The sequence below is a fragment of the Molothrus aeneus genome, chromosome 1 (assembly GCF_037042795.1).
Source record: "Molothrus aeneus isolate 106 chromosome 1, BPBGC_Maene_1.0, whole genome shotgun sequence".
NCBI classification, from domain to species: domain Eukaryota; kingdom Metazoa; phylum Chordata; class Aves; order Passeriformes; family Icteridae; genus Molothrus; species Molothrus aeneus.
The window spans coordinates 87172645-87294540 of NC_089646.1; the positions used below are offsets into that span (position 1 = coordinate 87172645).

At 38.6% G+C, this 121896-nt stretch overlaps 1 protein-coding gene across 1 annotated transcript; it reads right to left on the reverse strand.

Annotated features, from left to right (window-relative positions):
* Positions 1-42239: 42239 nt before the first annotated feature.
* TMEM245 (transmembrane protein 245) lies at positions 42240-121627 on the reverse strand. The gene is made up of 19 exons (XM_066545339.1): positions 121566-121627; positions 119280-120237; positions 109511-109628; positions 108273-108374; positions 107258-107365; positions 102067-102291; positions 97926-98095; positions 93016-93039; positions 87505-87609; positions 86100-86182; positions 83836-83926; positions 82935-83033; positions 80918-81049; positions 74070-74192; positions 70067-70212; positions 53941-54041; positions 52477-52651; positions 50151-50345; positions 42240-49108 (listed from the first exon to the last, which is right to left on the reverse strand). The coding sequence occupies exons 1-19, from the start codon at positions 121625-121627 to the stop codon at positions 49063-49065; spliced, it is 3063 nt and encodes a 1020-aa protein (XP_066401436.1). The 3' UTR covers positions 42240-49062.
* Positions 121628-121896: the final 269 nt, after the last annotated feature.

Below are 121896 nucleotides of genomic sequence, written 5' to 3' on the forward strand. Positions count from 1 at the left end.
CCAATCTCTTCTATGGTTCTGTGATTTACAATAACAGTTCCACTCCTCTAGTTTAATTTCTGTTTCAAGGAGATGTCCAGGTTTTATAAAATTATTTCTTTTCCAGAAAAGACTAAAGCTTGGATTGGTTTTATAATCTTTATAAATATTTATATTTTTTCTATTTTTTCCCTTTTCTTTTTTCATTTTGTATTTTTTTTCTTTTGGTTTTTTGTTTTTTTCTTTTTAAAAAATTATTGTATTTATTAAAGGATCTATTTTTATTTTTATGTATATATGCATCCAATTTTTGGAAAGAAAAATAGCATTCCAAAAGAAAACTGAAGACATAGAGGAATCTGGTGGCTGATCTGTATAAACATGCTCCCAAACAGGAACACACAAATTGTGGTCAACAAAACACCATCTCTCAAAAACACATCCTTTAACTCCTAAGAAAATTCTACCGAGTAAAAAATGGAAAAAAGTTTTCTTAATGGGCTTTAGTGAAGGAAGGTTGATTTAGAAATCACTTTCTGGTTTGTAGATTAAGATTGGAACTGTCACACTCCAGAGAGGTTTTATATTTTATCCTTACAACTTTTCAGCAGTATGACATTTTATATCAAGTTTCTCCAGGTCTCCTTCCCTCCTTTCCTTCAGTGCATTTTAGTGCTTTTCTCTATTGGTACTGTTCTCATACATTGCTGTTCCCCAGACCTTTCCCATACCAGCAGTGGTGAGGTTATTTGCTTTCACAACTATTTCATATACATGAAGAATATCCACAGAATCACTCTTTCTCTGAACCCCACAAGAAGACATTTTTTGCACAGATAATAAAAAAACTAGAGTTAGAGAGTTCACAAATCAAATTTAAATCCGCTGATATAACTTCCAACATATTTATTCTTTTAGTGAGGTCAGAAACTATAAAGAAGTCCCTCCTGAAAAATAAGTATGTCAGCAAAATACATGTACATTCATATTTTCTCTGTTTAATGTTCAAAAACTTGGCTGAAGGATGGACTGCACAGTATTATTTACTGATGTACTCCAATAAAATAAATTAATCAAGACTGCTTTTCAAGCAGACAAATGACATAAATAATGAACATGGGGGTTTAAACCTGGAGAGCAGCACCTAGGCCTGGTCAGCAGCATCACACACAAGCATTGGCCATTTTTCCTGAAGAATTGCAGCCCATGGAAAGACCAGTGTTGGAGCCAGGGACCAGTATGAGGAGGGAGCATCAGACATCAGTCAGGAAGCATAAAACTTGACACAAGCCCCTACCTCTCATGCCCCCTCCACCATTCATGGTTGAGGGGAGATGACTTAGAAATGCATGGTTGAAATTGATCCTACGGAAAAAAAAAAAGGGAGGTGTTGTTTTAATATTTTTTGTTGTTTTTCATCACTCAAATCTATTTTAATGGGAATTAATTGAAGTAATTCTCCCCAGCTTGAGTCTGTTTTGCCTCCAACTGTAATTGGTAAGCAGACTCCCTGTCTTTATCTTAACCCATTTACTTTCTCATCCTATTTTTTTCCCCCACCTTGCTGAGGTGAGTGAGAGAGCAGGTGGAAGGACATTTGGCTGCCAGCCAAACGTATACAGCCATAACACAAAAAATTCAACTGCCTCCCTATCTCCTAATGCTTTCCAAATTTACCAGACCTCTTCCCCACATACTTCAGTTTGTGCAAAGAGCTGAAAGGAGCTAGCTTACACAAAGTGATGAGTAAAATGATGACTCCCTTGGGAAATGGAAAACTAAGTAAAATAAATTTCAGTTAATTGAAATGAATACATAACAACATCTAAAGTATTAATTAGAATGAAATTAGGCTACAGGATTAAGAGTTGTGAGCAACTCTCCTCAATCTAAAGTCCCAAGTCCTCTCCTGCTAATGAGATATAGCTACATGTTGAGAAAAAAATAAAAGAGCATAGAGCAAGGATCTTCCTTGGAGAAAGGAGAGAAAGATGTCACAGTGGGCTACCTTTAATGATTTCCTTCTTAAAACAGTAAGCCAGCAAATAGGAGACCTGAGGTCAATGCTTAACTGAACCTGAAGGGATTCAAATTTATATTTTCTGCCTCCTCAAGACCCCCCTTACACGCTTGGCTAAATGGGGGGAACCTTTCTGGGTACTCTGGGCCAGAGTGCAGAGAAGAGGGTGATAATCAGCCCATTAAGTCTTGCTGGTGGTCATGAGTTCTGCTTCCTCCTTTTGTGAAGTCACTGAAGCAAACAAAAGCATAACCCAAACCACAGAGAAGGCCTTAATGACTGCAGTAATGCCCTTCCTTGTGCTCTCTCTCTTCTGATCAAAGAAATGTTCAATTTTATACTAGCCCTGTTTACTGGAAGGCAGCCTGATTCAGGCTAGGAAAACAGTTGCCACTTAGCACTTCCTCTGCTCTTGGAGGTGAGTAACAAAAGATGAAACTCCTTCAGGCTGAGAAAGGAATTTATCCTGGTCACACATTCTCTCAGCATGTGTTCTAGCCAATTAGGCTGTAATACAAAAGATGTGTAGCTGGACCATCACATCCCTTTCGCAGCTTTGGAAAGGATCAGTTTCTCATTAAAGATTCTCTGTAAGCAAGCATTAACTGAAATCTATTTGATCTGATTAAACTCCTGAAAGATGAAAGAATGACTGCCTCCTTTCTGTGCCTTTATCAGAGTCAGGGGGCTTTGGTGCTAAGAGAAATAGCTTGGAGAGAGCAAAGCTCAAAACCAAATCTTGGCCCCCAGAACTGCCACATCAAGAGGGAGCTACATGCAGGGTAAGATGCTTAAACTTCTAGCTCTGTATTTTTGAAAGGAATTTGCCCTTGTTATCTGTGCTTCTCCAGCACTGAACTGGATGATCCTGCTCAGTTTTCAAGCTGAAAAAAACACAGCTTCACCTCTTTGCCTAGTTTATCAACCAATTCACTTGCCATTTTATCCAAGCATAGTGATTGCTTATCAGTTTTCTTTTCTGTTATGGACTAACCTTTCTGCCAGGCAGTTTGACTTCCAAAGTTCTTTTAAAAAATGCATAGTTCTCATTCTGAAATTAAATTACACCACAGGAGCATTGATGATAAGCAGTATGCACACCTGCATGCAAAAAATGCCAGGGTTAAATGAGCAGCTTTTTTATGCAAAGGAAAGAGCGAGCAGTAGAAACTCAGAAGGGTGAAATAATCAATCAGATACTTCACTGGCAGGCCAGGCCCCAGCCTTTCCCTCAACATCTGGAAGTTGCTGCTAAAGCCAGACAGGCAGTTATTTAAAAGACTTCTCTCCTAATTCTATCCCATTGACCAGGCTTGAAAGAGTCAAATTGCAGGTGGGCCTGTCCCTTGACACTGAAGAAGCCCAAACTTAAGTATTCTACTACCTGTGCCACAGAAGCAATCACAGCTCTGACTCTGAACAAGAAGACCTTTGTCTGCAGGATTTTTTTAATGATGCAGCAGGATCAAGGACTTCACAGTAACACCAGTCTCCTCATGTCAGCCTCCACTTCAATTAAAACCCTCTCACTTCAGCTTATCAACCTCTAAAATATATGTTCTTAGGGACCCAGTCTTTTAGGCATGCAAAATTACTAAGGACTTTAAATGATTGTCTCAAAATTGTAGGAAAGGAGCGTTCCTTAGGCATTGCCAGCAGGTTTTGACTTTCAAAGTAGCATTCTCTGCCTATATCCACATAGCACATCAGGATGCTCATCCTTTCCTCCCACTCCCTGCTATCCCTTGAAAGACCTCGGTGGCATAAGCAAATGATGTTCCATGTATACTCCAAGATCTCTCCCCTGATCCCATGAAGGATGTCTGGGGATCTGTGTTCAACAATACTCATACAGTGGCAGACAGTCCAGGACAGTACATCTAACATGCCTACTGACTTTCAAAGCAACTTCATCTCAAAGCCACTTTGGCCTGTGGAAGAACAGAGAGCTCTCTACTTAGGTTAGTAATCAAATCCCAGACTTGTACAAATTTTATGTCCTAAATCAAATAAAGTTTTAACAAGAGTGCTCCAAATATTTTAATCTACCAGAATCCTAAGGGACACCTGCCTTGCTCCCACTGCTCCAGAAGCTGCTCCTTCACCTAATTTCATCTGGAAATCACATTTATTCTTGTCCATACTCACCATCAAATCTCAATGCTGAGTTCCCCATAATTTTTTCCACTTATATTTTGAAGAAACATCACAGCCAAGTCAATGTATGCTTGGCTGTTTTTGTCAATGTATTTGTCATGATATCACTTGGAACAGCTGTTGTTCTCCACATAAGAATTTAGTTTAAATTACCTAGATCTCACACATGTCCATGGTCTATCAAACTAAGGCCAAGTTGCTTGCAAACTAAGCTGCTAATTAATGATCAGAGCTGGGGGGAATGATGATGTTTCCAATTTTACCTCACTTCAAGAGAGCAAAAATACCTGGAGAGCCTGGGTAATGTGAAACACCAAGAAAAATGTGGCACAGACATTTACAGCACTGTACACAAAGCCACCTTGTGCTCAAGCCACTTTGAGCTAGGCATTGACCCTCCTAGACCCAGACTAACTCCACAAGCCACAGGGTTGTCTCTGCCCCAGGCTACTTAGCTTCTCTACATTCTAGCAATGGCAGTGGATGAGGCCCTTAGCTAACAGGCAAGCAAGACAGCCCGGCAGGAAGAAAGATGAGCTCTTTTTTATGCTACTAGGCAAGTAATTGTGGTAAATAAACAGTTAACCTGGACAGTAACTCACAAAAATTTTGGGTGGCTTCTGACAGCGGAAAAATTTGCCTTTTTTTTTTCCCACGGCTTCCTCTTTTCAGTAAATTCACTGTTTGGATAGTGTTCAGCAGAAATTAATCTTTAATTAGTATTTAACAAAATACATTCCTTAAGCTGGCTGGCTAGACTTCCCTCAACAGTCTCATTATCCTTCCTTAATGGAGTAAACAGCACATGTACAATCTTCAGGAGCAATTTAATATTTTTGCTTTTACTACTAAAGGCGCCTTTATGTTAATTTCCTAGCATGGAATCAATGCCTGCACCATGAAGACAATGCAACTCTCCTGTAATAAGGTTAGTTGTGCCTGTGATTAATTAGTTTTGGGTCTTAATGATTCTCAGCATGGGGTGTCTTTTCCTCCTGCTTCACTTCTTGGAACATTTGAATAATTTTTTTCCTTTTCAGCTCTTGTCAAATATCACTGGTTTGGATCCTAATTAAAGCCCTTAATTGGTAAGCTGACTTTGTTTTGTACTAAGGTGGGACAAGATACTGTTTGCCTATATTATTTCTCTATTTCTATCTTACATCTTTTAAGGAGGAACTTTCTCATTGCATTCATTTAACAAGGGCTTTTTCCTACTAGAGGTGAGTTTTCCTTTCTATCACATTCATTTTTCAGTCATTTGGAATATAATGCCTCTAATCTACTATCTGGCATGTCTCAATCCTCTGTTCAAATCACTTCAAAAAGGATTCCAAGCAGAATATTCAATTCTGAAAAACAAAATGAAAGTTTAATGATTTAGTTAAAGTCTATGGCTACTTCAGCTAGGCTATCTTCAGTTCAGCTCTCATGAGCCTCAACTGTATTCAATCAAAGCTGTTCTGGCTGTCATCTATTCATTAGCAAATACCCCCGCCTCTCCCCACAAAAAATCCCACAGAAAAACAAAACCCAACCAACCAAAACAAAGCCAAAAAAAACAGACGCAAAAATCCACACAAAAATGAAACAAGAGAATGGGAAATAAAAAGCAAGATGTCTGATCATAGATCTAGATTAATATCTCCTGTAGAAGCAGCAGATCCACACATAAGAAATGACAATGACATGGAGAAGTGGGCTTCACATTGATTAGTGCTTATGGGACAAATGAGAGGTAATTTCTCACTTTTCACCATAGTGGTTCTTCTAAATCAGCACAAATTAATTGCTCAATAGTCCCTGTCCTAGCAGATGAGTCACAGCATGGATCCAGCTATGCTTAAGGATACAGGGGACAGAAGCAGATAACCAAACTTCAAACAGATGGACCCCATCTCACAAATTGTTTCTATTTTGCAACCAGCACTCTCAGAAGATGTAGCACACAGACAACCTAACTGGCTTATCATCCAGACAGCTGACTTTCACCTTGCAAGGTGGTTATGATTATCTACTAGATTATACCCTGGCAAGAAATTGGAATGCAGAACTGTACACCTACAGGGCTTCTGGCAACAGTTCTCAATGGGATCATTAAGGAGAATAAAAGCACACCAAAGTGGAAAAAGAGAACTTTCTCCCATGACTAACTACATATTTCATAGATGCCCAGCTATCATTAGTAGCTATAAATATTACTATCCCAAAAAAAAGCAGAAAGGTTCAATACAAATAAGAAAAAAATATTTTCAATATGTTGGTAATTAGAGGACTGACCGAGTCACAAAAATTTAATATGGGGGTAAGGGAAAATTTATTAAATGCCTGAGACAGAAAAAAACATCAAGGCTGTGCTATGCTTCTGAGGTTTCATGAGCAAGGTGGAAAAAATCTTAGCTAAAATAAAGTACCACCAGGGCCTCTTGCCAAATATAACAAACAGTGGGAAAATCACTCCTCAACAACAGGATACATGCAAAATGTCCAGGGCATGATACCAAGAAGGCTGCAGGCGATCAGGAAAACCACAGGAAGTAAGACAATCTACCTTGCTAGAAGATGTTAAAATATCAGCCTTGACAGAAACTGAAGGAGAACAAGTATCATTAAGGCCACAAGAAATTGCCTGACAGGAGCTTTCCCACAGTACAAGGAAATTACCTAGCTTACCTTGCTTCTGCATTTTAGTCACACTGGTTGTTAAAATGTTATTTAAGGCATTGAAAGGATAAGGATTACAGGGTACAACATAGGTACCTATGACAAGTCCAAAATATCCAACGCATTGCCAGAAGGGTTGTGGGGGCACAGGGGGGAGCACTGAAGGGTAACAGATAGTGAGAAAGTACAAGTGTATGCCATAAGCATTACCAGTCCTCACTGAAGCTCTGGATAATGCAGGCTCACATGAGCTCACAAAGAGTTTACATCGAGGAGGTGAACTCAGCACTGAAGGAGGAATTAGACCATTAGGCTACAGCAAGCACGGATTTCCTGGAAATCTGTGATTTTAGCACTACACTGGCAGATCATAATATATGTGTTATGGGAGAAGCAGTTCATAAGCTTAGGAACTCATGAATATGATGAAAGCAAAAAGAACCTGTGACAAACTAAACTCCAAGCCTCTCTTTTGCTGAGGTGATAATGGTATGGTGGACTTCATTAAAAAAAAACCAAAAAAACCCACAAAAAAAAAAAAAAAAAAACCAACAAAAAAAACCCAAAAAAACCCACAACCCCCCCCCAAAAAAAACCAACCAAACCAAACCAAACAAAGCAAAAAAAAAACAACAAAAAACCTTCCCAAAAAACTGCACAAAAGAAATAATCCAAAGCCACAAAACCAAAAAAAAACCAAACACCTAAACAGACAATAACAAGAAGATAAAACCCAAAATTAACCAAACCAAACCTATTTAAATGCTGTATGACTTTTCCGAGTGTTTGTGTGCATGGATGTAAGACAGCTGCATCACTAAATTATAAGAGAAAAAATAAGAAAGAATTTGAAGGCTCTGGCACTCATCAAAGAAGTCATTTGGGATTAGAATGTTTCTACCAGAATATTACCCATGTTGCAGATAATTAGTAATTTCTACCTTAAAGTACAACAGCCACTCACTGAGTGGGACTATTCCCCAGCAGCTTCAGGCTGCAGCATGCAACTGTGTTTACTATGCATTTGTAATCTTTTGCTACACAGATTTTGCCCATTTGGGCTTTTTAACCCAAAAGTGTTGTTTAGAAGAGGAGAGCAAAATGGTTTTAAAGCACTCCTTCTGAATGTGGGATATAGGTTTGGCTGGGAGAGGGGAAGAAGTACAGTCTGAGCTCAGTTTCCATAGTGACTTTAAGAAATCACACCACAGACAAAAACTTGTTCAGAATGATTCTAGTTTTGCCTCCCAGCAAGGTTTTGTTCTTTCCACATTAGTGACACTCTGAAATCAGTCATGCCTGCAGAGATAAGCCTTTATCATATTAAGATCTAGGGTACTTCTACTTCTATTAAAATACATAATTTAAAATATTTATTTGACTTTTCTGGTTGAAAATTCTGCTTTTGGCTTCTTTTTCCATTTTGCTACAGACCAAGGTAAGAAAAGTCTGAGCCTGGGTGGCAAAATTCTTTTGAATTCTCTACTTCTTGTAATCAGAGGGGAGAGGTCACACTGTAATGATAAAAATGTGGGAAGCCAGCTATGCTAGAATTAAATTAGAATTCATGCTCATCCTCTCTGCAACAACCTGACAGCTTCTCTTCTCCTTCATTAGGAGAAGGAGGCTGAGAGGGCAATGCAATGCAATAGTATGATTTAAACTGCAAATCTGAAGAGGAGGGAATGCAACAAGCAATCATTACCAAATGTGACTATATGGGAAATACCAGCATACAGTCATTTTGCTTTCATGCATTTCCCTTAAGGAAAACAGTATAAAAATTAGATGTTCAGAGATTTTGCAGTCACAGGAAACAAAATGCCTCTTGGAGTAGTCACTCTGAACAAGTATCACATGACAGAAAAAGTACTCCAGCATTAGCTTTCAACCTTTACTCTGTCTACACTTAAGGAAAACCTGGAAAAATAACAGCAGACTTCCTTCTGTCTAACTCACCTACTTAAGAAACCAAGACCTAGCACATGCATATCCAGCACTGGATATCTAAGGAGCAGAACCACACATCTATCTAATGAGACCCTATCCGTAAGGAAAACGCCACATTTCTATATTACATTTTATTGTGAATGTTGGGCATCTCTGATCCATTTCAGTGTATGATAAGTTGTTTTCTGGGAATACACAAGGTTGCTTTCAAATGGAGAAAAATGAGTTTGCATACAGCTCTTGGCATAAAATGGTGAAGACCAACAAAGAACATATCCTGAAGAAATACTTGGGAATCTATTAAGAAGGCAACCCACTTAGGCTCTTCATAACCTTCTCCTTGTTCTCTGTAGGGAACTCAGATGACTGTTGGCAAATACCTTTGAAGGCCATACAGCCAAGTCTCACAGTTGGAAGCTTCCTAGAAGGCCATTGCTGGGTGCTGAACAAAAGGCCATCAGCTCTCTGTCCAGCATATGTGCCATGGGCACTTCTCATTTTGGGAAGAGAAGAATAAAATTGAATTTTAAAATGTGATCTGCCACAAGGCTTTTGAGAAAATAGGTTATCTGATGTGAAAATCAGATCTAAAAGGGCAGCCCTTGTATGGACTCCTGTTGCATATGTTCACTGAGAGGGCAGATCTGTAACTTGTGAAAGAAAGAGGCAGAGCTTTCTAAGGTATTATCAGCATAGTCTCATCTGTCACTAGTTTTCAACACCAGTGATCTAAGGCTAACCAAAGGGATGAGCTGCTTCACCAGGGATATTTTCATACACTTTTCAGGTATGAGAATGGATCATTTCCAATTGGAAGGATGGCTACTTCTTTCAGAAATGTTATGAATGCAGTGAATTGAAACCTCTACTGCAAAAATTGAATAGCTCTGTTGTGCTCTCTCTCCATCTTCACACACATACATATATATATGTATGCTATATATACATACATACATATATATATACACACACATATACACTACATGTATTTTTATATCATATGTATATATGTTGCTTTGTGTTGAATAGCTGTAGCTGCTTTAGCCTCACAGTTCTTCTGGACAACTGACAGGATCATTCTCTGTATTTTACAGGCAAGCTAAGCATCTGCCCAGTCTGTGACAGGGCTGGGAACTGAACTCTGCAAATAAAAATATTTTTTTCCTGTTGAGGAAAAACCCAGAACATTCATTTTTTTAACTCTTAGCAAAGAACCAGTGTTTCACTGTTGTAATTTTGGTAGATCGATCTATGCCATGAATCACATTAAGATTCAGTTCCAGGCAGGACAAATCATGTCCTCTCCACAACTGCCAGGGTGACAGGAGTCTTAAGCACTTTAGGAGCAGAGTTACCTCTGGTAACTCCAAACTCTTCCTTTCACACTGTGATACACTCACTGATCCAGCTCTGAAGAGAGTAAGCACGTTCAAATAACGGCAGCACTGCTGGAAAACAATTCACAGACCAAAGCACAGCTCAAAGATCCTGCAAACATCTTGGCTGAAGCTAAGAGTTATATGTATGTTTGGGCAGAAACACATGGGAGGGCCCTTCTTGCTAGGAAAGCCTCTGGTCCTTTCCTATGTATGAAATGCCAAGGAAGAATAAGGAAGTTGACAGAAAAGTTACAAGGCTAGTACCTGCAGTCATATAAGAGAGTTTTGAATGTCATTTGGAAGTGAAGGCAGACACTGCTAACAGGAAAAATTGAAAAAAGGGTCACAACACCAGGATGTCAAGAGTAGCCATCCCTCAGTAACAATATAGATCTAGTACCATTACCAAATCTCTCAGCTCTTTGGATGAAAAAACTACAGCCTTGATGGCTTTCAAAGCTTACTCGCCTAAAAGACGTGGGATAATTTACTAGGAAAACAGACCCTCAGGTAAATGTAAGGACAAAAGATGGTAGTGGGGACACCTTACTAAGTGGTAACTAAGGGATGAACTGTATCCTCAAAGGATCTCCTTGACCCTGGATCTTGGAGTGCAGATACCTAGTCCAGGAACGGCCCTGTGGTTCTCATCCCATGAGCAGGCACAGCTGCTCAGCAGAACACAGACCTAAGAGCAACAAGAATAGGGCTGCTACAGCACTGCTGTTGGCCTTGCATCAAGGATAAAACAAGACCAGGGCTGACTGTGGGATGCTGATGCTTCTGCACTGCACCTGGCTTATCCAAACCACAGGGTGTGGGAGAGGTCTACACCACTGATAGGACAGTTCAGGAAACAGATTTTTATTAAAAAACTGCTGTATCTGATATTCTCTGACACCCAAACAGAGAGGCAGGACTATGAAACTACTGCAGAGTAACAGTGATGCTCAAGGCCTGGAATTCACCAAAAGGAAGTACTCTTTTTTTTTTTTTTAACTAACTGCATTTCTTTCAGCACAGACATAAAATTCATTTCACTTCTATTTGACACTTACTGTCAACATAGGGTCAGTCCTTTGTGTGTTGGGTTTTCACACAGTTCAGGGAAATGCCTGCATTTGTTTATTTTAAAAAGAGATTTTTTTCCCCTATCAGGCATAGTATTTTTTACAGCTTATTTATACAAGATGTTAACAATGGGTGAGATTTAAGCTGACAATGTCTCCTTAAGTTAAGGCTAGTTAATTCTACAGTCTAATAAATTTCAACGTTCCTATAAATATATGAACTTCTCCTTCACGCCAGGCCTAGCCTGACTTTGACAGTCTGAGAGAAGGTTATCAGGTCCCTTTATAAAGCTTCTACAAGAATGGAAAGCAACCCAAAAGCTGGACCACGCTTTGAAGGGCATCTCACTAGTATGATGAAAAAGAGCTGCTTTCCACTTAGCATCAGTACAATTGCCTCCTTCTCTCTTGCCAATACACTTACAATAATACTAGTAAAATATCATTCTTTAAATGGAGATAGTTCAGCTGGTACACAGGAAAATAATACTAAGAGTAAATTAAAAAGTGGTTTAAGGGCAAGAGAAAATACAACTGATTGGGCACACCAAATTACTAAGATACAGCTATTGTTTAAATGTGCCTGAAGAATACCTTTTTGTTGCTTTAATGTTAACAGACTCTCTTAGGTTTTTTTCCTGGTCCCATCATCACTAGGAATTATTGCATTCATCCTTCATCCATGGATCCCCCATAGAGGGAGAATCTTGGACAGATAGGTCATGCAAGGCCAGCATCAGCAGCATAAACAGCTCAAGTACTTTGTCTCCCCACTCTGTTCTCCATCTGCCTGGTACACTCCATGCCTCAGGTAAGAGCAAAGAGGGCCTGAATTGGGTAGATTGCCTTTCTTAGCATCCAGTCACGCACACCAAAAAACTACTACTGCCTGTTACTTCTTGCCAGGTGGATATTGAGATGCTATCCTTGGTTATTTGGGCATAAATTGTTTAGGTGACAGTGCCCTTTGGCTGTGTCCTAATGTTTTTGCATTCAAACCTGTCATTTCAGTCTAAATCTTATGTGCAGCTGCCTACATCATAATGAATGAATTATTTTAACTTTCCAAAAATAAGTATTCACATCCTTTAAAAACATCTAAGCTATTTGCACTGCCAAGGTCTTTCCCTGTCTCCTTGACATCTCTTCCTGCATTGGGATGTAAAATGAAATTCTCTGCTCCTTAGAAAAAACTGGAAAGAGCTAAAATGCAAGGAGAGGAAGGAGAGTTGCTTGTTGCCACTTTAAAGGAGTGTCCATCAAGTGTCTGTAATTTGTCCTCATGTCTGTCCTTGCTCTTTGCTTCCAGTCCCCTCTGGCTTTAGCCAAGCTCAGCTGGACAGCTTCCAGTCATTTACAGGAATGAAAAGTTTAAAAATAAAATAGGAGCTTTGATCCAGAAAGAAGTTCAGAAAGGAAGGAAAAAGGGAAACACAAACACTGACAACTCAGGCAAAAACCAAGGCGAAAGCAGGTTCATTATGAGCTGACAGAAGTTTCTATGTCTGCTTGCAAAGCCAAAACCTTCCCTGCTGCTATTTCTTCTTCAAAACAGTCTGCATTAACAATGAAAATAATGTTCCGTTTTCACCTCTGGTTTTCCCCCCATGTGGCAGCATTCTTTGCTTTTTCAATTGCAAAACCTTATTTTGCAGGAGACATCAATTGTACTGACCTCTGTGCTTGTGCATGTGCACGTATGTGTATCCACACATGCACCCACAATCATCTGCTCTTGGATTCCTGTTTATTCATAGCAAATTCTCCCTCCCCCTCCTTTATTTATTTATGCCTTAACTTGAAATGTCCATGTCAGCTGCTGTTAATGGAGACATCTCTTCACTACTTTTCTGTTAAAAGAAGGCATAAAGCTGCCATGCAAAGTACCAGCCTCCTCCCATATTTTTCATTGTGGACATAACTTAGCACATTTTGTATTATATCACAAAGTCCTCCACCTAAATTCTAAATATCCAAAGCAACCTCCACACAAACACCTTGCTTGCTTTAGTGAAAAAGATTGAAAAAACCTGCTCCATATGAGCAATCTGCATTGTTGGGGACATCCAAAAACACCACTCCTTGGGGTGTGCCCTAAACTCCTTGGGCAAGAGGTAACAGCACTCTGGTCAGTATATATTGTTAACAACAAAAGCAGAACCAGGTTATTGCAATCCTAATATTCCTAGTTTCTTAGCTTAAACCAAACATCTGCAAATGAACTCTGGGTGCTCCAATTTGATCCTTTACTTTGTTGGTTTTTTTAAGACAACAAAATAAAGTAACTGTCACACTAATTAAAAGCACAAGTGAACCAGAGGAAGATTATCCTCAAAGTCATAAAACTACAGGGCTTATTTGACTAATTCTTTTGTATACTACACTTTCAGATCGTGTTTTGATATTGAAAGGAAAAAGCACACATAATCTAAAATGAATACACTCTCTGCCCTTCAGAGTTCGTGTTGAGACACTAGAAAAATGCCCTTTCTTCAAACTCAAATACATGTTTTGACTTGTGACTAATTTTTTGTTTGGCTTTGTTTTTCACTTTATCATGAGAAGCCTAACTTATGATAAAGAAAAATTACAGCAAAAACATCAATTAAAGTAACTTCAGGTACTGGAAGCCCAGGTATTTTTGAGCAATATCACATTTCTATTTTGACAATTACCTTTTTACCCCATTTTGACAACTACCTTTATATCGAAAAGTGATTTTTTAAATTATTATATATGTAAATTAAATAAATAAAAATTGCATGTGTCTGCTCGGTACTATGTATTTTGGAAAAGATGTTAAATATTGTAGAGGCATAATCTATGCATATAGTTCAATATTTATTATTTTAAAATTACTGCATGCATACATATGGATGAAGAGATGTTATGTGCACAGAATTCTGTGTTTTAAAATCAGAAATGACTACTAGATAATTTACTTCAATCTGCCATACAATAAAAGCCTGTAAAGCCTGCTGCAACCCAGACATTTATATTCTGCTACAGCATATCTTGGAATAAGGCATCACATTCTTTGTTGAAAATTTCAAGGGCTTGTTGGTTTATCCCAACAGTTAGCCACTCTCCCTGTTAAAATCACATCGTCTCCCAAACTCAACTGTTTCTCTTTCAAATAGATTTTTTCTGGTTTTGACTCTCAGCTGTTGCTTCTTGTTATGCTTCTTCCCACAAGATAAAAGGGCTTTTTAAGAACTCAGCATTTTCTTCTCATAAAAGTACTTGCAAAATTCACTCAAGTCACCTTTCTGTGCAATGAGGCTAAACAAATGGAGTTCTCTAAGTCCTTCACTAGAAGATGTATCTTACAGTTTCCCAGTCATGCTTTGCAATCCTATCTCCACTTTTTCAATGTCATTCTCAAAGTGTATGCAGGAGATCCAAGCATGACATAACAATCTTCCAAGTATGAAGCCATTACAATCCTCCACAAGTCAATAAACTCCCACCTATTTTAAAATTAACAAAACCAAGGCAGTGAAAAGGATTGGCTCAGCTCTTTGAAGAGCAAGTATTAGAATCAGGATAAAAATACAAGAATAATTTGGTCACAGACCTGATTCTCATGCCTTATACATGACTAAACTTCTTGCCTCTACTACAGTAGCTCCCAGGCAATGTGCTCATTGACTCTTTGTAGTATGTTTAAAAAGGGCCTGTGTCAGATTCTGGGGGACAAAATGTTTGAAAGAAGTCCCACAGAAAGGGACCTGGGGGTCCTGATCAATGGCAAGGTGACCATGAGTCAGCAGTGCCCTGGCAGCTAGGAGGGCCAACCCTGTCCTGGGGGGCATCAGGCACAGCATGGCCAGCCAGGCAAGGGAGGGGATTGTCCTGCTCTGCTCTGCACTGGGGCAGCCTCACCTCCAGTGCTGGGAGCAGTTTTGGGTGCCAAAATATAAAAAAGATATTAAATTATTAGAGAGCATCCAAAAGAGTGCACAAGTATGACAAAGGGTCTGGATAGGAAGACTTATGAGGAGTGACTGAGGTAATTTGGCCTGTTTAGCCTGGAGGAGATTGAGGGGTGACCTCATTGTGGTCTTCAACATCCTCACGGGGGGGAGTGGACGGGCAGGAACCAGTCTCTTCACTCTTGTGACCAGGGAGAGGACTCCAGGAAATGGCATGAAGCTGAGGGAAAGGAGGTTTGGATTGGGTATCAGGAAAGATTTTTCACCCAGAGGGTGATTCCTGGGGGATGGCCATGTGCTTGTCTAAGAGTAGCACTTAATCTTTGTGGGTCCTTCCAACTCAGGATATTCTATGATTTCATGGGCTGAATTATGGACCCTAGCAGAGAAATCACAAAACTGAAAAGTGAGCTACTGTCTCTCCTCCTTGCTAAGGTGCCCAACAGAAAACTGAGAGACGGAGGCACAATAGGCTGGAGATCAGGAACAGGTAAGGCAGGTGATTAATAACAGGATCTCATTCCAGCCTCCAGAGAGTGCCAACCTCCAGCCTTCTGCTTTGTGTGCACTGCTGAGATCCTCAGCACCTCTACCCTCATGTTCCTCAAAGCAGCCCAAGACACACCAACTTGTCCCATTCATCTTCATGCCTAGACCCCACCAGTTTCAGTTATCTTTATCTCATCAAGATACAACCTCAAAATACAATAAGAACAGGTCACTTTCAAGGAGATTTAAATGGCAGTTATTCAAATTTCACCCTTGTCTAGACTTACACAGAGTACAGAGGAAGTTTTCTTAATTAAAACAAACAAACGAACAAACAAAAAAAAAAACAGAACTTTTTAAAATTCAAAGATGAGAAAAATACCAATTGGAAGGGTTAAATTATGAATGGGAAAACTCCAGGCTAACTAATTATCCATTGTTGATAAAAGTGAAGGAGTCATAAAACACCTCACAGGCTGTCATTAGATTCAACTTGGTTGTGTCTAATTAAGGCTAAGGTTTCATGGAAACTGCACACATATAGACAACTCCTTGTAACCATGTTTACTGCCTGCATGTGACCATCCAAGGCCTAGGGACATGCACATTCTTTTTCTATTCAGACTGGATGGATTCCCTAGGAGACTGAAGAGCTTCTTCTTCCCTCTCCCATGGCTGAGGGACAGCATCCAGCAGCTGCACAGAGTTATGGAGAATGGCAGGAGTGCCCTGGTGCAGGAATAGTCAGTATCCACCCACAGCACTGCCTCTCTCCAGGTGTCAAAGAGAAATGCTCGCACTGAACAGAAATTAGCAGGCAGCTATGTATGTGTGTGCCAGTTATAAATCTATTAATTCCTCAAGATGAACAGTCCTAATACTGAGGGCTTGTTCAGCGTTTGGTTAGTTTTTAAAAGAAAACCAAGGCTTGGCCAAGTTTTCATCCCATAAAAACCAAAACAAGAATATATGTAATATTCTCACTACCTTACAGGCACTCACAGCCCGCATTGGTAGCTGTGGTTGTAGTCCCAAAATTGCTCCTACAGTTTAACAACCATCCAGCTCCATGGAGAACTGATATTCAATTTTGTTTTAGCCCACCCTGTTGGGTTCTGTACTCATATCTAGAGTAATTGCTGTTCCAAATTGAGAATGAATCTTATCTTCCCAAGATATCTACTCTACCCTTTTCTCCCCAGTCCCCACATCTCTTTGGCACACAGACAACCCGGTTGAACTCTGCAATTCAAAAAATTTTACGAAATGGGCTCCAGGGTTTGTTTTGTGGAAGTGGATCTAAAGGGTGGAGTAAAAGACATTTAGAAAATCGTCAGCTTCCACTTCCTTTTAGAAGTCACAGGGCCATAACAAATAATCTTGAGATCTCACTACTTAAAACCCAGTGACAGGACCATGCTCCAGGACAATGATACACATCTTTGTAAGACAGGACAAGCCCCAGGAAATCAACTTTCTGCCAAAGGATATGAAATAAATATATTTTTACAGGTTTTCAGAGAAGGAAGTAAAGCACAAAGAAAGTGTCAATGCAACATGCTGTTCAGCTCTGGGAAGCAAAAGGCAGCCCGTTAAAAAGATAATGTCTCTACAATAATGATGTGCTGGAGTGCCTCACTTTCAGTTGAAAGAATACCCATTTAACAGCTCACCCTGGGTGTTGGGCCCTCATCAGTACTTATTTACAGGGTTCAATAGCCATAATGCTTAATGGAAGAACACAACATTTTTCAGAAATATTTGAAATTATTTCCCGAAATAACTGACTCCACTCTGGGGAGCATGCCATATAGTGGACACTGCCCAGTGTCCACTACAGACCTGTATAAAGGCCTCTGGCACCTCTGCTCATGGCACCTGCACAAATGGGGTGGCGGGGCTTGCATCTCCCTCTGCAATGGTACCTCACATTTTCCCACTCTGAGAAATATGTTGCCCAAAGACACTTCAGGCATACTGGAGACTGAAATGAGATTCCAATCTAAAGACTTTTGCTACGTTACTGTCAGAACAAAAACACCTACAGGCCTGTATGCGCTGCAAGTCTGTGTGTAAGCACTGCTCTAGCCACCACTCTACACCTTGCCAGAAAGTGATGCTACTGTTCAAGGCACAGTGTTGGAAAAACATACTGGCTACCAGAATGCCTAACCTTGGAAACAAAGTTTAGTGGTACATCCCCTACAGGCACCTCACATATGGGAGTGTGAAACCCCAACCTATTACCAGCTATGTCAGCTCAAGTGATGGAAGCCTGGTATTGTATTTGCAGGGACCCCCATGGCAGGGAGCAATGATGAATCTGACTCCATGTTCTCAGAAGGCTAATTTATTACTTTATGATACTACATTATATTAAATAATACTATACTAAAGAATACAGAAAGGATACTTATTCAATGCTAAAAAGCTAATAATGAAAACTCGTGACTCTTTCCCAAGTCTCGACACAGCTTGGCACTGATTGGCCAATGAGTGAAAACAACTCACACCAGAATCCAAGCAAACAATCACCTGGGGCTAAACAATCTCCAAACACTTTCCACATGAGCAAAACAGAGGAGAAGCAAATGAGATAAGAATTGTTTTCTTTTTCTCTGAGGCTTCTCAGCTTTCCAGGAGAAAAATCCTGGGTGAAGGGATTTTTTTCAGGGAATGTGAATACTACAACCTGGGACAGGTAGACATGGAATACATCCTGCTTTCTCCTAAAACTGGAGCCTGTAACAATGAAAGTTGATCCATGGACTACGGAAGTAACCTTTCCTCTTGCATTCCACATTCAACCACACAACTTCAACATTCTTTGGAAAGTTACTGGCATTGTCCCAAGAGCAAAGCTAATCACCTCAGAGCCAACAGTGTGTGTTTTACCTGCCACTGAGGGTTTAATTCTGTTTCCATTTAGGCCAAGTGGTGGCATGCAGATGCAATATGTTTCTCTGTCTCAAAACTAACTCACCATTGCACTTTGCAGTAGCTAGCACACTGGGTGGAGACCCAACATACATTGACCATGGAGATTAAACTCATTTCTAAGAAAATTCCTTAAACTTCCACCTCTCACATTCTTAGGCATGCTTGCAACATTTATGTATGACAGTCACTTTTTCTAGTTAATATTCTTTCACAGCACTATTCAAACCAGCACTACATCCACAGTGTTAAATAAAAAGGGACAAGTGGTGTGTGAGAGAATTATCATTAGTGCAAGAAGGGTATCATCTTCTGATTTTTAGACCATGTCTCACACTGAGCTGTATAATAGCTGGCCGCCAAATCAGTCCAGGAGTGCTACTTGAGGGCTTTCACTTAAATAAAAAGGCCCTCAAGAGTTTTGAAGGTCTCCCCCAGCAGCGTCAGAGAAGTACAGATGAGACATGAGCAGCCAGAACCAAAAAAGAAAGGCCATAAGAGGATACAGCATTAAGAAAATACATCACCCAGTAAAGAAATATGCTGGTGTTGCAGGTTCACCTCACCTGCAAAATCACTGCAGGCAGCTTTTTAAAAAAATCACACAGCCACCCAACCCATGTCAAGTGCCATTTCTTCCATAAGATCAATAAAAGACAGGTCACAGCATTGCACATACATTCACTTTTCTTTCCAGAAGGTTAGATTTAATAGGGAAAAAAAAAAAAAGAAACCCCAAACTGTAGATGGCAAAGAAAATTTCTAAGAGCTGCCACATTTTAACTGAATTTATTTCTGTGGTCCTTAAATGTAAGTTAGACTATCAGCCATCCTGGCAATGATCTTTGTTTAGATGAATAGCCTGAAATATTCCTGGAAGACTGGAATATATGATGGTGGCATTGCTTTTAGTTTTTAATCTATCAATTAAGCTGCAAGGTGGCTGTGAAAATTAAGTTACATTTCAACTTACAGGTACAAATTGCGTAAACGTGTCACAACACTGCCTGTACATTCATAAGTGCTCTCAGGTAGGCATCATTTAGAGATGAAGTTATTCTCTAAATTCCCTTCAACCTAAAGCAAGAATGTGGGGAAAAGTAGCGTGTCTCCATGGGCGATTGGTGGGTGGTTATCTAAGGGCTGTTGCAGTTGAATTGCAAAAGCTTAGACTTGAATTTACTCATGATACTTGAGGAAGTAAACAATATTGATTGCAGCTCAGTATCTTCTTCCCATCGAAGGCCAGAGAGAAGCAAGACTTGAAATGTTCCAACCAAATCAATTTCATGTAATTACCCTTGAAACATGACTTTACCATCATGATTCTGTCATGATAGGGGGAAAATAAGACTGTCAACCCAAGGCATATGATAGAAAAAGGTAGTCATGCAATATAGATATTTCCATCACCTCTAGTTACAGCACTCATGCATGCAATTTTTAACAGCCACATTATCTCATCAATCCCCCAATCCTCCCCAGAAGTGTCACAAATAATTTTAGAAACAGTAGAAAAATATCGGCAGAGAACATTTCCAAAAATTGATGCCTCACCTGTCAAATTTGCCAAGCCTCAGAAATATTTACTCTTTCACACACCTTAAAATATGTATAATAAGTCAGTAATCTGTGTCCCTCATTCTGACTTTGGGAGGAAGCCAGTAGCTTCACAAAGCGTTACTTTTAGGGCAATTATGCCTTACATAAATGTGTGTAAGCAACCTACTTGGTGGAGCAAGTATTTTTGTCTTTTCCTTTTTTCTAAGGAAAAAAACCCAGAAAACTTAAGCCAAACTTCTCAGACATAGTTGTAACAAAACCTTCCCTAATCACACCAAATTTCTTGTCTAAATAAAATAGTACCCTAATCTAAATCAAGTGTGAAGAAATAAATAAACAGCTTTTAAGTTATCCACCATATAAGAAGATATAAAGAGTGATGTTTGTGAAGGTGAAATTGAGACAAATTTATTTAGTGTTCCTGTTATCTTTTGATAATGGTCTCACAGAAGGTTTATTTGGAAAACTCAGTCCATCAAACTCCCTCTCATTAGCTCACAGCATGGCAAAAAAAGCAGGAGACTAACAGAAACCAAACAAATAAAACTGAACTTGAGCCAAGTCATAGCAAAGCACAACAGGGTAGTCACAGGCACAAGTAGTTCATCTATTTATTAGTGACTCACAAAGAAGACCAAAATACATTTTTTGGTGACATTAATGTTTTCTAGTTGCTAAATGCTGTAAGAAGTTTTGGGAAAAAATCCCCCATGTTAAATTAAAGAACTTTTAAAGAGTCCAAAAACAGGAGAAAAACTTGCTTTTTTATACATTTATAGTAAATAGAAAACTAACAAAGAGCATCCATTCTTCCCACACGTGTTAGTACACACAGTTGGAATATATGGCAATAGTCAGGAGTCGAGTGAGGTAGCAGTGGTAGGTCAAGAAGGACATTTCAGTAAGAACTGTGGAAAAATTTGCAGCAGCTGAGCACAAGCTCAGCCTGAAAGCCACTGGGATGCTTGGGTTGGATAAATGCAGTATCAGAAACAGTGATGTGAGCAAGGAAAGGGTTGTCACAAAATGTGCTTGGAGGGTTTGTCATAGTGAGCTAACCCTCTCTAGGAGAATGAGGTAAAGCATGGGGGTAAATGGCAAAGGTGAACAAGTGCTGTTTCCAACATTTACAGACTCACTGAATTAGAACAGGTCCACACCTACATGGTACACACAGGGCAGGGGCAATGAACAGTCTGAGCAAGTATGCCAGGGAAAAATGAAGCCTCTGAGCACTGTAAGGTCTGAGCTTTAGGAATGATGGGAGCTGCTGGTGTTGTGCTCAACAGGAAATAACAATGTGTTGTAAGAAACACATTACAGCTCTACGGACATTCAAGACAAAACAAGCAAGAGAAAAGCAAGTCGCTCACTATAACCTGCAGTCCCAAGAGCTGCCACAAATTCAGGTAAATTATGAATTATACTAAGTACAACTTGCAGAGGAAACAGCAGTTATTAAAAAAAAAACAAAAAAAAAAGAACAAAAAACCCAACCAAACCAAAAAACACACGGACAACTAGAGTACCCTCTAAAGTTGCCATCAAAAGGGACAGGTTTAGAGAATCAGGTGATAACCCAAGATGGAAAATAGAGCACCCTAAGACTCCAATAGGTCTCAAAAAAACCAGCAGTAGATTGATCTTTTGATTTTGTTATCAAAGAGAAGAAAGGAAAGCCTAAACGTGTCATGAAAAAGCATACAACCCATGTACAGACTGGCTGTAATATGACAATTAATTTAAGAACTGCTCCCTATAATACCTGACTTTATTAATTTCAATGTTGTTCATAAATTCTCATTTTTATCACTTCCAAGCATACTTTCAAGACTTTATTTTCTTTTTTTTCAGTTGATGTTAAAAAGAAAAACAACCACTGTGACATAACAATCACAAGAATGGGTAACAATGCCTGCCATAGGAATGGAAGTGTAATTGCTTGAGCTGTATTTTCCCTTATTGACTTTTTACTTTTACCTTCTATCTGTTACATTCTACTTCCATAACTATCTCTATTTCTGTCAACTCCATTACAGGGCTTTTGTACATACCAGATATTTTTTATTATAAGGTCACAAAATCAATCTGCTTGTGTGACCTCAAAGAGCAGATTCACAAACCCTCAAAGGTTTCACTCATCCCAGCCGACTGCTGCCTTTGAAAAGGAGTATAAAATGTCATCTCAAAGCATTCCTCAAGGCATCCAAGTCCTGTGTAAAAATGAAAAATTGAGGCACTGACCACTCGCGATTGTGGATACAATCCTGCAGGCAAGGACTAACCCAAACTCACAGGACCTTTTCTTCTCCCTCTCCTGTCAGCATATTCGTATATTCCAAGCTGGATTGAGTGCTTGCAAACGAATTCACAATTCCTTCTTGCCCCTCTTTTTCCAAGCATCAACATACCTGCATCCAGTTCTCTGTGCCTCCTGAAGTGCACTTAAGTAGAAGAATTGCAAAAGGCAATTCTTTTTCTCAAATTACTTTCTAGTAATGGTCAGCTATGTTGTGAGCAAAGATATGAGGCAGCTGCCTCCCTAATAAGATTGGCATATACCTCTACCCAGACTATTCATGCTTAACTCCTGTTTGAAGGTTGACATTTATTCTTTCCCTCCTTCTTCAAAGCATATCAAAGGTAACTGATTTGAAACACATGATCAGTTTTCCACTTTTCTCTACCTTCCTCCTGAAATATTCAGGAACCTGAAAGTTGAGAGATTCACCATACTGAAACTTGCTGTATACAAAATCTGGTTTTCACTTTACTCAAAAAATATCTGCATGTCACTTATATATCTTTAAGAAATTATACATTCTATTCTGAAGGATATAAACTATCCCACAAACCTTGCCTCTGTTTTTCAATTCTTAAGGTAACTCAAAAATTGTCTGGAATTACAAAATCCACCTCTTTTCCATTTTTCCACCTCTAAATTCTTTATTTGTGTCTTGCCCTGTATCTGTTTCCTCCTTTCCAGTCTCCACACCTGTTTCATTTCTTCTCATCTGGCCGGCACACTGAAAATAATCACCAAGTGTCTCCTGTCATTGCTGCCACGTCACTTAATCCCTTAACTCCATTAGCAGAGTGTCTTCAGAATATGCTGGGCCTCAGCTAGTCATTCAAAGCTCTCCAGTTACACCAGCAGTGTACCAAAACCCATCTTTCAGAAATCTTTTTACACTCCACTGCATGCACATTTTACTTACCCCTTTCAGTCACAATTCCCTGGGGTCTTCCCAGCTGCACTGCTGGGCATTGCTGCCACCAAGCTCCAGTCTCCTCAGATCCTACTCACTCAGGCTCTTTTAAGTCATCTTGATCTAAATAGGGTCTCTCACAGCCCCTGGTACATCAGGTTTTCCATAGGTTTGGAATGTAAAGCAAAGGGGAGAGGTGTGGAATTAAACAAAAGAGCCCATGTTCAGGGAACTGGGTATGAGCAAATGAGTACTGAAAGGGGGTGAACTAAAGGATTGCTTCCAGTGCAGCTCCACCTCTGCTTTCAGTGATACTGTCCTCACCCTCCCCAAATGGATCATCACCTTGTTCCAGCAGCACAGGGAAGATTGCACAGGCTCAGGGGCAGCACTCCTCTTGCATCTGAAAAATGTCAGGCAGGTCTGGACTGCACTGGAAGGTGACAAGGGACAGAAAAAAAGATGCATTTTTATTTACCTCTAATTTAAGTATCATAAATTCAAACTAAGTGTTTGATAACTTGAGAAGTCATTCTTTTTCATAAGAAAAGTCTGTCCCCAATCACTTGTGTTCCTCTCCCTTAGCTGGTATTTCTCAGCACACATTTCAAACACACTTGCTATCCCAGAATCCTGGCAAAAATGCAGCATGCAATAACCCTGATCCCAATGCTTGATGTGGCAGAATCTGGGCTGTTGAACAAGTCTAAACTTGAGGCAGGGTCTGTCCATAATGATTCCTAATTTTTGCCCACATCATCAGAGCAGTGGCAGAATGACCCTTCAGACTTGAAGGTCTGGGGGTGCTGGAAGAAGCTGGCACAGAGCTGCTGCCTCTGGGCACGTTACTGCCCTGCAGAGCAGCACCCTCACAGCCCCACCCACAGAGGCAGAGCCCTTCTGGAGAGCAGCCTTCGTAGCCCTGAGGTTATTCAAGGGCTAACACCCCCTGCTTGTTCTCCCAGGTGAGCTCACACAGGAGCAGCAGCAGCCTTCCTCCTGTCAAGGGCAGAGTCACCCTGAGAGCAGCAGGGCTTCCAGGCTCCAGGGGAGGTGCCCAAACTCTTCAGATGTGTCAGCACAAAAAGTCAGAACCACAGCTGATCATAGAGGTTGCTGTTTGGCTAAATGTTCCCTTTCCTCACATTCACTGCCGTGCAAAATCACTTCCCCTTGCTTTAAGCTCTTTTATCAAGTGTTTCCCTAAGGAAATATTGCTTATTATCCAAATCAATATCCACTGAAGTGGATTTAAGAACCTTTAAGGCCTGGATGCCTGCTATTAACATCAACTTAGATAGCTATTCTGTTAAACACAGGCTTTCAGTGGTGATTCATTTGCTAGAGTCTATGTGCCACAGGCAGTGAATTGTTTTTCCACCAGAATACTCTGTACCAGCTTCTAGAAGGCATCACTGGATTGTCACTGCTCGAGGTAGTGATTGTGTTTTTAAAACTAAAATATTTTCCTGAAAACACTAGGTTTCTTCCTCCTACCCTATATCATCACTCCTATCTACTTGGGAGATGCTGCCGTAAGTAAATCATGCCCACTGCCTATTGGATGATCATGAAGCATTCAGAATAGAAAAGGAAGTCACAAATGCTTTACATAAGGTAAATATCACATTTCTTCACATTTCAAATGAAGAAACACATGGTAGTTTTATGAAAATGTGCATTTATTTTCTTGGGAAGCTCCTGTTCTCCTAATAAACTGTATTTGCACCTGCATTTTCTCAAAAAGTAAACAACCATACTTATTTAATGATACCCAACATGATTCATACCTCCCCCTTAAATGGTTTTACATCATGTGCATATACTCCTTCAACCCATTCATTCTTCACTGCTGAGAAGGCCTCCTCACAGAGGGCTTGACCTCCTGAAAGGAAGACATTCCTGGCTGCTACTGCTTGCTCACAGTTACAGGTACCCAGCATTTCCCAGAACTGAGATCTTAAAGCTGTCAGCTTGAATTGATTCCAAGGAAAGTATTATCAAAATCAAATCTCATTCCTACCTTCATATATACCTCCTCCTTCACAATGTATAGGAAACCAAGGCTGGAAGACAGACTTCACCTATTTATTCTGGAAAACTAAGTGGTCTACCAAGCTGAACGTATTTAAATTGATGGACCCTCTATCTGGTTTTAATCTTCTAAAACTTGCCAAGTTATTCTTAAATTGTAGATGAATTATTTACTCCAATATTTATACAAATTCCTGTCTGACTAGTACACGTAGAGAAGAAATTGAAGTTTCAAAAGCGAGGAATCTGATAATCCATCCTACATGAAACATTCCAGATGTGGAATGCGTTCACTCTGTGCCACGGGTGCTGATGCAACAGTCTCTAACTTGGTTAAAAGTTACAGAATTTAACCATCCTCATGGTTTTATAGAAGAGTGATTGATGACTTTTTTTTTGTGGGAGGGGAGAGATGTTTAAATATTTTTTACATTATTACTTACATTACCTAAATCTCTCAAACTTGTATTTAATGTTTCCTTATTTAAGTTCTACTGAATGTTTAAAAATCAAATATGAAATAGTAATTACACTGTATCTAAATAGGGAAAATGTATCAACTTCTTTTACACTAAGAAAAAAAATCTTTAAAAGAAGAAAATCCAGTGTATTTACGTAGCCTTAACTGTACTTTGCACCTGCATAAAAAACAACCTCTAAGCTTAAATCTTCATGAATATCATATTTAACAGCAATTTTTCTTCCACACCAACTTGTAAAAAATGCAGCCAATCTATTCACAAAAGTGTGACATGGAATGTTGGAATGTTTTTAGATACTTTTTTTTTGTTTTTTGCTTGGTTTGGGGTTTTTCTTTTTTTTTTTTTTTTACTTTAGTACTGCTTTTGCACAATTTTTCAGACTGAAGAACCTCATGGTTGACGTTTCATCAGGCAGCATGTGACTCTGTTATTTCCACAATAGCAAACTGCATTCTTATGCTCTAAAAATCTCAGCTCTTCATGACACTGATTCAGAGGGATGGTTACAAATAACCAGTGTGAGGCACTAGCTGTGTTCACTGAAATGGAAACATTTGCAGATGTTTGATAAACACACAGATGTAATTATCACTTCAGATATTTCAGCTAAAGCTAAATAAATTCTTTGCTGTCTCTGCAATGCAGACACAAACACACAACAACTATGATTTTTTTTGGGCGCAGCCCTCCAGCTGCTTGCTCATCCAATACAAAAAATTGCTTTCATCATTATTTTGAATAAACATCATTCATATTTATAAAATGTTTTTGTATTTATTCCACTGCAAAGGATGCAAAAACAATCATCTGATAACTGTTGTACTTAGATGTCTTGCAGTAGGAAAGGCAAAAGGAAGCCAAGACAAATTAACATGCAATTCAATTGTGCCCCCCTCTCTCCTGCACCTCAGAACACCCCCTTGCAGAAGGACAGGCTGAATTCCATCTTTTCTGAAGCACTGTTGAGGCCTCAAGATGCTCATACACAAAGGATGTCTGCAATCAGCTCCAAGGCAGATCTCACAGGGTGTACCACACAGTTTCTAGATAACAGTATCTAGCCCTCATGGGCTACACTGAAAACAGTATTTAAAGAAGTCAGACTTTTGAAACTTTTACACTTTTAAAATATAACTTTTACAAAGTAAATCCAATGTTTTCTTAACTTTTCCTGTTAAAACAGAAATTAAAATGTCAAGTTTTCAGCATAAAACATTTGTATTTCTGTGCTTTACTATGCATGAAAAAAATTATTTTTTCCCCCATCTTTTCTAGAGGTGACACCTTAGGGCTTGAACATGCAACCTGGGTCCTATGCGCACTAAAATAGCTGATGGACACGCTCCAATACCAGGGAAAAGACAAAGTGTGTTCTGCTGAAACACACTTTATTTAATCAACTTGTCTTGCATTTTCCCTGGGTTAAGAGCACAAACAGAGACAGGCAGAGCTGTTGCAACTCAGTTCTGAGCCTGAATTTGGGCCTTGACAGTACAACTATAAGAGAGCTCCACATTAACTGGAGTGAGAGACTGAGGAGAATGGCAAATATCTCCGTCCCTGCACCCTCCACCTAAAACCCCATCATCAACTGCAGCTGGAGCATTTATCTGCAGCTTAAAGTGATTGTTAGAGACAAAAGCAGAAACCTGTAGCCTGTGTCTGCAGCAAAGAGCCTCACTACCCACCTGCAGAACTTCCCCCCTACTGCAAAGCTGAAGCCCAGGCCAGAGCTCTGCTCAGGGTTGGGAAAAGCACTGGCTGAAGAGCACTGTCGTCTCAAGGGGATCTTTCTTAAAGGATACCTATTAACATGCAGTCAGTGCTGTCTTTTATATTTCCATTTCATAAATCCAACTGAATCTCATTTAGATGTGTACAATCATGCTCTGACTTATTTGCAGTCTCTGGGTTCCTCACTTGTCTTGCTCAGGATGCAGCTAAGCTCTCCAAAGATAACCAGGTCCTCAAAATGAGACTTTCCTGTACCATTTCAAAAATATCCACAAGCAGTGTGTGGCTGATCTCCTTTCCTTTGGCCAAAGACAAGACAGATGGTATAAAACAAAGGAGAAAAACGTTACAGAAACACCTGAAAATCCAATGAGAACGTCAACAGCAAAAGTACTCTTTCCTTGACAGACTTCAGAATGAAACTGGCAGCAGTGTCATTTCCTATGAAAAATATATACTTGAGGTAGAAATGTTCAGCTGTCAAGGGAATATTTATGAAAAGTTGTGTAAGAGTTGCCTAAAGAGCTGCCAGCTCTATTATGTACGTAAAAGCCATAGTTGAGATTTTAAAAATATTTCAAGACAAGGAATAAAAAAACTATTCAAATGCATGCCAGCATTATCTGTTAAACGCTAAAGCTTTTCAGTGACCTTTGCTTTCAGGTGTTAATTATGCATCAGACAACACAGCCTTCCAAGTTCCTGCTAAGACTAAGCCAATCAACAAATATTTTCCCCAAGATAAAACAGCCTTACTGTACAACAGTGTAAATCTCTTGACAACACTGCATACAAAATTCTGAAATAATCCACTGGAAGTAGCAGTTTCTCCAGAACTGTTGGCTTAAGAGTTAGCCAGTTATTGCACCTGATACTAAGCTGTTCCTAGGATGAAACTACTTGCAGACTCTAATGATCATGGGACTATTATTATTTATCAAGTGTCAATGAGATAAAATTGTAATATATGCAAATACCACACATCTCTCCCAAGGTAATTACAGTACATATTAGAAAGATAATACAGTTTATCACACCACAGCAAGTGATTAGATAAGTTCCCTGCAAATCAGGATCTCTTCCCTGGGAGTCACTGTTTTAACAATGTAGTTAGACCAGGTTTGCATACCACACTTCTCCTGAACCAAAGGAACTACCTTTATTTTCTAAGGTCACTGCTGAGTGCCTGTTTTACAAAAGCATTTGGATGATGGAAGTATATTGAGTATATAGCAGACTTGGAAAACTTCTAAACTACTACTACATTCTAATCCATTTTATCTTCCAAAAAATCTATTTGTAAGCTAAGGATAGAACCAGTAGCAATGTCTTTATGCAAAAACCACTCCTATTTACAAAGTTTAAAGCCTATTTGTTGCTTTGCTGATCTAGTGTCTTTTCCCTTCCAAGAATGCTGGTCTCCCCAGCAGCATTGTTTTTTTAAGAAGAAAAATATACCACAGCTGTAAACTCAGGAACAATTTGCCAAGTAAGTGATAATACTGAATGGAAATAATGACTGTGCACATTAAACAGACGCCTTAAGAGAATTCTTATGACATCACTTGTATTTGGTTTTATTTACTGAAGTCTGTGCCTATTTCTCAAATACATATTTCTATGACCAACACATTACACTCTTTCCTATCAACCACTGCACCCATCACCTGCTGTACCTACAGATTCACTTAAAAGTAACACACGTAACTATTCATATCTAACTTCTAATTATTGTTTTTAACTGTTTGCCTAAATGTCTATTTAAGCTACTGTTCCAGGCTGGTCTGGAAAAGAAGGTAGTCATGAATGAATTTGTGGGCTCAGAATAGGTAGGTGTTACTTCCTGCTGCTCACCATGTTCCAGACCAGCATTTTTTAACTCTTTCTTAACTTGGCCTTACAGTCCAAATCAAATATTTCAAGGTGGAGTAAAGGAAGCAGAGAGATTTGAAACTTCCTTCTTTCTCCAGAGTCTGCTTTAGACTGTCATTAAGTATGAAGCTGCCTGCAGAGCATCTGTCTCTCCCATGGCCACCAGCCACTGCAGCAAGGTGCAGTAAAGGTCCGGGCTGGCATTAGGTTTGCAGGGGCATTCCACAATGGATTCACTTTAAGAACACACAAAGAACCTGAAGGTCAACAGACCCAGCACAATCCCTAGAGTGCTCCTCACCAGAAAGGACTTTTCAGAGCAGAATCAACGAGAGTTTTGACTTGTTGCTTCATGAAATGTGAAACAAGAAATGTACTGAGAAACATTCTTCCACATCTTCTGGCTGTTGTTGAAGATAAGATGAAATTTGTATTTTAATCTGATGTGTCCCACAGCATGCCAGCAGTAAATTTTTCTCTGCTGGACTTCTTTGGCTATTCTTCCATATCCCCTGAACCTGGGACAACCAAAAATTTTCCATAAGTAATTTGCGTCTTAGAAGTTTGTGGATTTTTTTTCCCTTACATGGATATGACAATTCCTAGAAAATTTCAGATAACTGGTAAGGAATAGTCCAGTGAAATTTATGGACTCAATGCAAATATTGGCCTGCATTCACCTTGGGAAAAGTAATTTGAAACTTGGTCAATGACACATGAAAAACTCTAAATTCAATTTTCAGGAAAACCACATTTTAAATTTGCCATTTCAGGTGGGGAATGCTTGTATTTGCATTTTGTGCTATTTTCCTATGGTTTCACTTCCTGTTTTAATCACAATTTCATTCTGCAACATCAAAATTCTTTGCAAGATAATAATTGCTCTGAAGAACTGCAGCTCCTTGAAAGAACATGGTCATCAGCACAGCTGCAAAAAGCAATATCAAAACCTGCCAAACATAAAGATCTTGAGAATTTTCTGTAATGTAGGCTGCCAAGTAGTTCTTCATTTTTAACTGTGCAGTCTCACCCCAATCTAGGAGAGTTTACTCCTCCATGAAAATGGGGTACAGTACACAGCCATGATGCCTTCACTTTTTTGACAAAATGCTTTTCCTCTGAAGAGCAGTGTCTGCATTTCATGGAGTTCTAAGCTGACCAGGAACCTACTAAGCAGATATTCTGGAAAAGGCAAGTTGAAAGGACAAGTCCTACAGAATTTGGAATCATATCCTTGGGTTCTTTCCTTCCCTTCTCCTCCAACACAGACAACCTACTCTGAGCTCTGCTTACTGGACATTCAGGCAAAGATGTTTTATAATCTTCTTCACTGGTGCCTCTGTCGGCACTGCTGGGGCAACACTTTTTGGCTTAGGATTAAAAGCTTAGAACCTCCTCCTACGAGCATGTTTCTGGTGGACAAGAACAGGGTATAATTCTTTCCTTACCAAGCATCAAAACCAAAGGGGATTGCATCTGGCCTGTTTTTTACCCAGCTGCCATGTGTTTAAAGACCTGCTTGAGAGGGTTCAATACTCCTTGCTGCCTAAAACACTAAGACATCACTCTTCCCTCCTAACTGCTTTCCCCCAGCTAGAGCTGGGAAGGTGGTTTCTTTGCTCAGTTAAAGCTGTTCTGTTGCCCACTGAATATTTAAAAACCCATTAAAAGGGAGTGAGCAGCAGCCTCTAGCCTCTACATATAAAAATAAATTCATCTACTTCACATGAAGTTGTTACTGTAGCAGCAGCAAGGAATTAGCATCCCATTCCACAAAGGCTGCTTTCAGGAAGAAGAGTAAGCTGATCTTGCATCCCCAATTAGTGTTTAAACCACCAAGCGAATTTAAAAAAATCCCATCTATAACGCTTATGTCGGCCCTGCTTTACAAGACAGTACCAGTCACTTCTCTGTTGTGCCAGGAACCCAAATTCAAACATGCAAAATAGGTCAGATGAGAGTACATGAAACTGCCAGAAGCAGAGGAACCACACTTTGTTTCAGGTTTGGGAGAGCTCAGGTGTGTGTCTGCTTCTGAACTGCTTAGCTCTGCCAAGATTCATCTAAAAAAAGAGATTTTGGGGAATACAATAATAAAAACAGTAATCCCACAAACTTCAGTTTCCTCAAGGATTAAAATGGACTCAGGAGTTCATGATAGCAATTGTGATATTTGGCATAAAAATCCCAATTCCCTTTCGCCCACTTTGTGTCTCTCAGTGGATGTAGAGCAACACTCAAATAACATCTTCCCTTGCTCGTCTATATTTTATACTAGTTGGCACAGAAAAGAAATGGGTTGCCTGGAGAGAAAAAGAGGAATGAAACCCAAAAGATAATTAACACTCTCAGTGGTCAGAATGAGAGTCCAAGACTTCAGCTGTGACAGAGCCTGAGGAAACCTTGATACAGCAACACTGCCAGAACCATCAGCAGAGCCATGATTGCTTTTCAGCCTTCAGTGGGGAAAAGGCAGCTGTAAATCCTCAGCAGGGAAAAGGCAGCTGTAAACCCAATCTGCAGTGGGCAACAAGAAGATTCAATAGTTTACAGCTGGTGTGAACTTTAAACAATCCCTCAGAAGTTATAAGGGTGTCCATTGAGTCAAAAGACAGACCAGATCCAGGAGGGGGGTGCCCACTTCCCACAGGTTGCTCCTGCTTCCAAGAGCAGAATGCCACCAGGAAACAGGCAGCCTCACCCCTCCAGGATTTCCCTTCCTTTGGACCCCACCTGAGGCCCTGGCTCTTCTAGTTACACCTAAAGGGCTCTTTCCCCCGGCAACCCATCTACCTACATCACTCAGCTTCATCGTTACAAAAAGCCACATTGGCTCCTGGTGAGGTAACATCCCAAAACCTGTTTCAGGTAAAGCAGCTTTGGTGGTAGCAGACACGTGATGTAGTCTGTATACAGGTAGGACACACAGGAAAATAAAATCCTGATCTCTTCTACTGATGTGCCACTGACTTTCTCCATCTTCAAAGTGAGCTCTGCAGAGTGGGATTTTTCAAAATCATTTAGTACATGGGCTTAACTCTGGTGCCTCTGAAGTATCTGATTTAACTCCTGCTGTTTGTAATGAAAGCAGTGACATCAATGTTATTTATCCCACCAAGAATTTCCCACTACCTCATTTTATCTGTGAATAATAAAACACAGTCCCCTGCTTCTCCGTAGGCTGAGATCTGCTGTTAACAAGTTACCCAAATACCCTAATCTGGAAAGAGCTAAAGAAAAAAGAACTGTCTGGCACTAGGAATATCCATCTTTTTCCACAAGGGACTCCATGTATCAGCAAAAAATGTTCCACTAGGTTTTTGCTTTGGGGTTTTTTTTTGATTGTGAGGGGGGAAATGGTTTTAAAGATAAAATTTAGTCATGAGCAAACAGTGCATGAAAAGGGTCTGTCTCTTTACAAAAATTGTACCACTGCCTCAGTATCACTTAATTCTGATAAAGAGGCTGCCACCAGCAACAGTTTACCCAGTTCATCTTTTGAACTGGATTTCCTAAGGATTAAAAAAAAAGCCAATGGAATAAAAAGTCAGAGCAGTGGGACTTTCTTATACTTTTCCAACTCAGCAAATCTGCAAGGTCTTTCCTGTGTACTCTAGAGCGCAATGGATTAGATTGCTCCTTCACTAAGGAGCAACTAATACTTGCAGGATAAGTAGTAACTACAGGCCATTCCAGAAAACATACTGGCTCTGAGGAAAATGAAGCAGCACCTAAGCAAACCAGAAAACTTGACAGCATTTTCCAGCTCCTCTAGCAGCAAATGTTGCTGTTAAGAGAGATCAAGGCAAGGCATCATTTTTTGGAAAACGACAGAAAATACAGAATGTTTTTTCATTCGACATCACAGGTATTTATTTGGAAAACATGAAAGTCAACAAGCTAACATCAAAGTGAAACCATACAGAGCTGAAAAATTTATCTGGCTTCAGCATGACTCATGAAACCATTTCCATTCCTAAATCCCCAGCAAAAATGCCCTTGTGCAGCCACCATTTTTTGTGTTATAATAAAAAGATACATTAAAGGACAGGGTTCAATAGCATGCAAGGAACTGTCTTGAAATTTCAGAGGCTGATCTCACAGCTATCAAGACAGCAGGCCTTGCTTATCTCTTCAGACAGCTATGAATGCTTTAAATACAAGAGGGAATTTAACTGAATGAAACATTCCCTATTCTAAGTATTCACAGAATTTTGAGATAAAGCAATTCTTCTAGGCCTTATTTTCCAGCCTAAAAAAACAGAGGCCATAGGACTTTCTTAATTCAGAAACTCAGCTGTCCTAGACAGCGCAATGAATGATTTTAAATCCTCAAGGATGATTAATACCTTCATCAGTGAAATTTTTCTGTTGGTTAATTAGTGTTAAAACATGTGCCTTGAGTCCAAATTTGTTTGTAATCAACTTCTAGCTACCTGATATTGACATTTTTTCTACTTGAAAAGAGGCCTCTTTGATTTTTCAATTTGCTTTTCCCTAGACTTTGATCAATCCAACATCAATGACCTCTTTCTTGGCTAAACACTAAAATGACGTTATTTTAATCTCACATTAGAAGAAAAAATTGTCAGGACTGAATTGCCTTTTTCTGATTTCAGAAGCTTTTTTTACAGTCCAACACCCTTCCCAGTGTGCGAGCCCCAGGACTAGCCTGAATATTTTCTCAGTTCCATTATTGCCATAGACATACATGGTGCTATCATTTTACACATCCAAAGATTGTACTTCACAGAAACAGTTAGGTTGGACAGGACCTCTGAGATCATTGAGTCCAACCTGTGGTCCAATGTCACCATATCCACTAGACCATGGCACCAAGTGCCATGTCCAGTCTTTCTTCAAACACCTGCAGGGATGGTGACACCACCACCTCCCTGGGAAGTCCATTTCAATATCTAATCAACTCTTCTGTGAAGCAATTTTTCCTAATATTCGACTTAAATCTCTCCTGGTGCAGCTTAAGACTCTTGTCCTGCTCTTCCTTACCAGGGAGAAGAGGTTGATGCCCACCTGGCTACACCCTCCTTTCAGGTGGTTGTAGAGAGTGGTAAGTTCTCCTCCAGGCTGAACAACCCCAGCTCCCTCAGCTGCTCTGGGCCCAGCCATGCTAACCCAGCAAAGGCCCCTCCTGTCCAAGCTGAGGGCTGCCTGCTTCTCCAGGAGGCTGCTGTGGGACATGGTGGCCAAGGCATTGCTGGAGTCCAGGTAAACCCATGCACAGCCTGTCCCTCATCCACCAGGTAGGTTGTCTGGTCATGAAAGGAGATCAGGTTGGTCAGGCAGGACCTGCCTTTCCTGAACCTGTGCTGGCTGGATCTCATCCCTTGGTTGTCCTGCACATGCTGTGTGATCACACTCAAGAGGATCTGTTCCATGACTTTGCTGGGCACCAAGGCCAGGTTGACAAGCCTGTAAATCCCTGGATCCTCTTTGGGCCCTTCTTATGGACGGGGGTCCTATTGGCCAACCTCTACTCATCTGGGACTCTCCAGTGAGCCAGCACTGATGGCAAATGACAGAAGGCCACTTGGAGAATCCTTCCACCCACTCCCTCATCACCCTGGGATAGATCCCATCTGTTCCCAGGGACTCATGAGCATCTAAGGGGCTCAGCAGGTCACTCACTGCTCCCTCTTGGATTACAGGGGGTCCTTTCCTCCTCCTGTCCCTGTCCACCAGCTCAGAAGACCAGTGGTCCTGAGGATAACAGGCCTTACTGTTGAGGCAAAGAAGGTGTTAAGTACCTCAGCCTCTTTCCCTCCTTTGGTGACTATATTCCCTCCCGACACCCAATAAAGAATGGAGGCTTCCTTTGGATCTCCTTTTGTTTCTAATGCATTTACAAAAACACTTTTTTACTATCCTTTACAGAAGCAGTCAGGTTAAATTCTAAATGACCTTTCGCCTCCCTCATTTTCTTTCTGCATGACATCCTTAAACACTTCCTGAGTTGCCTGCCCTTTTCCTAAGGTGATACACCCTCTTTTTTTCCCTGAGCTCCTGCAAAAGCTCTCTTCTCAGCCAGGCTGGTCTTCTTCCCTATCAGGTCATCTTCCAGCACTTAGGGACAACCTGCTCCTGCGCCTTCAAGATTTCTCTCTTGAAGTACATTCAGCCTTCCTGAGCCCCTTTCCTCTTAAGGACTGCTTCCCAAGGGACTTTCCTAACCAGTGTCCCAATAGGCCAAAGTCATCCTCTGGAAATCCAGAGGTCTTTGTTTAACCCCCCCCCGGCCCTTACTTCTCTAATTATTGAAAATTCTCTCATTTCATGGTCACTGTGCCCAAGGCAGCCTCTGACCATCACATCTCCTGCAGCAGTGCAACTCAATTGTCAGCGTCCGGCTAGCTCCAGCACTGCTCGCAGCACAAGGGGGCACTTCTCCCGAGAGCTGCTTCGGGATAGCGCCTAAGGCAGTGCCCAGCTTGCGGCTGTAGGCACACCTTGTGCAGGACGGAGTCTGGTAAAGGCTGCAACCAGCGGAAAGAAGACGGCGGACTCCAACTGTGGCTCAATCCAGGCTTTAATGAATCCCGGAGGGACCGACAGGAGAAGACGGGGGTGGGGGGGGGGGGCTGACAACAGGTTTTAAGGGGTAGGGAGGTGCCAGGCACTGGGCCAATGGGGGTGCAGTGGGGAGGGGGGTCCAAGGGATTGACACGTGGGTAACTCCAACGGGAAACATTCTGGGGAGGGGCCCCGGTTCCTCAGCCAACCATCGAACTCCCCTGCTGGAACATTCCAGCAGTAAGGGTGGGGAGTGAGAGTGATTGGCGGGGTACCGGGGAGGGATCAGAAGGAAAAATACAAGGGTTTCCAGGGAAACCAGGGCGGAGTTTAGGGGATACATTGTTGGCTGGGGTGGAGCCAGGAAGACAGACAGCTCCAAAGGCGGGAAGGGAGAACTGGGGCAGAACCATTTTCAGACAGAAGGGGATTGGAGCAAACCAACCTAATAACTTAACAAAACACACTGCAACAATCTCCCCCCAACATTCCTCTGTCTGCAAACTATAGTCTAGTGGGGCATTGCACCTGCAGGCTCATTTTTTACCAGCTATGTGAGAAAGTTCTCTTCCACACACTCCAGGAACCTCCTAGACTGCCTCCTTGAGCTTACAGGAGACATCCAGCAGGGTAAAGTCTCCCACAAGAACAAGGGCTGGAGATAATGAAACACCAGCCAGCCACCTATAGAATGATTTGTTTTAATCATCATCCAACACCACTAATTTTCACCCTGTAAGATATCTAAACTGAACCCCAAATGCTTTAAGGGGCATTAGCTACCAAAATATGATCCTCATAAAAGATGTATAATTCTGAAAGCATCACCTTGCATCTGGCTCTAATAATGAGATCAATTTGGCAAGCAATCAAGACTTCTCAGAAAGAATTTTTACCTGTCATTGCAAATTCTGAGTTGTTGTCACCTTATTGCAAAGCTCCCATACCTTCTTGGCAATTTCTCATGAGCAGCTCCTCACAGCACTGACTCCTTCTTCCTCACAGCACAGCCTACAAACTCCAGCTCTCCCCTCACCTAGCTAACCCACTCTTTTATAGCACTCATCCTCATTGGACACAGTTGTGGCCTGTTAAGGGCAGGACTGTTCCTAATCTTTGGTGATTAGTACAGCTACTCACCCTCAGGGGTGAGATTGCCTTCTGCACTATCTTTATTTTCTTACATTCTATCCCCCCACACTGAGTTATCACACTAAACCTTCAAGCAGTTACAATGTTTCCTCAAAGAAGTATTCTTTTTATCATTTCTGTTTAATATTTCGTTATTTCTATTTATTATTTCTACAGTCACTTACTATGTTTTAATTTAGTTTTCATGTGTGTTACCAATTTCTTAATCTTGATCCTATTTTGACATGGTGTTTGTCAGGTCTCACAGGAGTCCATGAGGTCAACAAAATTCTTCACAATTCATCCAAATGGAAGCATTCCCTTGGGCAAGACCTGCCACACGAATGACTGCCCAGAAGACAGGAAACCTCTTCATCACTGAAATTTAGCCAAATAATTGCTTTTCAAATTTTATTTAATTTGTATGAACATTCAGAGTGCATCTACTTTGAAAGATAGGACTTAGGTGTAGAAAACCAGCTGTTGTATCTAGGGAAGAGGCTGGTATCTTTGCTCTGTGGCCATGGTGAATTTCTTACAGCTGGGAGAACTAAAACTCATTTTCTTCAAAAATTTATTCCTGAGAGACAAAGAGAACAGAAACATTTGAAAATGCACAGGCAAATCAGATGTTCTCGTACAGATACTGAGAAAATTCTGTTTAGCTACTTAGTAACTACCACTGCGAGGTAGTTCATTCTGGCTAGTAAATTAAATATATTGGAAGCTTTTGTCACCACAGGGCATTCATTTACTCTCACAAAAGAGCAGAAGTACGTTGAAGGCAAGCTTTTAAATGCTTTGAAACCAGTGGTGATGGTAAGCAGAGAGTTCAAACTAGCTGACACTTTCCCAGATAAATACGGCTAGGAAAACATATTGGATTCTATCAATTCACGGTAACTGGCAGCACTTCAAAGGGAAAATCAAATTTATTTCCTCTTAAAGGCAAAAAAAAATCATTTTAAATCTTCATGAAGAAATTGGCTTTACAGTGTACAGGCAGATTATGTTTGTCACGACATACCAAAAAATGGGAGCAGAAAAAGCACCATTGCAATAGTGCAGCAATGACAGTCTGGCTACACCTACCTACTAACTGTGTTTCATAAAGCAAAGAAATAACTTATTATATGTCAGTTACAGACCACCAGGAAGCACAATAAAAGGTTTGGCATTCCCAGTGTGTAAGCTGCTGAATTGCCCTGTCACTGACTCACTTCTTGAAAGCCTCCAGCTAAACCAGCATTTGACAAAAGCCAGTAGCCTTTACTCTACACAAAACAGAATTTCTTTGAAAAACTCTGTAGAAGATTAACTTTAGAAAAAAAAAAAAGAAAACAAAACTAAAGAAAATCTGACATTGTTGCCTCCTGAAGGGGATATAATTTGGTTTTAGGCTTTCCATCAGACATCTGAACAGGATGCTGTGACTTACCAGGTTGAATTGAAATGAGTAGAATTGAACTGTCTTCACCAAGAAAAAGTTCCAGCACGTCTCAGGGAAGGATGACCTTTTAGGACCTTTCTTTGACACGCATCTAAGCAACCATTTGCTTTGATAAAAATAAGATCTAGATTTCTTTTCTGAAATGCACAGACTGGTTCTTTGGAGTTTTTTTTGGAAATGCATCACATTTAAGCAAAATCTTACAACAAAAGTCCGCACCACAAAGTCCTCTTGGACCTCACATTGTTCTCACTCCAAGACTGATATTCCCATTGTCACAAAAAAACCTGCAGCTCCTTTCAACCAATAAACATAAAATAATGAAGTTGTTCTTTAACTGTCAATCAATATTACTAAATTGTTTTGTTCTATTTTTGGGGGCTTTTAACCTGTATGTGGACACTTACTGAACATATGTTGTCTTGACATTTACTATGTAAACCTTCCAAATTACCAGTCCAGTGCCAAAACCCCTGGAATAATTCTGGCTGGTGGGAGGTGGTACTGCTATTTCCCAAGTTTGCAATCTTTAATTTAAGTTCTGAAGCTAATGAGAGTAGGTCTTGAAAATACCTCTAGTTTGATAAACCTACCTGGATATCCTCCCTTGAATAGTAATTATAAACATATTCCTCATTACTGACTGCACCATCTTACAAAAGATTAATTATTTTAACTGTGACAGAGCTGTTACTTCTGTTGGTAAAATTGAGGTAGAAGAGAATTATACAGAAATGCTTCTTTGCCATTGTGCTTATTGTTAATTTGGTGATCATTAACCTGTTTTTACCATTGGTCACGGATTGATTTCTAATTCTCCAAATCAAATGCTCCCAGCCTTTCAATCCATGGCCCCAGATGGGGGACAGCAAATTTAACTCCCCAACATAAGGGTGAATGTCCCAAGAAACTGCAGGACTGGTGAAGGCTCTGGAGAGGAAGCTGAATGAGGAGCAGCTGAGGTGACTTGGTCTGTCCAGCCTGGAGGAGAGTGAGGGGAGACCTCACAGCAGTTACAAACTCCTCATGAGGGGAAGAGGAGGGGCAGACACTCGTGGCTTCTCTGTGGTGACCAGTGACGGACCCAAGGGAATGGCCTGAAGCTCTGTCAGGGGAGGTTTAGGTTGGATATTAGGAAAAGGTTCTTCACCCAGAGGGTGGCTGGACACTGGAACAAGCTCCCCAGAGGAGTGGTTACAGCACCAAGGCTGACAGAGTGAAGAAATGATTGGACACTGCTCTCAGGCACATGGTGTGACTCTTGGGGTGTCCTGTGCAGGGCCAGGAGTTGGGACTCAATGATCCTTCAAACTCAGCATATTATATAATTCTATGGTAAATTCAAACAAGCCAAAATTTACCAAAATATACCTTTTCTAAACAAGCCCAATTACATTCAGGACTGTGTGAGAATGAAATTTCTCTCTTTGGAAAACTGAGAAACATGAGGTGCAAAGCTTTCAACCTGACTTCTCTCCAAGAAGCAATCTCTGAGCAATCCGAGTGTGCAGTCAACAGTACTTTAAAAAGGATGTGCTGTGTAAAGTCACGCAAAGCTTCTAAATTAAAAATTTCTCTCTCCCATAAAGCAAAGGGAGGGCTTAAGTCAGGCCAGCCAAGATTAGGTGTGATTTTCCCTAAAACTTGTCAGACAACTTCAGCTGAAACATACTTATCAACAAATTCTGAAAGCACCAAAAGTTCTCAAAGTTTTATCACAACGGTCTCTCTGCTGTTTGTCTTCTAAAGCAAAGAAAAGCAGGTGTTTGCCAAAGCTAATCTTGGTTTTACTTTTTATTAATAAAAAAGATGAGATTCTAGTAAGAAAGGCAAAATTAAAGCAAACAGCCTAGTTATCTAAGGCATAAGAATTTGATTCCATCTGTGAATCAAGAATGCAAGTGTGTGCACAGCTGTAAGTCTACAAAGGAAAAAAAAAAAAGAAAACCCAATAAACCACCCCACACCGCTGTTGGTGCAGACTTTTGAGCCCTGCTTTCACCTGCATGTATTGCAAAACCCTCAGTGTTTAAAATGAAGTTATGCTGAAGGAACAGGTGGAGATTTTTATAGTTATTATTACAACAGCAAGAACGATATAACAGCAGTGGAGGAGACTAATGTGCCTTACCTGCCTCTTCCTTAAACTATCCTGCATCTGCCAGCTTCACCAAAACACTTGCAAGGGTGAATGCTCAGGTAGCACTAATACTCTAATTTTAAACATTACCTCATGTAACAAAACAAAAAGAAAGAACTACTTGCTATGATGTGAAATATGAACTTCCTTGAGAAAAATAGTTTGCTCAGAGTAATTTCTGGTTTGGGAAAGTAGAAGAAAGCTATTAATTGTTTGATATAAAGCTATGCCAACTGATATAAATATCCTTCAGTCAAAAGTATGGAAGCTGAATTCTTCTTGCATTTGATATGATTATACTCTATAATTCAGTGGCAGCACAAAATTTTATACACAGCATGAGATACCATCTTGGTGCCTTTTTGAATGGCTTTCAGTTTTCTTTGTTATCATTCACCATGTGTGTGGATGTCAACTAGATCTATTTGAATGTCTAGGGTATATTTTTTCTCAAAATGCCAATTGCTTTTTTCTATGTGGTAAAGCCAAAAGACTGCAATCTTTTAAACTCTATCTCTGGTCAAACCCAAAAGCACATTTTTTGCTTGTTACTTGCCTGATAACTCCTCCATATTCTTTACCTTCCCACTCCCAAAATGTTCATGAACTATATTGAACATTTAACTCCTGAACTATTGTGAAGAAATGGTTGAGACTGAGCAGATAAATATATAGTGATGTAGCACCAACCTATCTGAGATGGGTGTTGAACAGAACTCCTTATTTTCTTTAATAAAAACACCATTATGTGCACAATAAAATGACTAAGAAAAACCATACAAGAGCTAGGGAGTTCTCACAGAAGTAATGTTCTTTGGCGTTCCTGATTACAGGTGCATTTGGTTTGGTTCTAACTTAAAAGGAATTCTGAGAATCTTGGACAACTTGCCTCAATTAAATATAAAAAATTAAATCATAATTATGTTACTAGAGTCAATTGTTAAACCCCTCTTTTTGTACATGCATTAAACAAGTTTTACCCCTTCAGAGAACTAAGGAGGTACCAGCTAATACTGACTCTCCTGTAGGAAATACTTTAAGGCAACTGCTCACAGAACTGCGAGAGGGGTGGAAACTGCAACCATCAGCCATATCTCATTTTTAAAGGTGAGCAGTCATGCAGGGAGGATCATGCAGGATTTTAGAATGATCTAAAACTCCACTTAGGCACTAAACAACCATTTCCAGTTCAGAGAGCAGGCCATAATGGAAGCCACTTGAATTACTGACAGGTGCTGAATGGGAGCTTTTGTGGGGTCTGGACATGTGGCTGTGGTACTGCAGGCAGTGCAGCAAGCTGCCAGGTGCCAGCTGAGCCACAGCTACCCTGGAGGCTGTGTCCTTCCCTTTCCCACAGAAAATGTAAGGAAAAGTGAAGTATGGCTTCTCTCAGTGACATCAGTTACACACAGGGGCTGCAGATCCTGCTTTGCCTCCAGCACACCTGTTATTTCACCAGATTAACTGCTGCCTTTGGGGCTGATTCCAAGGAGCCCATCATTCAAATCAAACTCAATTCTCTTTATGTTAATGGCATTTTATTTCAAAATATATTAACCATTCTGTGCTTACAAAGGACTGCAGTGTGAATACAATATCAAGTTAAAAGCTTCTTAGACCTGCTACAAAACCCATTTTTATTAGGATGAGAACTGGTGCATACAATCAAAATTATTTAGTTTAAATACCTCTGCAGTCTACACAAGTAGTTCTCAACCTTAACTTACACATTTCATTGGGCCACAGATGGACAAAGGGGTTATATTGTCAGTATTATACATGCACAACCAGGTACTCTATCAAACCAAATTACTGATAACATCTCTTTTGAACACAGCTCCATTCTGAAGATGTATCACACATACAGACAAAATTTGCATCAACAGACAATAGAAGTTATTGCTCCAAATCCCCATGGGGCCTGGTAGGAACACACACTTTAGAACAACCTGTGCTCTGTAATGCAAAACATCTGCTGCTAGGTTTCAGTAGGGTGTAGCCAGTCTTAGGATAGGATGTCAAAAGTTTCTTTGGATTTGGTTTGGTGACATTTCCCAAGGGGAAAAAAACTCCAACCCTCCCACATCTTTTAACCAAAACATCAAATGTTAGCTAGCATACATAAATATATAAATATATATATATATATAGGTAAGAACCTAACTGCTGATATTAAAAGTTGGTTTCCAACCATCCAACCATCACTAAAGCACAGAAAATTGGTTTTTAAAGGAAACAATCTGAACAAATTGAATGCTTACTGAGTATACTCATGATGACAGATGACAAGCTGAAAACACTGATCTACACAGACAGTAGGTTATGAAGAACACAAAAGTAGTTTTTATTGATACTTGAGAAAGATTCTGGTTTAGGCTGAGACTGGCAGTTAGAGTAGTAAACACTGGGATTTTGTTTTTCCAACCTTATGGCCCAGATGTCAGTTCTTAAGCCTAATGAACTTTTGTAGAGTGGCTACTTTTTGGCTTTGTGATGTCTCTTACATTTAATCTACACGAATACCATGAAACATTTCTTTAGGTTCTCATTGGATCGCTGTCTATGACACTCTAGTGGGCAAGAAGTGAGGCTAGGAGAAGAAATCAATTTTTTGCTTTAAAAACATCATTCTAAAAATTCTTCATATATATATTTATATATAGATAGATAGATAGATGCTAGAGCACTCAATCTGCTTTATCAGCTTGCAGATTTCACTCTGCTGCAAGCAAATCTGCCCTGCATCTCACCCAAACCTGGCTTTGGTGTCACCAAATAGTATTTATATTAAAAATTTAACCTTTAATTTAATGCAACATGAATTATATTTGTCCAAGTCCATCCATATGCAGAGCAGATCAAGGATGCATTTATTTCCAATTAGCACTTCTTTCCTGAATTGGACATACTATTTCAGTATGGACATTGAAAGCACGCCTTCAGGTTCTGGAATCAATTCCCAAAGGGGGATGGAAGCAATACTCTCATGTACTAAACCAGTCTCTAAACAAGATACCAGAGGGGGTGTGGATGAGTTTAAGAGTTTGGGGAACTGAAGATTTAGTTCATTACCTAATTATTTTGGCAGTTTTTTAGAGTATGTGTGCAAATACTTCCAGAAACAGCAATCTCTCAGCAATGCATTACTAGCAGCTTTTCCCTACTTTACATGAACTACAATAAAACAGTGGTAGTCTCCCTGCCAGGATTTGCTTGGCTCTTCCTCAATCTGTATCAAGTAAACATGAATTGTAGAAAATGTTGCTTGTTTTCATTATGTACAGGCACTATTTTGTTCTCAGGTATCTTAAAAAAATTAGGACAAAATTTCAGTTAAAGTCTGAATAGGACAGAGACTCTCAATATTTATATAACACTGCGTATCAATATATACATTTTCAAACCCAATGCAGAATGCCTGAATATGTTTATGACTTTTGGCATTGTTTCTTTCAAAACATCAATTTCGCACATTGGTTTTTTTCTTATTTCCAATTTTATCACTTAAAAGAAATTTTGGAAAATTTTACCATACAGCATTAAAGTACCTTAGTAAAACTGACAGATAGACAGTACCAGGTCAAAGATCAAGTCTCCCTAATTTTGTTAAGAGTTTTGAGAGATTCTAGTTTTGTACAAATAGAAATAATAATGAAATTGTTGAAGGTGGCTTCAGCAAAAAGTGTAGGAAATAAGTGTAGGAACTAAGAAGAAACCCTTTGAAATACAAATCAATACAGAGTTTATAAAGATGATGCATCCATGGATTTAAGACATGTCAGCTGACACTCAGTAAAGATTATCTGGCAAATCAATTTTCTCTTGCAAAATTGCAAACTTCAAGGTAAGCAACTGCATCTCTAGAAGAATGCTACTTCTGCTATTAAACCTAATGAATGCTACCTCCAACCCCAGCACCCTTCAGTACCCTTAAAGGAAATCACAGCCATTTCCAGAGGTAGCATCCATTAAGGTGGCACCATCCACAGTGACAAATTAAAGTCAATATAATATAAACACAATGTTTGAATAAAGGCAGCTGTGGAAACACCCACTACCAATGATGCAAAGCTATGGAATCTCAGTAGAAAAATGGTATTTTTCCATCCTCAGTATCAGGTCCATAGGAAAGGCTACACTGCAGTATTCCTAGTACTAAGGATTAGCAGCATAGCAACTCAGCCGCTGCTTTTACTGGAGAACAATTTCATCCAGTTTTGTTTATTCAGGCTTTCTGAAAAACAATGTTGAACATTGCAGCCATACACCTATTTCAAAAGTTATGCCTATATCCACAAATGGAAAATACTGGAGACAGCATCCAACTTTCCCTGAACAATCTTATTTTAACTAAACAGATTATGGATTTCCTATTCCAATAATCTCTGACAAAATACACATCCAGTATATCCTCCTCCCCTGTGTCTTTAAGAGAAGCCTCACAGAGCTTGAAATCAGACAAGCCCAAATGTACCTGCACACACACAGAGCACTCTGCATGGAAATATCATGTGGGTATCAACTTAACTTCTGAAAAATGTGCATCATATGTATTATTATAATGTTAAACAGTTTCTTTTTAAGCAGCCTTTCAAAATAAGTCATCTCTGCTCCCAATTGGTCATGGTGCACCTGTGCTGAAAGCCACCATATTGTAGCAAGGCTGGCAAAATGAATGTGTGCCAGGTTCTTGCCCATTGCAGTCTGTTCCTTGATGGATCCAATTAAGCCAGTATGTACAGTGACCTGAAGCTAACATGACACAGTCACCTGGGCCAGCTCTGCTACAGCAGTGCTCAGCCAAGGTACAGGAAGGAAAGGCTAACTCAGACTTGAGTGCCAGAAACAGCACCAGCCCTTTGGCACTACACTTCATTGCAATTCCCCAAGGAGAATGATAAAAACCACCACAGTTGAATTTCACAATACCTTAAGACCACATTGTCTTGCATTACTATGAGCATTCCCTTCTGAACTCTAAATTATTGAACACTAAATGTACTAAATACACTTCAGTAAGTACCTGCTCCTGGAATGACTGTTTACAGTAAAGCTAAAGACCATCAACGTCTTGCCTACAAGCAAGAAGAAAAGATGGCCTCTCCTAAGAAAACCACACTGCAGAGAGTGCGGGGCTTTTTTTGTTGGGTGGGTGGTTGTTGTTGTTGTGGGATCTTGGAGCAGGGATCTTGGAGCTGGTTTTTTTGAAAGCTACAATCCATGTACTAAAATCTTATCCCACTGAACTGCTGGTTGTTTTTGCAGATGAGGCAATATAATCATGAACTGGCACTTTTCAAAGACCAGATGTCAAAATGACCAGTTTGATTATTTTCAAGACTGATCTATACTAAACCATTCTTACAAAGGCTGAGTCTGCTCAGAAAATAATACAGATTGCTAAATACCCAGTGACAAGGTCTTCTCTTTCTGCTGGTAATTAGACACTTGCTAAACATGAAACCCAAATAATCAAAGTATGCTCTTTCATAAGGTGGTATTTTGTGGTTTTGGGGGTTTTTGTGTTTTTGTTTTTTTCTTTTTTTTTCTAAACATGGTGAAAATCAGTGATTATTTCCTATTCCAAGAAGGTGTTATTGGAAGTTTTGTTCCTTATTTTTCTTTTCTTTTTGGTAGTATATGTTACTGCACCATTACTGAACCATACAGTTGGTTCCTCAATCAAGTACAGCAGACAGCATGAGCTCCTGAAGCTACATTTACTGACTACATTTACTACCTGTACTATGGATGGTTCTTCATGGCAAGTCTGAGCTGAATTTGGGACAGAAAGCATAAAAATGAAGCCTCATTTCAAAGGAGGACAAACTAAAAAACATTCCATCAGATGTGAGTTCTCTATATAAAAGGATTCCATGATGGAAAAGGAACATTTCAAAACAGCACTGTGTCTTCCCAGGTGATTTTACTCGTTTGCATTACTGAAGTTAATGGCGTCTCAGTCATGGTTTAATCTTCACAGCAGAGACCCTTCTTTGATCTAAGGCAATTGGTTGAAGGGGAAGAAGAAAACTTAAAACCAAAGAAAATAATGCATTTTAATGACTCTTTAAAATGACCAAGTCGAGTACCACAGGCGTATGAAAGTTTGTCTCAGAAAATGGGATAGCAAATGTGGACAATAAACATGTTTTGACCAGTGAGAAAAGAGGTGCTTTAAATACTGTCTACAAGAAGCTACAACAAAAACACAACAATTCAGTGCAAAACTGTGAACTAAAAAAAAAGTAATACAATAAAGAAGTTGCCTAAATATCACGGTGGTCTCATTCCACCTGGTTAGAAAGTTGCAGGAGTATTTTAGTAAAGCCTAAGGTTTCCCCACATCCTCCACCCTAGCCACCAACGATTATAAAAATGTCTTTCACTTAAGCTTTTTCACGAGCCACAAAACCAAGGAGATGAAACAGATACTTGATTCAAGCAACACATTCTTCTTATTCAGTTAATGATGTGTAGATCTTTCAGAATTTAAAATATTAAATGGTATGTTTCCATGTTTTGATAAACCTGAGTCACCCTACTGAATTAAGCCCAAGTCTGTCCCTCAAGCACATACCTGCAAGTGTGCACAAACAGCATACTTAACCCCTCTCATTTAAAACATACAATTTTATCAGTAAAATTGCAGCAGCTTATTTTGAAAATCTGAGGAGCAGAGTATTTGTGTCTTATTAGGCAGCCTATTTATTACAAACCTACAGCAGGACTTTCTTCTTTTCTCAGTACCAGAGTACTTTCCAATCACCTTCCATGGCAATGTATTTTTCAAAACAATGTAAAAATACATACAATATCATAGAAAGAACCTTCCAAATCTGTCAGCACTCCCAGAACTCAAGTAAAACATCTGCAAGCTGTTTGTGCACATATCTTAGATATCCTTATCCCTGGATAAGATCCCTTTGTTTCAAGCATTGAATTACTGTCAACAATAAATAAATACAAGGCATGCCTATATTTTGTGCAACTCATTATCAATCAAATTCTGAAATCAATTTGAGTTACTGGAAACTGAATGGTGGTTCTTTGGTTAAGCAAGTGCATCTGCTACTTTGTACTAGGGCCTCACTGGATTCGTGGAAAAGCTGTGCAAGTATGAAATATTTACCAAAACCATACTTCTCATTTACAAAAAGGATCCACTTATAAAGATCCATTGTGTCAAAATGCTTTGACAATCAATACAAAAGGCCTTAAATGTCACCAAAGCTGCATTTTAAGCAAAATTACATATTCAGGATCTTTGCTTATTAATAAGATGCACCTTAATATATTAAGATATATCCTGTATCTCAGCAAGATATGTGGCCAGAAGCTTACAGGGTTAAAAAGCCCCAAATGAGCTAAACCAAAATCCATGCTCTCTCCCCGTTTTTTCTGGTAGTAAAATTTGTTTAAAAAGTGAATGGAACTCAGCCACAGCATTTGAAAACCAACATTAAACAATCCCCATGAAACTTCTTCCAGTTACTGGAAGGAGATGTGACCATTCTACATTACTACTGTCTGAAAACACCTAAGACCTTTGATTAAATTTAGTTGACAAGATGACTCCACTGGGAGGGTGGATAAACAGCAAAATATTATCAGATTTTGCTGAAAATGGGGGCAAGATTTAAACTATTTAAACAAGTCTTCCTATGTCAGTAAGAGGAAAACTCACATTTAACAGTTTGCATTTCTATAAATATCAGGAAGATTTTTAAAATACCAGTCTCCAACAACATTAAATTTCAGTGCGTGTAAGTGAATAATATTTAAGTGTTATTATGAGTTACAGATGATGGTTGAAGCTTATAAAGAAACACCTTGAGGAGAAGCAAACTATTATATTATACTTTCATTTCACAATGAGTGGTTTGCCCTTCTTTTGCCACCAGATTGCCTAAAAATAAATATTTTGGAATTACAGCTTTCTTTAAAGCTACTACAGTTTAATAAGACAAATAATCCAATAAATAAAAGCCAAGTTAGTAATTTCAGCAGATAAGATAACGACTCCAGTGGTTGTACCTGTCCTCTTAACTATTCTTTTGATAAGACAGAGGTCTTCAAAGTCTTCAACAAGGCAGCTGACTGAGTGTTGGTATGCAAAGCCATGGGAAGTAGACATTCTCTCTGGAAGAGGCAAAGTGCACAATAATGTAAGGCCAGCAGATGTTCTAGTGCTTTCTCCTAAAACCCAGTCTATGCTTCCCTGTGAGCTGCCCCCAGGCACAGCTGGGAAGGGACAGAAGGCCATCCGTGGCGGTTGTGAACCCAAGACAGAAGACAGCGATTCCCTCATGTTGCAGAGGTACAGCCCAGCACCTCCCTCACTCTGCAGACATTTTCACCTCCTCGGGGCTCTCTCTAGGCGACCTGGGAGATGGAGGGAGGAAAACAAAAGTGAAAAGTAAGACACAAATCTGCCCAGTGATTCCAAACAATTGTTTCTGATAAAATAAAGGAGAACCAAACACACATGAGGATTTTTTTTTTTGTGTACTTGGAAGCTCTATCTGTTTCATACATGGCAACTGGAATGTAACTTTTACAAGCCAGAGACTACAGACAGGTCCAATTAGCAGTTTTTCTCCTTAATTACACAGATGAAAGGAGACAGCCCTATTCATGTGAATAAGGCAAAGAATTATGTCTGACAAGCAGAGAATCCTCTTCAAGATACATGTATAATGAGCTAACCTACATAGTTTAACAAGACAGTAGAAACATTAAAATAGCTACTGTTGTTAATATTGCCACAATGTGATTTACAATTCGAAGTAGTTATTCAATTATGAGTTTATTCCTAACTGTATTATTATTATTATTATTATCCCATTCCTAACTGTACAGTTTAAAGATACAGAATTATAGAATACAGAAATGTAACTTCAATAATGACATTACTAAGGACAATACTTTTAATGGAAAAATGGCATATAATGGTATCACATTTTTTAAAATCTAGGAAGGTTTATATTTTGCGGCATTGTACATTAGGACATAAAAAGGAAGTAATTTGGGGCAGGCCCCTTTTTAAGGGCAATGAACTCTTAGATATTCATAATAAGAGTTTAAAAATTATGTTCAATCATTTCCTAGCACAACAGCAACATATAAATTAGAGGACATAAAGGTATTATCAGCAAATTTTCTAAATGAGCCTTCTGTAAGAGGCTGAGAGACATTAAACAAACACTTCCCATATACATGTTCCAGTGAGTTCTTTACTTAGAAATAAAAATACTTTTTATTTCTAGAATATGGGACAGCTGAATCCTCTTCAAATACTACAATACTCACACAGATGTGAGTGCACACTACTATATAAATCCAAGACACACATTCCCTACACCTGTGAACAGGTACACTGATGTGTGTGAAAATAATTCATACAAGTAAGGCATTTCCAGCTCACCGGTAAATCTGTAATGGCCACGCTGCCTGTGATGGAGTGGGCACAGAATTCGTTGGACTCACCAACATGGCACTATATATATTGGAAGCAACCACAAGTATACAAAGGAGAATTGGTCCTATGATGGCCCCTTCCAGTCCCAGGTAATATGCTCCACCAGCTACTGCAAGGCCTGTCAGGTAAGGGTGACCCCCTCTGCCACAAGAACAATAAAATTCAATTAAGAACAACAAACACAGCATTATTAATTAAGAAATGTGAATTAATACTGAAGTTTTATTAAGCTTAGGAAACGACCCATCTAGCTATAGCTACTCAGATTTACACTATAAACTGGTGTCTGAATGACTGCACAAAGGTTCTGGGCTGTATTCGCATGACAGATCAAACACTGCTGTAGCCTGGAATGCTGGTAAGATCCACAGTGGAATAGTTACTTTACAGACATCTGCTGAACAATGTCTGAAGGACTAAATGGCAAACACACTTCCATTTTGAGAGTGGAAAGATGGTTGGTTACACAGATTGTTCATGCTTTATGGTCAAGAACTGTTGAAGTTTATTTTAACACAATTAGCAACAGGTCAATATGAGGACCCCTGAGCAAAGCCATTCAAGTTAGCTGATGATAGCAACTTGCAGTGCATCTTTTAAAGAACAGTTAGCATACAGTCTTTAAAGAAATAGCCATGTCTTCTCATTTTGTTATAAAAAAACCTCTCAGAATTAGTGTTTGCTATCATTAGCTTTTAACATTTTCAGATGAAAAACAAAACTGGATTTTAATGAGCACATTAATATTTACTGGAAAGTTGGGACCAGAAGAGCTTTTTGATAAGAGCTCTTATGGCAGCCAGTAAACCATGCCATTTTTATCCTCTGTATCTCAGATTCACATTTTGCACCTGTGTTCAGCTGCAAAATGTGAATCCTACCAACAGCATTTACACAAAACCTGCTCATCATTCTTCATTCTTTATACCTAAATAATGATGGCAATATGAAATTGTAGAAGAAAAACTACAGCTGAAACTTGGCACACAGTTCCCAGGAAGTTCCTCTAAATTCTGAGTGTAATACATAGAAAATGCCAGCTAATCAATTCAGAGCTCCAGCAGCTCCTGAGGTTTCTACCATGGTCCTGATTTCTACTCAAGTCCCAAATTTTAAGTCTTTACCTTCAACACAACCGTGTGCAAAACAAGGCCATGAAACATGACCTATTAAATCTGACACACCTCAATCATGTCTCATCCAGATCAAACTTAACCTACTGGCAGGACCAGCCTGCTCTCCTGAGGAGACAAACGTGGCCTGAAGTTTTATGTTTCTCCAACAATAGACATTATTAATTTCTAATCCTTTAAAAACTTTAATTTTTTCCCAGCATTTGCATCAGTTTAGACATTCTTTTGCCTAGTTTTCTAAATTAAACAATATATGACATAATCAAATAGGACTACAGTACAAAGGTAATCCATTTGGAAAACCCTGCATAACCTAATTATAGCTATTTCAAATAGGTTTAATCTAATCTGCAAGACATCATGATGCTCACTGTTCAATTTATTGGGAAGAACAATTTTCCTCCACTGTCAGAAAATCTATTCCTCTCCCATATATTTTCTGGACAGTAAACAGAGTTTGTATCCTCTACAGTCCAAAAAAAATGTATTCTAGGAAGCAGAAGAATTATTGGCTATTTAAATAGCTACTAACCTTAAACTTATCCATGATTTATTGTTGGGAAAAAAATGTAATTTGATTATACTTCACCTGTTAGGTTTAATTAATGCAAAATAACTACAGCCACAGTCTATGAAAATTAGTATTAATATTTGGCATATTATCATTAGGTATCCTCTGTTCAGTGTAATTATATTTAGCAAACAAAAATTCTAATTTCTAACAACACAGAAGTGAACCACTTTATTCTACATTAACTCTATTTTTTTTTTTGGTCCCAAAATAGCTCATGGTTTTATCTGCTCTGCAGCATTATCTGGCATTAGGAGATAAAAAGAAAATGCTACACACCTTTACTCAGTAATTAGATAAACAGAAAACATAAACTAATTCTAACAACCCAACTGAAACAGTTCATTTTGCTGATGTTGAGTTCAAGACCTCTGAAGTGTCAAAGGTCATAGAAAAGTGGCCTGGGAAAATGAAAGCACTTAGGCCAGTAAAACTGCTTACTATGAGGTTATTCCTGAGCTTGAAGATACTGTTTTGCATGCTTCAGAAAAATGAGTTTAATTAAAGGCATCAGTGACTGTCAATCATTTTTACAATGCTAATTTTAAAAACTGTTCAATGTACTTACCCTGATATATCTGAATAAATTGCTGTATCTACAAAATAGGTTGGCAAGAGGTGAAAAACCAAGAGCAGAAGGGCTTTGCATCCCTGTCCTTGCACAAGCCACAAATCTAGGACTGCAGGGACTGCTGCCCAGTATGTCCCCAGAAATGGCACTGCTCCAAGGATTGCTGCTAATGCTAGAGCACACAGAAGGAGAAGTGAAAAAAAGATCAGAGAAACATATTTCACAAATATATTTACAGTTACATTCTGACACTTTTGCCACACCAGTAAGTCCCCCTTCCATCAAGTGCTATAAATAAAGCATTGAAGAAGTGCCACATGAGGCTCTTGGTGTTTTACGGCTGTGGTTTAGGAACATTCCCCATACAGAAGAGCTTCAGCAACTGACAGTCATAAGGAGTTAAGAGGCATCAGTTTAGAAAAACTTGAAGTTGTACCAATCATGTACATTTCTTACTGTGTAAAAAAGCAAATGAACCTAAGTCTCACTCTAACTTACTGCATCTCCTGCAGGCATCCATAATAGTGAGAAAGCAGGAAAACATGAGATTTATGACATATATTTCTGTATGCAAATGTGTGCACACAGCTGCACACCCTTCTGCTTATAACAAAGACATGTTGTAATCTAAAGCAATACAGATCTGCTGCCACTACAATTTAATGCACCTCCTGTATTATAATACAAAGCACAACTAAGTGGAGTCTCATTAACCAGAAAGCAAAAACCTTTAAGATTTCACATGTAGTTGAAAAAAGTAAGACTGATTACTTTCTAAGTAGTTATAGTGACAATCAATGTCTTTAAGACAGTTGCACTTTACAATACAGCCATTTCCCATTATACTGGGGTTTGTTGCTTCATAGCTTTCCCTTATGCCTCCTTGTACACAAACATTTTGCATTTACTATTATTATCATTCTTTTTAGAGAAAGAAAGGCAAAGAGGAACAGGGGAGAAGGATTTTCTTTGAGAAACTGTCCAGCCATTTCCAAAACTAGGATTAAATAATAAAAGAAAACCAGAGGCTGGTAATACAGTCAGACAACGCTACTGAGAATAAGAAGCATTCCTTTATCATGCATTTCCATGATACCACATCTTCCTGCATTTAGGCATCTTGAAAAATCAGCACCTGTCAACTGTGAAAGAAACAGAAGCCAAGACAGGTCGAATAAAGTTTAAACCTGAAAATACTTGGAGTGAATACAAGGGAGAAGGAATTGGCTCTAGCAAATGAAACAGAAAGAAGAGGTAATATCGCTGGCAGGGAATGTGTTGTGAAAACAGAAGAAGGCAAGGCTCAGGGTAAGACAGCAATCAGGGCCTTCTCTCCACCCTTTGCACAGCCAAATTCTCCAAGATCAGACCTAAGGTTGTCAGCAATACTTAATATTTCCGATTTTGTGCAATAAATACTTACATAATATTAGTTATGAATATAATTGCTCAAATCCTTACCAGATGGTATGAAGACTATGTTAATCCCAAATATAGTGTGAGTCAGCCAAGTGTAGAGTCCATAGAACCCAGCCATTTTGAGGGAAGCATCAAACACACCTCTAAAACGACCAAAGAAACTCTGTTAATTTTTATTAGTAAGAGGATTCCAAGAACTACGAAGACACACACACAGGTTGCTTTGAATAACTGAAAAGCCATCAGTGTCACAAATAACACATCTCAAAATGTAACACTGAACCCTTTGTACATCTGCTCCCTCTGAGAAGAATAAATATTCACCACGTATGCAATTAAAAGCATTTAGACACAAAAAAATGGGTTCCAGGGATAGATGCCTTGAAAGAAACTGCTCAATTATCAGACCACACTCTCTATCAAAAATAACCTGTTTTCTATGAGAAGCGGTACCCTTCTACATACAAAGTACTTTTGCTTTCCTCTTTTCCACTTCTAGGTGTTCATTCATTTTCTTTATCTGCTTACATTTCTGTACCTGCCCTTTTTCACTGGATCCCCCCAGCTTTTAGGTTGCTTATTAGGCTACATTATTAAAAACCAAATGGTAAATCTGGGAACCTAATTCAATCCTGCTGAAACAGGACTGAATCCAAAGTTCCCCTCTCTCAAGCATGACCATAGCTTTATGAGACAGTGAACAGGAGCTAAGTGCTGTGGCATTTTTACAGCACTAGGGCAGGTACACATGTGGGATATCCCATAACTGAACTGGAAATCCATGCCTTAGATCTACAGTCACAAAAAACCATAATCTCAAACTGCTAAATCTCATTATTGTATTATGTCAGTTTTTCACCCATATTTGAGAAGCCAAGTTTCCTGAAATCACTATTTCAGCTTGAATCCAAGAAACCAAGTCCCACAGCTCAGAAGAGTCCTAACAGTTCCATCATTGCACAAGTGGTGGCCCATGCACCCTCTTAGGAAAGATAAATGTGAAGTCTCCTGATGTTAATTTCCCATTCATGTTAATTCCCATAACTCACAGTGATTGTGTCTTGGCAGTTTTGGAGCTCTGGCAGCAGGGCAAAGAGGACAGGAAGCCATACAACAGCAATCTTTGAAGAGCATAGAAAAACTGCCCTTTCTGGATCTAAAGTCTGTAACAGCACAGTTTCCTTCTTCCATTGAGTCCATAAAGCCTTGTAGCAAAGAAACCTGTGATTTTGTGATATTAAATTACTAGGTAGAATCTTTTCTGAGCTACCAAGAAGAAGTCCAAAACAGGAGTTTCGACTTGGAGTTTTTGCTTCTTTGGCCACTATCCTCATTTTTATTTCTGTAGGCAGTGTGCATATTTTTGCCATTGTTTCCTACCTAAGGGCTCACTTTTAGATTTCTACATGACTTCAGAATCAAAATAATCTTATTTAAAATTCATTCACTGGAAGCTATGAGTGCATAATAAACCTCACACATCAACACTACTGTTCAAAATGTGAGATTCTCTTAACAGACTAACCAGAAACAACTGTTGTCAGCCATCTTCCCCTCCAAAAGAGGGAAAGAAAAAATAAAGAAATAAAGCAACCTTTAAAGAATGACCTGAAATAACAAGTCTAATCTTTGATAGGCAATAATTACATGGTACAAAAAGAAAGGCAGAGAACATTTACAAATATGTGGTGGCATCAGTAAAAAAACGATGAACATTTAGATGAACTTTTAGAATTTTAAAATGGAAGGTCAGACCAAAATATATAAAATCTACACATTTTGAAGTGTTACAAACTCACTTGTACTTGAGTTATAAGAAATGAAGGTTCAGACATAAAAAAAAAAAATTTAGAAAGGAGGCAAGAAAATCCCAAGATCCAAGGCCACAGTAACAATGTTAAATGTGAATTTGCATTAAAAATTCAAGATACTTTCATACTTTAGCTACGCAAAAGTCTTAATTTTCTACATTTTTGTGACATCTAACTCATGTCTACTCTTTCTGAGGATATCAAAGGAGCATAAATATCTTTCTAAGAAGAACCTGTGCAGTAATCTTCAAGCAAATCTTTTTCATATCCAACAGAACTGTGGCACAAACACATCACAGTTGTCAAAAATTTTTATAACAGTCCTTGAGTATTTCCTTATTTTTCCAAAAAGAAATTTTCTGTACTGTAGTAAAATTAACAAGGACTTAACATTTTCTATATGTATGCACCAAAACTACATTTCAGTATACAAGAGATGAGACAAGTGTCTAGCTTGAGAAAAGTATGTGAAGTATCAACTTCAGCTGAAATTAAAATAACCACCTACAAGCAGTCATTTTAGATTTTCCCAGAGAGACTACAGAAGAAGGTAAGACAGTGCTATTATGGTAACCAAAAGAGAGACAGCCACCCAGGAGGAAAAAAACATGTCTAGAAACGAGTTGCTTTCTTAGTCTCAGCTCAAGGACTTGGCACTGGTAGAAAAACAGAAAAACTAATCTGGGACTAACAGGTAGTCCTGGTCTGATGTCATTCTGCAAGCTAACACATAACATGTTTCTAAGGCCAAACAGTGCATACCTCTGATAGAATGCAGAACAGTGCAGCATCTCGCTGGCTCTGTGCTTTTAACACACACCTAACACACTGAGAGGAGAAGCCACCTCACAGTGCTGGAAGTTGAGAAGTGTCAGTGATCAAGCACGAGGAGAGAGGAGGCTGCACCTACTCTCATTCTCTTCCTCTCCCTTCCCCTGGTTTGTGTCTGCCTCAACTGAAGTCATAAAACGTAACAAAGGCACAGGGGATACTACTTTGCGGCAGGTGTGGACCATGAGAACCTTCATCTCTCTGATAACTCACATTTGTTACTTTCTGGTAACTGTCACAAAAACTAAAAATTGTATCTTAAAGTCTGGAAATTCATATCGATTTTGCTTCATGGTTAAGGCAGCAAAAAAACAATTCTGAAAACACTAACTAGAATCTTATCAGCAGTTTGCTTCAGCTACTCTGCACCTGAGATACCAGACCTTAAAGATAATGTGGGTGTGCCAGTGCCACATGAATTTATTAACATCTGTAAAATGCAGACCCTTCCTGATATAATTATGACAGTAAGTAAGCTTCATCTCTTAATACATTACTGGCACACATACGGCTTCTTTTTATATACAAGAGTAATTGAATGATTCAGAAATCAAAAAATCCAATTGCTGCTCACGTCTCACTTTGGCAATGTATCTGGATGAACCACTTTACCTGCAAGAGCTGTCATCTGCAAATGTGTAATTTATGAGCACTTCATGCCAATTTGGCACAAGGCATACTCAGACATACATATTCGATTTTAGTGAGCTTTGAAAAGCATGCAAAATTAAAATAAATAAAAATCAGAGGACATGGGTCATGCTACATATTATTCAGATTAAAAATGAAGAAACTTCTGTGAAATGCTTCTGCACAGCTGACCTACTTTTTTAATTTTTGGGTAAAAGTTCCTTCTACTAAGTTCTGTCCCTAAGGTAGTGAATTTGCTTGTAGACTCCACAAGGGAAAGGGCCACCTTTTCAGGGTTTCGTGGATTTTTTTCTTCTCTTTTACAGACTGGCCATAAAAAGTCTAGAGCATCCTTTTTATAACTACTGTAGTTTATATCAAATGTATGTCCACCTGAATTCAGGTGCACTTCACAGAGACTGCAGGTAAAGTCTGCTCACTGTTACTGACACAATGAGATTTCAAAAATTTCAACCTAATGCTGCAGCAACCACAGCTGAAAAGAGCCCTTCAGCTCAGATCATGGATTTTTTGACCTTGGAGTTAATTTGATTTTCTAGATCTCTCTGCTCCCAGAACACTGGAGGAAAGAAGAGCATATGGGCTGAAATAATGAGAATTTGAGTTACCAGAAAGATTAGAGAAAGCATATCATAAACTCAGAAGAGGGATTTTCTGGTTATTATACTAAATTTCTATGAGCAGGCATATGAACCCTGGTTTGTGAATGGGCATGAGAGTAAAAACTACAAAAAAGTGGTATTCATCTTTGGAAAAGTTTGCAAGAAATAGTGTTGCTCTAAATTCCTTACAAAACCCTTTACAATCCATACAACAGTTTATAATCCAATAAAAATTCAAGCTTGGTAACGGGAACACCCTCAGCCAAAGACACTGTTAGAATAAGAAAATTTCACTCTTTTGTCATCAACTCTTCCTCATACCACTGATGTTTGGTGTTTTTCTATATTCTCTCAGTAGACACTAAAAGGATTGTATTACATCTTTGTTGCAAACCTCTCTGTACAGAGAACTGTCTAATTCAAAATGATGCTTTAAGAGACCTCAGCTATTCAGTTTCTCTTGGGAATATGGCCATCACATTTTAAAAGAGAGTTCAAAGTATAAGAGAAATGTATTCAAAACTTCACAGCATGGTTTCACAATTTATCTTCAGAACAGGTTAGCTCAGAGGTGTCCCAGGAAAAGAGCCCTTCCATTCCCCTGTTCCAAAGATTCACTTCTGTCCTAGATGAACCTTCCTCTACCTGCCAGCAGTCTTCATTACGAGCCATGACACTTTCTACAATGAAATCAGCTTTTTCATTTTTACAGTGAATTCATGACAATGGTTACATGATGGGTTAGTTTTAACAAAATAGCTCAGGTCTCCACTCCCCAGCCAACTCATAAGCAGTGACCTAAATAGCTGCATGCCCACCAGGAAAGAACAGTGCACTTATGGCTGGAGAGCAAGAACATATCAGTGCTGCCTTACCCCAGCTGAAGTTAACACTCACTGTCACCACAACTTCAAAACCAAAGAACTCTCTGTGGTGTGTGAAGAACTTTCTTTCTTCACACACCACCAAGAGCTGTTGCAAAAGACAAATTGCCAGTGACAGCTATTGTCTTTGAAAAGACCAAAGTATTCTTCTCCAATGATCCCCCAAATTTCAAGTGATCACCAGGTGAACACTGAAGAATGAAATGACTTCAAGAAGTCCTTTTGAAAAAAACCTCTTAAGCTGCTCTTTGACTCTGTTTAAGGGTTCTCTTCTTTAAGGGATAAAAAGTGACCCTCTTCATATTTCAGTTTCAAATTTAACATGAAAGTAAACTAAGTGCTCTAAGACAGATTCCAGCTACGAATAAAGCTGAAGCGGCAGGAAGCATTTCTTGACAGAGTAAGATCATCTCAGGAGCAATAAAAATACGCAAATTACTTTCAGAGATGACTCCATGACAAGATTTCAACAGTTTTGCTGCTGAAATTAATTCCTCCTCATGAATGATACAACTAAACAAAACAGCTCCAACACATGCAGGCTAGTAATGACACTAATCAGATAAAGTGATACAGTCTTCTATCAAAGCATGGTTCCTCCAGATGGTATAACTGATGCAAATATTGCATACACCTCCCAAGGCAGGACAAGGCTCCAATGACTTTATCAAAACACCATTAAAATGTGGCAACCAGTCTGAAGTACACAGTGGTACACAGACTTTCTTCCCTAACAGAGAAATGTCTACATGCTGTGAAAAATAACAATTAACCTGTCAGAAATTCAGTATCTGACTATTTCTTTAAAATGCCTTTGTATTTGTATTAATTTTTTAATTACTACTTTGACCTGTAATTGTAAGCTTACAATTACTCTTCTGAGAAGCACATTTGAAAGGACCAGTTATTTCTGAATCACCTATTTCTAACAGTCCCAGATTTTTATCATGAGCAGACAATTTTTACTAAGTGCAACACTGCACTGGTCTTAAAATTCATCTCAGAACATAACATATAAAAAGGCAAACTTGTTCAGACCAAAGATCTGTCTAGCCAGCTTCTCATCTCCAGCAGAGTTTAGAAGCAGATGTTAAGGGAACAAAAGAAATAGACAAACCTCTTGAACAATCCCCCCCTGAGCATTCTTCCAACCTCTACTTCCACCTCAGGGTATATTATGAACCTCACGCAGGTTAATAATTAATCAATTATTAATAATTAATCTTCAATTAATGTACCTTCTTAGTCCTCCTATTCAACCCTACAAGTTGCTGCAACCCCAGTGTTCTTTTGCAAGATCTTTCCCATGCTCTTCTGCCTGCTTCATAAACCAATGCATTTTTTGGAAGTCCCTGGTCACTTTTTGGTGATGCAAATATTTTATCCTAGAAGGGACCATAGACAGTCCAGCTCAGTCATCCTTTTTACACTGGTTCTGATTGTACAAACTTCAATTGTGTAACATCCATTTATCTAGGCTTAAGAGTCCTTCGGCCATTCCTCACAGAGAAACTGATGCATGCCTTCATTTCTCTAACCAGTCTTGTTGCACTCCAGGCTTTTGGAGATGCAGGAACCAGAATGGCACACAGTAACCCAGGGTACAGGAAAATCATAGTTTCATACAATGGGAGTACTATTCTGTGTTTCTGTTTTCTAGGTCTGTGGTAACAAATCTTAACATTTGATATGCCTGGCACATGTTTTTTAAGTATTACCAAGCACTGAGCTAGCCTGTGTACCAGAAAATATAGCTCCCAAGTGATGAGAGTCAGCACAGCAGTAATCAGTTTATGTGTAAAGTTAGGACTGGTTCTCCCCCACATGCATCACTTTCATTTACACTACATTTCATCAGTCATTTTACTTCCCAGACACCACTGTCTTCTGAGTTTGTCCACAATCCTGCTGTACCCACAACTTCTCTGGGAAACCTGTCCCAGTGTCCCACCAATGTCATAGTAAAGAATTTCTTCCTTATATCTAATTTAAACCTACCCTCTTCCTGTATAAAGACAATACTCCTTATCCTTGAAAGTCTCAGGAAAGCAATACTGTAAAAGCCTTTATTAAATTTTGATAGAATATAGCACACAGATGAACTTATTAAGGGTCTTGCTTGCCCACACTTCAAAAAACATGAGGAATAAGGCAGAACTTTTCTTCTGTGAAAACTCCACTGATTCTTTTCAACTAAATCATATTCACCAGGTGCTGGTTCCTACTAAGCCCAGGAATACAGTACCAATACCCATCCAGCTTACAAGTTTGTACTTCCTGGGTTTCCTGGAAGAATTTTTTTAAATTTTTCCCCTGAGATTTCTGTAGTGACTTATCAGTCATTCCCAACAATTTGCTATTGCTCATTTAATCTGTTTTGTTCTAGAAGCTATTCTACAGTCACTGTAATTTCTGAGAGCTTCTACTTTCCATAAGAAAGCTCACCCATAAGAAAGGTTTCACAAAGTGATTCCCTCTACTTACCTTCACAGCAATAAGGAAAACAGCATCAATTTACCTCCCCCCTGCAACAACCTGAGCCTTGTGGTTGTTGCTCCTGTCGCATGTGAAAAATTATATTTAGTTTAATAGCATTTTATGGAGCTTTGAGTAAATGAATCCAAGTCAGCACCTATTTCTAGGTGCTTTATGCCTATTTCTATCTACTGAAGTTTATGATCCTTTCATTTCATAGCAAAAACTTCAGTTTTTAAGAGGATAGTTTCTCATTTCCATGGCCTTTAATATTTTGCTGTTCAGATATGCACTCTCTTCCCTTCAGTCTTAGTTATTAGCATGCACTGGCATTAATATTTATTGCTCCCCACACCACTTGTAAGGATGTAAATTCTTTAGGATTGCCATTTTAGCTTGAAAAGTTCATGAATGAGAGCAACAGCTGTCTTGAGTCATTACTGCTTAAGATCCATTGCAGTCTTATATTTAGGAGCTCCTAGGCTGTTCAGATTATTCATTATAAAATTATGAAACACAAGCATAAAGAAGGGAGTATTCTCATTTCTTATGTTGGTGGAGACAATAAACAATGGATTGACCTTATAACTTGAAAGAGTGAAAAGCTGCAATGTTAAATCTTTGAAATATCAGGAAATCCTGAAGTTTTATATCAGACTTCATCCTGTCTTCTTACACTACAACAGATCTGTATTTTAGACAGCAGAAATCTAACCAAGATTATAATAACACATACTACAACATCAAAACACACATAAAGAATTACCAGATGTGCAAACACAGAACCTGCAACATTATACTAAAAACAATTCTAACACTATACTTCTATTCTTAGAAATACCTGATGTAATATCTTTTTCCTATATATTTAATTAAGTCTTTCAGCAACCTTTTTCTTTCCATCCGTTCCAGTTAGCCTGCCTTAGAAGCAAAGAGAAAAACTTATGGCTGATCCAAATTCCAGATGTAACTTAAGCATCACTCTCTTTACTGGTACAGTTTATGTCATTACCAATTAATCATTCATTCAAATACTGGGTTTTGAGCTATAGGTAACTTTTTAAAAGTTGCTATAGTAAAGAAAAGTAGTGTGTAAATACAAGCCTAAGTGCAACACATAATTAAGGGACTTGTACCTAAGATGCAGTGTAGTTACATTAAAAATTGCAGGGAAATCTGCTTATGTGTTTAAATGTGCTCCCACTCATACATGCACTAACCCACATCCTCTGCATGTTTACAGATATTTTCAGTCTTAAAAAAAACACTGGACAGCCAGAGAATTACACACTAGAAATATGCACTAGGACAAACTACTGTTAGAACATACAAAACATGCCATCTGCAATATGAAAGAAGCCAATGGCAAAATATCAGCACTGTCCCTCATAAAGCCAGGAGTCCTCAGTAGCCTCTCAATGTGTTTGATCCCAGCCTGCAGGGCAGAGAAAACAGAACTGTGTGCTTCAGCATCAGGTTATGCACTAAGATAATCTTGTGAGTTAAGGGCAGTAAACTGTAAAATTCAGATTAAATTTACAGACTGTGACATGCTTCACCAAAATTACGTATGTGTAATAATAAACATTTTTTCATAGTTTCATATAAATTTTGGATTAAAGATTAAGTATGAGCAAATAAATTATTTTCTGAAATTTTCTTTCAAGATCCATTTTTCTTTGAAATATTCTTTGAATAACTGATTCAAATGTGTACATAAAGCGATACACAGACAGCTTTTGTGTTTAAGAAGTATTATCTATATAAAATGAAATATGGATAAAGGCAAATCCTAGGGTGGTTCTTTTTGCAAATATGAGAATATTTAAGACTAAAAAAATGGTGTGAGCAAGTCACATGTTTATTGCTACTAAAATAGACAGCTTAAAAATAGTACTATCTACCCCACTAAAATAATCAGGTTATGGTTATTTTCAGTTTGGTTCAGCATAGGTACTGAAACAACGTAGCAACTCTTATAGATTTACAGACCCCATTCTACTCTTTATCCAATAACTCAACTGAAGCTTTCCTTTCTTCAGTGTAAGGAAAAACAAAAAATAAGTGTCTGTTATTCCCAATTTTAGACTAGGCAATTACTTCATTAGACAATCATACAATCATTTAGGTTGGAAAAGATCTTCAACATCATCAAGTCCAACTTTTGACCCAACACGACCCTGTAAACTAAACCACAGCACTAAATGGCACGTCTGATTGTTTCTTCAATACTTCTAGGAATGGAGATTTCACCACCTCCCTGGACAGTCCACTCCAATGCTTGACAACACTTTCTGTGACGCAATTCTTCCTGATGTCCAACTTGAGTCTGCCCTGGTGCCACTTGAGGCTGTTTCCTCTCATGCCTGGGAGAAGAGGCCAACCCCCACCTGGCTGCAGCCTCCTTTCAGGAGCTGTAGAGAGTGACAAGGTTCCCCCAAGACCCCTTTTCTCCAGGCTAAACACCCTCAGCTGCCCCTCACAGGACTCGTGCTCAGACCCCTCACCAGCTTCATTGCCCTTCTCTGGACTTGCTCCAGCACCTCAATGTCCTTCTTATATTGAGGGGCCCAGAACTGGACACAGCACCCAAGGTGTGACCTCACCAGTGCTGAGTACAGGTGCCCTGCTCACACTGGCCACACTGCTGCTGATACAAGCCAGGATGCCATTGGCTTCAGGATTAAGAAAGACAGAGTCACTAAGACAATTGTTCAATTCTATTCCCATCTCATAACATACACCTTAAGTAAAGCTTGAAAACTTTCACTAAGGTCTTATTAAATGCATTCCTGTGACATAACATTTCAGCAAAAAGTAACTCCTGCTACTAAAGAACATTCACTGCATGCAAAAATTCTGTCAAAACACAATCAGTTAACAGTTTTCTTTGAAAAATTATTCTGAAAGAAATTAATGTTGCAGTAAAACAAACAAGATCACACATTTTGCTTTTTCTAAGCATTAGCTTAACATGCTGGAAGATTATTGTTTTCTGTGGGAATTGTATCATTGTCTCATTTTCTCCATAATCATTGCCAGGAATCCACAGCAAACCAATTAGATGTTTAAACAGCTGAGATTTTTGTTTGTTTGTTTGTTTACATGCTAGCTCTTTACAGATCTCTTTAGATGTTGATAAATAAAAGTTGAAATTTCATTAAGAACCTATTTCATTCATCAAGACACTATAGGTTTTTTTCACATCAAATCTTCCTTTTGACTTTCCAGCCAATTTCGGCTAAGGATAACAATTTCCTCTTTAGAAATACGTAATATTTTAAGTAACTTTTTTATAAACAGCGAAACATCTGATCAAATTTGAGGTGTCCACGGCAAATGAAGAAAATGAAGCAAATAATGATAACCCTTCTCAAATTGAAAACAAACAGTCCTCATCTTCCCGGCGTTACTGAACAAACTTCCACTGACACATGTTTCAAGGCATCACTCAAAACACCGATCCGAGCTTAAGACCATGTCACAACGTAATCAGGCCCCACCAAAACTGAAAGCTGCAGTAACTTTAAGCCACAGCCATACCCGTGTGCATGCACTCATGTGAAAGTATCGCACACACTAAATTGCACTGAGGCCGTGAGAACATGCAACTTAGTAATGTGCAATATCTCCACCAGAGCAAGCAGAATGGGAGCTTCAGGGAACAAGGGTATGGTGCATTCAGGAAGAGAACAACATGCTGCTCAGGGAAAGGAAAACGGTTCAGGCAAAGGTGTGCATGCTACTACTCGGAAATCTGTGATTTGGAGAATAACTGCTTCATCCATTCAGGACAAAAACAAAACAAAAATAAAAATCTGGGCAAGAGCACCCCTCCCTAGTTCAGGGGTAAAAAATTTAATTTTCTTATTTAAGCAGTAAAGTAGGTGACTCATGAATCAACTTTATCTTACAGAATTCTTCTGAACCAAGCAAATCTCACACTGTTATGGGCAGATAATGATTCCCCTGAACCTTCGAAATACTACATTATTAACTACAGTTACAATGAAAAAATTCACTAACTCCTCTTGAGAATTAAAATTATCTAAACACAGTAAACTCGTCCAAGTGGACCTCACGTTTCTAAAGCAAGTCATCTTCCTAAACCTGACAGAGTGGTGCCAAAAGAATTCCTGCAGCTCAACCTACTCTGGCATAAACCTTCTGCCACAGCTGTCAGGCCCCTCCCTGTTTCCCTTTCGTTGTTCCTATGGCTGACTTTAAGTGGTTTCAGTGTAAGTAAATCATGTATTTACTGTATTCACAGGCAACTAATCACCTCTGTCAGTAAAGGGAGACTCTCACACATGATGAAATATTACCTTTGTAATCCATCACATTTTTGTCCTGATATCCACTTATGCAATATGGAAAACAGGGGAAAAAAAAAAAGAAAAAATAAGAAAAAGGAAGAAAAAAGGAAAAAAAAAAAAAGACAGGACTGTGGAGGGATTAAATGCAAAGGACAAATGAAGAATATATCAAGAATTAAAAAAGAGTAATAAAATGTGGCCCCACCAAGAAAGTTAGAATCAGACTGAGAACAACCTGAGATTGCAAACCAAAGAAAAAAGATAACAGATACACCAACTGGCTTGAAGGACCAAAACTACTAGAGAACAGAAGCTCTTTTACTGCTAAGGCACTAGCAATATTTGAGATGATTATAACTTTCCTAAAGTTTTATTTCCCATTTATAGGCAATGACACATGAAGTTCCAGCATGGGACTTTGAATTAGTTGGTTGATTTGAAAGAGAACTAGTACTTCATACATCAGTCAGAAATCCCTATGGTCACATATGCCACCAGTAGTAATCTTACTCCCAAATTTTTTACTGTGTTTTAGGGAGTCATCACACAAGTACTGACCTTTCCTCTTCCCTGTAGATTAAATGCTGCCTTTCACAGATGCAAACAATGAAGAGACACAAATGCAATCTATGACAACAAAGCACACACAAGTGTTTAGTCTAACATCATAGGAGCATTTTCATGATGAAAGTTACTCAAAATTGGGAAAACTGGTTTATGACCAATTTGCTAATCTGTTTGTTCCATAGTCCAAACACTACCAGTTCCCATCTGGAGGGCTGGTTGGAGGCAGGCCTGCCTGGTACAAAGGCATGTATCTGGGGTAAAGGCAAATGCCCAGCTTACACTCACATTCACAACACAGGAAAGGACCAAACTAGCAGCAGATCATTCCTTAGATTGCCATTTGCCTTCCAGTCCCAAGGGAGACCTAGAAAAGAGCTATTTTGTTGACTGCCAAGGGTTGCATGGCCCCTTCTTTCCCACTGCCCCTCATAAAGAGGTGCCATCTCTTGAGCACTGAGGCCTGAAGGACTGGGGAGAGAAGGACCTTCCTTCCATCAAGCTGCTGCCTTCCCCACCTGGCAAGAGACACTCCCATCAGCTGTCCTGCCTTCCACAGATGGGAAGGGACACCCACAGCCATGCAGAAGGTGATCTTCCACCACCACTCAAGCCCTCACTCCAGACCATCACCAGCATCAGCCCCATCAGTGCCCTGAGTCACACTAGAGATGCTACCACCAGCAGCATCCCCAGAGCTGGAATCTGTCCTGCTGAGCACACAGCAGAGCTCCTACAGCCATCCCCTTCTCCTGCCCATGCTCACCCAGATGGTTACTGAGGGAGGCTGTCACAAGCCTTGCTGAAGTCAGAGCAAGTGGCAGTCACTGCTGTCCCCTGGTCCTCCTTTGAGGACAGTCACCACCTCAAAGCCAGGCTCATGCTTTTCCCAGCACAACTTATCCTTGTGGAGCTGTGCTGGCTGGTGCCTCCAAGTGATCTTCTGTCTTTCCCAGCTCTGCCTTTGTACCACTAGGTTTGCCAAACAAGCTCTTGGCTCAGGCATAGCATGATGTTCTTGTCAAATCCCTGCTCGATCCCACCACCTGATACATGCTACTGGCATTTTGCTTCCCTGGCATCCTGGATGAATAAATTTCCTATCAAAGGCCAGCAGGGCAATTCATCCCATGGTTTGCAGCAGGCAGTTCTTGGATTACACTCAGCTTCTTCAAAACTCCTATAGTGTCACCACAGCTGCATCTATTTTTCCCCACTACTCAAGTTCAAATTTATAATCTGTGGTATTTTGACAGAAACCGTGAGATTCAACACTTGGCTCAAAGCAGCCTGGAAAGCTGCTCTTACCCCTATACAGCACATAAATCTATTTGTGTGCACAGAGAACTGCCACTGTATTTGCAAACTCACCATCAAAGGAGTTAGAAAAGTATTTATAAAATTTATAGCTATTTATAGTCTAGAAAATAAAAAACACAGCACAGTTCCAATGAGAGAAACTGATATGGGAAAAGGTCTTTGTTATAGAGCTTGCTGGGTAACATCTTTAAATTAAGGGATTTCAACAGAAACAAGTTGCCAATTGCCCTCCTCTTCTTTCCCCCTTGCTCTTTTCCTCTGAAATAAATGGCAAAGCACACAAGGGAACAGACTTCCTTTATTACATCTAAGTTTCCTAGCGCATTTCACAAACAGATTTTAAGTAAAAGAGCACAGAAGTGACTGGCAACATGGAGGATGATTATTCCTATGTCATTTGGTTTATGAGCAATAGAGAGATTAGATCTGTCTCTTGCCAGGAGGACCCCTGCCCTCTAGACAGGACTAGTTAGATGCTGTCTTAGCTTTGTGCACATGCCATGTCCTGGTGAAGAGTGGTGGGAGCTGGAACACAGTTCGTGATCTTTGAGATTCATTAATTAAATCTTTTTGGTCAACCTGAAAGCATGGACATTTTGAGGGTGAATGTATATTGTGTAATGCTATCATAATCTAATAATGAAAGCAAACTACAGATGTTTCACTATTTGATAATTCGTAACACAAATGGAGCCTCTTCCATCCTATCATCAATCACTAATATCCACTTTGCATGCCATTTGCAGATGACATGAAGAAGCCATTTTTATGTTCCTAACTCTGCAGCAACAACTCATCTCCGAAAAGAAAGAATAGTTGCTACTTAGAGACAAAAGAAAGGGCTTGAAGTAGCAATTGTTCTTCATATGACAACAGATTGGGCTTGCATAAATTAATGAGAAATTGTTACTACACTTACCATATTTATATACTGAAGATCACAATAAGTTTTGAGTGGAACGCAAGCTAACTGAGAATCATTAGGATACATTCTTGGGTACAACTGAGAAGTGAGGAACTTCCGAAAATCTCAGAAGATAAAGAATTCAAATAAGGCACCAAGTACAGGCTACTCCAATCAAATATGAGTGACTGATTCAGGCTACCTTAGTGAATACACAGACCGAGGTCCCTTGTGTATGACAAGCTGCTTCCCATTCCACATTGCCCAGATTCTCCAGACACCAGCTTTCTCTCCTCATATTTGCAGTTACTGATGCATGCTGGCTCTTTCCTACTCATTTTCCTGTGGCTTCTCTAAAATTATTTTCTTTCTTTCCTCCACTCCAATTCTGAGAAATACCTTGGGTCACCTGTGTCACATACCTGTAAACTTGTAACTGCATTTAATACAATCATCCTCACACTGCATCCATGCCCAGACAAACCATATTCTACTTTTCCACACTGTTCGCCTCTACCCTGGGCTAAAGAGAACAATTTGTGAGACTAATATCAGTTTCTAAATCCACTCACACTATTCAGAAAAGATAGAACTGAGATACTAACCATGTGATCAATGAAAACTCAATAGCAGTCACTCAAGAGAAAGGCTATTAACTTTTTGGCAGAATTCCAAATCTGTTGCTTTTTACCTGAATTGCCCCTTCATTTCAAATGACTACAGCAGTTAGCATTCTTGTTCAAGATCCTACACAATATAATACAAACTTGCCATTGTTAAAATGGCAAACATTTAGCAATGAGTTTGGAAAGCAGCTCTAATACCTCTCCAGTTTAAAGCCTACTCACGTACTGTATGTATGCACAAGATTATGCAGAAAGCAGTGGTGTTGCTTTGATACAGAATTCAGCAGAAAGTCTGTTCACTTTGCCCAGACCATCAACTTTTTTGAAAAAGTAAACTATGACTTAAACACCTTATTTAAAATCCAGTTTATTACATTACCAGTATATTAGTGTTTCAAGCTGCTAACAGGTGAAAGCTGATTATTTTATTAATCTGTGATGAATGAACTCTACTGCACCACCCCAAAAATAGCTTTACTGTGATATCTTTGTGAACCACATTTAAAAACATTAAAAAATTCTCCTTTAATTTCTAAAGTAGTTTATAGCCAACACACAAAAATGGTGACTCAGCAGGAAACACTGTGGATGCACTCTGTAGGTGCAGCACAGTAGTGTTCCAACTGTGATAAGGACAGCGCTCCCCTGGTGTTCCCTTTGATGTAATTTGCTTTATGGAGATCATGAACTAGATTTCTTTCAGGTGAAACTGAACTGGAAAATATTCTCCAGAAGCATATCTAATGCATTCCAGGTACAAATGGGTACTTATTCTCCAATATTAGACAAAATACCTCAAACTAAATAATTCTGAAATGTGTACAGCACTGACGTCAGGTCCTCCATTTCTACTGTTTTACTGCATGCATCTGCTCCTACTGAGCTGTACCAGCTGTTACTGCCAACACAACTCCAAACACTGCTTCCTGATGACTTAGGGATGTCATGGATGTAGCAGTTTTACAAAACACTACTATTCATAACAAGGCAGACCTTTGAAAATTGTTAGCAAAGTCCAATCAAATTAACAATCAAAGGGGAAAAAAATCATCAATTCTAGGTTTTTAAAAGCATTTTTGCGACTCATCTTTGAAACACAAGCTGTTGCAACTGTTAATTATTTGCAGCTGAACATCAAATTTAAAGCAGAAATTTAAACAAAGGGCAAGAAATCAGCAATTTACCTTATTGCTTCCTCCACAGATTGGCCAACTATATTTGAGGAGGGACCTGGCTGAGACAAAGGTGTCAGGCTTATCACCCATTTTACTGGCTTATAATACTCATCACTGGAGCTTAACAGGTAGAACAGCGTGGTCAGAAAAATCACCTGCAAAACAAATTGAAGTTTTAAATTACAAGGAAAAAATACAGCATTAGAGTATGCAGCTATGCTTCAGATATTGAATTTTACTGAAAAGGAAGAAGATACTCTTCCACAAGCTTGGATTTAGAAAAACAGAGTTGAAAGAATTATTTACTCCCTTGCTCCAAAAAGGACTTAACATTTACAGCTAGACATTATAAAACTTCCGTCTCTGTTCAGCTTCTTTCCAAAGTCACATCTAGACCAAACAACTAGAGCGCTGATAAACATTACAGTTGTGGGGCTCTTTGGTTCTTTTTCAGCATGTTTAATCAAAAAATTTCAGCATGTTGCAGATCAAAAAATTGCTGAATAGTTACATCTATTCTCCAAACAAGCAAACAAAACTGCCAAATAAATTTGGGCTGTCTCAAGAGTCATTATGCAGCTGGGTATCAGATATGAATTACACAAAAATTCAGAACCATAAATTTTATGTTAAGCTGGCAATCCTAAGTGAATATTCCTCCTGTGAGTTTGATGATGAGTCTCAGCAGAAGTGATGGCAGTTCCACTGCTTCAGTTAAAAGAAAAGAAATTATTATCAGATTGGATTAGCTTCCTCTATGTTGCAGTCAACTATGTTTCTCTTATCTTCCTGTTAGTGGGCTCAGCAATTTCTTGGGTAAGAATGAATCACAGAACTGTGTCTATCTTGAAACAGAATACCTCAAACAAGAAAAACCCATTCTGTATTCTCCAAACGTAAACTATAGCTTATATTTGCTTTATGTACACGACTCAGATATTTTTTCTTTCCTCCCAAGATTAGAAAGAATTCTTTTACTTTCCTTGTTTCCAACCTACTTGTATTCTAGAATAAACCACATCTTAATCTTTTCTTTATGAGCCAAACAGCCTGATCTCCATAAGTCTCTTACTTTCAAGCATTTTATCCAGTTTGCAGACACCTCATGCTCTTTTCCTTCACTGCCTCTGAAGATGCTCAGAAAACAAAATGCAAACAGCATTGCAATATTTCATTACCGATCTCAAAATGACATCTGTCTCTGCTCCTAATTTCTTTATACTCAGTAAAATGCTACTACCATTTTCCTCCTACTCTGCCCTCCCAAACTTAAACTTGAAAGTCACATTCAACTATTAACCTCTAATGACCCCCCCGTCCAAATTGCCATGTATTGGTTTAGGCTATATTCCATCTCCCCAGGTGTTTAATTTCTGCCTTGGGAGATAAACCAATCTAGCTAATAAAACAAGTTCTTATATTAGCAGATTTTAATAGCATGCTGTTAACACTAATTTTGAGCTTAAAAAAATAATAACAATAATTAAGCCTTGCTTTAATGAGAGATAATCTAGCGCCAGTAGCAGTATCATCTATGTTTTGCTACAGCTTCAAGTAAGAGAATCTTAAATCACACTTTAACATCTCTTGTAATTCTGAAATTATGGCTATTTTTCTTCCTTGATGGGCTCTGCCATTTCTAAGCTACTATATTTCCTGATTTCAGTAGAAAATTCTATACTGAAGCAGCAGGCACCCAGATGATGTTGTGTCTTCCTTCCACTGAGAAGATCCTTCTGCACTTGCAGTTTTCAACACAGAGAGCAGCATATTGCCCTAAGCACAGTAACTATAATGTCTGCTTATCCTGACTGTTCTTCCCCAGCGTTTACAGAAGAAACTTGCTTTCTTAAGGAGACACAAGATAGATATAGCCACCTGAAGAGTGAAAGCCAAAGCGAGGGCTGGGAATGAACAGCAGTGGAATAAAATAGCAATGAGCTAAACTACAAGACAGAAAAACTTACAAATCCTACTCAATTTCTGCTAAAAGAAGATGGATCTAACTACAGCACCACACAAAATTAATTCTGGAATTTTGGAGTATCTGCCTTTTAGGAAATTAATGCATTTCCTTTAGCACAGTAGACAGTAGAAATGCAAAAAAGAACCCAGAGTCACAGAATGTAATAATGTATAATCAAATGGCTTGCTGACTCTTCCAACAAGTAGAATAACCTCAACACTACATTCAGCAGCAAAAGATATATACTGTTTTAGAGCAACTGGAGGCTAAAAGCTTTCAGACCTATTGTACAGGATATCTGAGGTACCTAAATTGTTTCCTAAGCAACAATTCAAGATCCTGCTGATGACTATGAGAAAGAATTTACCAAAGACAAAACAGTATGACCTTTCCATAGTTAAACAATTGATGGATTACTACTTCACACTGTAGAATTTGTCCTGTAGCGGAAAACATTAAATACTATAAGTTGACGAGGGATAGACTGAATTCAAGGAGAAAACTCTGGGTAAACACCCTCTACCAAAATGATAATTCAGCATTTCCACAGGTATCAAGAAACACACAACCTAATTGTTTGTGCATCAGGTCCATTGATTCAGTAAATATTTTTGTATCTACTTTTTATACTCAATTTTCTGCTGAAAAGGTTCAGGGTTTTTGTTTGTTGGGAGGTTTTTGCTTGTTTTGGGTTTTCTGGTTGTTTGTTTAGTTGTATGTTTAACAGCATCCAAAATCTGTGCATTCCCTGCAAGACTGTAGATGCCCATCAGCCAAATGGAGCTTTTTCTCTTCCAATCTTAGTAACAGAATATGAGCAGAGTGAGTGAGTGTGTGCACATGTGAGTACACGCATGTGCATAATTCTACATCCACGTGCACATGTGTGCAGACAGGAACTTGTATTCAGAAGTGAAATACAAGTGACACTTCTGTAACTCATGATCAGTTTTCAAAAGTCTGCTGAAAATCTGAACACAATCTTACTGGATTGTGGATGGATGTGCTACACAGATTGACATTCCTACTTAATTTTTTGATGGAAGATTATTTTCCAAAATTGAGCTTTTGAACGAAGTGTCCATTATTTCCATGTTTTAAGGAACAAATTTTTAAACCTAAAATAAAATTCAGTATTTTAATTTCTATTCAAGATAGCTAAAACTGGATTGAAATGTAATCAGTAGAAAAGCTAACCACTTTGAGCATTATCTTGTTGGAAAACCTAAGTTAGTGTGTGCCACCCCAAACTAGTAAAAACTTTTCTGTGGCAACTAGAAAACCTGAAAAATGAAAAAATAAAAGTACAGTTCAAGCATCTAACCATTAAAAGAATTCCAACACAGCAAGATCCCAACTACCTCTGCTAAACCAGCTGACTGCAGAAGTGCCCCAGCAAGAGGCAGAATGCTGCTGGCAGACAAAAAGTCAGGATCATGCATCAAAGCAACAGCACGCAATGAACTTGATGTAAGTGATTAGGCATCTAAAGATAAATTTTGTATCCGAGCCTGAATGCCTTGAAATCACTGGCAATTATTTCCCAAGCTTGCAATTTTTGTATACTAACATTTTGGACACAGTTTTAAACATGCCATCTTGGGTGAAGTTGTGGACTAAGGAAGAAATAAAATGGTCTCATGCAATCTATTTTTATGGAAGACAACTAGAGACAAAATTAGTGATTTCCCTGGAAAAAATTTTTCCATCTCCTGAATGCAATGGCTTGTACAGGGATATGCCATAAGATTTCAGCAGTTATGTAGGACATCACAAGCTACAGCTTAGTACCTTCAAAGCCTAAACCAAGAATTTCCCACTAACAAAACAGTGAAGAGACAGGAAGACTTACTACCTCCTAATCTTGCCCTCTGTCGAGAATGCCCCCAAACAGATAGAAAATTGGCAAAAGCTTACAGAATTTTGGTATTAGATAAGTTTAGAAGAGGTTTTCAATGCTTTAGGTCTGAATTTTCATTGTTACAGTATGTGCAATTAGGTTACTCCAGTAAAATGGACCATGTAAATCAATGACACACTACTTACCACTGAAAGCACAAAATTGAGAAGAGCTGTCCCACTGTGGAAGAGGATTGTCACTAATGCTGTAACCGTAGTAAACAAGAGGCTCACATTGCGACTCATCACTATCCACAGAGACTCCAGGATCTGAAAAAGGAGAGAGAAGACAGATTTAGACACTGGATGCTATTAGCAAGGACAGAGAATTACTTGCTAAGTGATTAATCTCCATCAAGCTAAACAAAGATATCTTAAAAAAAAATCATCTTCCCTCACTCCTGTACTACAGCAGGTTCTATCAAGCAAAAATGTCCACTTTACCAAAGGTAAGTTTCTACGTAGCTGATTATAATATTTTGGAATTTTTCTCTCAGTAATCAAAATTATTTCATTATGTGAAATTGAAAAAAAAATAGATGTGGTGACACTTCTTTACTCTGATTAACATTCCTGCCAAGCAGATCTTGTCTTGGGAGAAAATATTCACCTTTTCAAAAGCAGAAATGTTAAGACATGAAGAACAAGGAGTAACATCACAAGGCAGAAATAAATATGATGCTCCCAATCAAATAATAAAATTACTACTTCAATATATTTGTTCTTAAAAGCTTTCATGGTAATGAAATGCATGTTTTTAGTAATACCCGCAGAGAAATGCAACAGTTGTGACTTTCAGTAAGGCTACATGAGTTAATCAAGTAATTATTAAAAACTAACAACTACTAGTCTTGGTTTAACAGATAGCAATTAGACCAAATTAAAACAAAACCATTCAACCAACACCCCCTAAAACCAAGAAACCTTTCCTCAGCAGTCAGCAATTGTAGAGCAGACAAAGGAGCATAAGCCATGTGATCACCTCTCCTTTAGAAGTGAGTGAATCATATTAAACATAATTTATTAAGCATGAACTTGAGAGGGAATAAGTGCTGGAGGAAATGACAGGGAATTACAACACAGAAAGACCTACTTAGTTCATGCTTCCTACTCTTTAATGGGAATTATGAATGTTAAAGCTCATCTTTTGTACAGATTTTATTAGTGTCTCTTGAGAATTCAAGTGAGGTTAGAAGTGAAGAGGACACTGCTGAAAAATGTTCTCCCACTGGCACCTATCCCCTTTGCTTCTTCTATTGACTACAAATTCATTCTGAGGGTGTAGCAGTGCTACAAATTCATGCAGCCCCATGGTAACATTATCATGTGCACATTATGTTAGGAGGACTGTAGACACACAGGACAGTGAATTCTGAGGGAGGGAATGGTTTGTAGCTAAAGCAGAGGCCTTCCAGTTGGCATTCAGGAAGGATAGTGCAATCATTGTTAATAGCAGGCCTCAAGTTGTATGCAAGGTTCCCCTCCCAGATATTTAAGCTTGTTACTAGAACTTGGTGTGTGAACAGGAGCTTCTGTGCCACAGGTCTTCTGTTACAATGTGGAGCTTAATCACAGAACAGCAGCAAAGGCCTTGAAAATAGGGACATAGGTTGAAAACAAAGGTCCCTGAAACAGGAGTCAAAGCAGTGCTTTGAGTAAGAAGGTATTGAAGATGCACAACTCTGAGCTAGGAAGATTGCTCTTCCTTCAAGAAAATGAGGTAGGAACTAAGAAAGAGGGGAAAAACTACAATAGGCTAACAACAGGACAAGGCAGCTGTCATGACCTGGAAAAGTAATACTTTTCCCATGTATCAGAGCACACAGTCCAGGGCAGAGGCCAAGGGGCAGGAGCTGTCTGGAATAAGAACACCTTATGAAAGGACAAGCTCCTTAATCTGAGGGAAGACGACATCCATTAAGTTCCAGCTCTGCATACCAAAAAGCTCTTCAGCCAGCTCATTTACACTCCTGTGACTCAGCCCATTAAGCACAGTCTATTGGTGACAACTACACCACCATATTGATGGTTTTTTAGCCTCACAGCTAATGTAGGACTTGATTGTTAAGGACTGACCACTTTCAATACACAATGATAATGATTAGAAAACCATAGGCATGAAGTATGTGGTTAATGAAAAGTGGTCTAGTAAAGTTTTGCTCTAAAGAGTAAAACTACTTGATTTAACAGCCTTCTAACTAGTAATCACAGCAACTGTTAAAACCCTCACTTGCAACACATAAGCTGAGCTGTTACCAGTGAGAGATTACAAGGAGAGGAGCTTGTTCCATCTGCCAGAGGAGAGCACAGAATTGGTGGGACTGTGAGAGTTTTCAAAATAGGATGTTTCTCCAGTATAGGCAGGATTTATTGAACACTTTCCCTAGAAGCTTAAGCCTGAGGGCTGATAACCAGGAGTATACAACTGCAGGTAGTTTGAATGTAGGTATCAGTTTGTTCCATTAACATCAGGGATGGCTGGAATGGCTCTCCTACATGAACATCTTTGTATTGTGGAGTCATTGATTGGAACTGTTGAACCAATTATCACCAGCATCTGCTTTAGAGTAAGGGTAGATAGTGCTTTTCTACAGCTTTGGTATGTCTTAGGAAAGCAACTGCATCTTTTAGGACTCTAACTTTTAGTCTCCAACTACTGAGTATTCCTTGTTACTCATATGTATCATTAAAATTTCAAGATACAAGCTTTTCATTGCTAAGGTGAGAAGACAGACATAGCAGACACTAATGATTACTAAATACAGTGTCAGAAAGTGCTCAAATACTTCCCTACAACTCACAAAATCAAATTACACGCAGCTGCATCTAAGAGTTCAGAACACTGATTCCCAGAGCCTACTGCAGCTGAGTTGATGAGGTCACCTACTACACATGAAGAATTGCTACCACCTTGCCAGCTGAGTTCTCCAAAACACAACAAAGTGTGACTATGTATGCAACAATGTTACATTACTTTTAGTTACTTTTTTCCTATTAAATAACAGAAAACCACAGCTCTTTCCCCAAACCACTGCTCAGTAAGCAGCTGTAAGGGATCAGTGTTTAAAAGAGCTACAAAGCTGTACAGAATTCAGGACTCTCTTACACATCACACTGTGCCACCATCAGCATCAGTTACTCTGCCTTTCCAATCTATAACAGGCAAGAAAGAAAAATTGCACACAATATTCTCCGGCATCCAGAGTGTCCTCTTGGCCACTTTTAAACTGGTCAACACCCGAAAATGAGGGTTAAAAGGCATTTGATCAAAACAGTAATTTACTGAGAACTTCAAGTCAGCAAACTTCTGGAAGCCAGATAAAAATGTACCTAACTCAATTCTGTATAAAGGGAATAAAACTGGATACAAAGATTGAAAAAACCCCAACATGCTAGTTGATACATTACTGAAAATGGACTGAATTAACTATAAACTTATGAGATTACTTGAAGAAACTACTGGAGCCAGAGAAAAATATTAGGATGTGTAGTAACTCAGTGAAATATTTGAGGAGCTGACTTGATTTAAAATGCACAGATCAGTCATGCTAAAAGCACGGGAAGGGAAACCTAACTAAGCTGAAGCTTGCTGTGAATATCTCTGTGCAAGGTCTTCAGTCTTCCTGTCTGGGAGATCTCTGAATGAGATACCACCTGCTGGTGAAAGGATGAGTATTCTTGTGCAAGGAGCCAAAAGATCAAATTAAGAAGACATTAGCAATGTCTCATGTAACATCAAGGGAGCTCTGAGTCATCATTCACAGATTTAGCCAGCAGCAATTTACTTTCTCAATGCTACAAGCATACAAGAAATGGAGAAAAAGGGTTATGAATGGAAAAACAGATGAGTGAAGAAAGAATGAGTCTTTTTTATTTTTCAGAAATTAAATCTTAATAGTCCAGCTCCATGCTGCCTATTTCATCCATCTGATTAACTACCTTGGAGTGGAGTATGGGGTGCAAAATACAAGACAAAGTGAGGCTCGACTCTTGCTCTCTCTGCCAAGAATGAGATGAAATAAACCTCACTTCAGAAACACAGCACTGATTATATTATGCTGGTTTTTAACACTACTGCTCCTAATACTGGAAAAAGGCAGCAGTGCTGCTAACACCAAGGCTTTTAGAGGAAAAAAAAAATAAACAAACTGATGACTTGGAAAAGCTTATCTTCATATTAAATCTTCAGGCAATTTACATGTTTATATAGTAAATTACTTCAAAATAATTAAGGTCTGTCTACATCAAACGACAGCTAAGCATAACTGCTATAATGAACAGCACATTTTGAGGGGGGTACAGAAATCTTCCAAGCTTTACCTGATACTCAAAGTTGCAAAGTTGCATCGATGCATGTTGTTACAAATTAAATGAACACCAGCAATTCCCCAGCACACCTACATCAGTAATTTAATTACATGCCTTCAACTCTAAAATGAAAATTTCTTCCATTACAGGCAAAGCCTGAAGTGAAGCACTAGCATCTGTCTTCTCTTAACATTTTTCTTACAGCAAACACTCCTCCTATTAAGGAGGAAATACACTTCCTTTGACTTCCATCAATGGAAAAGAGCTTATCTGCTTGTGGCTGTAATATGACATTGTCAAATAGCTGTATTTTCAGAAAAACTATCATCTGTTCTACTCTGAAATACTTCAGAAAGACAAGGGGATAGCAAAACAGTTATTTTTGGTAAACTCCATCTATGCATAAATATTTGTTACATGCAAGTAGTGTAATCACACACATTTATTCTTTTCCAAAAGTGGAGGAAATCTCATTAGAGCTTTGTATCTGCTTCTTTACACAGTTCTTTACAGCTATCTCATTGTCTTTAAATTATCTGTATGTTAAAAAAACCTGTCAACACAGCTTTGGGACTGTACTGTGTCTTGCTATATTCTTAAGAGCTGCAAGCCAACATTGATTTCAAGTGTTCAGCTTTACTCTTCCCACAAACAACAAACTCAACCGAAAAATAAAAAGATAGAACAGTTTGGGTTGGAAGGGACCTTAAAGATCATCTGGTCCCAATCCCCCTGCCATAGGCAGGGTCACCTTTCCTTAGACCAGGTTGCTCAAAGCCCCATCTAATCTCGTCTAAATCCCACTTAAAGTTCCATAAAATATGGAAAAAGCAAACAAACAAAAAACACAAACTAAAGAATCTAAGCAACAGAAAAATTAAATCCCCAGAACATACACTCCCAGAAGCACTCCTGTAATTTAAAGTATTAACTCTTCCCAATTCAGTATGTCATTCTAATAACCCATTGTTCCACTTCAGAATACCAGGAGAAAGGTTTTCATGCTCTGCTAAGAACATAAATCCTGAATACAATAAGGCTGCTATGTATCTTAGGCTAGGTAAGAAACTTGCTTAAACATACCAGACTTAAGCAAAAGCTATTCTTATTTTAATAATCCCCAAATTTAATGACCTAAACAAGAACAGAGACTGTATTTTCATCAATTTTAATTAAAAACATTAGCATGAGTAATATTTATGCAATGCACTGTAGATGAGCAAGCCAGGAAAGAAAATGCTGCCCAGTAAGGATGTGAAATCAGGATTTAGAGCTTTATACTAAGCTGACTGGTATACAGTCTGCCATTAAGGACATGAGTACATGGAGAAAAAAGACAGGTGTTTCCCCACTGCTGATGAGTAATGAGTTCCCGGAAATAAACAGGAAAGCAAGTCATATGCTGGCATTTTTTTCTTGAACTTTTAAACCAGGTTTAGAAGTAAAGCAAGCATGTTAGCTAGATGAAAATTTTAATGTTAATGTTTTTCATTCTTAAATATTTATTCTCTTTACACTTTTCTTTGCCTCTCTCTAGCCTGCTAAGACTACTGAAGCACATTTTACATCATGGTTTCTGAGCACTGTGCAGCAATGCTGCAAATGACACACTCTTATCAAGTAGTTTCTCCTCCTTCTGTGCCTCTTGCCTAGTAGGAAACTCCACATTGATTTTAAATCACGATGTGCTGTGCATTTTTAAAACCTTTGCCTCAAGCATGCATGACCAACTTTGAGAAAGTACCAAAGAATTTCATAATTAACTGAAAAAAGGTTTACTGCAATAATGTTTCTCTCAACTCTTCCTTGTCTCACATCTTCTTCTATGGTAGAAGCTGTAACAATTTAAGAAGCAATTGGGGGAGGACAGAAAAAGCACACATGCCTATCAGTCTAAACCAAGGACTGCTTGGAGGCAAATACTAGCTTTAACTACATCCACAGATCTGCTATAGTGCCAGATAGGTATAAATAATAGTCTTACAAAATTTAAGATAATGTAATGACAACAGCTCAAGGCAAGGATGACCCATATTGGGGATTGATTCTATGTATTAAGCATTTAGGATTCAACATGATTTTTTTAGTGAAACACCTTAATTTGGATTGCTTTCAATGGTTCCTCTTTTTCTCCTCATAAGGTGAAATGTTTTTATTCAGGAATTCACACTGTATAAAATATCAATTTCATTCTCCACAGAACTTTCATAAAAGAAAAAAATAAGCTGCTTTAAACTCCACAAATAATAGTAATTTGAGGTAAAAAACCGAAAATATCATCCCTCCACTTTTTTTGCTTGGTTTTGTTTTCACAACCTCTAAGTCAATAGCTTCTCCGGTTATAACTGAATTGTTTTCTTCTTTAAAGAGAAAAGACTACATAAAATAATGCACTGAAAATCAGCTTGCAGGTGACACAGGTAACAATATGACTTAGGAATAGATGGAGGAAGCTGGTATCCATGAAGATGCTGAAAGCACAAGAGCTTATCATAAACATTTCTGTTTGTTTTACAGCTATATCTTAAATAGGTTTGCAACAATTGCTTAGGTAATTCTAAATAACACTAACAGTGTTTCCATAATTTTCCATTTACTTGAATCCATAACCTTAGTGGTACTCCAAGGAGAAATTTCTATCAGTTAAAAATTAGACCAATTTCATAGTAAGTGCAAAGCATACGTACCGAGAGAAACGTTTCGATGTTATCGTGAACAAACGATGCAACATCTTGCCAGTCCAGAATATCTCCAAGCCAGCTGTTCTGACGGTTTATGTGCCACTTGTGTCCTTTGTGTCTTCCAGAATGTGTTACATTCTTAAAAACAAAGAAAATAGACATTTGAATAAAATTTAGAGATATGAGAAAGACAAAAGCTAATGCTTTAGACTGGTGTTTTCTTAATGAGGAATAGATCCAACATGCATCTAAATGCTTAGAGCTGCTTTAACTGGCATCCCCTAAAATACCTGGAAGTCCTCTGTACACTGGAAAAATTAAAATCTGACAGAAAACTGTAGTTAATTATCCCATTTAATTACGTATGTGTATGTTGTATTGATTCACCTCAGTTAAAAGTTAACTTTACTGCTTGACTGATACAATGGTATCTGTTTTGCTCTTAATGAAAGCACGTAAGAAAGAGGTAATGATTTCAATTATTGCCTACATAATTTATTGTTTGCAACATACAAGTTTTCCCAGCACAGCCCACCAAGAAAAACGCAAGCAGAAGTCCAAGCAGCTAGTTTTCTCACTATTAGTTTCTACCTCTCCAGAGGAAATGTTCAATCACACAAAACCTAAAATCTAAACTGGATGCAGGAGGATTTCTTCTGACTACCGACCTTTGTAACTGCAACACAACAGGACGTGGCCATAAAAACAATAGCTAAATCCTTAAGTGCCTCCTCCCTAATTATGATGCCGCTATTGCCCAGTGAATAATACCCGATTTTCATCTTGAATGCCACAGGCTGGGACTGTGACAAGTGTTTCAGAGAAGGATGTCAAAATTCCCTGCAAGCAAGCTTAAGCAAACTTGCTGACTAAAACATCCTAGTCTTTAATAAAGAAGACTTCTCAAGTTCTTAACTCTGATTTTTACAATAAGCATCCCACTAGTTGTTAAATTTTTTTGCACACTTTTAGCCTTAGCAACCTGCATGCAAAATGGCAGTATCTTTTTTTGCCACACATGGCAAATAACATTCCAAGTGCAGTCCCTGCACTGATTTATCTAAGAGTATTACATTTTCTGCTCATTACCAATTCTCTCTAGATGCACTGTTACACTTTGTGATGTACTATTAGCAACCCTCTATAACAATCCACTGCCAACACAGAGATCTTTCTTCTGAGCTAGCAATTTATTTAGAGTAGAAACATATGAGCAGTCAAAAATCTCCCTCGAATAGGCCTTCTGTATTTGTAAATATTTGTATTTCTGTGTAGAGCCTTATCACTTGTTCATCTAGTTCTACCAAACTAGATGGTTCATTCTAGTTATACCAAAACTGTTATTTCTTTAGTGCAGAGATCTTCTTGGAACTTTAGAGGTACTTGAAGAATAACTGCATAAAGAAAAGTGTTAATGTAATTGCAATCATTTAAATGTACAGAAGTATTTCAGGAATATGACTTCTGGATTTGATATTTCCATTGCACAACGGCTAATGAATTGCTCTTTCCTTTAAACTGCAGACAGCATTGGCAGCATAACAATGATTTAACTCTTAGGGACTTTTCAGGATTCAGTGTACAGAACACATTATAAGATGGCTGCAAAAATGCATTGTAAGAAACTTAATGAGAGGGCAATTACTTTCTCACAATTTCAAATTAAAGTTACTCAAATCATGCAGAAGACCAGTTGCCTTTTCCCAAGACCTCAACAACCCGAATAATCAGCAGAAAGTACTAAACTATGAAATACTAATTATAAAAAGTGAGAAAACTATAAAATGGCACACACAAAAACACACTTTACTACTTGAATGTAGGACACAGCTCTGGCTATACTAAAGCTGTGACTCAAGAACGATGTGTCTTACACACTTGAAGCTTTTACCTTCTTTTTACTGACCTTTACTCAACCTTCCAACTTTCTGCTAATCTCTTCCTCAGAAATGCATACTTGGCATAATTACATCAGAGTACTAAGTGATAGTTTACATGAATACCATTTAAATGAGTTACCCACCTTCACAAACCAAGAGTGATAAAGCCTGTCCCAGAGCTCCAGCACTTGTTTTTCAATCACAGCAGTGTTATTTACTTTTTCTCCTAAAATCTTATGGAGCTAAAACACATAAAAATCTATTATTATACAGGACAGAACAAAGCAGCATCCACTGATGAACTTCATGCTTGATGAATAACGTAAGATTGTCTGTAAAGGCAAATTTCAAACCCAAGTTATTAAAAAATTAGTATCAGCATGAAATAAGACACTTCAGATAAAATAGTTCACAATTCAAAGACTTTGTTAAAAACATTCTGCTGCACTGAGGACTTCTTTCTGCACTGCAAAACATATGCTGTCTCTAAAATCCTTAATCCAAAGCAAATCATATCTTTGGAGGAAATATTTCAAATAATTTGAGATGTGTGCTAGACATCAAATATATGAGTAAGAATCTTGGCAAATTCTTCTGAAGAAGAATATAGCTTAGCTACACAAATTATGATTTAAAAAATATCCAGTGTACCACACCCAGCCCACACAGAAATTAGGGGAGAGGGAGGGGCAGTGGTCGGAACAGAAGGTTACAAGGTCTCTAATACAACAGCCAAAGTCAGTTTAAAAAAAATTACTTAATTTTATTTGATCCATTTTCAGTGGGAATCACTACAATGATGACAGATTCTTCAGTTCTTAAAAATAAACTAATCCCTAAACAGAAAAAGACTACTGAAATCACTCCCACTCTTCCTTCAAAAGTCCCAAACCAGGGTGGAAAGAATAGATTTGTCAACAAAATGGTTAAACACATGGAAAAGAACTACTGACAAATGTATTTTAATTTCTTGTTACTTTTATGAAATACAAGAAATGAAAGCAAAAACCAAAGAATCTGAGCTTTCTGACAGCTCACTCTTACCTTGTGTGTGATCCATTCTCGGCCATACTGGTATACGTTGTTGGCTGCAGAATTGAGCGCCTTCTGAATGACCTGGGCTTCTGGGAGCCAGCTGAGGGGGGTGGATTTTGAAGAGGGAAAACAAAGTTAACTGTTAGACATTATATCCACTTCCTTACACTCAAAACACATTACAAATTAACATTCTGAAACAACAAATCATTATGGTTAAATACATATAAAATTACCACAACTCAAATGTTTCCTTCTACATATTAAGGAATAAATTTTCCCATAAGCAAAGCAGAATTAAATCTAGGGCATGCCATTGCATTTAAAATCCTCCAAGGTTCCTGAGACCTTAATTAATTTGATATCTCAACCTTTTCAGAAGAGATCTATTCTTCAATCTCTATGTGTCTACTCATACAATATTATTTTTTTTCCCAGAGTTTCCTGAAAATATCGTATGAAGCAGTCTCATCTAGCTGCAAATACAACCTTTTGAAATTACAAGCTGAATGTAAATTGTAATTTATAATTGTAAATTGTTAAGATAGTTTCCATGAAAAAGCAACCAGCTGACAAAAGGTCTGGACATCAGTTATTTCTAAGTCCTCACCAAACCACCTGCTTGTGAATTTCTTCAGGGATTCACATCACTTTCAAGCAATGTACCCTACTGAGTTGACAGCATTTTACCACTTGTGAATACAGGCCACAAAATCTCTGCTTTCACTTTCTTTTTACATCTTGATTCAATGGCACTTGTTGGGAGCCCTTCCAAAACAAAATGAAAGCATTCAGGAAACAGAAATACTCTATTTGTTCACCTGACTAAAGATCAACATGGAAGCTCCTCTGTCTGTATAATGCTTCAGAAATGTTCCAGATTGGAATTCCAAGATATTTCAGTCACTCACCTCTAAACATAAAAACGAGCATCGAGCTCTGAAAGCTGGTAAAGCTTCGTGGATTTGGCAAGAGGTATTCTTAATGAACTAAAATATAGTGTTATGGATACTTCAAATTTTAATGCAAACTAAATGCAAACTTCTCTAGTTTAAAAAGTTATACTAGAATTCTGCAAATTATTTAACTAGTAGAATTCTGCAAATTATTTAACTAGTACTCCACTAGTTTCATTATGTAATCAAGTTTCTGACAGTCAAATTTCCATCTCCATTAGTCCCACTTACTTCCATCTTACAGCAAAACAGAAAGGCCAAACAGCACAAGACATGCCATGAAGGAATAAAACCAAGTGTTTTAAGTGCTTTCTGTTCTCATGATTGTGATTACTTTACTAGTGCTAAAGCATGTATTACTACAGTGGGTATTAACAATATCCCTTTAGTTCTGTTTTTGAAAAACTGCTTTGCTCTTATAATACAGCATCTGCTTTCTTTCAATCTTCTTAAACCAGCATTGCTTTTATTTAGAATGTGCCCTTGAGTCAACCATGCTTATTCTGGAGAGATCTTTTTTTTTGCTGTCATTAAATTGGTATCTCACATTTGCCCAATGTCTGTTTAGCTGAATTGGAATGAGAGCCACCTGGAACATCCCCCCCCCTAAAATCACACTTTTCAGTCTCACCTATTTCCCCTCTGATATTCATGCAATGACTCCTTTGCTCACCAGTGTGCCCATGTTTTCCTCTAGATGCATTTCTCTCAAAAACATCTCTCTCCCTTACTACTTGTCTTGGTGCTTACTTTAGTCATTACACAGACCAAACCTTACAAACTCCCCACTGCACACATTACTCTTAACAGGAATGGCCCTGCCCAACTGAGTCACAGCAAACTCCCTCCATCCACCCCTGAACTCTTCTTCAGTTCATTCCAGGAACAATGTCTTCAACTCCTATCCCTTCAAATGCACTCCACATCCATCTCTCTACATTTAAAAATAATTTACCTCTATCTTGAAACTTTCTAGACTATTCTTTGCCAGCACTTCTCTTTCATAGTAAAAAAGGACAAAATTCATCCTCTGCACTATACAAGTTTCTTCTCCACCACTGCAGTTAGGAAAGTTCATGGAGTCATCCTTCACCCCTAAAACCCAACCAGTCCTCAAATGAGATAGCACACTGACAGTCCTCCGGAGTGACGCACAAACATCTCTGCTGTCTGAGAGTTTAGCTTCTACATCTGCCTGTGAGAGATACCCACATTTCTGTTCACCTAGGGGATTTTTTAAATTAAAAACTATGCATACGAGCACCTGGAAGCTTGTTCATCCACCCTATACTATTCGCTTAACTTCAGCATTCTTACTTTGCCCACTCTGGGTGACTGGCTACTGTCTCATTGATCAAGCTGCTTGTGACTTGAATCATGTGAACACTCTCTTGATGTACCTAAATTAAAGACAGAGAGGAGAAATGTTATGCAATACAAACTACAACTCTTCCTACATTCACAAAGAATTCTTTTTTGGGGGGGAGGGGAGTGAGTGGTGGAAGAGGAAGGAGGACGGGGAGGAGGGGGAAGGTGAGAGGGGATGCAGTGACCAGTTTGTACATTTAAAAAAATAATTTTTCCAGTGCAAACAACCCACTAGGAAGAAAGAAGTTCCATTAACACAAGAAACACCTAGTCAATACAATAATAAATTCTGCTAACTAATAATAGCAAATGGAAATTGAAACCTTATCCCACCAGGGGAAAAAAAATCCAAAAATAACAGCAGTACTGTCAAGAGAAGTACTAAAATACAAAGCAAAGTTTCAGATACAACTTTTTAAGCCATGGACCAAAGAAGTGTAAAAATTAATGAATACTTAGCTCTAACATGACCAATGCTGCTATGAAGTGCCTAACTAAATAAATTCTTCAGCAAGAATGATAAAATACACCTTTTATAAATATCTTAATACTCCTTCTGTGAATGTAAGGGAGCTTTAGGCAGGAATGTTTGCACAACTTCAAAAGTCTTTAATTTTAAGTACTCAACATTACCTACGCCTACATTTTGGAAAAAGGAGATTGACATCAGAACCCATTGATCTTTGTTCCATAACTGTATTCAAGTCAAACATTCAATCTCCATTGACCATTTCAAGTATGAACACAGCTCCATTAAGGAAAAAGGGAAAAAAAGTACATGAGTGACCTCTTCTGGTGAGCAAAAAAAAAAAACCCACCCAAACTCAACCATAAACCAAACATCAATTTCAGAAAATACCTGATCATGAATCTCAGTACATTTAACTCAGAAAAGGATACCATGAGGTTATTACAGGCAATTACACAAAAAATTGACAAAAACACCTTAATTATTTTGCAAATGTTTCTGATGTGAGGTAAATTAAAGAGAAAAAAAATCTAAGTGGTTCTTCTGTTGACAAGTGAAGTGTCAACAGGGTGCAAAACAAATCTGTACCTGTAATACATAAGCTAGTAATTCTTTTACTAGAATAAATTTTGTAATTACAAATGTCTATATATTAGCCTTATCATATAGGTATAAAACATAGACATACAAAGAAATAGAACCATTGAGGTTTTTATATATTTTTGTATATTTTATAGTCTTGGAATGGTGACAAGTTCAAGTACAGAGAATTAGTTCCTAAACATTTAGAAAAATTCTTTAAGTTATACAATCTCGTATAAGTATCAGTAACCTTCATCAGCAATGAAAATGAGCTTTATAATTGTATTTTTTAGCACACTGTACCTTTGCAGTAAGGAGAAGAGCTAGCAGAAGGGTTCCTATCACCAGCACGAATATTATGAAAATGCTGATTATTTTATCTAGCATTTTCTCCAGCCACACGATAATCTGTGCAGAAAAAAAAAACCAACAAATTATAGCACATGAATCAATCTTTAATGAAAGCAATGCTGTATGCTATGCAACAGTATTGTTATTTTTATTTACAATCACAGTACAAAATCAGGCTCTAATCAAACAGCATTTATGCCCAAGCTTGGAAATGAACAATTAACAAGCAATGTTAGCATGATTAAGGTCATGGTATGACATGTGATTTTGCAAAAAACATGTACACATTACCACACAACACAGCAAGCTCTCTGCAAAGCAAGCAATAATTCAACAATTACTTACTAGACCTAGAGAAGTACCTAAAGAAGACATTCATGTCAACTAGAACCCAGAAATTTGTCTTTGTTTCTTGTCCTTCAGCAACCTGGAAACTTACAGATATTGTCTGCACAGGACTTCAAAGCTATCAAGGTATACTTTAAAGCACAACCATAACTTTCAGATTTGAATAGCTAAGAGCCATCTAAATGACAAATGAGGTATTTTTGCAAGTAATAAAATTTTTAAAGCTGCCTTATCACCTTCTGAACTGAAATGAGACAGGTGGGGTTCTGCATTATTGAATATCAGGCCAATTATTCAGTACCAACTATTTCTATCCACTTCCAGTCTCAGGAGGATGCTCAGCATTAAGCATGCATCAGCTAAACTGACTGATACAGGAAACAGGCACATTTGTTGCTCTGTCAGTTCACAAAAGGCCCATTCTATACATGTCCATAAGCAAATAGTAATACCACATTTGAGTAGAGAAATTCTGCTAATGTCACTCAAAACAATCAAACTGCTCAGTCACATGACTTTGCAGAGTGCTCTGGAACACAGCAAGCTGAGCTTCATCTCGTACACAAACTGATTGTTTACATAAAAAGCTGTGAAAGCACATGCAAGCATGATCAAATACATTTTTCTAGCTCCTATGGTTCAAATACCAGATCTATTTCTATTCCATTTAGCATTACTACAGGAAAAAGCAACAGCACAATTGTAAAATTTGTGATTCACAAGAACTGAGGTCAAAGCGTCAGTTGTGTAGTAAGCAAAAGTACTTCAAGTCCAAGTCGTATATTCAATGATTAAGTTGGTAACTTTTTAGTTAGAGATCTTATAACACTACTAACATGCATGCTAATGGTTTACATTAGTTCTTTCTGTATTATTTACCCTATCCCTACAAATGAAATTGACCCTGGAACAACAAACTTCTCAGACTGCTCTGTGATGACTGAACTGGTCAAAACTGAAGTCAGATCTCCTATTTGACAAAAGCAAGGATTTTTTGTGTGTGTGTTCATCCAGTAGTATCTGAGCAGTTCATATACATCAAGTAATTATTTTTCAATTTCAAATTTTTACAACCAGCTCCTTGTTTGATCTAAATTAACAAGTTCTTGTAACAAAGTCTGTACTACATTAAGAACTGCAGAAACGAACTCAGAAAACACAAGGAAGTGTGAAAAGTCTTTTGTCTTAGGTATTTTTAACCAAAGTCTGGTTTTCAGCATTGCTAACAGATTTCAGCCATCAGAAATGCATTGCCAGTGCTGGAGGGAAGTGACCTGCCTGCAGCAGTACTACAGCTCTGAAAAACTTTGAGCAGCCCCTGCACAGGGCATATATATAGGGGTTACCTCTTTGGAAATAAGACTGAAATGAGATTTGCTGTATCCTTCCAAGCCTCATGTACATCTAGTGATTATGCAAGAGAAGCAAGAAATGACAGTCCTTGTTTCAAAGAACACAAATAAAAAAATATCACCAAGAAAACACCACTGGATAGGCAGGGGAAGAAAATTTTATAGCATGGACTTCAAAATGAAGCTATTAAAAATTAAAACTGCCCTCATCATTTCGAAGTTCAAATTACTATTTACTTTCTAAGTCAGAGTTTAAAGAAATCCAGTAGTCCTACAAATAGTACTTTAATCAGATTTACTGCAGCTATGTAATTGAAAGTACTGTCAGAGATTTCAAAAAATGCTAGGCTCAATTATTGTGTGAGGGGTATTCAATAGGTGAAATCTCAGTGGAGGTGAGGCTGAATGCTTTAGATGTTTTGCCACGTAGCAACTAATGGAAGGGCAAGCTCCAAAGGACCAGGATGAGGATTCTCTCCGAGATGGCACAAGGTATCTTTCCCAGACACTCATACTGACAGTTCAAATATGCCTGGACTGCCATTAAGGTGCAGCTGCAGCACATGTGAATCCTGGATTACCTTTAATCTAGTTAGCAAAGACATGGCAGCACTGATGATGTACTGGTACCAGCAGCAGCCTCAGCCATGCCAGCCCACCTTGTCTCTATTTACTTGGGCAGGTAGCCTAAGGAAGCCTGATGAAAGCCAGCTTTGGCAAGCCTACAGGTACTGCAATTACATCTCTCAACACAGACTTAAGGGGATCCAAGTTATCTAAGTGGTACAGATACATCACAGCAGAAGACTGAATTGGACTGAGTATTGTACAAGTAAAAGCAGATGGACATTGTCTTAAGGTTATATTTATTCTTTTTTTTTCTTCTATTAAAACATACTTTCTTCCCCTACATCAACCCACAACACTTCCTTAGCAATCCCTCACCTTTTCACACTCCTGTTAAATAATGCATAGGTGCAGAAGAGCTACTCACTGCAGGGAAGCTGCACTGTTAAATGCCTGTGTGGTTGTATTTATCACTGAATCAGGTCCAGACTTCACTCTTACCCCAACCCTGCCAGACCTCCCTTTACACCCTTCCTGTAAACCATGGGCATGCACACAGAGACAAACATGTACTGACTAAACACACTCATTAGCCAGAGGTCATGAAGTTTTATATTCGGTTCCAAGCCTCTAATCCAAAGGTTAGTCAACAGCAGAAAGCTGAGGCTGCCACAGCATCTGAGATTATGCAAAGGTAAAGGAAAGCTAGGCTCCTAAGCTACAGAAGGTCAACTTGTAAAACCAAATTGAAATATTACTGATTTGTGATAGAGTGTTCACAAAAAAGCTGTCTTTAACTGTCAGAGTTTTGAACGGAAAGGTTATCAAGGTTTTTATTTTAATTTAGCTCACAGAAAAAAGGTATTTAATGACTGAGTTACGTTTTATTAGAAAGCTCCTCAATAATTTGCAAGTACTCCCTCTTTCAATTTTTGGATGAAGACACAGAACCATATTACGCTAAGCTGTAACAGAACTACAGTCCATACATAAAAATCAGAAATCTTACTATCTAGACAGGTTCTCCATGTTTTGCAGTATGATACATCATCTATGAATTAATATTTGCAGGTTTCATACTGCATAGCCTTTGGGGCAGTAGTTTTTCTAGTATGTTTAATTTACTACATTACCCAAACAGTAAAGCACACCTAGGCATCTACTTCATATTTGATTAAATCTATATTAAAAAAATTACCAACATGGACTTTTATTTTTTCTGTAAACAGCTCCACTATTTATGAGGATTTTTTCCCAAGACATTCCTTAGACTTCTCATTTCCCTTTTCTTAGTTAATATTTGAAGATACCATCTCATTAATATCATCTGCAGAGAATAAGGGGAAGTCTGTAACCAGAACACATCCCAAGGTTATGGTGAAATGACTCAGCTGAGTAGTTAAGCTAGGAAATGTAGAGAACAGTCTGTGTGAGGTCTCAAGTCTACCTACACCAGTATTCCTGCAGAAGCAGCAGAAGAATTTAGCAATTCCTTCTAAAGACTCCTGACATAGACAATGTTATTAAGAACAAATTATGCCAGACTGACTGAATCTATTCTATATTTTGGGCTATATATACCACAAACAGGAATCAAAGTAGTCATATCACTAGTAGTCATAATCAACCATCATTTCAAACTCTACCATATCCATATGACTTTAAATTTCCTGTTGGATTATCAGAAATTTATGTCTGTGGTCTCTGACATATGTCCCTTCAAAGACAGGCGAAAAAGGAATCACCTTTAACTGCAGCCAGTGTTCTGTTCTTCAAAAATCCCCTCTTTTTTCTGCCTCTAGTAGAGTGTGACATTTTTCCAAAACTTTTTTTAAAAATCACCAAAACACTACACACAACAAAATTAACCCACCGGTTGCACATTTTTTCACTTTTTTAAAAATCTTGCTTATAATACTATTATTGTATGTTCATTCACAGAAGTCAACGCTGTATGTAATACTATCAGGATTTCAGGATATCTACTTATGAAACTGTAAAGTAAACCAACAGTTTTCAAAGATAACTCCAAGGAACTAAAAAAACATGCTCTGTTAAGAAATTATATCCACAGGTTTTTGCCAAATAATGTGAATTTCTAAACTAAAAATGAAATCCATACATTTTTAGCATTTAAAGCTATTACAGTTAAATTGGTTTTGCAACCTACCAGTATTAAGGAAAAAAATCCCACATCTATCTACTCATGAATTTTCAATAAAAATGACAAATGACAGAAAACAAGCAGTTGAGACTACACTTTCTCTTGTGGGTCACCAAACTCAGCTCTTTACCTGAACTCTGCTAGCAAACCATTATCTAATTAAAAAAAAAATTATGACAGGTTATGGTTGCACATATTTACTAACCACAAGTCACTCACATAAGATAAAGATTTCATAGTTGGGAAATAAAAATGTGATTTTAAAACAGGAGAAATACAGTCAAGGGCAAAAGAACATTAAAAATGCCCCTCTTCATGGACAATTATAACTAAATCATGAAAACATATCACACTGTTTTAAAAGCCACACAATAGGAAAAAAAAATTTAGCTATACCAACTACCTAATTTTTTGTTTTAAACTAGCTTTTTTCTTTGCTTCAGACTGGTTAAGATTCAGCAGTTCTGAGGCCATGCAAAGTCACATTTTGTATACATTCACTCCTGGTACATGAGGTACTGCAACAGTAAAAGACTGACAGCACTCAGTGAAACCAGCCCATGCATCATTTGCAAGCACCTACAGAACTACAACTGTGCTTCACAGCCTCACCACTCCTCTGGTAATTTGGTTAACTGATGCTTTCCCTGAGCAGAGAACAGCTCTCCAGACTGGGAGAGAACCGGTTTCGTTAGGTGTACAAGTGGGGACCAGGCAGGGATCAACTATTCTTAAATAAAAGTGCCCCTAAATCACTCTAACCCTTGAAATACTAATGCAATACTCTGCTGTGCTAAACATTTAACTGTGTGTATTTCTACTGGAGTAGAAGAGATCAGACAGAATTATATGACCTTCAGTAGCTTATACCAAGAGCTGGAAAAGAGGCATTTGAGAGAGAAATCTATATGAAGCAAGGCATGTTAAGGAGTGTTCATGCTGCAAAATAAAAAAAAAAAAATTATAAAAAAATCAAACTCCCCAAAACCACAGAATCCATTAGCTGGAATCATAATTTTTCTGTTTATTTACCTTCTTATTAAGCCAGTGCCACAGCTTGTCAGTGGCAGGCGGAGATGGAAGAAAAGGGAAAAAAACACAACACAGTGGAAAATTATTGAAAAATGCAGTAATAGGGTAAAAAAGCAATGAGAGGCAGGCAAAGTCATCCACAGAATGAAAATGAAATTGTTCTAGACACAAAGGTAAATTGCAATAGGAAGAAAAGATAATAACAAATTCTAATGCAAGAACCTGGGTTTTACTACTAACATGCAGTTCTGAAACAAAGAGGGATATAACAAATATGAACAATTTTAATGGCATTAACAGAGCTATCAGCATAATCTGGACAATTCCAGTTTAATTATACTGACAGCTACCATCACATTTCAGAGCAGGACTTGTACTCTGAGAAGGACATTTCAGCAAAACACCAAATCTTGACATAAGGTAATTGTTTATGGCATTAATACTCCCGTTCAGACATTCAAATATTCCCATTCTACGCATTTCAAAACACTCCTATTATGTCAATTACTCTTGGACAGATTTCATATGTTTTTTTGGTACAACATTCATATTAAAGCACTCACATTCAATGGCACAACATCAAACACATAATTAAGTCTGATATACATACAACAGCAAATTGTAGATCATATAAATGTAGAGATTTCATGTAATTCTTCTTGCACTTCTTAACAGTCAATTTCTCCTTTTGCACTGAAGTTATTTTTCATTACTGATGCTCATCCACATGCTAAAGTATATCCATTTCAGGACCTAGTTTATGTAGGATTATACTCCTAATTCTAACCATTACTAATCATTAGTAGCATAATCAGAACAGAGAAGAGCTTTAATGTTGTTATTCATCTCTGTTAGAGATTAAGATCATGTAAGTGAAGTTTGTTTCTCCCTGAAAACAAGACATTGAAATCTCAGTAAATCTAACATGTTCACCAGTTGCCAGAAATTACATTAGCTCCCAATGGAAACAAAAGGCATGAATATTTCATATTTATAAAAATCTCATAATGTTAATTAAGTTAGAAGCAGATTTGCAAAGAATCATGAACAGTAGGAAATATGAAAATAAAATATGTCATAAAGCACCCATGTTTACTAGCTTTGCTACTTATGGAAAGAGTCACAGTCAGAGAAATCAATTACAAGGCTTCAAAAGCCTCAAACTGACACTGTAGAATTTGTTTCTACTTTACCTCTTCACCTATGGAGTAATTTATCCCTGAAAAAAGGGAAAGTTGTTTTCTGATTAAACGACATACTTTTAACTTTATTTCTCCACTTTAAAACCTACTGTCTGTACCTGAGGCTCGTTTTGGAAAAAACACAGATCTCATGGCTGTATTGCTCCACTTGGCAATCCCACACTAAATACAACAAAAGAGCCCTAAGATTTTAGCTGAATGTGAAAGGAAATCTTTGGTATTTTTCTGTAATTTCAGCCTCTGGGAATTGGATGATAAATACAGTAACTAGGAAATAACATTAGATGTCCAAAATAAAAATATTTTTTATCAACATTTAAGACAATACTTGGAAGGCTCTACCTGCTTATTAGCTTACTAATACTGATGTTTAAGTAGTTCTACAAATGTAATCAACCTTCATTTGAAAATAGGCTACAGCTTAATTCTAATCTTCAAGTCATCCAAAACTAATAAGTCTATAGCCACTTTTCCAGTATTTTATTGGAAAACTATTCATCTAAGTTCCCACATGTGTATGAAAGTATTTTCTACAATAATATAACTATTGGCAGAGATTATGCTTGTTTTCTGTGCTTGGTTAAGCTATGTAATGAACTTGGTACCAGAAGAAATAGAAACTGACTTTATCCAAAATGCAAACAATCTAAATAATCCACATATAAAATTCTACTACACTATACCTAGAAAAAGTATATAACAACTACATGATTCACTCAAGTACATCAGAGAGCATGTATGTAAAATATTACTACATTCCAAGGAGTAAAAGTCCAGTGCATGCAGCTGAGCCATTGTCAGTGCTGCTAAACTCCCTCACAAATTCTTATAACCAAACTGCAGTCATCATATTGTAAGACAACAATATAAAATAAAATAAATAAAAATTTTAAAATAAATAAACAAAAAAACAACAACACAGTAAATTATTAATTCTCTACTGTTGATAAGAACACCCATGACACCCCATCTGTTAAGTTTAGGATGGCTCAGTGGCTGACAAGAGAAACCTCCCTACTCTCTCCTCCAGGAAGTCTCTCACATCTGAACTGCTGTCTGCTGACTCTCCATGAGGCAAATGCACAGCCAGGAACAGCACACAGTAAGAACAGGATACAGTATCCACATCCTATTTTCATAGCCCATTCTGAAAGGAGACACATTCATACAGACTGACCTACTGCTTACAAAAACAATAAAATGCAATGCCCTTTTCTTTCTCATTACCAGAGTTTCTCTTCATTTCAAATTTTTCTGCACTTCCAGAAGAACCAGGGTTAAATGAGAATTGTCAAAGAAGAGGAGCAGTTCTTTTCTTGATGGTTTTGTTTAAAAAACAGATATAATAAGTAAAGCTCAGATCTGCATGCATGAGCAGTACTCACTCATTTCTCACAACAAGTTATTTTCCAGACTATCTACACTAGTCTCCTAAAATTTGTTTGGGAAAAAAGACATGCCTCTCTAAGATATGTTCCTTAGTCTCACTACATTTCACTCAAATCTGGAATTATATCCTAATTGGACATACCATGTTTGCCAGCCCAAGTACTACCACTAAGTGTTTGTGTGAAAAAGACCTTGTCAATGGCTGGCTTTACTTAGCTAAGATTCTCAATACATCCTGGTGCTAAGATTCAGTTTCAAACTTACTTTGCATACCCACAAAAAACAAACAAAACAAAAACCCTTAGGAGATCCAGCTCCCATGTAAATAAGCTAGAAACAAAATATTAAAAATTAAAGTTCTAATTGCAAAGGAAATGATCCCTCAGTCTTGGTTTCTCACACGCCCCCAATAAAAGGTAAGCTGTAACAATTCACTCTTTAAATTTCTATTTTGTGTTCACGTATTTTTTACTTTCTCTTCAACAGTGCCTACTGAAGCCAAAATATTCAGCAATACAATTTTAAAAATCTTGAAGGATGTAATTTTCACTTCTCTTGTTTCCTTGTCCCTACAAAAAATGTAACTGCCAATAACCTGTGGCATTGCTTCCCAAATTCTGAGACACCATGCATCCATCGTCCTACAATATACAGAATGAGCACAGCCAGTAGAAATTAAAAGATATGGATGCATTAGTGTGATAAGCATTGGAAGACTACATATAATCCCAGCCACCCATGATAAATGCTGGCTGAAACAGAATTAGAATAGGCACAAATGAGAACAACAGAATCATGCAGATTATCAAGTGCCCTTCTAGTAATGTCTGGGAAAGCTTAAACTGCTTTAATACACAGAGCACACACTCAGGAGGAATACAGCTGTCATCTAAAAAATGGAGGGGTGAAGGGAGATGGGGAAATGAGTTGGTCAACACTGTTCTCCTGCTTAGACAAAAACAACATGTAAATAAACTGACCTTAAGTACATTTAAGCTGAAGAGCGAGAGGTTCTGCTGCACATTAAAGCCCTACCTTCTTTAAGGAGAAAAGACTTGCTGGAATTAGGAAGGATACTGTATCACACAGTTATACAATACAAGGATACCAAACTTGACAACTCATGAAACAATACATTCAACGTTGTGTCTAGAGTGGCTTCTTACTTACAGAACAAAATCTTCTTAAGAAAAGCTTTGTATAATGTAAGCTTTTATCCCCACATTAGGAATTTTCACTGCCTTTGGAAAACCACATTATTGTGTTTATAGCTGTATTTTGAAAGGCTTTTTCTTTTTCAAATTCTTCCTCAATGAACCCTGTGAAATCATTACTTTTTTCCTACAGCCATTTTAATACTTTTGTTGACCTTTTGTTTTCCATTCACCCATCAGATCCAGACTTAAGCCCCTCCCTCTCCTATAGAAATTTAGAGCTATAAACTGCAAGACCAATCTGCCAAGGTACAGATGCTCTGACAAATGTACTTACAGGGTTTAGCTCTTCAGTTATAGAAGTCCTAAGATAAAGGCCTTTTCCAGAGCAGAGAATACTTCAATAACACATTTACAGAAAGCATATTCTTACACAGTGCCACAGCTATTACGAACAAAATAATCCATCTATCCATTTACATGAAAATTAAAATTCTTAATGAAAGAAACTTTATAAATTTCCTGGAGCTTTCCAACTATGCAATTTGCAATGCAAATGTTGGCATATTTTGCATGGGGAAGAAGGAAGGGGAACACAGAAGCCTTATTCTGTGGCAATTCCCAAATACTTTATCCCACATATTTCTTCACTTACAGAGGGAAGACTCATTTCTGTACCACCATAGTACTGTGTGCAACAACTTTGCTTCCACACAGTACAGACAAATATGTCTGAACTAACTTGGACCCTACTACCCAAACACAATGGTTTGCTTTTTAATTAATTTTTCAAATTAGAAGTAGGAACATCTTATCCTTCAGACTAAAGCTCATTAGGTTTAAATTCAAAATTTTTGTAACCAGGTAAGATTAAGAGAACTTTGCCTTACTCAGATAAGGAACCTTATAAAGGTGAGTCAACATTTTAAAAGTGACTTCTGTAAAGGTCTGCATGCAACCATTTAACAAATTTAACTGTGCACTTAAGTGTGAATAGTGATAGAAGAGACATAATTTAAAATACACCATAAAACAAATACAATTTTACATGAAAGACATATCCATTAGTGACAGACATTTATTTTAGAATTAAAGCACCTCAGAATATGGTGAAACAGAGAATAAAACAAACTTTCAAGTTGCTTAAGGAAGTAAGTAGAAATACCTTACTGTCAAGCTTTAGCATAACACTTCCAAGTCCTCTGATGGGCCGTGGAGCAAGAGCTTCCTGACGTTCCTTCACAAAACTTTCAACTAGTTGCCACCAACTTTTGCAGTGCTTTGCCATGAAGTTCAAAACTCCAAAATGAACCACGAATTTTTTAAGTGCCCAAACTGTAACCACAAGAAGGAACTTTACTATCAGAGATTTCAGAGGAGCACCACAAGACTACTTATTTTTATTCTATTCTGGAAGACTGATTAAAAAAAAGGAAAAGACTCTTGAGTTTTATTTCTCATTAAAAACTTCTGGAATTTTCCAGTGTTTTTAGTACTAATCTCCTCACTATCTTTGCAGCTGTGCTTATCCACATGGAACTTAGATGACAGCACAAGAAAAGTGACAGCACACTACCCAAAAATGCAGCTCAGACTTGATCAAGGCCTGGGATAAGAAGGTGCCACTCCATTATTCCAGTACAGTGGATTTCTTCATATCCACACATACACACCAAGCCAAATGGTTCCACATAAAGTACCACAATCAGAACTTAACAGCACCTTACACATAAAAGAAAATCTTCAGCCTAAATTCTTAAGCTTTAGGCCTTCTAAGTTGTTAAAGTGTATCTTTGCTTCAAGAACTGACAACACATCATGCAGAATTTCATAGTAAAGAAGCATCCATTTAAATCTTTTGAAATATTACTGATAAGATTTTGCTTTTAAACATTCAAGAAAGCTATTTGTGGTTAGCATTTCATGCATTTCATCTTGGTAACACAGCATACTGCAGTTTCTATCACTACTTGTAACTTCACTTTTTTAATAATTTTTTTTTTTTTGGTGCCTATTCTCCAAACTAGATTCATTACTTACTACCATACATGAGCTCCACAACAGTCGGCAGTACATCACTTCATCATAAAAAATTCACATCATGTTTCTACTTGGAGAAGTGTAAAATGGCATACATAGCCAAAAAGGTCAACTTTCACTGCCTACAGGGCATTTATCCAAATTCTACAAGAGCTTATTCTCTGGAAGCCACACATGTAATAGTTTATGTTCTTGTTCTTGTTTTGGAGAGCCAGCGCAATTATTTGCTGACATTTAGTTCACTTACCCTCTGGCACCACCATGTGGCAAATATGGGATTTATTCTCTTGAAGAAACAGAATAATCCAATAATTTCTCTAATAAAATGAGTGGCAAAGATACAAAAAAGGAGAAAACACAGTGCAAGTGCCAGCATTGAACTTAAAGGCTGAAGTTTTGTATGATGAAATGCAGCTCATGGTCACAACACAAATTGCTGCTCAGCAAAGCCAGGCAGGCTTGCATTTTACAAGGTGAACAAGATCCTCAAATGGCATTCTAATCTTCCACTGTTACTTAAGTGTAAGTGTTTACACAGTATCTTCTGAAAAAGTGTACTGTTACTCATTGCAAAGGAGGTGCTACAGTCAAACAGCTGTAAACTTATTAAGTTTAAAAGAGACAAGAGAGGAAAAGCTAAAGAAACTGTTATTTCTAATTGTTATTAGAAAGCACTGAGCAAAACAAGAAAAAGACTGCATAATAACAAGTTCCAAACATCTGCAGGAAGCAGAAAATTACCTGAAAAAATTAAAAAAAAAAAAGATACAACAGAACAAGCAAGGAAGTAAATGAAACATCTTAGAAAGAGACAATATCAGGATTTCCAGGCTCAAATCACTCAGTAAAATGCTGCAAGTGCTCCACAACGTGTTTCATTGCTTAGCTTTTCAATTCATAGCAATTCTTTCCCCTTTTCGTTTTATGGTATAATTATGGTATAATTTTCCCACCCTCTTCACTAAGCAATTTTAAAAGACCATTTCATTCCAAGTGAAGAATAAATGCATTCAAGGAAAAATGTTAATGGCACCAAGGTGTTTCTAATAATCTAAATGCTACTTTGTGTGAGTCCTCTTTACCAGTATAAGGAACTCTGGTGAAATTAACACCTATTTAGGGTTTTGGGGGCTTTTACATACTAGAAGCATCCTCTTTAAGGTTTCAGAATGCTTTAAGTTATTGTTAGTTTCTTTAAACTTGAACCATTGCAAGGAAACTTGCTTTATTAGCCTTCCTATTTTCCTAGTATTTTTACAATTCCCTCTCTTTTAGCCATGCAGACTATCATCACTCACCTTCTGACCTTTAATGTAATCCACTGTTCTAAGTTTGGCTCTGTTCATCATTATACTGCCCATGTGCAATATCTTTCTGATGATTCAGTTCTATGCCACAAAAAAGCACGTCATGGCCCAGTGTCACTGCTAAGGCAACAAGTCACAAATATTCCCAAAAGCAATTTCTCTTTTGGATTAGTTTATTGTTTGGGTAGTTATTTTAGACCTAATGACTGTCAGGAGCAGTATTCATCTGTCTCATTTAGATGTGTACTTCAATCCAGACTTGTGTGGCTCAAGCTTAAACCATTCACTTCTGTCTAGCTGCAGAACTGCTGCTCCCCTTTTTCCTCACATGTAGGGGTTTCTGAACAGTGGTTAAGTTACTCCTTGACTTTTCAGTAAACTAGTCACGTAAACTCTGCTTCTAATAAGTCTAAAATTTATTTTCTAATTGCTTTTTCACTCCTGATTGCCATCTCCCGTGACACCCAGACACCAACACTGGGAAGCTCCTTCTGTAGTAGCTATACTGGAATGAAACAAAGGTCAAACCCCTCTCTGCTTTACCATGCATCCAGCTATTTATATGTCTTGCCATCACATTACCCCTTAGCTGCTGCTGCAGTGCCACAGCCAAAGGTGCAGCTGTTCCTTTCTCCATGCCTTAGAGTTCACAGCCCTTCCAATCTCTAAGTGTGACCCCCAAGTCACAAGTTCCAGATGGTTTACAGAGCTTTGTGCTCTGTGCACAGGTGTCAGGCTTTGGCAGCAGGGTGGCCTCTGGGGTGGCCACCACGGGAAGAGACCAGGGGTTGCCTTGTCCCAGACACAGCTCCAGGTGGCTCCACAACAGCTCCATCCCTGGGCAAAGCTAAGGAAGGGCAGAAACCCTGGGCAGGGACAGCAGGAAGGAACACAGAAAAAGTGACTAGAGAGGAAGAAGCAACAGAAGGATGAAGAGAGGTAATGAAAAGGCCAGGGAAGCAGAAGTGCTCTGCAGAGGAGCACACACATCCCTCAGAGGGACCATGGCCTACAGAGGATCCATGCTGGAGCAGGTACACATCTTGAAGGGACTGTGGCCTAGGGATAAGGAAAATCCAAGCCCATTCCTCCCTAAAGGGAATAAGCCCACATTAAAACACTGGAAGAATGACTGGTTTGGAGGGTATTTGGCCACTAGCTGGGGCCAACCCACCACACTTTGTAAAAAATAAAATAGGTACATTCAAGTGATAAATGCATTTTAAAATGCTAAAACCTAGCATTTTAACTGAAGTTTAGAGAAAATCCAAGAAAACTAGGAAACTCACTTTGTTTACAGTAAGGGGATGGGAAGAAATGCCTTCCAATTCATAGTAGCTCACACATACTCCCAGAGTTCCCATTTTCCCCTTTCACTGCCCCAAAAGAGTAGAGGAAAAAGTGGCATCCAGTTTTAAAATAATATCTTTTGATAGCTATTGTAACAACTCCAATTCTTACCTGATATACAGGAGAACACATGCATATAGATGTGAAGCAACAAAGCTAATTAACCTCAGACCTAAAATTGGAACTACATTTATCTTGTCACTTGTCCACAGTGCCTAGCAACCCATTTTTTACAGAAATTAAAAGTTAACATGAGCTCTACTTCACTACTGAATAACAGCTAAACTATTCTTCATTTATAGGTGCAAAAATATGAAAGAACTGACATCAGGAGGAGGAACTAACTGGTCTAAACCAGAAGTATTCTTGCTATGTAAGGTGTGGTCCTAAATTATTTAAGGCAACTACAACAGTCAATAGACAAAGCAATTTAACAGAGTTGTGCACTACAAGGTAATAGCCAGGGCACATCAATCCTCCTTTTTGAAGCTACAGTTCATCCTGTCTTAACAAGTCATGAAAAAGCTTTTAAATAAAAACTCATACAAGCCTACAAGCCTTTCCTCCTGTTAACATGATGCCAAACATTTCTAGTAATTGGATTATTACCTGCAAATGGCACTGGCAACAGCTGCACAATCCAAAAATTTAGCCAGATCTGAACAATGACAATGGCCCACACAAGAGTAACAAAGTAAATATCACTAGTTTTCTTTTTTCTAAGAAAAGATCCAATCTCAGTTCTTTGTCTGTTCCCAGAAGATGATGAAGAGGAGGTGCCGAAAGATGATGAAGCTCGTGGAGGTGGAGGCTGATCACTTTCTGCTGTTGATCCTAAAACAAACGCATGCAAACAAAGAAATGGAAATTATCACATTAATATTCACCACAAAATAGAATATGTTCCCTATTCCCAAATTATCTCCTTTTTTTTTTGGAAGGTGGGGGTGAAGGAAGTGACAGCAGCAGAAGGCTGTGGTTTTGTTGGTTTGGGGTTGGTTTTTTTCTTTTAATTTCTCTAAAAGAATGAGACAGCCTTAGCACTGATCTGCATTTTGAAAAGCTAGAACAAGGCTGTGTAAACTCTCCCACATCCTGCATCACCATGCCAAGCAGTGCTGAGAGGAGGAGAGATGAGAAGTTGCTACAGCCTCTGAGAGGGCTCCTGTCCCTGCAGGTAAATTACAACCCAAATATGTTTTATCAAAGAACCATAAGACCATGAAAAACACAAAATATAATTACCTTCTAGAAAAAAATCTGAAGTCTTAAAATAAATCTTTCACTTCCCTTTACTTCAAGTACTCAAAAAGGAATCTTGATTTGCTCAAAACTCATTTAAACAGAACAAAAAATATAGATTATGCATTGAAGAGAAAGCTTGTATCTTACAACTGTCTCACTACTTTTCCAGATCACTCACAACACAAACATAGGAGCACTCACACTGTCATCCTAAATTCCTTGCTCTGTGTAACAAATATTAGTAACATCAAGCACAAGTTAGTGGATAACAAATTTTGTCAGTCTCTCACTCACAAGTTAGCTAACAAGAAATTAAATTCAAAAATGTAAACTGATGTGTTAAAGACCCTATACATAAACAAGTCTTTTCATGCAAAAATATCATGTTCAAATTAAAATTTTTGGATGCAGAACATGCCAATTTATTTATTTGTTTATTTGATCTTTCAATTACTGGATGACACCAAATCCATCTTCAGCCACTCTATGTAAAATCCCTCCCTGAAAACAGCAGTAGTAGCTTTTACTGAGGCTCTGTGCTGCTGTCCAAATGCACACATTGCCCACACATCACTACTTGAGCAAGGTCTGCAGGAAGGCACACTACACTTGGGCATAGTGCAGGAAGGCACACACAGAAAAACCTGAAAGTTTCTCTGTGCTGAAGCATAAAAGGCAATTTAATATGCTGGTACCTACCACACAGCTGGTAAACGATGAGCACAACTCTTTCACTGGGCTTGTGCCACAGATGCATCATCTCCCATAAAGAAAAACTGCATAAAAACTGTACTACAGCACACTACATGCACAGCAGTCAAACTACTTGTGTTCCACACACATGTTTTTAGCTGCAGTGTGTCACCAAAACCATTCCTAGCCTAAAGCATGACAGCTAAAATGTTCAAAAAGGCAACACTCATTTGTCATACAGTAAGAGTAAGTAACAAACTGCATCCTCACACAGCAGATGAACACTTCTCTTTTCTTGCAGAAACCTGTGCTGTCCACTTATTCTAGGTAAGTGGAACTACTTTTACAGCCTATGAACACATCCCCACCACACCAAAACAACAGTGCAAATCCATTGATTCACCCAGCTGGAATTGACACTGGATGACAGAAACATCAGATGGTTGCTGGTTATGTATTTGGTGGAACTCCAGAATATTCATGAAGAAACTATGGCACACAACCTGAAAGAAGGAATTCTGCAAGCAGCTAAGCACAGCAGAAGCTTCAGGTGGGGAGGTTATTGGCAAATCAGTGTGTATTTCCAGGGGATGATGGCCAGCCCTACTCTACAAACAACTTTTCTTAAGGGGAGAGTAAAAGTTACCTGTAAAAAGAAATTTTCTTAAAAAGACAAAGTATTTTTGTCATACAGAAGAAAGTCTGTGATACCCCTGTACTTCTCAGTCTATATGTAATAAAGCAGAAGAGAACTAACAGAAACAAATGGATGCACTAGGAAACACAAATTTGGAAGCTGTATACCCATAATAAAGAATTTTCCCCTTCAATTTATTCAACACTTTGTACAGTTCTGCTCCAAAGTTAATATAATCAACATAAGAAGCAATAATACAACAAGCAGAAACTCAAATATTTATCAAACAAAAGCACCAAAAGCAAAACCAGAATAATTAGCTGAAGTCTATGCCTAACATGAAAGTTATTCAATATTTTTTGCCCAAAAACTCCTTAGTAGAGTCAACCTTTGGGAAATAAAAGAGAACATTCCTTCTTTTTGTAATGAAAAATTTGATTGACATATTTTTCCAATGAAGAATTACTTAATTAAATAGCAGCAACAGCAATGTTAAAAGCAGTAACAATTTATCAGTCTTATTTCTTACAGCTTCCCTGTAAGTAGACTATACACAGAACACAAAACAGAGGGGCAAGAGATGAGAGAGTAAAAAAGGAAAAAAAAGAAATAGGAAAAGAAAGAAAGAGGAAAAAGTTCTAGGGCATCCCAAGGCAAGAAAGCTTTTTCAGAATGCAGTTCTCCAGCACTTTTAGCAAAACTAAATTGTCATTCCCAATGAGCCAGTACTCTCCTCATGACAAACACAGGCCTGCATCAGAACTGCCATTTAGATGACTCTCAAAAACCAGTTCACAAAGCTGATCCACCCAGAAAAGAACCAAAATTGCAAATGAAAAAAGTCACCTTCTGCTGGCAAGATATGCTCTGCAAGCCAAGGTGTGAGTGCCTTGTCAACACAAACAGAAAAACAGAACTGTCAGTACAGTGATTTTGTGTAACCTCAGTTTCTGTAAAATCCCATTTAGTGTGCTTCATGATATTTTGAGATATGAAACCTGAAAAACACCTTTCTATCTTCCAACTAATGAGACCATGACGGTCTAAACAGCTAGCACAATGCTCAGGAAAAAATTCTAGCAAAATCAGAATGAATGGTACTTCTTTGAACAACAACAAAAAAAGAGCAAATTTTCCAGGCTGCCTTATTAAGACCTGTTCTTTTCATTACACAGTATGTTCTCTGTCACATCAATTTCTTGCTGTCATAGAATTTCGAATCATTCTCCTCCCCAGGGAGAAGACAAAGAAACTATAACATAAACAGAAGGGCAGGTGTCTGTATCGCTATGCAGGGCATAAGTTAGGAAAACAGTAATTTTATTACTATTAATGAAGAAGTCCTCAGAACATCAGGATGAAGGTACTCCTTCATGAAGGACCACATTTTTCTGTAATTTTAAGTGAAAAATATTTCTTATGCTTTTTCTCTAAGAAAACAAGGAAGGGAGGGCAAAAGGGAACCTGAGAGTCATTACCTCATTTAAGGATTTTAGTATCTACCATATTTGAAGCTAACAAGACAATAGAATCTTCTCTACAAAGTACTGCAGTGGCATCTGCTTCAGAAATTGCAGAATTCTTCTTTGCTGTATACACTGGAAACTCTTGGAAGACCAGGAAGGAACACTTAGACCACATGAACTGGTACCATTAAACTCCTCACCACCGGTACTAAATACCAGTGTTCAACAATAAAATATGGAAAAACATGAGTGTTCAGAACAAAAATATAAAATCAACAAAGCTTATACTCCCTCAGTCTTTTAATAAACAATTTTAAGCCTGGTTGTTTTGTAATGGATTTAATACAGTGTCAGGAAAACCAAAAAAGCAGTAAGTTCTTAAGCTTGTACATAAAACATTTTGCTGTACAAGAATAATACTTCATCATCACTCACAAAAGATCCAAACCAAAGATGGCCAAAATTATGATTAATATATCACAGAACAGAATACTAATTTTTATGAGACTGTTGGAAAATTATTTTAGCTGTTGTTAGGAATTAAAAGAAAACTCCATGCGATTTTTTTTGTGCTGTGAAGGAAAACAACAGAATTCACAAGACAAAAAAACCCTCATTTGGTTAGCTGTTCCAAGAGAAGTCAAAAAATAGAAAAGATATAAAAGACACATTTGAAAAACTGATGTAGTTATCTGTTCTTGAAAATAGAAAGTAAACGGTCTTAAAGAAGTGAAAAAATTAGAACTGGTAAATTTAAAAAATAGCAATGAAAGAACACAACCACTTACATAGCCTATTTGTGGGCATCTGTTACTTTTCCAGATTTCAAAATTCAGCTTAAAAAAAATTTTGCATCTCCAAAATTAAAGATTGGTCACAGAAATACAGGAGAACTGTCACCATAATGCTCTGAGGTCAAATTTCAGGACAGAATTCCATAGCCTTCTATGTTTATATTGATGCTAGTAATGTAAAATGTAGATAGAAAGATAAGAGTAAGTTGTCTAAAGCTGCCATTTTTAGATTTAAAAGTTAAGTTTTGGGAGTTCACATTCTGGCAAGTTTAATGATCTGTTTGGTTTGGTTTGCAGGAAATGGATGAAACTTTTCAATTTCCAGAGATCTCAGTAATAGCTTAATTTTCTAGTACCACATTTCATCAAAGACCTACCCAAAAAAAAGTTGGTAAAGTCCAAAATCACTGATGTATATCTAAACACTTTGTCTGAACTCTTTCAAGCCAATTGCCTTATAAAAAGTGAAAGTATCATGTTACTCAAGATACAATGTCAAGTAAACTCACTACAGGAAGGACTTTGAGCGTGCCATATTTAAAGTAGTGGGGTTTTTTCCTCACTGCAATGTACACAAAAATTCCTCCAGTCTGTCTGTACTTGGTCTAGAAATCCAGCTATGTAACATGTAACTGCCAACAAATCCAAAGGCTAGAAAAATTAAAGTAATTAACAATGAAGAACAGGAAAAAAAATCACACCTTCATTCTAAAAAACCCCCACAAAACAGTAATGAATCCTTCTAGTCAGGTCTTCAACAGCCACATAAATTATCCTTTGCTAGACAGCTTTTATACTAGCATCTTCTTGACATTTTTTAAAAACAGATAGACCTGATTCTCAATTTCGACACTATTTGGGACAGAATGAAGAGGTTATGGACTACTTTGAAATTTTATGTGAATTTCATTCATTTTCATGCCTTTAGAGCAAATTCAAATGTTTCTTACAGAGTATTCAGTCACCTGAGGGTTGGGAGGAATGTTCATTATTGGACTCATCTTCTGTCATTGAAATTGCCATGGCAATTGTTGAAGCAGCAATGGAAATCATCTGACCAGGAAGCTCTGCCCCTGTAAAATATATACATGCATGTGAGTAACAAAAAGCTTAAGCCTTAAAATGTTTTATTTGGTGTTAGATATCCACTGGAGCTGTCAGGCAGCAGAATTTATATGCATGGATGCTGTGAGTGTTTAGTATGTATTATAAGTAGTTAATATGATCAAACAGGAATGAGTGCTATTAATTTTAGTATTATAATACACCTGCAGCCAGAACTCAAAACCAGTTATTTGCTTAGTGCTTTTCTTGATAATGAACTGCTACCAACCAAGACATTCACAGATGCTGACACAGTCTGATTATTAAAAATTTTTTTATACCAGTTAATCATCTTTACTAACCAACTAAAACAGCCAGACAGGAAAAAGGTTTCCTTCATCGGGAATTTATGATGCCTTTGCGTTTTTCAAAACTGACTTGCAACAGGAAAAAAACTATTCTTCTCAAAATCTAAACACAAAACATATTTTTAAGAAACTTATTTAAAAATAAATAACTGGATATTGTAAACTTGCTGGAGGGAGTTATCTTGGTTTCTCTCATAGTCAGCATAATAGGAGCTAATAAACTCATATTGCTCATTTCTTTCAAAATTAGCCTCTGATTTCAAACATCCTGGGCTACCTTCATTCCTGAAATTATATATTGAAATCCATAAACTCAAGGAATTTGGCTCAATAATGAGTCGCTACTTTACCATGAAAAAGAAACATCAGTCCATGGCAATCACTTTCTGTAAAGAATCCAAGATTGACTTCAGCACAAGTAAACCACTTTGAAACACAATAAACATCCTATAGCAAATTCTTGCAATCCATATGCTATTGAATTTATGGGGATACAGTCCAGATTATTTCATGTGACTTAAGTGAATTTTTGCCTCCAACAGTAAAAGAAACAGTGACTTTTCCTTACCAGAAGACTCCTTTCCATTCTGCTGTTCATGCAACATGCCTACTGTCATCAGAACAACTATAACCAGAAATACAGGAATTCTCCAGGAACCTGCCACAGAAGCTGAAAGATACAGTGTTGGGATTTTTTTTTTTAACAAGAAAAATTACACCATTAATAAACCCTACATTTAGCAAAACCAACAAAGGCAGCACATCAACCAAAAAACAAAGAAGTCATAAAACAAACAGGCTTTCTACATTAAAGAAAAGGAAGAATAGAAAACAAACATGAACAAGTTTCTCAATGAACAAATCAAGTTGTTGCTGTTCCTAACTTCAGTGATATTATGTTGATAGAGAAGAATTTTGAAAACAACATTCAAAATCACATGAAAATACACACAGAATTAAAACATTTTTGATAACACCGAAAAGTCATGTTCCCCACAAAAATGTGTATGTATGTTAGATCTCCACAGAATGAGATTTTTCTTGGATTTTGCCTATTCAGCCTATACTACCAGTAAATACAAGACTGTCAAAATTTAGGCAAATGCAAAGTCACTACATATAGCTTAAACCTCAGGAAGCATACCCATGTGGTGAGAACCCTTGAAACCTGCTGCTAAAGTAAAGTAAATCATGAGGTACACTGTGAAACCTTCTTTCATGGCAGTCTTCTATTAACAGCATGATTCTTCCACCATAAACTCTGATATGAGAACATCTATTATATTAAATGTGTAACACAAATCTAAAAGATTACTATAATCTTATAGTTGTATTAACAGATTATAGAGATTACTGGCAAATGTATTTTATACTGCTGATATCATCCTGATATGCTTGTTGACTACCAATAGAATTTTTTTTTTGCTTCTGTTACAACTATTAAACACATTTTGCAGCTTCAGCCTTGGTTAATGGCAGGCTTTCAATAAAATATCACAAATGAATGTCTAAAGCCAGCCTCATGTGACCCCAGCCTTTCCTCACTGTCAAGAAGTTCACATTGTCTGTGAACCAAGTAAGGGGAAACCACGGGAAGTACAAAGGCATGAGGAGTGGAAGACATTGCTCAGCATCTTGATGCCTTCCCACTCCCTACTCTAATGCTCCCTTCTGGACCACAATTACTGAGCAGACAAAATAGCTTGCATTTCAGCTAGACTATTTCACAGATTTAGCAGAAGAGCAAGTGAGGAGCTTTGTTTGCAGAACCCTCAGTTATCAGAATAATAACTTCTTGTTACTCACCTAAGTGAAAGAGCAGCATAATCCAGACAGGAACAGAGACTGCTTTTAAGTAACGTTCAGTGCTTATATTCCACTTGAATGAAACCATCAGCAGGTAACCAACTACCAGTGTCCATATCTTTAAGAAAAAGATACACACAGGTATGTATACATATATCAAAAGAGAGCTCTACTGTACTCATGTATGTGTGTACACTCATGCACACACCCATAACTGTCATAGACAGAGAACTGAAGTCAGCTTGTAAGCCTTTAAGAAGCCCACATTTCAATTAATTATATGAGTTCATCAGCAGCACCTATGTGGCCACAAGGAGACAAAGCTGGCCAGCATAGCATGCTGCACTCATTCCAGCATGGAGCAATTTGCCAGCTCCTGTGTTTCAGTCCAAAGAGACAAAAGGGAGCTTAAGCCAAAGAAGCCATTAGGAAGCACAACAAAAACTGCTGTCCCTCAGTGGTGCCAGTTCAGATGCCTTTATAGGACATGTAATTTTTTCATTTTTTTAACTAAACAAACCAAAGACAGGAAGACATCAGTGACAACTTGGGTTTGCTGCTTCTAACTGCCTTCTACTACTCTACTCATCAGATAAATCACAATACAGATTTGGAGTTAAGAATCTTGAGATGATGAATTTGAGCTGAAAAGAAAGAAGAAGGAAGGAAGGAAGGAAGAAGAGGTAACAGGAGGTGAAAAGCTGCTACTCAGGAGAGGATGTGAAATAAAAGAAGTACAAATACCTGTAAAAATTAAAACCTAGTGTTTCATTCTTAAAATAAATAACTGAAGGCGTTTCTGGCTCAAATTCAATGAACATTCCCTATCCATTACTAGTTAAGTACACTTTCAAATTTACACTTATAAATCCATAAATACCAATGAAGTTTGAATAGAATTTCTATTTGAAGAGAATTTGCTGAATCAGACATCACTGTAAGAAGGAAGAATGCACAGGCAGAGACACAGAACAAGCAATTAGGAAAAACACAGCACAGGAGTTTTCACCTCTACTCTGCACTATACAACTCATGCTGAAAACACAAGTCTCTGAAAAGCAGGTTTGAGTGGCTACTGCCACATACCTAACTGGTGGAGAGGAAATCTTAACTGTACTGAATTGAGCAGACAAGCAGTGAGTGATGTCCTGATAACTTCAGAGGGAATGATCGAATATGCAAGATTATGTAAAATCACATGTGAACAAAGGTATACCTGCCCTTTGCACACTAATGCAGACTCACAATAATTGTCTAAAACTAATACAACCCGTGGACATCAAGACCAAAGTCACAAACAAACAGAAATTTTTACCAGAAATGCACAGTAGCACTCCTTTAATAGGTTGAAACATAAATTCACTTAAAGGGCACTTCACAGCCCAGCTCTAATTGCAAGAGATAACTCATCACAAAGATACTATCCCACTCCCTAACATCAGCCATACAACATCTCTGTATGATGAACGTTCCAGTTCCAAGCAGATTTTCTCATTAGCTTTTAAATTTAATGATAAATTACAAACAGGAGACTCAGTGCGTTCAGTAATTTAAACTTTCTGTTTAAAAACAAGTAGGAGGCTAACAGGGTATAAAAGCCTATGTTTAACAGCCAACAAAGCAAAACACACCACACTGGTTTTATCCATGCATGTAGCTGAACATAATAGGGCTTAGGTATTTAATAGTTTTTTTGTGTTTGAAATTAAAATAATTAATCAGTTATCATTTCTAAAAGCTTAGCAAATGATCCAAGCTGAAATCTTTATTTCCATTGAATAGACAGAAATTGCTTACTTTTAAATAAATCAGTCACCCTTTTTCAGAGATCAAACAATAACCTTCCTGAAACTCTCTAAAAAGAACTGTGTAGTCAACTGACTGGGGCAAGAAGTTTAATTTCAGTGAGACCACAGAATAATCAGCTCTTTATTGGTTAGTGTTATGGCCAAGCACATCCCTAGACTGCAAGAACCAGTGCACAGGAACTAGGGTAGCCTACTTCCAACAGTTCATAGCTGAAAGCAACCGACAAGATAAATTAACTTAAATTGACATGGACTAGGATTTCATCCCATACTGACTTGGCAACAGCATACTTTTTTTTTTCTTAACCCTTTAAAAGCATGTTACATAATTCTTCCCATTGTTTTTCTGGATGGTCTCCAAAAGTTTTGGCTTGAAAAGCATGGAGAATATTAATAGCCTCTCTCTATTATATGTCATTCTCAAGAACTGACATAATTGAAACAAAGAATGAAAGACTGCCTACTTTCACTAAAATTAAGCTACTGCAATTATTGCACTGAAACTGCAATTGATAAGGTTCCATGCTAAGACAAAATGCCTATAAATTTAATTTATAAGGGTGTACAGCTAACCAGGTAACTAATACATACATTTCAGATTTTGCAGAATGTGTTAGATATCATCAACTATTTATCAAGCTGAAATCAGTTGCAGACCCTAACTTTCACCACGTACTCTGAGATTTTAAATCACTCCTTAATCACAATTATTATTTACAGGCATGCACAACTTCCATATATTGCAACTCCGGGATAGTTTAATCCTGCAAGCTGCCCTTCTTCCTTCCCTTGCCTATCTTAACAGAAAGCCAAGACATCATTTTTCACATCTCCCCTGCTGCATTTTGCAGCATCTCTCACAAACTGAACTAAGTGTTGCTTTGCCTCTAGACATGTAAAACTGCCCACTTTTCTCAATAAATAGTGCTAAGAGTGCAGAGTAACTTCTTGGATTTTAGCATCCATTTCTGTGTTAAAGTGGCAAATTTAAGAGGCAGATTTAGAAACATCTAAGGCAACTATGAAGGGCTTTAGTTCTCTTTAAATTGTCAACTAGAGACAAAATTAGACCATAGAAAGATGCAACTTTTATGTTAAATTCCAGCATCTGCTTCAGTGATTTTTCTTTGAGATTTCAGTGCTGGAAAGTCAAGGATTTATCAGCATGAACTATCACAAACATTACTAAAAGTTTGTTTCTCCTTGCTGTTGAAGAAATTGAAGGATTTGAAAATCGGAGACATTCTTTTGGCTTTGACCTCATTTTTCAAGAACAAACTCTACTCAACTTTTGACAACATTTATACTGATTTATGTTGGAGAGTAAAATTCCTTATTTACACAATTCACTCTCCTTTTTCCTATCAACAAGTTAACCTCTGTGGGGAAGGTTTTGCAGATGAGTGCATTCAATAGCTCACTGCTACTGGAAGTGGCAACTCATTATCTCCTATTGCCAGCTGGGCAGTCCCACCTCTTCTGCACAACAGCTTCAACATTCATCCAGCCAGCTCAAGATCCCTAAGCTCATAAAAAACTACCTGTAATTCAGTTATAGCAAAATAAGCTCACAGAAGTATGGCAGGCACCAACAACACGGCAAAAGAAGCATATGCAGAAAGGGAATAGGCAAGAAGAGCTTCCCACTGCAAAGCTGTTGGAATGATTTAGTCTTCCATGGAATGCTGCCCCAACACCTCATCAACATCCAGCAGAAAACACATTTCCCACCTGCTTCATGTGCCTTCTCAGGCACATGTGGTTGTGACAGCCTGGTCAGAGAGAGAAAGCCAGATAAACTTTCCCAGGAATTGTTCTGGGAAAAGCTGTGAGAAGCTCAGAGAAAAGAATTCAAACAATTCTTATCTTAAGGCTCTGCAGCTGCTCTTTTGAACAGTTGTTTCTCATTAGATGTTTACCAAAGGGTAATTGCCAACAGTGACAGTGTTTTAATTACAGGACCAATCAGGTTCACCTGCATCAGAACCGTGTATAAAAAGAATGGGCTTCCTAATAAAATTATTATTAGCCTCCTGGAGACCTGGAGTCTATGTGCCACTCATTCACCCGTTCCTGACCCAACAGTGACAGGCACACGGTATGATTCTTGGGGTGGTCCTGTACAAGGCCAGGAGTGGGACTTCAGTGATCTTTCTGGGTCCCTTCAACTCAGGATATTCCATGATTCTATGAACCACTCCACAAGTAAACACAGTGAAGACTGAGAAGATGAACCAATAGCTAATTCTTTTGATACATGCCCTGCCAACTTGCCAAAATGTTTCAGTTTTTAACAAGTCAGCACCTAGAAAACAGTGTCTGAACTCTTTCCTTCTCTTAGTGTAGCTCTACTCTCTCCCCTGGCCATTTTGAAATGATGCTTTTTCCCTGGCTGCTCTTTCCCACTTGGAAATCATACAGCAAGGTTTTTAAGAGTCTGATTTAGGTTTTGGTTTGTTTGGGGGATTTTAACTGAACTTTAAATTAAACTGTTTGATGGATCTACCGATCTAATTCAAATTGCTTTCTATTTTCCAGTCTCAGTTTTTTGAAAAGAAAAAAAAAAAAGGAAAAAAAAGGCCAAACTACCTCAGTTCTCTTTAATATTTTAAAACAAAATTTTCATTTGGAAATAGAGATTTTAATTAGCTTTTCTCAAAATAAAAAATAATTTAAAACATTGACCAAGCATTAACACAGCACTTTTGCAAACTTTTAAAACAGCTCTGCAGAGCAAATATGGTTTAAAGAGGTGATCTTATGACACCAGTTTGCTATTTCTACATCTCCCTCCTCAGTGGTGATGCAGGCTGACAAAGGAAAATGAACCCACCACAAAAGCTGAGCAGAAGAGCATTGGACTTGAAAAATGAAGTGTCACAAGGCATTAAATGCACTGCTAAAAGCCAAACTGTGTTTGCCTTCAAAAAAATCAGTGTTTTCTTTATCTGCCTGTTCATTTAAAAATTATTTTCTAACCAATATAAAGGATAATAAGGAGGTAGGTAACAAATTATGAAGATGTCATTTTGATTCCAGTTTCCAGAAGCAAAATTAATTTACTGTAGCTTTAGCGCAGTTTCATTGGTACACAAGAGGAAACATCCAATAATGTGCAGAACTGCCTGTCCTTAAGTAAGGAGGCAGCCTTTATCAAACATAAGAAAATACCCAAACTGCAGCTAATCACACAAGACTATTTTTCACCTCAGAGCACAGACAAGCACCTCCTCCCTTCACTTAGGAGGCCTTTATTTACCTAGAGCAGGTTCTAAGTGGACACAAGTAAGTTATTCCTTGCCCCAAGTCCAAAGGACTTGAACTGTGTGCCCAGACTTTTTCTTCTAGAGCCCCCAAACGTGACATATATCCATGCTGGTATTTCTGGCATTAAAAAAACACAGACTAGTAAACCCCATCAAACAGAAACATGGTGTTCAGTGAGATCACCCCTTTTTGAAAGGATGAAAGTATGAACTTATAACTAGAACCCTGGGGCAGGGGGAAACAACCATTAAAATAGTACTGCCACACATGGGCTGAAAATTATTTTCAATGTGTCCTGCAACATTTCCTACACTGAATTTAAGAAGAAAACATAAAACCTAAGATACCCAGAAGACTGAAGCAATGTACATTGAGAATACTTCTCATTTAGTTCACTTTTCCTGTCTTAATACAAAAGCTACTTAAGAGAAACTAGTAATAAAAATGCTATCCAGAAATCAAATGTATTAAGATTCTCTTGCAAAAAGAGGCTTCCCAGAGAACATCAAATTCTTTCCTTGCAGACAGAGCACCACTCCTCTGACATATTTCATGGTAACACTTTTGCAAGAGATGGCTCCTCAATACACACAATTTCTTCACCTTCTTCTTTTATTATATAGACCACAGTTAAAATTTTGCTGGACAGTTCCATAACGATCATTCCTTTCAGAGATGCTGGAAAAATAAACATCATTGTGTTCAACCATACATATAAATACCAGTAAATAGCTTATATTATGTGGCATATATCATTAGGCCTTACGCTGCTGCCAGCTTTGAGGCTGTAGTTCCTGCATGTAATTTGGAACAAGCTCCTTGGCTTCTCCAAGAAAGGTATCTCACTGCAGGCTCTTCCAAAACTGAGGGTGGGTGTGTGGAAGGCAAAAACAACAGTAGAAAACACTATCAACATCCCAGACTCTCCCTGCCTCTCCCCATCTTGTTTTTAAACAGGCCACATGTGGTCTCTACATAGTTTATCTCTACCACAAAAAGTTGTGAAAGCACACCAAAATCTGTGGTTTTGGTAAGATGTGTTTGCAGTCAGTACTTGGCTGTATCATTTATAAGCCAGGATACCATAAAAAAGGATAATAAACAGCAGAAAGAATACTTAAGAGCTTGTTCAGGCATTTGTTTTGGTTTGGGAGTTTTTTTAAGGTGGACAAGACTGCTCTAAGAAGAAAAGGAAGGAAAAAAAAGCCCACTTATGCTAAACCCTCAAAGAAATAGAAATTGTATACGCATTAAAAATCAGAAGTGTGCCCTTTTCTTTAACAGAAGAGAAATTGCCCCATCAGGTGAACTCAACAAAACATAGATGCTTTTTTGCCTCCACAGGAGATATTCAATAAGACTGTGGAAGCCAAACACCTCAGAGCATGAAGAATGCTTGGAGAATTTCAGTCTGCAAGGGCTGCTGGGGGAGTGACACTTAGTGCAACATAAATGGAGGTTTCCCTGGTGGATGTCTTGCACAGAATCCCTGATAGGGGCAGACAGTACACCAGCCAAAATAGGCAGCATGTACTCTGACAATATTCCAATACAGCAGTCATGGCAATGGTGGGCAATGGCACTTCCAGATCTGCCCAGCACTGTGGTGAGGATAAGACTGATTAAGCGCTCTAACTGCATGGAAATCCCCAGAACAACACGAGTTGTACCTCATACAGTCAGAGACATAAAAATACACTGATGCACACATGTGACTACACTGTTGTGAGCCTGCAATAACCTCTGACAAACCAAGGAAGAAAGACTGGCCAGAGAGAAGATTTCAACAGCCCTATAATCAAGTTCACTACAGAGGATTCTGCTCATTATGATTACATCAAATTTAATTTACGAAGATGAACCTCAGGGCCAACACAGAGCAGCTGTATTTATAATTGTTATTATTTATAAATGTTATAATTCTTAACATCTGCTGGGATCTACAAACTATCTTGTTTCCCAAATAAATATGAGCACATAAATTCTTCTTCTAAAAAAAGAAGAAAATATAATGAATTGCTGGAATTGGATATATATTAACTTAAGTGTAAAACATCAGCCTAAAGTAGTTTGAACTCTTGCCACAAAGCAAAAGAATTTGGTTTTTAGATACAGTGCTGGACATAGGCCCAGCTCCTACAAAACTAGTGAAATTGCTGCAGCCTAAAAGTATGTAGGACTATATTCAGTCCACTATAGGACAAACTCCCACTCTTTCCAAGAAAAAAACTATAGAGAAAAACATTCCCCTTCCCTAATATATGAAAATGCTGTTTGTGCAGGGCCCTCTGCATAAGAATTCTGCAAATAACCAAAAGAAGGCTGGAGTCAGAACAAGGAACTCATCTGGAATTTTTAACCAGCCTCTAATTTAAGGCCCAGCAGCCAACTACATTTTTTGAGCAAGCTTCTTCAAAGATGATAAAGCCTGAAGGGAAAGAAAAGGAGAACATGGGAGCACCATGCTTGTAGACTAGCCTAAGAACTTGAACTTGTTCTCCAAATGCAGTGTTTTGCAATCAGCTATCAAACAATCCAGTCATGGAGGTACCCAAATTCCTGAACTGCAGGTTTAACTTAAGAGCCACCGATGGAACACAGGCACTTCTGAATCTTGACTCATCAACGCCATCAATGGCTTTGCCAGATGTGAGGACAGCAGGACAGGAAAGCTCTCTAACATACTGGTGCCAAGATACGCCTTACCATGTCATTGTCACATGCAATTTCTGCCTTTAAAGAACTTCCTTTTTTTCTAGAACTTAAGAGGAGAGTTTCTGTCTCAGTATCATGGCCTAGTAGATACCATAAAAATACCTTTAGTTAGAGAATAACAAATCAGTATTCCAAATGCCCATAATTCTAATGATAGGCATCCACTCACTTTGCTAGCACAGGAGAGGGAATCAGAAAGGGACAAGACAATCATGCATACAGAAGGAACCATGGAGGATTCAGAGCCAGAGAATAATGGTACAATGGAGAAACCAACTTGTAATATCCCAAATTCCTGTGCAGCTAACAAGCAGAACATATGCATGCAAATAGAGCACTGCAATATAACACGGCAATTAAATGGCTTTTAAAGTGCTTAACTGAAGTTAAAACTGGCACTATTAACTGATCCAGCTCAGGGCTCCTCAGCAGCATGGATAAAATTAAATTATCCTGCTACAGCTCTGAGATAATACACATCAAGCGCCGCAAAATTAAAAAAACTGGACTAAGAAAACACTGCAAAGTGTACAGATGATGCCAGACTGAGCAGCAGCTATTTACAAAGGAAAGCCCACATTTTTTTTCTCCTATAAGGCCCCAGAAAGAGACACAGACAGCTTGCCTAGAAAGCAACTGGTTTGCTTAAGGAACTCTGTGATCAGTTACCTTGACACAAACCCAAAATCTTCCCAAGTAACTCACGTCTGAAGAGTTCTGGGAGCTTACTATGTTTTGTGCAGTTAATATCCTACCACAGTTCAATGAACATCAGTATTAAATCAGAAGGATCAGAGACTGCTAAACAAGGTTTCACTGAGCAGGCACAGACATCCAGCAGTGCATTACAGCCATAGTTACAAGCCTCAATAAGTGCAGCTTCCTTCAGTACCCTTATATTTACACAGCATTAAGTATGGCTTAATTAAGAAACTTTTATTAAAAGCCTGGACTTAACCAGATCAGTTAGTAGAGCAATATTATAGATTTGTTAAAAATAAAACAAAGAGGTCAGTGCAAAGTTCTTAAAAAAATCTTAAGCTTACCAAGCAAATTGTGTGGCAACAAGTCAAAGCTTCCCACTAGTACCAGGCCATGCTTTAGCTCTGTTACTACTCAGCTGAAAGTAAACATGGTAGTATCTTGCCTCTTTATAAAGAGAGAATATATCTCTGTCTACTCAGTCCTAATTATACTTCTGAGGACAGAACAGACCAGAAACACATGTCCTCTGACATCTTCCAGGACCAAATAAAGTCAAGAAAATCTTTTCCCCCAGTGTTTACTTTCAAGAGGCTAAACACATTCTTCTGTCCATTCTATTCAGACTAGAGGCAGTCTGTCAAAATATTCTCTGGCAGTCCATTCAGGAGCACTGCTACCTAGGGAAAGGGCATACTTTTTTTGTTTAAAAGACAGAGCCACTTTTGAAAAGTCTTTGACACTATGAAACCTGAGCATGCCAGTTATACATCAGTATTTAACAAAAGTACAACTTACTGATCTGACCTTTCACATATCCATTTGCTTCTAATACGTAGCACTTTTTGTATTTTCAGTTATAAGTAACAAAATGTAAAAGAGTTCTGCCAGAAGTTCTAACTATGCTACCTACTGAACAGAACACAAGGAAAAGTAGTCTCCCAGCATTCGTTAGCATCAGTAACATTTTCTAAGTTAAACAGCTTTACTTTTTAAAGTTCAAATTGCCTTTGCACTGTTTGATACGCTAAGAAGAAAAAGAAAACCCTACACAGTACACCGAGAAGTAAGCCTTAAGGCGCCTTCTCCCATCCCGGGTCACTTGCGGAGCTGCGCTGCTATTTCGCAACACTTTAACACACACCTTAGAACTCAACAAGCCTCGATGTTTACCCAATAGCTCGCCTGAATCACCTCTGACTTAACAGCATCTCCAGAAGCGGGGCATGCCTAAAGCGCGGCCGCGGAACACCACACTCCCTCAGGCACTCACTCACCCACTGGCTGCTGAAGTAGTCGAGCCCCTGGCAGATGATGCGGGCGGCCTGTGCCAGCAGCACCTGCACGCCCAGCGAGCTGCCCAGGCAGTAGAGCCCGTAGAGCAGCGGGCCCCCGGCGCCCAGCAGCAGCAGGAGCCGCCGCCGCCGCAGCACCTGCTCGCCCAGCGCCTCCACGCCGTAGTTGGCGAAGCAGATGGGCAGCAGGAGGGCGGCCAGCAGCACCGGGGTGCGGGAGCGGTGCAGGCGGCCCAGCCAGCGCCGCCCCAGCGCCGTCAGCGAGGTCTTGAAGGGGTGCAGGAAGGTTCCGCAGAGCACGGCCCAGAGCAGCGGCCGCAGGAACGCCTCCAGGATGAAGTACACGAGGACGGCGGCGCCGCAACACAGCCCCGCAAACAGCAGCGCCCCGGTGTTGTAGAAGGCCTGCTTGATCGGCTTCTCCAGCCGCGGCAGCGACATTCCCGCCGCCCCGCCCTGGCCGCCCAGCGGCAGCCGCGGCATGGCCGCACCCGCGCCAGGGGAGCCGCCCGCCCGCCGCTCCCGCACCGGCGAGTCCGGAGGGGCCGCGGCGAGACCCGCGTCCGGAGCCGCGGCGGGACCGGCGTCCGGAGCCGCGGGCTCTGCGCTGTCAGCCATGGCGGGCACGGGCACGGTCGCCGCGGGCGGGCGCGGAGCGGGGCCGGGACTGCCCGGGCGGTCGTGCCCGAGGGCGCGCAGGGGCCCTGGGCTGTAGTGCCGCCACCGCGCGGCTCCGGGCGTGCGCCCAGCCCGGCGGGAAAGGGGCGGTGCCGGCCGGGAAGCGAGCTGGGAAATGTAGTTCTGCTCCGGGAGAGAGGCGGCCGTGCTCACCGCACCCGGCCGGAGCTGCGGGGCTGTGCCCGGGCCCTGAGCCTGCCCCGTCCGCGCCGAGCACGGGCCCAGCGCCTTCGTGGCGTCCACCGAGGAAGGCGGCCAAAGGCTGGAGCGTGGAAGAGCCCAGCAGCTCGCGGCGCAACCTCATCCCCATCCCAAAGTGCAGCCCTGTCCTGCTTCGCTGAACTCTCTGCTCTGCCTACTGCTGCTGCAGTCTCGGGGAGCGGAGCAACTTCGGAGATCTGGAGTGTCATTGCATGCTGGAGAGCAAGACTGGTTGGACCAGCTGGAGAATTTTGTCTCGTCTGAACACGTTCTGGCAACAAATCGTTTAACAAAGAAGCGTCTGCTCTTTTACTGGCAGCCAGGCCCACTGAAGGAGTAGTTGTGCTGTGTGGTTTTTTAGACCTGACATTTATGACACTGTACCATCAAATGCTATTTGCAAATAATCTAGAGAGGCGCTAACTTCCTGCAGCTGGTATACACCAAACACCTGAGTGCAGCCATGAAGGGAACTGCTAACATTATGCAGGTGGTCTAAATGCATCTGTAATAAATACACATGGTCTGAGCAGGTTTTGCTGAAATCCATAACATTTGAACGAGCCCAGTGCTGGCACTGTGCTACTCAAACAGTTTTCCTTCCATGGTTTAAGAAAACCCTTCAGAAGGTACTAAGGCTATTGGAATGCTGCCATAAAACCCTCAGAGGGATCTTCCCCTTTCTTTTCAAGGAGGTAGAGCTTATAGTCCTAATCATAATAAAGAGATCACATACCGCTGAACATATAAAAAGTACATAAATGTAAAAAAAAGAGGAAACTAATCAAATTTCTGTATTTTTTAGAATTTACATGCAAGTTTAACTTCATGTAACTTCATGTTAGATTGGAGTCCACAAGAACTTTAGTGGAGCATTTCTTGCATGACAGAGATGTTAAAAAGCTGAAATTATCCTGAGCACAATTGTCTTTAACCTGTAAAGTGGGAATTCTACACCTATTCATACCTAGCTTTTAAATGCAGAGCAGTACCAAGACAATGGCTAGATGTGATCTATCACTATCATAATACTAAGGGTGAAAGAGAGGTGTTTCCACACCCTTCCTGTGACTATGTTGCATCCTGAAGCTGTAGGTGAGGCTGGGCCCAAGCCAGTTTTTGACGTTCAGCACTGCAGTCCTGACTTGTCCCCGCAAAGCCTTTCCTGCCAATTATGCAGAAGTTTACACTTGCAAAGGTTCCTCTAAGCTCCTGCAGCTCCTTGTTTTCCCTTTGCTAAATAGATCACGTGTAGGTTCAACAAAGTAATTTTATGCCATGAAAGCACTTACAAACCTACAGGCACTTTGTTTGATCCTGATGAGGCATTACAAGCAGTTGTCCATACAAGAAGCTTTTATTGAACCTTAAACTGATACTGTCACTTACAGCTCTTTGATCAGATAAATCTGCTTCCTGGCAGGGTCCTGAAGTAGGTAACAAGAATGCATCATTACCTGAACTTTCTCTTTAGTTCAGAAGCCAAACTCTAATTGCTCATTACAGTACCTTTATTGCATTAAAGTTCAATTAGCAAGTGTCAATTAAGATTTACACGGGGGAGAGTGGAGAATTCTAATCCTTCTGTTAGCCAAACAGAGATGCCAGCAAATCAAATCTTCATAGGCACATCTTTATTCCTTTGATTTTTCTTAACAGACTCAGTCAGCCATGTTCTTCATGAACAGAAATTAATGCCACTTCCTTGACTTGAGTGAAG

Excerpts from the sequence above, each read along its gene's own strand:
- TMEM245 (XM_066545339.1), bottom strand. The coding sequence starts at position 121,627 with ATGCATTCTTGTTACCTACTTCAGGACCCTGCCAGGAAGCAGATTTAT. Across the intron at positions 83,034-83,835 it reads GAGAATGGATCACACACAAG|CTCCATAAGATTTTAGGAGA; the intron begins GTAAGAGTGAGC and ends TATGTGTTTTAG. Across the intron at positions 81,050-82,934 it reads ATCACTCTTGGTTTGTGAAG|AATGTAACACATTCTGGAAG; the intron begins GTGGGTAACTCA and ends TTTGTTTTTAAG.